General features: G+C 32.8%; 2 protein-coding genes across 2 annotated transcripts; one reads left to right on the forward strand and one right to left on the reverse strand.

Annotated features, from left to right (window-relative positions):
- The first annotated feature begins 2918 nt into the window (after positions 1-2918).
- Positions 2919-34279, forward strand: Nplp1 (Neuropeptide-like precursor 1). The gene is made up of 4 exons (XM_076327582.1): positions 2919-3028; positions 23524-23984; positions 26319-27118; positions 33627-34279. Exons 1-4 carry the CDS (start codon positions 2954-2956, stop codon positions 33686-33688), a joined length of 1398 nt encoding a protein of 465 aa, XP_076183697.1. The 5' UTR covers positions 2919-2953; the 3' UTR covers positions 33689-34279.
- Positions 34280-39207: 4928 nt separating this feature from the next.
- Positions 39208-119723, reverse strand: LOC143145938 (protein gooseberry-neuro). Its single transcript, XM_076309796.1, has 6 exons — positions 119672-119723; positions 103086-103399; positions 83559-83670; positions 47098-47294; positions 40968-41385; positions 39208-39431 (listed from the first exon to the last, which is right to left on the reverse strand). The coding sequence occupies exons 1-6, from the start codon at positions 119721-119723 to the stop codon at positions 39208-39210; spliced, it is 1317 nt and encodes a 438-aa protein (XP_076165911.1).
- Positions 119724-144179: the final 24456 nt, after the last annotated feature.

The raw sequence follows: 144179 nt of genomic DNA on the forward strand, positions 1-144179 counted from the left end.
GGCAATACTATATTATACAAACACCGCTTTACTATTTAAAATGTGATTTGGCAGCAAGTTTTATGAGTGTATTGTAGTGACGTGTTACGGAAATGGAACTTATTAAGCAGAGGTATACGATTAAAGTTTGTACCAAACTCAAAGGCAACGTATCAAAGATTTTTTCGTACGATCGGAAAACGAAATGACAAAGTAAAAAGCAGCACACGAGCAAACCACTGCGATAAAGAAAAGCACGAATGAGAAAATCGAAAATTAAATCAACGTTGATTTGTTGATTTGAGTTCACGTAATTTTTTTCTTTTCCTAAAAGCTAAAAATCATCTCAAAGGTCGTCATTTTATAACCGCGAATACTATTCAGAAGAATTTAACCAACTAACTGAAAACAGTTTCGATAGAAGCATTAGAGGACTGTTACCAGGAGTAAACACAACGTCCCTATTGGTATATACTTTTGTATTGAGTAAAATATAAACCATTTTTATAAAATCGGTCTCATTACTTTTTAGACAAATCTCGTATTTCTCTCTACAGTGGAATACAGTGCAGTAGAATGAGGTGTGCTAATAATATGCTTATTTTGTTCTTAATGGAAAAAAAGAAAAAAGAATCGATCAGATTGTTACTAAGGCTGAATTGAAATTCGAATCATTCGGTTTTGGAGCAACGGTTTTAATCGATTAAGGGGATATCTTTGTTTGTAGATGAGAAAAGATATTTTTTACAGAATATTTTACGAGAGAAACATACTATTTTAAATGTGAATAATTTCAAATTTCAATATATCTAAGTTTGTGTAGTATATTTACTACACCATGACAATTTGTAATCTGTTTTCAATATGAATACAGTCCTTTTGTAAAACTTGTTGAAATATCAATTGCGAAAGAAACACCGTTCGATAAAAGAATAAAAAATTCATACACGTAGCTATAGCGACACTAAAGTTGATTATAAAACTTCTCTATTTTTTTATTTCAAGTAATTTGGCTATACATGATTGGCCATAATTTTTATATAAATAAACATTTTTTATCTAGATATTAAGAGGTTACGACAGCTGAGAAAGAATTTCATTATGTTTTCATATATGTACATTACATATCCATCTTTAAAGCAAATTTCCAAACTCTACCTTATTTTTCAGCTTGTTATCCCGTCGTAGCCCTTCTAATATCATATTTTTGGAGGTATTGACACCACTAACTCAAAAGACTATGTTTAGAAAAAATCACGTTTAAGGTTGTTCTTTTTTTGTACGTAGAAAATAATTTTGGGTATTTACAATCAATCAGCTATTCCGGGACCATATAATTCCTCTACTTTTCCGTAGAGTTCGCCTTTTGCAACTTTCTTGTATTTTTAGACTGTCTCTGGCTCTTGTGTCGCTTGTGGTTTCACGCTCGGCTACTTCTATTCGACTTTTGTTTTCGTAATCAGCAAATATTTCAGCCTGCGGTCCAACTGTTAAATACTACCATCGTTTCTATCATTTTCAGAATAGAGAATTCACCGTTAAACATACAAACCTCCAAAAAGATAAGGTATGTTCTAGGGCGAATTGCTAAAGAGATGCATTGTAATTTTTGTTACAATTTTAAGTATGTTGTCAAAAAATTTTTTCAACAACATACATGCATCGCACCAATTATATCTTTCTCTGAAGCGGTAAATGTTCGAATTTCAAAATTTGTTTCCAATGTTTCATAAATGTGAAAAAGTCCAGAAAGTCGTTTTTTATCGAATCTCTGTATTAGATTTATCCGTATAAACTTTAAACCATTAAAATTGACAATAAATTCGCGTTACTTAATTCTAAGATTTTTACCTGAATATTTATGATTCGATTGTTTGGAAATTTTCGCTTACGCGTTGAACTTAACAACCATGTTTATTATTTACCTTTAGCTTGGCTATAAAGGTAAGCAGAAGTTGCAAGAAATATTCTTCAAAATAATTCTTCCCGTTTTCAGTGCACAAAATTATTAATTAGTTTTTAAAATAATACACACGTTACAAATACCAATCGTTCCGAAATCAGGCACGAGAAAACGCAGTCTGAAGTAAAAATTCTAGAACAATAATCGTAGGTTTACTTCACGATGTACGTTAACATTGATCAAAGACACACTGCTGGAACCAAAACGAATAGGAACAAGAAACAGGACACGATGATCATTGATTTGTCGAATAAAACTTTGTTTCGAAAAAGTATCTACTTCAAACGTCGATACACTATTAATTGCAACGGTTTATACTTTTTACGTGTTATAATTGAAACTGTTGTAGTACCGTAGCCATATTTGTCTGTTTATTTCTGAGGATCGAATTCATACAATGAATGAAGTGTGTGCTCAATTAATGTTATTGCTCTTATTGGTCAAAATAGAAAACTTATTTGACTTTTGTATAACGATTCGAAGAAAGACATGAAAATGTATGTTCCTTCGATTCGTTCAGAAAATGTGATTAACAATGTAACGCGGTACGATGTCTACGTTCGAAGAGGGTAAAATCGGTTAGCTTTCTGCCCACGAAGGAAAACAAAACAGTTGAAAGTGCCAATAAAGTATGAAAAAAAGATCAAGAAACGAAGACTTCCCTTTTTTCACCGACACGCAATAATCCACAGTATATTAACCGAGTCGCGGTTTAAAAACGTATCTCTTCTCTGGCTCGGTAGTCCGTTTTATCTTTTTTTTTTTCTTCTTCCGACGTGGTCTATCGCAAGAGGACGAGATCTACAGCATCGGATATACGCATATTGCATAGTTCACTAACAGGACTGTTAGTGATGGTGTGAATAGGGAACATTCGGTGTAGGTGTGCTTCGGGGGTTGAGACGCCTGCGCGGGGTGAAATGGACCCTATATAAGGAAGCGAACACGTTCTGAAACGGTATTCAGATTTCGAGAACCACATCGAAGGGACATTGTGATATTTTCATCGATATGGGCCTCACCAGAAGCTACTTCGTAAGCCTTCTACTTTACGTCTCTATCGTCAACGAAGTTCATCTCCCTCTGGTGAGTTTCTGACCTTTTCATCTCATTCTTCAGCGTTACACTTTCGCTCCAATGAACTGAAATTAAATATTCGGGCAAAGATTTTTACTCAAGATCTAACGAAGTTTAAGCATTTCTCAGCTTAAACGTGTTTTACGAGTTCTAAGATATTTAACATGGGATATTTAACCTATGTGTTCTTTTATACTCGTGTCTTTCTCGTACTGAGCAACAGTGAGATGTCGTAGTGTTTTATTATACTATTTTATCATACATGATCGATTTGAAACAAAAGTTTCGAAATCTTCTACGTACGAGTTGCTAAAATATTCATCAGTGTAAACAAACAATGTAATCTTTTTTAAAAGAAATACGAAGTTTTGTATATTTTTGGCTGTAAGAATAATATTACTAATATATATTTCATTCAAACTATATGATACTATTCCGAAGGGAGTCTAAAGTAAAAACCGAAATGCTTAATTAAAAAAAATGTTGCTTAATAATTTCTATGTTTACCTTCTTTCGTCAAGTACGTTCTGTCGCGAATATTTTCACTTTTAATTAGGTTGCTTTACATAGACATTCGTAAAGCATGATAAGTTAATAATTTAGTTTGTGAAACTGTGTCGATATTGTTTCGTGAAATTTTTAACAAAAATTCATCTTAATTCGTGGTAATTACGAATATATATATATATATTCATTTCAAATATACCAAAGTTTGTATATTTATTCGATGGAAACATTTTCTATGTATATACTATTCGTATAAACATAAAATAACTACATTTTCTTTTACTTTCATTTTTGACAGTAAAAAGTATAAAATTTATAATATACAAATTTGTTTTCATAAATTTAATTTTTCTTTACTGAAATTTTTTACTTGCACTGCATACAAATCTTTACTGAAAATACAATGAAACTGTATACACATGAACGTAACCTTTAAAAATAGTGCTTCTAAAAGAAATGGTAAATTCTATTTAACAATACTCTAAACACATTTTTGTTTGTCCATTTTGTTTGAAAGACTGCATCTATCATTTATTTGTTTATTTGTCAGTCATAAGAAAAGTACTTCGTAAAATATGAAATATTTAGATCGAACTGAAAAAGCAGTAGTTCAATTTTTTATAAATTAACGTGTGATACTTTCTTATAACTAACAACCGCTTCAATATTTTAAAATGTGTTTTTGTATGTAATGTCATTGTTGTTTTTGGTTGTTAAAATGTAACTTCTGGCAAAATGTTTCCGATCAATAATAGCAAATTCACGAAAAACATTCATATTTTAGAATGATGAAATATTATTAGATAAAGAAATAATAATAAAAATAAATTATTATATAGAAAAAACGTTTTCGATTAGTAGAAATCGTGGAAAAAAGTTTTCAATCGTGACTCGAACAATTAATTGCACGAATGTGTGAATCATAGGAAATAAGTGTGAGCACAAGATGAGATTACAAAAATGTAAACAGAAGTTCACGAAAAAGGTATTAAAGAGTTAGTACAGTAGTATTCTATTTAGTGGTGAAGCGAGACAAAAGTGTGCAATCTGCCACCCCGCTAGCAGTATTTAAATGATCTAAAGTTAAGAAATTTAATTAAAGTACTGTTAGTGATTTAAAAAAGAAGTATGATGAAACGAGTACTGTATCTAATCGCAAAATTTGTGACCGTCTTCATACACATAAACGAGACGACAGAAAATTACAAAAAATTATCAAAAATATGTGTCGGGCCACTTTGAAAGAATAAATAATGATCTGTGAACACAAACCATTTCTAACTGTATTGGAAAAAATCGATTAAATGAAATGGGCTTTTCATTTCGGAAGATTAAAATAAAACGTTTGTTTACAAAATACGAGGAAATGTTTACAATGATGTAAGGAACATGAAAATTTTACTGCGAAGAATAGGTATAAAATAACATTTTTGCTTAAATTTTCAACAAAAATATCCACAATGTTACATAATTTAAAGCCGGACGAGAAAGAAATGAGGAAGAACTATGTTTTTTCTCTCAGAATGTTAATACAGAAATAAGTATTCATGTTTTAGAACAATTTTTAATTTCAAGTATCAAACACTGGTTTGAAGATATTTCAAGATGATAATACCAACTTTACTTTGTACTAAACCCTTTATACTAAACTTGTATTTAGTGCAATTATCTTAAACGGTATTTCAAGAGAATATAATAATTTAATAATTTAATAATTTCATGTTAGCCATAATGTAATATGAGGTTTAGGCATTATATATTACGTGAATCAAACAAAAATTGAACTATAAAGTTTCAAACCTCGTGGGAATTAATTGCAACGAATGATTAAACGAGTGATTTGATTTGTACGAAGTATAACAAATAATTGTAAATAATAGATATCTTAGCAGAAACTTTTTCTGCATAGTTTTAATGACATTAGTATCAAGCACATTTTATCTATTATTGATAGATATTGGAAAAATATTGTAATGAAGATTATTTTGAATAGAATGGAAAGTGATTTAAAAAATATAATATTGATTCGGAGCTTAAAGCTTTTAAAAAGCACCTCAATTTTCAGAATAAAGGGAATTGTTTAATGAATCGGATTAAAACCTGAAATACGGGGAATACACTAAATCGTGAATTCTACTAATAATTAAACTTCACGGTTGGGTATTGACAATTTTATTTTGCTTCGCTTGTATCGACGATTTTTCCCCTTTTAGCACCAAACAATTTGAATATTTGTATTTTTTACTTGTAGTCAAAACAGCAGAGGTGTCAACGATTCATAGATTTATTTGTAAATTATTATGAAACATTAATACGAAATGTCCTTTTGGTAATTCGTTCAACTTCTTAAAGCTTTATAGTGATGCGAGGAATATCAAATGTGACTGTTTATTGAAAATGTGTAAATGACTAACAGAGATAAAGATATTTGATGTATTCCAGAACTATTGATTGCGAACTTCATTTTTGTACACAAAAATAACTTAGCGCACTTCAATTATGTTGAAAGACTCGTTTTCATAAAAATAAATATGCTTTTTGTTGAATCAAGATCACAATATTTAAAATTTTTTAATACAGGAGTATCTTCTTTTCTGAGGTATTTTATGTTTATTTCCTAATTACCATAATAAAATGAACATTGAAATGATAGTTTTTATAAAATTACATACAGGTATGTAATTATATATATTAAATGTATTTAAAATACCAATAATTACAATTATACATTTTTATACATATTATTATGTACTAAAGTATTATGAGGTGCAACGTATTTATACCCATAGTTTAAATAAAGATGAGTTTTCTGGAAAATTGAAACTTAAACTTCAACAAAAATGTATATTCTTTTTAATAAAAATTTTTATTTATTATACTTTTATGTACTTTATGTTTACTATGTTTTTATATATTTTTATATTTATTATACGTACATTTGTTGTATGATTTATATTAAAAACAATATGATCAAATAATACCTATAATTTATAATAAATTACGTGGTATGCAATAGCCAAAGCCAAGAATCATTATCGATTCAATTATATCTTCAGTTTTACAAGTTATATTAATGGTGATACAAAAAGTTATAAATAAAAATTAAATGTGCTTTGGTACGCACAAAGTTGGAGGGTACGAATCAAACTTTAACGGTTTTATAATACAGAGAGTTAGAACAGTAGTAGAACATGTAATTACCTTTTATGTTTTCAACCATATTGAAAAATGTTACATTCACGTGTAAACAAATAAACATGAATACAAAGTAAACAAAATATATGATATAATTTTTAACAAATTTTTAAAGCTTACCGGTATTTCTTTACAAGTATGTATTTGCAAATCATCTTTTGTAATCACTAAAATTTAAAGCATCGTAGAAAGAAAGTTTCATCTCTGACTACAAATTTTGAAATTTAAGAACAGTTTAAGGTCAAACTCTGTACTTGACTAAATACACATTATTGTCTGTTATAAAATACGGGAAGAAAAAATGTACGCTTTTGTGTAACGAAATATTGGTCACTTTGACTACTCTGTAAAAAATTACTTTGGGAAACATTTTTTATCTCGCCCTATTTACCCCTAGGGACCATTAAAATTATATGTAAAGTTATAAAACAGTTTTCTATATTGTCGAAAATGAAGAAAATGTCCTGTTCCCTTTGAATGTCCTGTTTTCAGTTAAATAAGCTATCTACAAGGTAAAGTAATGACATTAAACTGTACTCTATTTGCAATTACTGTAATAAATTATGCAATTAATTTTGCATTAACACATGCATTTATGAATCATCTTGTATATAAAAATTGATAATAACCACTGGTTATAGTATAATTAATTTATTTAAGACACAATTGTATTAAATATCACACTCTTTTTGTTCATTACAGCAAATTTTTCATTAAGATTCATTTATTGTTATTACGTAAGTGTATTTAATTTTTGCTTAAGAACGCTTAAATTTAATTTATTTCAAAATTAGGATGAAAGTGAATATTTTTTAAATGAATTTTAATGTTCTAAATAATATCATTTAAAATATATTCGTAATCCTAAACCTTTTTATCTTTCCTTAGTATTCTGTATTATCAGTTGATCATCAGCTAAAAATAATTCTGTGAGCATTAATTAACTATTGTGCGAAAAATAAATATCGTTCCTACTTTGAAGTGACCCTGAAGTAATCAAAGGCCAGAGAAAAGGTGAAATTGTTGAAACATGCTAGAATCAAACTTTCTGCTACTTGATATACTTTATTTATACGATATAGTTGAAATTGAACCATTTGTAACATACATCAATGATTGTAGGTGTCGTTTGATAATACTACTTAAATAAATAATCCCCATAATTCAACAATTTTTATATTATTAAATCCAATGCTCTCCTTGGCCAATTTATTAGTGGTTTCTCTAATTCATTGGTTCGAGTACATATTGTCTTTTGCATTGTCAGATTCTATGAGAAATGATGAAAAAGATCTTATGACGTTTTTTCTCGTATCTCTTATAATTTAGTAATTATTTAAAATCAAGAACATTTATTTAGATTTACGAATGCATAAAGAAATGTTTTACTCTTAGGAAGTTTTAGTCTTAAGATTATAACGAAGTACCTATTTTTTATTAGACAGGAAACTTCTCACAGTAAAGTAGTTAGTAATATAATACTTTGCTGGAGTAAAAATGTGTGGAATATGTACAGAATATTCAGGAAACTGTGATATTATCAGTGAGGAGATTTCTCATAAAAAAATGAGTAAAAATACATACAATAAAGATTTATTATTGCTTGCATAGTTTTCGAGAAAAGTAACTTTGAATATAAAACTATGACCACCTAATTGGAACGTGAAAGGTTTCCTTAAATTTCCATAAATTTATTTATATTTAACATTTCTTATACAATTTTTATTAATATTTTTTTGTAAAAAATCACCTGCACACAGTCCTATCACAATCTACTGAACATCGTGTACGTACATAAATATCAATAGCTGGTGAAATCGGAAACTTAAGAATAATTACTGAGAGTCTTATTATTGAAATTTAAAGAATATTATCTATTATATACGATAACTTATAATTTATCTATGATTAAAGTCATATTCATTTTCCCTCTTTAACTAATAAATAGAATTCTTGAAAATATTACATTTTAAATGAATAAACGTTGGTGTTCCTTAACAAATATAATTATAGAATTTTGTTTCCTTTCATGTAATAAAATAAAAAGCGTGTTTATTACAAAATGTAAATTTATTATACAATACAACTGTAAAAGAAATAATGCGAGAAAGAAGTCTTGGAAGAAATTTAATTCTGAATCGTGGTCGTGAATAATTGTTTGCTATTCAGCTTCCACGAGTACAACCTGTGGACGACATGTGCCAAACTTCACTTAGATTCCATTTACAACCGTGCTTTGAAAATTATACTAAGCATTAATTAGTCGACTAATGGAATTTGCATTGAATGCCGAATTTATTTCGTTTATTTTAAAAGTACAATATTATATCGATAATTTATTATATTGATTACTACCAATCACTCTCAAGTATGCATTTTTTCTGGATTTATGATATCAAATATGGATTCTGTAGCTTTCTTTAATGTTCCGATTAAATTTGAGCTTACGTATTATTATTTATTTATAGATTCCTTCTGGACAGTTTTTCGAATTTTTTCAATAAATCATTTCGAATTATAACAGTAGTTATTTCTTCGATATCGCACTTATAATCGGCATTAATATAGCGTAATAATATATAATTAACAGTTCATATTTCTACATGAAGAGAAAGACAATTTTTAGAGCAAAAGGTTAAATGACTCTTTTGTATGGTAAATAATTTTCTTCGGGGAATGATAAAAGCGCACCTACACATTTACAAGAATTGAACCATGTACAGTTTTCAAGTAGGTTGATTCCCTTCGTTATTCTATGTACAAAATTATGAAGGTATATTTTATGGAAAATTAATAGTTTACGAGATATTTTACACTTTATCTTAGATATACGTTCTATATGTAATAAGGGTTTGTATGATTTACTGTTTCTAAAAGTGGGATAGAAAACGATTACGATATGGGTTTCATTTCTCAAAACAGTTAGAAGAGCCGAAATAATTTTAAAACAATTATGATTAAAAATGGTTCTGGCTTACATATGTACATATATCGGTTTTGATTACGCTACTACAGAATTTCTTCAGAAATGATTTCCCAAATTGTCAGAATTTGTTCAAACTCGTCATTGAAGATTTGAGAGACTAAATTACTTTGACTGCGTTGTACCGCCTAACTGTCGTGGTGTTAATCGATGCCCCCCCCCTGTAATGTAATTTATCAATGTTGACAGCACCGATTAACAACGTCACGTTCGTTAAGGGAACTGTAACAAAAATGCAGTGTACATAAAGCATTAATTTCTTCACACTGCGCTCAAAATTTCATAATGTTTGGTAAATTAGGATACGATTGGCAAAAAAATAGAACTTGGACAGTTTCGAAGAAACAAGTCTAAAAATTCCTCAAAGTATCGAGATAACCGAACCATTAATCCCATTCCTTGTATATTTCCATACGTGTAACAATAAGTCGAATGTTAACGCAATGAAACGAACGAACTACGCGTACAAATATCGAGGTATATATCGTGAAGTATATATCGTTCGATAGTTTATTGCTTCCGGTGTTGTGGAAAGTATGTGTATATTATTCCGGAAAAGTTTACGTCTGGTCGATGATGGATCAACTTTGTATAATTTCACGATCGATTGACGAACAATAGTTCGTAGTTTAAGACAAGAATTCGGTGTAATCGTCGCTACAAATTTTATAGCGCGTGCATCGATTTATTCAAGAAATTGAGTGATCAGTAACCATTCTTTACCGCTGATTTGAAGTCCCGTGGTAGGAATACGGAAAAAGTGGAAGAGATATATCTATTTTCACGTACACATTTAATTCTGGTTTGCTATTCGTCGCTACAGTTACAGATCATGTGAATTGACTGACGAAGAAGGTAGCGAGTTATAGAGAGATAATGAGAAACACGCGGCAACCAGAGCCCCAATGGCGAAGATGCAACATATTACTATTATACAATAGTTGTATCTAATACGCATTAAAACTTATTTTGAAATATTGTTATCTACAATAGAAAAGTTAGAAACAACTGGTACTCCAATGACAGAATTGGTAATTACTTTGAATTCAGTTCCCGACGATTCTGGACAAAAAATAAAATTTAAAATTGACACTGTCTTAAAAAGAAACAAAATAACGGAAAGCGTATCGAAATTTGTGAAATAATCGAATACCATTAAATGGATCTGAACGTTTTATAAAAATGCATCGAGCAAAGTCTTTTGGATGTAAAAAAATATTTTCCAACGAAGTTATTCTTTCTGTAATGTAAAAATTCTATTTGATTAGATTCTATTTAGTTACAATGTCTGTAACGTATTCTACGTATTATGTACTCGTAAAGATCTACAATAGAACTCTTATTCAATATCTAAATAAATTATGTTTCTATGCAATGATTTGTTTTTTAATTTTTCCAAATAATGTTTCTTATCGATTATTCGGTATTACTTAAAAATATGTACTTTTTAAAATTATTGGACTACTGCACACGTAAATTTTTGCATTAGTAACTTTAGTAACGTAAACTTTAGTAAACTTTTGTACGGCTATACGTCATACTTGCATGATATACAGTAGCATCTTAAGTTTACAAAGACTCGAATTGAAGTGTAATCTGCGATAAGAACCTTCTTCTTATCATCGTCGTGGTTTTATCGGCAATCAGTAATTTCCGTCACGTGCAAGCACGATGAGAGTAAATGAGAACATGCCGTACGAAAGTCAAATACATACTTGGGAATATACTTGTTTAAAGACGATGCATTCATTAGTCTGTGATGGGTTTCTGTATGTTCTATGACTTGAATAACGATTTCATTATTCCACGTATTAGGATCGAACCGTGCAAGTTACAATTTTTCAAATGAGATTTTCTTCTTCTTCGAAAGTTCTGAAAGTTAAACTATTTATATTATAGGCCAGGCATTTATATACTGTTAAATTTTCATTCGACAATATTAATTGCGTTACATTTTTATATATTTCATATATTCTCTGTTTTAAATTAACTTTAGCAAGAACAATAGTTTTAGTCTCAAATTTGAAAATCGTTTTCTCCCCATATTCTTGCAGAAATGAAATAAAATAATTAAAGTATTGGTTGAAAACATAAAAACTATAGTGTATGTAAGTATTGGAAGGTGCCTATTAATTACGTCCCCGTGTAAAGAGCATTAATTTATTCTCGGTATTAATTTACACAGAGTTTGTACCAGGCATTTCCAATTTTAAATACTATGTTGCTTTAACGCGAATATATAATATGTATTGTGCTTCCATTTCATTGTCCTCTTATTCGCTTAGAAACCTTGGAATAGCAGTAGCAAACCAATTTGTGGTTGGGATTATACCTGTCTTTCAGACAAGTATGATAAAGGATCGATGCGAAGGGATTGAAGTAGTCGTTATGTGATATGCAATGCGCATAAAATTCGGAAAACAAATACTCGCATTTCGAAATTTGTTTGAACGGTTGAAGACATCTTTCACCAATATTTTCCTATTCTTAAGTTAATCAGTGTGGACACGTGGCTGGCTTGCAAGTTCGCTTTGTGACATTTTTATCATCAAATAATATTAGAAACTTCCGTAACTTTACCACAATATCGCAAAAACGAATCTTGTTCAATTGATGGAGATAACTTTTTTCAACATAATTCAATAATTTTGATTCTATTCCAATCATTTACCACTTTCTCGTCGTTTCCATCAATGGATATCACCTTCAAGAACGACAAGTGATCAAAGAAGAAACAAGTTGATATTTACATTGAATTTTTTTAAATGTGAGGAGAAAAATAAAAAATATAACAAGTGCAATCGTAACAATAATTATTATACTTGAACGTAAATAAACATAATAGTAAATTTGTGAAAAATTATTTTTCAAAATTCTCTAATAATGAATATAGAAAAAAGGTGAAACATTTTCAAAGTACAAATAAGTACAAATAATTACAATATTTATTGCAATGTTATGCATTATACAGTGGCAGAATTTTTTTGGAATATGTACTACAAATGTGTTGATCACAGGCATACGTATGTTCAGAGGGTGGAGTACCACTCGCATCAAAAGTGCTCTGTTTGAAACATTAAAACCACTTTTAGACTGTTCAGTCTGCAATAACGATTTCTTCATAGATGACATACATATTCCGGGCGGCTTTTGCAGCTTTAAAGCCTTAATTTACGCAGAATAGGGAAAAATAATAATAAAACAATTCTGGGAAGAGGCACACAAATAAAAATGGAAATGTAAACTTGATAAAATGGGGATATGAGAGAGAAAAATATTTCAACAGGTGAAGATAGGCAGAACAAAAAATAGCAAATCGAAAGAAAAAGAGAAAGATGTAATAACCGAAAACTGGGAAACAGAAAGATACACGAGAACAAGAAAGAGTACATTAAATGTGAAAGTTGAAACATAATATTAAGTATAAAAATATTAGAACTATAGGAATATCGTGCGAAAAGGGAAAGAAAAGAAATGAAAGTTAACAAGATGTCACAATTTAGAAAAAGTTAGTAGGTATTGGATATAATAATAGTAAGGAGAACGCATGGTATGTAAGATAAAGATAAAGGCGAAGATACTCTAACATTTGACAAATGGTTGCAAGAATATATTAAATTGAACTGTAAGTGTAGAAGAACTAGTAGCTGGATAGAGGAAACAAATAGGAGAAGAGTAAAGAAGAAGAAAAATATACAAGGGAATGAAAGTAATTAGTAAGATGTAAAGTGTACAAAAAAGCATGAATGAGTATTATGTGTATCGATAATAACAAGGAGACGAAACATTTTCAAGAAACGAATTAGCCGTATAAATCGTTCGATGCGAACAGAATTAAGATAGTTCTAAAAAAAGAACGCTACCTTTCCGATTTCGAACAATCGATATTTATTTCTTCGAATGTTTTTTAAATTGATCATTTTAATGTTAAATTCCTTTAACAATACGTTCCTGGAATATTAAGTCGAGATTCGACACATTGAAAAAGACATAACGTTCTCTACAGAACGCGTACCTTTTCTTTTATTCTTATGGGAGAAATAGAGGGAATCTACAATTCCTGTGGGATTTCTACCTACTAAAACCTCGAACCCGTTACGGTGGCGATTTCGCTGCAGTGATCCTCCCTCACAGGACCAGGGAACTCCTCTCGGGGATTCCTGGGATTCCCTCACGTCGGAAGTGAGGGATTCCACAGCGCTTCCTCGGCCTTCTTGGCCCGAAACATGCTTCGTGTGTAACGCGCGACGTTACTACACTCTGCAGGTCCCTCGAGCTTCAACCTGACTATGCTGTCAGGGGTGATAAGGCCGATAGCTTTCTCCAGTTGGTTAATAGAACGCGTATAGGTGAGTAACTACTTTCTCAAAACTACTTATCCGATTGACATGAAATCTGATCAATTTTCACAATAACATTTTCTATCGTTTGTTTTCTCGTTCTCTGTAACAATTTTTGAGAAAACTCGAAGAAAGATGCTTATTGCTTCTAAACGAAGAAATGGTTTTTTTAAATTTAATAATGTAATAACGTAATAATAGTAATCCCACAATCAATATTTCGTATACTGTAGCATAAGATAAAAATATAATTATTTTATATCAAGAATGGAGAAGAAAATATATAAGTCGAAAACTAAAAGTAAGTAACCGGTAGACCGGGATTAATGAAAAATACAAATTACATCAATATAGTTGCTGTAGGGTACAATAATAGTATGCTTTATATTCTTCTGTGTTCTATAAAATTGGCAAAATTTACTGCTTTAGAAATTAATGTACTAAAAGTCATTTACACAAAACACATTTCGAAAGGATTAAAGAGAAAAATGCAAACAGAATGCTATTTTCTGATGTATTGGGTAAGTATACTTATTCTAATCACATTTTCATGTGTTCCTTGGTCGACTTTCTCGGTGTACAAACTGCGACGATTACATTAAATACTCTGAATATGCTCTGCTGTACACGAGATCTCAGTGTTTCATTTGTTTCTTTTAAATGAATATTAGCGAAAGTAAATTTTCATCGGCTGATACAAATCTGTAATAACCAATAGCTACACGATTTTGGTTGTATATTGTTTTCATAAAATTTCTTCATACAGATCTGGGTAGTACTGTATTTACTTAATACTTTCAACGTTTACACGATTTCAATACATCAAAATTCTCTAGGCTTATGATGCTTAGGATGCTTGTCCATTGTTTCTTGTCTCTCTTCTTCATTTACTGATTCCTTTAACAATTGATCCACCTTAACGATAATATCGTATATTGAAAATGTTTCGTTTAATATTTCTTAAAGAGCTGATTAAGTTAGTGGGTTAAGTTAAAACCAAAACTAAGTTTCTCGTTTTCTAGTAATATTGTTGCGAGTTCTTCGAACAGATCTTGGAGTTCCTCATTTCCAATATTTATTTGAAACTTGATACACGTTATACTTCGTTCTTCGTTTAAATTTCTATACGTACAAGTTATCAACCTCTCAAGGTAGAATTTTCACCTCTTCATTTTTCTCAATTAGTATTAGTAAAGCTTCCTCGTTAGCTTCCATTACAAGTTTGAAACGTTTGTTCCAATCCGATGACTTTACTTTTGTAGAACAATATGAGTTTCGGTTTTAAAATACTTTTCTAAAATACTCTCTCTAGTAATTGACAACTAAATTTAGGATTTGAAGTTATATGAATTCACATATTTAGCTTTTAATTACTTAGTTATTACAATATTATCGTTTGCAGTCCGATATAGTAGCATTATCTCGATAAATTTAATCAAAAACGATTACAATACCGAAAACCTGTACGGGTCTACAAAAACATAAAGCCATTTACACTCACCTCAACTGTAAATGGTATAAAATTATTAATTAATATATTCGTGTCTTTCGCGAGAACACCGCAACGCGTCACTTTCTGCTCGAGCACGTTAACATTTGCAAATTAAATAGTAATATTATCTCCGCTGGTGGATATGCATTCTCGTGCAGTTGAATTTACAGAAAGTACATAGTTTAAAATCCAGAGAAATTTTATGACAGTAACATATCATATTTGCGGCAAATGCAAATTATTTACTTAATGTTTTACACTGTGAATTATCAGAGCAAAATAATATCGAATAACAAAGTTTTGTAGAATCTAGTAATATGGAATGACGTACCATAATTTTGTTCACAATATTTCTTTTTTACTTTAATTAAGTACCTTGCGTTTATGATTACTTTACGACGGTGTAAAAATATTTGAAATTAAATGTTTCATCTCTAATTTAAATCGATTACTCTTTTGAGCGTTGTATTGTAAAATACAAGTGTCCATAGAAGAGACTTTTGTATATTTATTATTCATAATATCATAATGTGAGTATGTAAACTTAATTAAACGATTATATTAAATTCAGTGTAGGAACTTAAAATACAAATGAAAACGAGTTTATTATACCAGGATGTAAATTGCAGCCTCTGAGTAGTAAATTTTGCCCATTTCACCAGTGCATATCGCACACTGCTAATATATTTCAATTAATAATTATTATATTAAAGTGTAAATATTTTCTATACTGTATTTACCAAAATGAGAAGATTGGCAAATAATACACAACAATAAATCGCAACTTTTTTCTGTTTTGCCATATTCATTAAGTGATCCTAATCATTAAGTTACCTAAAGTTTCATGAATAAAAGACTCATACATGTTTGGAGTTCGAGGAAGTGTCGATTGGCAAAAACAAAAATTTGAAGATGAACGAGGTCAAATGTCAATACTTAGTAAGATATTATTAAAATAATTTCTAATATAAATGGTGGTCGAAATGTTCTCTATTACATTTAAAGCAAGTGCGTAACGCACGTAAAAGTATTTCTACAGTTACATCGTTATTTGTTTTAAATATGCGTTGTTGTATGTTGTCTACAGCCCATTATTGGTTATGGATAAACATGTATTTTTAAATTTCTCCAAAGAAAGTGGTCAAGAATTAGATCCACCGTGTGAATTATTCGTTCGCAAAAATTTGTCAGCATTTTATCACAGACAGTAATAACAATTGAAAACGTACATAAACGTATCTTTAGGAAAATTAGGAGCAAATAATATTTCGATTTATATGTTATACTTAAATTACTGCCATATGCGGAAAATTTTCTACATTTCCCTAGAATTTTATCTGGACTTATGACTGCAGCAAGAAGAAATATAATATATCTAATATGATGTAAGAATGCTCATACTGTACGAAGTAACATTCCCTATGTAATGGAGGAATATGAGCAGTATATGTGACAGTACTTCGTTCAAAAGATAATGTGAAATAAACTTTACTATCATCACTTATTAACTATTTATCTATCCATGTACAGGATGTTTCTTAGCACGTGGAACTCACTTACAATTAGATAATGTAGAGGAAACACAAAATCAATGTTTCTGAATCATAAATACATACATACCGTTAACAAATCTCCGTCCAAGATCGGTATCTCTAATATAAATGGTCGGTCTAAATTGATAGTCGTCACAATTGAATTAATTGGTGCATAATGTCTGAAATGATGGATAACTGCGTCGTAATTAAATGTTCGTCGGAGCATCGAAAATGAATTTCATTTCTCCGTGACAGTGAAATTATCGTTTTAAATGATTAACGTTGATTTCATTCCGATCAACGATACTCCGTTTTTCTCGATACAAAGTGAGTTATTACAAACCAAATATCTGGATTGTCTCTCAAAAATTTGAAAATAGAAAGAAATATGCGGAATACAAATTCAGTTTTAGATAGTCGACAAAAAAGATATGGGATCCCTAAACATTGAAATAAATGCTCGATTTTGTTAATTTCTAATTGAAATTTAATACAAAAGAAAGTGATAGTTCTATTATCCGACCACTTTTTTCTCCTTATTGGTTCAAATATGGGAGTCTCTACTGTATCAATTTCTTTCATTCTGTAACGATTTTACGGTAAGTTACGCGAAAATACGTGGACATTCTTTTCTGTTTAAGTGCACGCAATGTTAACATATCTATTGCAAGTCGCTTGTATTAAGAACGTTATTCGAATCGTTGCGTAATTATAAGAGCAGAGCCAAATTTTCTTGAAAGTGGTTTATTTCTGTCTGTTTCAAGTAATGATTTGCGCTATAGTCGAAGAATACGCAATAGCGTAGAGAATCAAGTCCTCGAAACAATTAATAATAATCCTGACGTAAGTACCAGAATCCTTTCCAAACCTTATGACGTTGGTACAACAATTCGTTGCACACTGCATAAACGCACAGTTCATGCTTATCATATACAAAGAGTTCAAGCTCTTATGCTCGTGATTATATTACAAAATTTAATCCTTCAACGAGATGAAGCATCACCTCGTTTCACTCGAGAAGTGATTTTCTCGAAAACGAAACTTCCTATGAAAAGATTGTATTCTTTCTTTTCGATTAATATTTTTATGGGGTATACCCCCTTCTCTCCCGCCCAAGGAGATTTTACTAATAACAAAACACCATATTTTTGGAATTTTTTATTTCTTAACGGTAGGTACTTTATAAATAAATATTGTTCTATACTGTTCACCGTGTATATGTTTGAAACCTTTGCATAATATTATGGGGTAGTTTAGAAATTATAATACGGTTGGTAAACTCGAACGATCGCATGAATATTTCAACACGGTGCGCTTATAAGTGATCGAAATAAGGTATAAGAATTTAAGGATGCTTCATGCATTTTATTACAAAATTTCAAAATATGCATCCTGTTCCATCACCATGTAAGGTATACATTCGGAGAAGACAGTACATTGCAATCCTTTACAAGCGTCATAAATGTGATACACGTGATAAATTATACTAGGTTGTTCGATAAATTTTGTCGTTTCTTCTGTTGTAAAAAAATACTGTGACACTTCAACTTTGAACAATTGTAAATACACAAATGAGTCGACAGATCTATATGAAACTTCACACATGTTCGTCAAACAGTAGTACTGTCTTTAGAAAAATAAAACGACGAATCTAATAGCATCATTTTTCATCGAACGACAAAACTTATCGAGCAACCTATTAGTTTAATTCCTGGAATTTTCTACCCTCAAGTTTTTCGGAAATTGACTTCTTACCTCATATACCCTTTTAAACAACTTTTCTTTACTCTAACAAAATGAGCATTGGCCAACAGAAAAGAAAACGAAAGAAGAGTCAATTATATTTCAATCAACTACCGGGAAATAGGCACGTGTTAATCGATTGTTTCTATGTGGTATAAATATTTAACAGTATAAGCCAGTTGTTCTTTTAAATTTCTGAAACCCCGCGAACCTTTTATTAGATGGGTTCAATCGTAGTAGACCATAAACCTCTATGAAATTTTGTAAATACACATTTATTAATTCATTTAATTTCATTCTTAAATAATTTAATAAATATATAAAACAATAAATCCATTACTTATTAAACATATAATTTTGTAGAGAAAAATCATTGTATTTTTAAAACTTAGGAACATTGTTATCTTTAGTAAAATATGTGATATTGTTTTACATTTTTACGAAGTACTTCAATATTTGGATTAATGGAAAATCGTTTAATTGGCATATTTGTTTTTGCATTCAACGAACTGCGATATATTGTTGATATTGAAGGGTATGTTTGATCACTGTTCTCCTGCGGATATATTTAATAACGTTAATATCGAAATCTTAAATAACAATAATGTGAATTTCCAACTGAATATTATACGAAGTAAATTTTAAAGAAACAAAGCGAAATTATTCGTTAATTATTAGGTTTAGAGCTAATAAAGGCTGATAAAGCTAATACTTTTTTATTTAGAATTTAATATTCCTCCACATTTTGGTATATAAAATACAGCATTTTACTTAGAAAAACGAAGCAAAACTTATTTTTATTTAAATTCAACAAAATTTACCTGTATAAAAGAATATGTAATTATATATATAATTATATTGACAAATTGTTTGCTTCATATACCTGTATCGTGTGATGCCACGAAATGGTTTGATGCGGCGGCTGTTTGCCAACTCACATCTGCAACGGTAAAAATACTTGGATACCTATTTGCTGACATGCATCTACAAAGAGTTAAAGAATACCAACATACAGCACTTAACGTTGCTGAACATTGCTGCAATGTTTTAGAAAACATCCTTTATTATAAGAGATTTTAAATATTGTATTAAGTATTTCAATATTGCAATCCTTCAATAACTAAAAGCAAATCCATTAATTCGTCTATAACATAAAACTTGTATAATACAAAAATAGTGTAAACAAGAGAAACAATATATATCCGAAAATGAACTTACGAGGGTCTAACCTGCGGTTAAAGGGCGCCTTATCGCCTACATTACTTTCTTATTTGGAAGTTGTATTTGAACTTTAACGGATAAATATCCATAAAAACTTTAACATTAAATATCTCATAAATTATTAATTAATCATTAGCTTCGGTATTTCATGCCTATTACTGTGCAAAACTTCATTGAGAAGTCACACTTTTACCCAGAATGTATCCTCTGGCATAAGAAAAATAATATTGTATCTTCGCTATAATCGGAAATAAACATAATTCTGTAAATGATGAAAATAGCTTTGATTTCACGGACAACTTAAATGGATCTATGTGAGTCCCCAGGTTTCCGCGAATACACTTTAAAAAACACTGGCAGAGATCAATAATTATATTGTCATTCTGGAACGACTTCAAAATCATATTGTTATAGCGAAATCACGAGGCAAAATTCGAACGTTAGTACTAAAAAAATGTAAATTGAGTATCTTGGCGGTCACTTCTTTTAACCTCGTGTATGCGTGCGCCATAAAAGGATGTACGGTGATTTCTTTCATTGTGTCACCGGTTTAGGAGCGGACCGTGATGCAATGAAAATGCGAAGGAGAATACACCTAGTTTAATCGCAACAACTGAGAAATAATCAGAACAAGTACGAAACTGTGAAGATGATTAGGAACTAGATAGAGCGAGTAGAGGACCATCGAAAGGAGTAGGAAATAATGGAAACAAATGAGAAAGAATTACATTTGATCATTGGGCGCTTTGCTCTTTACCAGTTATATATTCGTCGTATAATTTAAAATAATTCAAACACGTTCACTATCAGAGAGAACAATTGTGACAAAATAGAAATTACTATATACTGTATAAAAAAGACTTAGAAAAGACACTAAAATTGTCTTATATCCTAACTGTAGAGTCGTTTAAAGCTTGAGCATATGATATGATCGATTGGTACGTACTGTTAAGACCACGTGGTTGGATTTACGTTCCATCAATGAGAACTGTGTTGTCTTTGAGACTGTCGTTAGAACGTTTAGAATTTGTCTCCATTTTCAAGGACTTGGATACGGCTGAAAAATATCAATTTTCTCCGAGAAGAAATCCAACCATGCTACTTTTAACGGTACTTGACTTATCGTATGCCATCACGCAGCGAAAAGATTTTTGGCCGTGTCACAGGACGATTTCCTAGAAGAAAAGGCTTCTTCTGCAATGGCTCTGCACCGCCAGTTTACTAATTAATCGATCACTTAATTGTGCCAAGGATCGAAACTCTAAAAGTTGCTTTATTCCCATTTTATTACTTTTGATAAACATTTACACTTCTAATATCTTACGACCTCATCGTAACTTACCACCAAAAATAACGATTGAAGTATCGTAATCTTACGGCGATGATAGTTGCAAGTTATGGCCTAACTAAATGTGCAATCCCAAGCCCAACTTCTTACGTCCCTCCGTCTAGCAATTCAATTATCCCTGCACGCGAAAAGATAGGCAGAAATTGAACACGGTTGCACGAAAAAATTTAGGCATCAATTTACCAATTGTGACACCACCCATTTTAGGCTATTCTATATTCAAACATCACAGTAGTCTATGCAAGATCTTTTTATACGTTTACTATCTCTGCACGGATTGTGTCCGAATTAATTTACGATATGGAACAAGCACTGGCATTATAATTGGCCAGCGGACAGCTCAGGGGAATAGGGATTAAACAGTCTGTCAACCTTATGACTTTGGAGATATTAGAATATATTCAATTTCATAAATCTCTTTTACCAGCCCTTCGAGCCACTCTGACGCTTTCATGACATTATCAACACCAGTTTCGGTTCAGTTTTCTTGTATTTTCTAATATTTCGGATACACGAGATCACTGCTCCCCAATAGTCTGGGTAGCTTTTAAAAGTGGAATGTGGCATTAGATAGTTCAAGCAGCTACAATTTCGATCAATACAGTACAAGATAAAAAAAAAACTGATGAGAGTTGTTTAAATTTCTCTGTTTATTAATCTTTAGAGAAGGTTATCCAGAACTCACATGGTCAAACACTCCAGTGTTTCCTGTCTCCCCTTTCTTAAAAACTTTTTAACAAGGAGTTTTCTTTTCCTGCCAAGATATTCTGCAGGAACATAATCCAAGGTGAGAGAATTTGAAAATACAAGCAAATGATAAAATGATATAGTTAGGTCGTGCATGGACGATGAATGGTTACTCTAGTCTGAAAAGTCTAATTTAAGGTTTCCCTGATATGCTACGTTTCTTTCACAGATGCGTTTTAAGGTGGGTTCACCGTACGTTAATCATTATTGACAGCTATAAATGAATTCTATGATTTTCAACTCCCAATTAGAATTTGCAGGTTTTCTATCTATTATAGAAATGTATATTAGTTAAAATTAACGACATAGGTTATGTTCGTATCATAAACCCAGTTATTTAGAAATTCTCAATATACATATATACCTAAAATTATTCTGATTTTGAAAATAAAAAATTCCCAAAACCGCGAGGAAAAATTAAAATGTTGTTAAGTCTTATGTTTGTTTGTTTAAAAATGAATTATCGTCGACGTCTGTTCCTTTTTAAATAAACTGCATTCATCTAATACACGAAATAAAATAAACCTTTAATAGACTAGAATATAAACAACTTACATTTTTGCAAATAAGAGTCGTTCTTTTTAAACAACAAGTTCCAAATAATTGAATATATCCATTAATACAATACAATACATTAAATTTCTTATATTCGCTGCCCTGTTTTATTGTACTTAATAATACTATTTATCTTAAAACAACGTTTCTATTGTGTATTTTTACGCAAAATTCCTCAGGAGCTATTGATAATAAAATCTTTATTTTAATCGCGCTTCTACTTTGCTTTAACGTATCACTCTACAGCAAAAGGTAGAGTAATCCTTTGATAAACGCCTTATTATTGGATCTGTGGGCGAGCATTTAAGTTTGAACATTAATGAATTTACTTCTGGAATTGACCTTTCCTATTTCGAACTGATAATGAGACCTAGCCACATACGAATCGGCTGACAACAAGAGTAAACGAGATGCAACAAAAGTGAGCGCAAAAGCAAGTGCGACTCGTATTACAAACGCTCGGTTGCTAAACTTCAAAGCGATACCATATCGGTATGACAATACCAATGCAAAACTTTTTTATATTTCTCATTGAACCTTCATGAGATTATTATCAATGAATTGATGAGATTCTCCTTATGAAAATGAAACCAAACTATTTTCATTCATACGTTATATAAATTCAAATACGGCCGTATTTGGTTTTGTTTTTATCATGAAAATCTCGCCAAAATCCATTGGCTATACTTTTATGAAAACAAAACAGAAATATAAAAATTTTAGCCGACTAATTTAAAAATTTTTTAATTTATTATAGGGAAGATGCTTGCGTTTATCGAGGGATTACTGTAATTAAAACAAATAATAAATAATTGAAAATGTTTGTTTCATATCACAGGTGACATGCCAAAATGAAGAAAGCAGTCAATGTATACCTAAAAGAGTTTTCCTGGCCCTGTTACGCTTACCGGAAGTTAATTCGAATTTGGCCGCGTATTCGAGGACGGCAAGAGTGATCCAGGATACAAAGAATCAGGACGAGATGACGCACTTAAAGGCCTTAACGGAAGAAAATGACGACGATACAGAAATTTGCATACCTAGTGGAGTTTACGTAGAACTGTTTAAAGATCCAATTACGCGCGGGCACCTTAGCGTCAATGGAAGAATGCAGAAACCATCAGATCTACCAGGACGTTTCTTAGATGAAAGTGAAGAGATCGATACACGGGAATTGCAGTCTACATCTCAAAAAAGAAGCATTGCTATGTTGGCCAAGAACGACGATTTACCCATCAATATTCATGATCGTCTTGATGAAAATCAAGATGACGAAAATAAGAGGACCGTTGTTTCGAGGTTTGTGATTCGTCTATTCTCTTGTGTTTTAATACCTTGTAAAAGCGAAACGTTAATTCTGTGATATTTAATGAAAATGTATTCCGACATTTTTCCTACGCTATCCCTACAATAACACGTAAAATTGCAAAGAAAACTTTCGTTCTATTTTAAAATCGTTCAAATAAATTGATTTTTATAGTATCGCCCGTGCGAGATTCAGCTTCAAGCAATCACAGTCGTTACTCGTCGTTAAAATTGATCATTTCCTTGTCGTTACACATCGTGAGTAATAGCATGTGTTCACAAACAAGAAAACATGAAATATTTAATAGTGACGATATAATACGATTACAGATGTATTCGAGTTGGAATTAACTAACGTATCCTTCTGTATAGTTGCACACTATGATAAATAACAAATTTTGCCGAAATAAAATCGAAAACAAATTACATCAGACTCCCACTCTCTTAAGTGTTGGATGGTTATTTTTTGATTGCTGATGTTTGGCTAAACGGTATTCATGGGTAATTCTGGAATGACCAGATCGAAGTCTAATCATAGTTATTTTTTCTGTCCTATTCATATGGCAATTTGGTATTTTTTGACAGAAATTATGCACGATGTTATGTATTTCGGTCCTATTGGTCGTAGTCCATATTCTGTTCCATTCTTCCCTTTCAGATTTAAGCATTGAAGTCAGTAATCAAGAAATTCTTGATCTGGGATTGGGATATTGGTTTCGTTTCTTCGATCTGTTGTTGCTTCTTTAACTAAGGTATCGGTTTTCTCATTTTCTTCTACTCCTTAGTGTGGACATTTCTTTCGTTTTAAATGATGCTTAGTAGGTCTTCATTAAAATTTCTTGGTCCGCACGTCAACTGTAGTGAGCTAGTGCTTTTATAATATTTATTTCTGGAACCACGTTTGTTTAAGTGCTTAAGTGAGGAACTCGGGTCAAATTTTGATCGAAGATAAGTCTGCGTACTTTTATATTATTGACTCTGTTTATTTCGACGTTTTCCATATATATGGAGCAATGTACGTTTTTTGGCGAGGACTATGAATTTGGTATTACGTGAAGGAAATCTGAGTCTTGATTTCTTTGATTATATTAAGAGTTCATCCAGACTTGATTGTAATAGTTCGATTGTTGTGTATATGTTTTTGTCTCTGCATACGAGGTTAAGGTCGTCTGCGAACAAGTTTCCTCGGACCGAGGACTCCACATTTTTGGTTATGTCGTTGATGCCTATTAAAAACAGTATGGCGCTGATTACCGATCCTTATGGTACTCCGTTATGTATTATGGTTGAATTGAAGAGGTGTTTCTTGAATCTGACCTGGATGGATCTGTTTTCAAGAAAATTTTTTATGAAAACGAACATATGTTCTTTTATTCCTAGGAGGGCCAAGTGGTTTACGATGTTTGATCTTTGTATCGTGTCATACGCTTTTTCAATATTTAAACGTACCTTAATAAAGTGTTCGACGTTTTCGAATGCTTCGCATTAATTCCAATAAGAACATTATTGGATTTTACATAGACAGTTGGTTAAGGCAATTAGTCTATAATTTTCCAATATAGGTTTGTTTTTGTTTGGTTTAGGGATCGGTAAAACGATTTTACGAACTTTTCTCCATGCATCAAGGAATATTTATGGTGTTCATATGCAGTTGTATATTTTTAAGAGACATTTTTGAATTTATGGTGTTATTATATAAACTTGGGATTATTTGTGTGTCTTCCGGGTGTATGTAGAATTGTTACTCGAAGTTGAGGATGTGCGAAACTTTGTGGTCAGAAATTGCTTCCTTTAAATAAATAATTTTTGAACACAGTCTGACGTCGCTGGCTTTGAATATGCTTTCGATTTGCTAGTTTGGGATGATAGGTAAAACATTCGATACGTTGGGCTGCTAACATCATTGGGCGGATGTTTACAGTTTAAACGTTATTTATTGTTATTTATTGATTAATATTTCGATGTTAGATTTGCAACTGTTCGAAGAGTAGAAATGATTTTTTAATATCCTGGTTTGAAAACATCCCCCCGAAATAGAATATCTCTATAAATAGAAATCAAGTGGTACGAAGTTCTATTACTTGGGGGTTCAAAATGCTATTCTAACGTAAAAATTTACAAACACAAACATTAAAAAGAAGAGTTACAAAGAAACAAGTGAAGCAATTTTTACTCGATTGAACGTGTACTTGATAAAAGTTCAAAACAAATTTCTCTGTCGCGTTACAACATTATTTTGTGCATGAAAATATAGTTATATGGGCATTTTAGCTTCTACTTGGATTTCATTTAATTCCGGATACTTATTCCAAATATTTTTTTGAACAGCGAACAGACGGAACAGTTGGCCCTGACAATTCCTCGTGATTACTTAACACCTAGCGAGGGGTCAGATTTGGATGTGCTGACATTGGATTTACCAGTTGGGAAGCGAAATGTAGGCACCTTGGCTAGAGACTTTGCATTGCCACCGGGGAGACGAAATCTTGTATCGTTGGTGCGTGACTACGATGGTCAAAATAGAGGAAACAGCATTAACGTTCGCATACCTTTCACGGAGAAAAGGAACGTTGCTTCTCTAGCTAGAACCTTCACGTTGCCTCAAAGTGGCAAAAGGAATATAGCGTCCATTGCCAGAGATTACGGACTATCGTACGGTAAACGGTACGTCGGATCTTTGGCCAGAACAGATAGCCTTCCGTTGCGCGAACAAAGCAAAAGGAATGTTGCTTCTTTGGCCAAGAATATGGCCTGGCCTGTGTCCTTGAAGAGAGGAACTATCCCCAGAAGCGTGATCCTCAGAACCCTCTCTCGCCACAATAGATCGGTATTAGATCAGTTGGCCGCTGAGAATGATCTTTTAAACCTTCAAGAGCTCGCTAATATGGAACAAAGTCAAAGAAAAAGCTACGAAGGTAATTTATTTGAAGAGAAGAAGTTGATCAATTCTCAATCAAACGACGGGTTAAGCGGAAAAGTTGATACCGACAATAAGAGACCAAAGAGACACATTAGATTCTCCGATGAGTATCCGTTGCCGGTGATGCAGAATACTAATGTTTTTGACTACGACGAAATGATGGAGGCACTTACTGGTCAGTATTTGAATGCCGAAAAGAGGTTCATGGGTAAGTAAAACGTTTCCCTATCGGCTTAAATTGATCAATCTTTGAGAAAGTATGTAATGTAATTTAACCGAAACATTTTTGAACAAAGTTTATTTTTATTATCTTTGTTCATGGTAATCTATGATTGATTTTTATAAGTGGCAGTGTGTTCAAGAATTTTAAATATCCTTAGAAAATTTCATACGTTGGATAAACAGCAGTTTTCATGGAGCAGCAATTTAGAGATTAAAACACACTTGTAAAATGCAATGGTATCTTTACTGCGGTAAAATCCGCTTTCAAGTGACAATTTTTGCACTTAATCCAAGCGACAGAATCGTTTGCCTCTCTTTCTTCCCAACTGTTTACGCTTCTTCGGCACGAATGAACCATCGATTGACGGCCTTAGGCGGGTGCGATTACACTCATCAAAGGAATTTCATCCTCTAATAAAAATACACATCTGTATATTTGTCATTGTATTAGGTCGTTAACTAAGTTCTGTGAATTTTTTGCTCGAAAATATTTCTTTAAATATTACAATTACCACGCTATTTTCTTAGTTAAAATACTGTCCTCCAACTTCTATGGTTTTCTTCCACTTTTCTGGTAGAAATTGAATTCCACGTTGGAAAAATGCAGGTGAAATGTGCTCCTTAGACGCGAAATAATTCTGGACCCATCGTTCATTATGATTTTTAAAGTGCTCTCCTTTCAAATCATGTTGCAACAAGTTAAACAGGTAACAGCCTGAAAGTACTGCATCCTGAGAATATGCAAAATAAGGAAGCACTTCCCATTCTACTTTTGCGGGATAACTTTTGTCTGCTTGTGATATTTTTAAGGGACGTTTCTTTCTTAACTTCGTGTCCAGTTGGTTATTTGCTGACTTTATCGATACGTTTAGTTATTGCGCAATGGCTAATTTTCAAGAAACTGAAGAACATCGGCAAGAAACAGAGATTCAGTGTAATTTAACGATTACAGAACTCAAAGAGCGATTCGCAGAACTTAGTTAACGACCTAATATCTTCACGAGCTTATTATCAATTTGTAAGAGTTTACCAATGAAAAAAAAATCCAAACATAACCTTATTAACGCGCGAGTTTTTAAAAATCGTCAGTTTGTGAGAGGATTAGCTCGCGTACTGAACCATCGAACAATGCCTTCGATCGACTCATAGTCATTTATTTGCTAAATTTTTTTTATGGTCGTCGGTGACTATAACCTGGGATTTTTGGACAGCTGAGAAACACGTGCGAGGCAGTCGAGAGTTTTTTTTCGTTTTTTCAATGTTTATTAGCATTGCCTTCAAGAATTCCAGGTCGACATCGAGAAGGAAAATTTCTACTCCGCGTTTCCTCTTCTATTGACGCAAATTGTGCCACACCTGCTCAGGCAACTAAAACCCAATCATTCATAACCATGTCCACTTCTCTGACACGCCGAATAATCAATAAAAACACCCATCGAAAGGGTGCAGCGAACATATACGCAACGAACTTATACGCAAAATTATATTCTTCGTTCAGCGTTCTGTGTTCATCTCATTCCGTGATCATTATTCATTCAGTCGACAATATTCTGTGATCATTCGTTGTTCGTTTTAAAACTCTGCCAAACAGTCTACAACATTCTGCGTTCAACGTTCTGTGATCAATTATTATTTAGTCTACAACACTTACCGTTCTGTGATCATTATTCAGTGAACATTCGCGCCGTGATCATTCATTATTCAGTTCTATGACACATCCTACAACATTCTACATTTATTCTGTAAACTTTCTGTACACAACCAAGAAAGTGTCCATTTCGACAGTCAAGTATGATCAATTACACAACTACGTAACGGTTTATTTTCATCATTTACAAAACTCATATCAACAATCCTGATAACATTAATTTGTTCTTCGGGAAGCGTAGTCTGCGATATAATCTAATTTAACATTTCTCGCCGACTATGAACGCAACATTCAAATTATCTTTAATTATACATCGATAGAAGATTTTCAGAAATAATTACTAAAATGTTAATTAAAACAAGTTTGAATGAGATCGCGTTTGGACTCATTTTTATCGCGAAACTTATTTTGTTCTTGGGAAGTACCCTATTCATTTTCCTCATTTCTGTATATGTGATACTGAAATTCCGATCAAGATAAAAATCGTCACGTATCCCGCTTTTAAGACACTACCTTAAATTCAGCATTGTGTACGAATGTCGGAAATAGGTTCTATACGAGAGATGCAGCCGGAGGTAGACCAGTCTGGTTACACGGAAACATTTCAAGCAAGTAAAAGACACATCGGAGCTTTGGCGCGTCTGGGTTGGCTTCCATCTTTAAGTGTGACACGATTTTCGCGATCACCTCGGTATCTGGTTAACAGGTCAGACCATTAGGTTCTCACCTACTCGTTTTTTTCTCTCAATTTCTATGTATATCTTTATCTTTCTTCTCGTATTTTCCGCCAACTTTATTTCACTTAATTGTGCGATCTCATCGTGCTAGTTTGCTTTCATTTCGCTAAACAAATTGCAGAAATACGTGCGACGATTATTGGATAGAATTAGACGTCGAAACGCGACAATAGAAGATTTAGTAATCGGAGAAAGAATCATATGCAAATATAGGTAATCGACAAAATAAGGGCATCTGCAGTTACCATTTTGCATCACATGTTTACTAAATGTGCCTCCTATTCTACTCCTATTCTTTCTTTCTCTTCTTCTTCTACGTAGACCGCTCAAGGTAGTTGGCTGAATTGTTGGTGTCTCAATGTTAGATCTGTAATTTATTGCTAAATCGATTCTAGCCGATGGTATCTACGTCTAGACCGCTAGAATACAGTTCAGCCCGAACAGTCAAAAGATTGTTTTCGGTTATAGATTTTCTGTTGTTTGTTATTGTACGCGTGTGTGTTCATTTATTTTATAGTATGGACAGCTTCCATATTGCGAGTTATGATACTTATAGAGAGAGGAAGAGAATCATCGATACACAGAATAGTTTACAAAGAAACTTCGGTAACCCAAAAATTTCAATTTTGTTGAAATATTCCAAGTTTGTGGGTGATTTCAAAAGAAGTATCGGGAAATTTATTATTGTTATATTTTCAAAACTATAGTAGATATAAAATTTCTATATCATTTTTGTATATCTCCTATAGTTTTAAAGATACAGAGGGAGACAAAGACATCTAACTTTAAGGAGTATTTTTATCCTAAAAAACCTAATTACAGTTGATTAAAAAATTGCCCGATATTTCTCTCGGGGTTTCTTACAAACCCAAAATTAAAAAGAAAACGAAATTTTCAGGTTATTGAAAATTCCTTGTCAGTAGTTATAGCAATAAGTGACAAATTCGGGTTCGAATTTCGGTCTAGCAAATCGATTCTTTTTTCCAACAACAAGTTTGTCTATTCAAAAAACTGACATAATGGTGTTTAAACTGGTTGGTGTCAGATTTGCTAACAGTGTTGAGGCTCAACTTGAAACACAGTTTCTTCCATACATTGTACAAAATAGTATGGTCTACTCAACTTTAAAGATCGTCCAAGTAATAGGAACTGAACAGTATTATAATTCTTGTATAAAATATTCGAAGTCTTTGTACACAGCTTATGTTATAGTCGTATACATATAGGGTGTCCCAATCATTACCGATCGAATTACTTTTTGAATAAAACTCAAACGGTTTAAGTAATCTTGATATTTTTGTTTTATTTAAAAGTAAGTAAGTTTCGGTCCTCGAAATGTCCAGTTTCTGAGAACGATCTCGAATCGATGTGCCCGGGGTTTCTCTCATACTTTCAGCAACATTTTCACTTGAACGAGCGGCTCTCGTTATATTGTCTTCTCCAATGGAAAATGCATTTCAAATCAAATTCTCTAAATGTAAATCTATATCTTCAAATAAAATCCTTACATCTAGGGTTTTAACTATCACGTTGCTGGGATATTCTATGATATTCAACCTGTAAGAGTGCAAACTTATTTATAGCCCGACCGTGCATAATCGAAAAGTTATACATCTAAAAGAAATAATAAAAGTACAAATTTCTGAAACGTATCTTTATGTGCCATTATGATGTTAATCAATTCGGGAATACTGACATATATATGTGTACGTTTAGTTTCCACATTATTTTAAATATTATAACATGAAAGTGGCCACTAAAATTATGAACAAATTTCCTAACAATGTGGCAGATCAATATCATCGCACGAGTCTAATTTAAAAGTTAAATAATATTTTGTTCGATATAATGTCATCGAAATATTGCGCAGCCTTAAATGTTAAGTAATTAAGTGTTAGATATGTGTCATGTTTTCAAAGCTGTGTTAGAATGAGTAGGAATGAATTTCTAAATATAGTTCGCTAAAGCATCTTTTTCATCAGTAAATATTGTTTGCGTCTCATTTTATTTGTAAACTCATATTCTTTGTGTAGTAATCAATGGGTCGTTTCTTATATAAGGTGGATCAGAAACTCATGTCTATACTTCGGAGGGTCAATCTACACACTAATATGAGTAAAAGATTTCCTATGAACGTATGTCCTGTACACATTAGTTTTCGAACTATGGATGATTGAAGAAAATCATCAAATTTCTCATAGAACTTGTATAGTTGAGAACTGGAAAAATGACTCCTGGATTAAGATGTGACGTATTAGTACCGTGTTATAGGAAAATGTGGACAGCGTCGAGCAATTTTTACTTATTGTTCATCGCAAGCCTTCGAAGGTTGGCTTCGAAATGTTTGATCCAATATGATTCTTAATTTTTTCTAGAAGTCACCTTTTTAGCTCCGCATAGTACATTGCTGGCGTCTATCGAATACGTGATAGATTTCAAACGATTTTCTTTAATCATCCAGACATAACTCGTAAACTAAGATGTATAATATATATATGTTTATACGAGAGTAGTGCAGGAAGTACCCGAGCTGACGTACAAATGGGGATAGTTGTTTGAAAAGAATGACTAAGGGAAAAAGTACCGACCATATAAAGCTTAAGTTTGCAGGTTAACGACGCTACGTTGTTTAGTATGTGTTTGGCAGTCATCAATGGGGAATGCTCTCAGTGAATTTGTAAACATGGAAAAAATTGGTTATCCTTATGCGATACGATACTTTCGTTTCAAAGGCCTCACTCCAACCGACATCAAAACGGAGCTAGATTCTACTCTGGGGGAGTCTGTTCCTTCGTGTACAACAGTAAAATATTGGGTGGCAGAGTTTAAACGAGATCGTACGAGTTAAGATGAACATCGTAGTGGTCGACCAAATGAGGTGACTACGCCTGAAATGGTGACAAAGATCCACAAAATGGTAATGAATGACCGTCGACTGAAAGTGCGCGAGCTAGCAGACATGGTAGGCATGTAAAAAAGTGCTGTACATCGCATATGGACTGAAAATTTGGACACGAGAAAGCTATGCGCAATAAGGGTGCCGCGATTACTCACAATGGAACAGAAACAGCGACTTGAGGATGTTTCGATCGAGTGTTTGGCGAGGTTTCACAGCAATAAAGTCGAGTTTTCGCGTCGATTCGTAACCATCCATGAAACACGGGTCCATCACTTCACACGCGAGACGAAGGAACAGTGAAAACAATCGACTGAAAAGGAAGAAGGCGAAGACAGTTCCATTTGCAGACAAAGTCATGGCGTCAGTTTTTTGGGCTGCGCGTAGGATAATTGTTATTGATTATTTTCAGAAAGGAAACACAATCAACGACGAGTATTATATGAACTTATTGTAGCGTTTGAGTGACGAAATCGAGAAAAAATGAATTTAGCGAAAAAGAAGGTTCGTTTCATCGAGACAATGCACCAGTTTACGCATCCGTTATGACACGATGACCAAAATCAATGAGTTAAAGTTCGAATTACTTTCTCGCGCATCCTATTCGCCAGATTTATCCTCCTCGGATTATTTTCTGTTTCCAAACTTGAAAAAATGGCTCGGTGGCAAAAGATTTGCCAACAATGAAGAGTCTGCGATTGATGGCTATTTTGCAGAGCTCGACATTTCTCACTATAAACAGAATATCGAAACTATTGAACATCATTTGGAATAGTGTATCGATCTAAAAGGAGACTATGTAGAGAAATAAAGATATTTTTCCCAAATTTTTTGTTTTCTTTGTTAGGTCAAGTACTTGTGGGTCTATCCCCGTATGACATTTTTTTTTACTTAGTTTAGTGTGTAGACTCACCACCTGAAGAATGGACATGTATTTTTGAACCACCCTGTGTATTAACGTTAGTTCGTTCCTCAAGGTAGACAGTGCTAATTATCATACGAGGACAGTAATGTCGTAGTGTTCAATTTGCTGCCTTTAAATTTGTCACACTTGACGAGAAGATATTTATATTCTGGTATCACTGTATAGTAACGATAACAATATGTATATAAATTACATAAATTCTGTGTACTATTGGTAGTTAATTTACAGTGTAATTAAAGTAATTATTGTTCGACAATATCATACGAATATCAATCATGTGTATTTTAGGGAGAATCCCGCAGATGGGCCCTCGTCCAACTACCCCCTCGACTCGTCGGCAAGGTCGTTAAGGCCAAGCCTTAAACTGAGAGTACCCCACATTCAAGCCTTACACGGAGATTGTTGACACGGCTTCAGAAAATTCATCTTATTACCAACGGTGGATGATTTTCTTCGTTAGAAACTCATCTGAATATACTACAAAAGCTTCATATAAAATGGCTATTCATTACATACGAAATTAATAGCATTAGTAAATTCACTTGTATATTTTTTGGACAGATTAAGAGAAAGACAGGAGTTGAAAATTATAAATATGTTACTTCGAAGAATTGAATTTTCTTAGCGATAATCGATATTTATCAGTGTTTTATAAAACTGTACTCATACCTGTTGACTCTACTGTGATTGCCAGCTAGTAATTTTTCCTCTTTCGAATTGCTTACAGTAGATAAAAACAATTCTTTGATACCATGTTTATACAATCGATACTGGTTCATATATATGGTTCATTATTATTTACAGTCAAGATGTTTTTGTTGCGTATTTGAGTTAATACGTAATTTTCTCGATGAATGTTTAAACACAAAGTTATTAAATTTAGATAAGTAAGTTTTAAATATTTTCAAATATAATATCAACAATATTAAAATTATTGCATTTTTGATCGGTGTAACTATTGTATAATATATAACAGATTGCGAAAATGATTATTTTTAATGCATATCATCAACTAGCTTGTATTATTCATTTATACGGATTCTTATTACCGAATTTTTCTTATTACCGGTAGATTTTATAAAGTAAATTATTTATGTTTATGTAACAATATATGATATGACGTGCAGGATATCAGGGTGTCTCGCATTAATATTTCTATGCGACTATTTCCAAATCTATTGGTTAATCGATTAAATATTTCAAATGAAATTTGGCCCTATTGTACATTTCAGGGATTGCAAGCTCAGCTCCATTGTTTTAGATAAGACTATATACTTTGTTTCAGCTGGGCGTACAGCTTATGTAACAACAAATCCAATAATTTCTAGTACGTGGATCAGCCAAAGTTATTCAGGGTTATTCAAGGCCATTTATACTTCATTAGTTGATCTTGCGAAACTTTCTTTAACGTAGAAATTTAAAGGCACTGTCTTGAATGTCAAGATATTAATTATCTAAAAAATAGTTACGCATTGTTTGCGCATTTTATATGGAATTCGTTAATTCGTTGCTCCTTCTGATGCGGCAATTCTACGGTATTGCGTTTGAATGACTTTGTATAACCAAGGTATTAGAGATCGTTGGATTCTCTATTGCATAATTCACAGATGTGACTAAAAAAGTGAATCTGGCTCCATGGTAAAAGGAAAAAAACCAATGGTGACTTAGAAATAGTTGAAACAGGGTATATTTCAGCACCATAATTCACACGTGTGGCTAAAAAGGTGAATTTGGTTCCATGTAAAAAAAACCTATGGTGACTCGCTATCAAATGTATCTGAAACAAAATATATTTCAAATGAAATGTTTCTTTGAAAAACCAGTAGCTTTGGAGATAATTGTATGGAAGATTGGAAACAGGACAGCTTGTATATTTAATACATTTGAACTGAATTTACTTTGGTACGTTCTATTTAACTTCTTAAGCATACATTTAAGAACCGACGAATCATATATGTGAAATAAAATGCTGAACAACGTTCAAGTTATCACGAAACGTTGTTAACGAAATATGGATATTTAAGAAGTATAAACCAATATAAGAACTATCAGTCCATGTTTAAATTTGTTACGTTGTTTGAATTATCTATGTACAAACTGTATGCATTTAAAATAGCAATCCGCAAACTTGTACAAATTTCAACAGTTTAGGAAGTTCGTGGCAATTTTCCTTAGATGGAACAAGCAATTGAATTTAATTTTAATGTATTTACAAATATGCAGTTGTAATTTTTGTTGTGCTTTTCTTTATTCGTGTATCAATTTCATGGAGCTATTAGGAAGCAAAACATTGTTACGTTATCTCAATAATTAACACTTGATCTCAAAATTTGATTTTGTAATACATTTCTCTTTTAAACCAAACAGCGACGATAAGTTAAATTAGACGTGTAAAGTATGTTTAACGTCTTATGCGATTAATAAGATAAAATTATGTTCAGAAAGGTTTTCTTTAACATTGATATAACTACGTGCTCGACAATAATCAGCGACAATAATATCGTATTACGAACAATAATATTGAGAAGCGTGTAATAGTATAAAATGTGTCTCTTATTTGTTTCTCAAAGTTACATGTACATCTGTGATCGCATTATATAGCGTGGTTTATATCCAGGCAAAGCTTAGGAAATTTGAGGACAATCGGTAAATAGTATAGCTAATTAAATAATAAATGCAACGATTTTTCTCTTATTTCAGGTTATTTATTGTATCGTTATCTAATGTTCTTTGCGCATTCATTTCTATTGAGTTTGTAACTCAACATTGTCTCTTATTAATCGTAACAATAATTTGTTACATTTTTGGATTTAATAGTCATATATTTGTGTATTCGAATTTAACGAATCATCGTTTGCCCGATTAGGAATCGTTCATTCACAATAGTCGTTGATAATTGTTTAAGAAAATTGATATTTCCTGACACTTCTCTACGATTGTTATTTCCAATGGTTGGAAAACAAACTGAAGGAAGCCGTGACGTAATCTTCGACGTATAGTAATAGTCGGTGTAAATCTTAGTGCTCAGGGCTTAAAATTCAACAGTAATAACGCAAATTCAGCTTTTTTTCTTCTATAATATATGTTTCAGTATTAATAAATAGTGATAATAGATCATTGTGTAACGTGTGTATATTAGTGTAATGTTTAATCGGAAACAATTCAATATGGTAATTTCCAGTCGATTAATATCATCGATTCATCATTGACGCGGATGGCGCGTATTATTCTTCGATCGACTTCGATTTTACGATAATGTATTTATGTGTTTATCTAGGTTATAACGAGTAAATGAGATGACAATAAAGCGATAATAATAACCGTGATATCTTGTTTGTTATATCAACATCCTATTATTATTACTTTGATACATTCCTACAGTTTAAAATCTCAATCACAGTATAGTATCGAATTATTGTATTTTTATATTTCTGTTTTAAATTTCTGCTTAACTTACAAAAGAAGAATTGAACATGTCCACCTTTGACTTTAACCTATTTTGCAGAATGGTAAATTACACTTCGGTTGCTATGTGTAAAAAATACTAGATGTAGTAAAACTCGATAATTTCAAAGATATAAGTAATCAAGGACATATTAAATCGAACGTTTCGATCAATATTTAGATATCGGTTCTCGTCAGGCAAATAAAATCTTAAGAAGAATTACAAACAGTATAAATAATGAAATTCAATCTTTTACTTGTGAAGGAAAATAATAATAATTTCATTAGTCATAAATAAACAATCCCTTTTGTTTTTATTAATAGTTATCAAAATATGATGCACCGTCATTTTCATCAGGTCCTCATAACACTCTTCATATTATTATGCAGCTTATAGTATTTTAAGGCGAGCTATTCTATTTCTAATCGTGTTTCTGTATTACGTTTGAAAACGTTCAATCAAATTTTATTTATATATCGTTCATTACTTACCCCCGTTGATTACGAGTACAATAATGAATAACTTATTCTATTTCCTAATATACAACACAAAATAAAATATTAAGGGTCGAATCGATATTGGTTCAGTAGATTTTAAGTTAACACGAGACACATAGAAACAGACACACAAACAAGAATTCTTAGAATGACTGATTTGGTTTAGAAACTCTACAAACTCTATGTCTAACGTTAAGTTGGTATTGCCTAAACATTTCGTAATTACAAACGAAGTTATAATTTTATTTGTGTACATTATCTGGATAAAAAGTTTCATTTGAGTCATTTATGCAGATATTACATGTTATTCGTAGTGTTAATTTTTAAAAATGAAAGTTTACGTACATAAATGTTTATTAGGGTAAACATTTATTCGACTAACATAGATGGGTAAAAAATATTTATTTATTTTATCGATAGAACTATCTCTTATGTACACACACGTTTATATTTGTGCTGTGTATGGAGGAAATTTTGATTGTTACCAAAGTAATTAATTTCATTTCTGTTTGAGTTGATAATCTTGGAAGTAATATGAAAATGGAAAGACAACCGGTACGGTAGTTCCCTGTTTAACCATCAGATGAGTTTTACAGTGTAATGTTTACCTTTTTCTTTTGCCACTGCTGGTCTTGTACCGACTGGAACTTAATATTTGCATAGTCTAGATTAGAAGCCATAATTGTAGAGAATACGACAATCTATCTTATCGATGACAGAATCTCATGAATTTATCAATAATAAGTAACTACAAGAATACATCTTACCGACTCTCCACCCCTTGCAAGACCCAACATGGTTGGACCCTTTTTCTTATATCTTCAAGATAGTATTATCAATAGATCGATGCCATCACACCAATAGTGAGGTTTTCCAGATGTAGTAAAACAAATCGTACAAATCATTTCAGAAAATTTTAGAACTACGTAATAATTAAAAGTAGTTTGAATACAGTTTGTTGGTCCTATTTTCATCGTGAGTAGTTTACTAATTCATTGGCAAAGACTCTTATGAAGATAGAATGGGAAATATGTTTAATTTGTATTATTAGCTGTTTAGTATTCTCGATATTCAATTGATTGCAACATTACTTTGAAGTTTAAATTTGTAATCCATTATTGAGTCGCAATAAAATTTGACTTATTTCCATTTTATTCTTTTATTATTCATTATTGTAAACTTGATTTTCTATTGATAAATTGTTCTTTGCGAGTCTATTTTCTTCTCTAATTTGAATGTGATCAAAAAAGGTTCAGAAATACTGTTTTATAATAAACAAAGTTTATCTACATGATCGATGATGCGTAGAGTATCTATAAATAGAATGGATTGATAATTAACAAAATACTTTCTTTATATTGTACATATTTTAGAGACATATATTACATCAGTGTTATTTATATTAGCAGCATATATAAAATATAATATTTACATTGATATATTTACAAAATGAGTACAAGTATTATTCTTAAGCTCTGTTTTACGCTTTATCGTGAACCAAGTACATTGATATAGAAAATGCGTCAACGACGTTTGTATAGTAATAACGATGTTAACCTAAAATTTTGAAATTCTTCTACCTAGTATCCTATTAGCAATTTATAAATAGTATAAGTACCATAATTTATAAAGCAAAATAATTCAATGAAATAAATATTAAATATGAGATATTTACCGCTTTAGAATGTCATTTGTTCTTTGAACATTATTGAGTTTTGCTCAGAAATAACTTACATACCTACTATTCCTACAATGTTGTATTTCGAATATATTTATTTACATAATTTATAATAAATCTCTTCTTAAAAATCTTATATATTTACACAAATGCAGGAAACTATCAAAGGAAGAAAAATGAAGTAAATCCATAGTGAACATTAAGCGTTCTCAAATTAATTTTTACTAGTATTGGTTGAATCGACATTGTTCAAAATATTCCTCCTGCACTCCTATGATAATTGAGCTGAGCATGTTGAGAATAATCGTAACCCTGATCGTACCACTCAACCGTTGATGGAGAATTCACAGCACTAGAAGTGGACGTACCAGTATGACTAGCATGCGAAGAATGTTGATGACTTGATGTATATTCTCCTTGGAAGTGACCAAATTGTCCCCATCCAAGCTGTGTTCTGCACCAGTCGCTGTTTCCTAAAATTGAACATCATTCCTATGTAAAGATTGTTTCAACATCTAATAGGTCCTCATTTTGAATATAATAACTGATCATTCACGATTATACAGTCTCAAGTAATATTAAATTTAGAGTATCTAGCAACCTAATATAATTGCATTTAAAATTTATCTAATTTTTTTATCCATACGATAATGTTGATGTTACACTTTAGAGAAGTATTTCTTCACAACCTACGCAAACATATTGCTAAGTATATGCATCATTTAACCGTTCCCTGTACAATATTGAGAAATATATTTTATATTATAAAAATACAATATTGAGAAATTCCTTCCGAATTTCAAAAGAGACGATTATTTCTCATTTATTACGCAGTGTTATAAATGTGCAACCTATTAATTGGGTGTAAAATATATTGGACTAGTTTTCAGTGAATGGTAAATAGTCTCAAATTGTGCACTATTCCTTAGATGAGTAATGCCGCATTGCCAATAAAAAAAATGATTCACTCCGAATGATCAGTCCACAATTTTTGCGAAATTGTAAAACACTTGCAGAAACATTTGATTTTTCATCAAGTCTTAAATGGTATTTATTTACTGAAAGATCGATTTGGCTTTCACATCGAGAATTCATCGTTCTCCCCACCATTTTTAGTTCACTCTTATCCTGTGAAGACAAGAACAAGTCAAAGGGATTAAAAGTGGATGAAGTTTTATGATATGAAACAGGTGAAATATTAATATTTTGCTTTATGCTGTATTTTCGATGCCTGTTACTTCTTTTTGCTTAATTTTGCTCATATTATCGTAATGCAATATTTAGATCTCAAAAAGATACGTTATACATGATATTCCAGGAGGAAACCAAATCACTTTCCCAATATCTTGGTAAATCATTCTGAATCAAGATCGTATACAATATGGGTCTTGATTGATTTGCTTTCGAAATAATTGTTCTTTATTTTATTAAAGTATCGCATAAAATATAAACTAAGGGTGAGCAGTAAAGTGTTCCAACTGATATCATTAAAAATAAAATTAATATTAAAATGAAGTGGTAACGATCATTAAAACTTCAACTAGATTTGTATTTGGAGAAAAAGAAAAAAAGATAAGAAATACATGAAAAATAAAAAATTATTATTTTATTTCAATTATCTATACGTAAAATCTATTTTTTCAAAAAAAAAGCACGAGTGGATAAAAACTCATAGTGTATATAACTTTTTTTATTTAGAATAACCTGCCAAATATATTAGGAAAGTTATCTGTTTCCTTTCGAACACCCTGAATACACCTACTGGAGATTGATACAGTGAATACCGGAAGCGATACTTTTTTAACGAGTCATATCGCAATTTAAAAACGTTGACAAACTCTTTAAAAAATGTGTGATCAAATAATGAGTAAAATCTTGACGATATAGAAAAAAGCAAGTTCGATCAATTTGTCGAGAAAAACAATGTTTTTAGAATCGATCGATACTACTTTTAACAGGAGAGACGGTTCAAACAGAAGCTAAAACAGAAAGAAGTTTTGGCAACTAACCTGTATTGTGAGAAAGTGTCGTTGGCGCCCCGTGAGCCGCAGGTGGTTGAATTGTTGGGACCTGCATCGGGTGACCTTGAAAACTACTAAGATGTCCCGAAATAGACACCGCGTGTCCCTGAAGGACGCTGCTAATCGTAGTGGGTATTTGCGTTACAGAAGTGGTGCTGGATATCTGTGCAACCGTTCCTGGAACCTGGTGAACACCACCGGCGCTTGATTGCTGCAACGTTGTTGGACTGTGGTGCAACGTTGTCGGCACCTGTGGTATTCCAGCTGACATTTGAGGTATTTGTGGTATTTGAGCGATTTCATGACTCGCTGCATACTGACAAGGAGTCAATGGTAAACTTGCTACCGAGTGAACTATGCTGCCAGCGTGTTTCCGCAGTCGTGCTCTACGATTGCTGAACCACACCTAAAACAATAACAACAGGTTGCGATTGAGACTCTTGCCAATAGTGCGCAGGAACGAAACAATTGTTGGATCGAAATGTAAAATGTCGATTGTCGAAGTAAGCGACATCTGTAAACGAAATTCATCGATTTATCGATTGATTAACCCACATTGAGGACGTAAATGACATTTTTCTATAAGATCGATTTTATTGACACCTGTGTAACCGTCGAAGAGTTAATACATATATCGTTACGAAGATCGAGTGATTGTACCAAACGGAAGATTAATAAATTTATATTTATAATCAAATAAACAGAATAAATTAACTATAGGCCAATTCAATTAATTATGCTACTACCAGACGCGCACCTAATAGCTTATCACCGTTTTATACAGGACTTTGGTTATATTCAAACTCACTCGTAACAAACATTATAAAAAGTTCGGCGAAATAATATGTATCGTAAACGCATGAGAAGTTAACAACTATCCTGAAAGCTAAAAGGTAATAGGAAAAAGGGAAATTGTTCATTCACATTAGTTGTAACGCGACAGCGACGTCAACACAATACGCTATTATTATTGGCTAAATTGGGCAAGTGTAGAAATCCACTGCTTGATAAGGAACTTGAACGAAACAAAACAAGACAAAGTGAAATACAAAACACATCTGAAATACATCGACGAAACAATCGTTGCATCTCACATTGTCGTTTTGTTTTGTCGCGTTCTTCGTCACACAGTAGATTTCTACATGTGTCCAACTTGGCCAATAGTAACAGCGTATTGCATTAAAATGTCATCGTCGTGTTACGACTAATACGAATAGACAATTTCCTTACGATAAAACTTTTTTACTTTCGGCTTATTGTTAATTTTCGAGAAAATAGACTTTCAAAATCGTATGCTGATACGACTAAGGTACGGTTCGTCGAATGACGCGCACTGCATATCGTGCTTGTACTGTAAATAATGTCTACACAGCATTCGAAAGCTACTAAATTCAAAGAAAAATATAAAGACAATTTTTAATGCATAAAATTTTATTTTATTAATTACAGGACTGTTGAAACCATTCTGCTTTCGTTGTTGAATGCATAGATGTATTCGACAAATTATTAATGCACGAACCTTCAACGATGTATTTTGATTTCTCAATTCTTCGAATGCGTGATTAGTTGCTTACATCAATTGGTTTTGGCTTTTAATATCTCTACTTTACACTTTTTCTTTGTACATTTGTAAATAGAAGTTCAAAGATACGTGGTCTGGGGACCTTGAAAGACAAGCGATCGTTCTTCCACGTCCTATCCAACAAAGACAATTGTCGTTTAGAAATCTGTTTACTTCTCGGGAAGATCAATCGCTGTTTAATAACCTAAGACACATCGTCTAACAGTGTTGACAAGTCTTCGCGAAGAAAATTGAAAAATAAATTTTTGCGGTTACCGACTATTCCAACCCATACATGTATTTATAGTAAACCTCTCTTGGAAATGAGTTTCTTTCGTTGCATGTGGATTTCTATAGGACATTGTAGAAACATTAAATTATGGACAATTTTATTAATTGTCGATTAAAATCGTTTTATTAATTGGACGATTGAAATTATCATACTTATAGAATTGTGTATCATCTATCTATAAAATGTACGATATACATCGTGAATCACTACTATATTGTATCGTTCAAATAACTAATGTGAAAATGTTATTCACGGTATGTAATCACGTGTTGATAATGCATGCATTCGTGTTACATCACTCGTCTCCTATCACTGACGATGACGCCACACCAATTACAGGATCGTTGTTAACATCTTCCAAAACATTGTCATCGATAAGTTTTGCCGATTCATACGTCACGGTGCAAAAGATCTATGTTCCAAGACTTCGCGCCACGATTTGAATTGTTTTTCGATAGAGAATATGCCGATTAAGATATCGCTGTTTGTAACAATGAAAATGTAGCAAGTAAATTACAATTACAGGCTCCCAAAGCCCGTGTCGTGACAACGCACTCCCTGTTCGTGTAATTTATCGCCATGATATTTGAATGAAAACTAATTGTTTGGTATCGTATAGGCATTATTTATAAACACGTTTATGGTACTACATGCGTCGCTCGACGAACTTTATCTCAATCGAATCAGTATACGTACGCAGCGAATTTTGAAACTCGATTTTCTTGAAAGCTAAGCCGAAAGGAAAAATTTGATCGTATATTTTTGTTTTATTTTTTCAGAAGGAATTATATCGTCCCTGTTTGTACATATTATTCGATCAAACTATATATAAATACTTATACGAGATGAATCACGAGAAACAAGGCCCTGAAGTAATTTCGTTATTTATCGTTGTATCAAAAAATTTCTGAAGATAATGTTTCACTATTCGAACAGATATATTCGGTACTAGAAAAAAATTGTTCAAGGTCATTTTTTTTAAACATGATTTCAAGGTCATCGGCGATTTAAAATGAAACCATGTACTTTTTTATTACAGTATATTGTAGCCAATGTCAATATGAATTCATCGATCGAACATTCTGTGACCTTGAAGTGACCTTGAACTGAGAAGTTTAGATATAATTAACGAAATTGGCAACAAAATTTTTGAACATTAAATATCAAATCGTTGAGTTGAACATAACGGACCGATATCATGACCGACACGTTTACCTGATCATATTGCACTTAATTTTTTCTTGTGGAGAAAATTGAAAAACCTTGTACAAATATTTCGTGAGAATGGATCGATACAACTATTGAAATCTTATAGGTCGATTACATGCATCGATTAATGTTTAAGGTCACAAGTTTGAACATTTAATTTGATTCAAATCATGTAATTTTATAAGTTAATACTTTCATTAATTATATCTAAATTGCTCAGTCCAAGGTTACTTCAGAGTCATAGAATGATGAATTCGTATTAATATCGGCTACAACATACTATAATCAAAAGAATATACGATCTCATTTTAAGAAAACCACCGATGACCTTGAAATTATCTTTAAAAAAAAAAAAAAAAATGGACCTTGAAAAATTGTTTCTCTTATCATTGTATGTGTCTTTTCAAAAAGTGAAATTTTGTTTAAGAGAAACTTTTAACTACAGTAATGAATAATGGAGATGTTTCGGGGTCCTGTTGCTCGTGATTCACTCTGTATACGTTTAATACTCTGTATTCTGTACGAATGCAAGTAAAGAACAGATTCATTGCATACTTTCAAATCAATTTGCTGTTTTCTTAGCGATGGCACAGTATCAGAAGATGCATACAGAAATTGGTTCCAACGACTGGTAGCTGGTGACTTGACCTGAAGAACAAGCATATTCTCTGATCACTGATTTATGGCCTGTCGTCGTCATACGCCCTCTCGCTCACTGGCAGTCTGTCGCATTCGCCGCGGCAAGCAACAGAAGGTCCATAAAGAAGAGGACTGTTTCGTTGTGGGTTGTTCTTGTCCCCTGAACAGATGACTTATAACGAGACAGTACTGTACATCGTTGCGGGAGGGCAAAGTGTATATATTGTTAAGTTTCTGACAAGGACATCAAATTCGAAAGAAAATCTCAAATGAGACAGCACGTGGACACTGTGGAGCACAAAAGAAATGTTGATTGCTGCTATACAGCGACTAGCGATATTAATACGACTGATACTGTTCGACAGTATCTACATCGAAAAACAATATTTTTTATGCAAATATGTATGTACCAGGCTATGGTAGTTATCGATTTGCCCTGGTGATGCTTGAATAATGCGATATGGAGAAATGTTTTGAAAATGCTTTAATATAACCATTCAAAAAATTTGTAAGAATATTGAAACAGTTATAGATGGATATCCGTGAACGAGACAACTGATGCAACTGGCTGCTAGGTTGCCAATTCAGTGATAAGTGAACTTTGCGAAAAAGAACAAAGACAACTGATATAATTTATCAATCGATATAATTTTTTCTTCACCGTCTATTAACACGACAAATCTTCTGTCGTCCAGTCTTCTTTCCGCTTTACAATGGCGAGAATACGGTGGTTTGTGTATAAACATTTTTACTCTATTATGAAATACGGTGGTTCGGTCTAATCGCTCGCATAATTTTTCTGTTTTTCAAGAAAAATTTCTGGGTATGGTTGATCCTTCAAGGAATAAAAGAAATCGCCCAGTATAGCAATCCTAAACAATATCTTCACAGACGATGCCTCAATATCTTTCTTGTAGACATTCCTGAGTCCCGATAAAATGGCTGGGAGTACGCCTACCTATGAGATGTGTGAGTTGCACGTTAGTGCTGTCTTCAGGATTTCTATGCTACCTTTCTATCAAACCATTCGCTGCTGGATGGTAAGGAGTTGTCCGTACACGTTTCGCCCCTATGGTTTTAACCAAAGCAGCGAACAAAACACTCTCGAACTGTGTCCCTTGGTCTGTCGTAATTGTCAATGGTATACCAAATAAAGAAATCCGTTCTTTGAATAGTGCTGTTGTCACCATACCTGATTAAATATTCTGCAGAGAAACTACGGTTATCACCGCACCTGCTTAAATATTACTGCTGGAAATCTAGAGGATCTATCGATGATCGTTAGACAATACCTGTAACCCTTAACTTCTGGCATGTGTGTCTGCTTCACCGATTTTGTTCGGATTGTTTTACGTGTTTATTAATTTTGGTCCTTTGACAACATAAATTGTCCAACACAATTTATAATATAATAAATTTTATTCAGTAAAAGTAACACGTAGTTTTGCTCGACAATGAATAATGCATGGCAGCTAGTGTCGACACAAAGGAAATTTCCTAGATGTCACCAAAAAAATGAAAATTTGTCAACATACTGTTTAAATAAATTGATATTTTGCAAAACGGCTTGAGAGGTCAAATTCGTTATATAAAGTATGCAATCTTTTTTTTAAACAACTTTTTTCTAGGTCTCATCATTTTCGAAATTTCGAGGAAAATATTTTTTTGCCCCCAATTTTGAGGGTTGATTTCACCCCCTAGATATGGATAATATCGGATAAAAAAAGATACGTGTCAAGTATTTTTCTAAAAACTATATCGTATGTACGTTTCATTAAAATCGGTAATTTACACTTAAGTAATGTCCCTTGTAAGTCTTTTCCTTTTTTCAGCATATAGTAATTAGTTCATGGATCTCTTTCTTTATTTCGATTGATATTGAGAATTTTGTAAACATTTCGTGTAGTCGTAAAATTGTATCGATAAAAAAGCTAGCTTTCTGTAACGTTCGTGTGTTCAGAAATGGAAAAAGCGAAGGATATTGGTTTCATTTAATTCAAAATTGGAAGGTTAAGTGTAATTGGTACTTTTACCCTATATTTCCATTAATAAAATTCATTACATATATCTCATATTAATATACAGTTTTGTACAAAATCTGTAAAAGCTTAATTTGACACAATACAGTAATAAGTTATGTTACTTACAATATAGCCAAATAGAAACAAATTTGTTTTGTTCAGATATTTTATGCAATTTGTTCCACGGAATATTAAATTCTATTTCGATCAAAAATACATTTTCGAAATTACATTATTTATGTTCTTGTTTAATTAATGTAGATAATTATCTTCACGTCGATACGTGTAGGAAAACTCGTAAAGAAAGCGAAACAACAACGAAACTGCTCGCTGTGTGTAAACACAGTATTTCTTTAATTGTGTGAAACGATATTTAGAAGAGAGTGCAATACTCACTTGAATTCGAGCTTCTGTGAGTCCAGTCCTTTGAGCTAGTTCTTCTCTAGCATAAACATCTGGATATTGAGCGCGTTGGAAGGCAGTTTCCAGTTGTTCTAGCTGCTCACCAGTGAACGTGGTTCTGCTTCGGCGTTGCTTTCGCTTCAAAGGAATGCCAGGTTCACTTTCCGTATCGGATTCGTCACCACAGCGACCTGGAGATCATAACATTGTCACGTTGTCATTGCAACTACATATGTTCCATTCAAGGTACGATTATGCAAATTTCCGTCGATAAGGATGTTTGGTAATTTCGAAGTAACGATCGATTATTTGTTTTTTACATTTTTTAAATAAATATTTTTCAGGAACAATTCTTCGACATTTTGAAGATAATCCTCCCTTAGATATAAACGCACAAAAAATATTTACATAAATACATTAATGTTACACTATACAGGATGCCCGAATAAATTAGATCATTTTGAATATATCTTATTTTTAAACATACGAAGAAACATTATTCACAAAAGTTGTACAGGACAAAGGGGTAAATTCATAAATATTAATACTATCACAATAAATACTAGCCAATGCTTTAGTATTCATTGCATGCCGTTCGCAGCAGACAAAGATACTATGTGTGTATGCGCAATATCTTATGTACTGAATAATTATCGTAATAGTTTTTGGCAAGTATGTATCTCGCAAAATACGACCATTGATTGTTTTAGAGAAAGAAGTTGTTCAAAATCATGTTCTTGACAACATATGAAGATTAAGGTCATCGAAGTATTCTCCCCCAAACTAAATAATTACAAAAGAAAGAGGAACAGAGATTTTTTAAAATTTGTTTCATGATGTTTTCCTTTCTTATTGTCGAAAACCACAAATCATAGTTTATCGAACAATATAGATTTGTTATCTACAAGGGTTCGTTGTAGGTGTTCCACGCGATTTTTAAATTTAAGATATAATTTTTATTTACAAATGTTACACGAACAGCTATAATAATAAGTACGAAGTTTGTTAATGGAATGTTACGTGTCGCATACTTTGTGTACAGTAAATGTGTTTAAAATTATAAAAGGGCACTTATCGAAATATAAAGTAAACACCTGAAAGGTGAGTCTTTTGAATATATATATACAAACATATAAAATATGTATTATAGAATTAAAAATACGATAAATAAATTAATATAAATCTACTCTTTGAAAGATGGTAAAGATTCTCTCAAATACATACTTTTAGTTTACATTTTATAATCAAATTTTTTCTTCGTTATTATTAATAATTACAAAATTTATCTGTCGTTTGCTCGACATTCTTGGTACTGTTTTTATTTATTGTACTTTACTACGGGATAAGTGAGCGTTTTTGAAAAATCCTACATAACCTTTGATCAGGTTTTTGTCATTAACGATCATGATATTTTTCAAAATGTGTCTTCATTACATGGAGTCAAAGTTTCATCACCTACGAAATCAAATTGATGCAAATTTTAAATAGGAGGGTACCTTATCATTAAATATTTTATTATTGATATTCGCATCAACGATAGTAAACGTTTTATTGGAATTTATCATGTACTCTCATGTGCTATCACTTTCTTATCACTTTATGATCAGGGATATCGTTAAGCGTAAGAAATTAATTCTCGTCAATTGTTCTTAACGATTGACGTCTAAAAGGAAAAATTACAGGGGCACTGTACGAATGATGAAACTACAAAACAACGACAAATTTATAAGAACGTATCGAATTACATAAACATAATTGGAATATATTTTTCAATCGTGTATCTTTTTTAAAATTTTATACAAAGTCATCAATAATGTTTGTTGTTAACGCAACCGAAGCTAATATATAGTAATATTAATTATGAAATATATTTTTTCTTTTTTCTTAATATAAAATATTAGCTGCCATTCGGGGACATGTTAATTCCCTAAAAATCTAGTTTCTTACAGTCAACCTTAATACTCTTTTAATCATTTTATTATGCTCAAAACAAATAAAATAATGTGTTCTTGTTTCCCTCTTTCTTTATAATTTTATCCTGTATATAATATTATACAAGAGAATTTATAAAAAAAGTATTCAACGATATTTTGTTTCGCTATTCGGTAGGCTCAGTCGATGGGACATAGGAAGTGTTCAAATGATTTTTATATCCTCTTTTACGTCGCATTGCGTTTAAAGTATTGATTGAAACCTATCTTCCCTTGGTCTGTTCATATTTACGTAGTCGAGAGAATGAAGGAAGAATTCGTGCGTCTGCTTTTCCCCAATAACAGAGAAGACATTCAGAATAATGTACAACAGAAATAAGCCAAAGGATGACCACTACAATCGTTTAGGAAACGTTTGCCCTTAAGTCGACTCTATTGTCCCATTTGTGTCCCATTATCATCCAATCGAGTATCCCGGTGAAATCTATTGTATTCTTCACGGGGATCAATACTCGACATCGATGAGCTTTTCCAGCTCCTCTCCTTCTTCGTTCATTTGTTGCGTTTGGTATTCAATGATTCGTAAGTGAATTTGAATCTTATGCTCGATTTGATGCCAATTCCTGACATGTCTCGCGTGTACATTTCGTAGGCAGGATGAACGAGGAAGACGTTAAGAAGACGTCTGTTATGACAGGAAACTGCTCGCGTTTCCATCGCTCACTATTCAACAGGGATTACTTCACTGTTCTGTTTGCTTACCTGCAGATCGTTTTCACGATGTAGAATTAAGTACCGTAAAAGCTGTTTCTACTTCTGCTTGAAAAATTACTCGAATCAATGCGCTTGAACATTCGACAAGCACGAAACACGAACATCTTTGTAGTAACGCACAATTTAAAAAGTAATAACGTATTGACCGAATGAACATGGACGGCGAAATTTTTGTAACCTATTTCTATTCTCCATGTTTCTAAAATATAACGTGCCTCGATATTTCTGTCATCATTGAACAGTTTACTTCAGGAGTGAGGGACGCTTTGTTAATGGAATGTCACGTGTCGCATACTTTGTGTACAGTAAATGTGTTTAAAATTATAAAAGGGCACTTATCGAAATATAAAGTAAACACCTGAAAGGTGAGTCTTTTGAATATATATATATACAAACATATAAAATATGTATTATAGATTTAAAAATACGATAAATAAATTAATATAAATCTACTCTTTGAAAGATGACGAGGAATTTTTCTTTCTTTCCAGCAGCTTTTTTCCAGTAAGGATGATATGTTCGTGTTGTCACAGAATGTTAATATAATGACATATTGATTGTCGAGAATCTTCATCTTCATTCGCGTGACAATTCCTTAGATACATTCTTTCGTAAGTCATACTGCTGAATCTCTTAGAAATATTTTCCGACCATATTGATTATCATTTTATTTGTCGAAGTATAGAAGTTGTGCGTTGAAACCAACTGTATTTGTTATAACAAAAAGTAACGCACCACCTCTCAGCATACTGAATATGATATTTAGTAATGGAACTGGACGGTAGATACTTAAATACTACTAATACATATATGTTACAAATTAATACTGTAATCAAGTATTTCTAGTGAATGTTTTCAAACAATTTATGACTTCTGTTGATCGTATTTATATCCGACAATTGCATCAAATTTGATACTTGCTTAATTATGTTGACAATTTATCAGAGATAAAAGAAGCGATGATAACACTCGACAATCAGTTTAAATGTCAAATGTAATTTAATGTTACCTACGGTTGATCTACCGAATCTTCCAAATTTAAAGGAAAGCAGTAATAAGAAATGCAACGATGACAATAATACTTATGCTAAAATTTTATACTTTGAAAATTATTGTGGTACATTTCACATTTAACTTTGTAGCAATTACTAACAAAAAAATCATTTTTTTTCAACATTTGGTTATCAAATCAACGATTTGTTTACCAATTAATGATACTAACATGAAGTCAGACAATAAACTTATACAAAATTGAGGGATTGGTTTTCAAAATTAAAAAATGGTGTAAATATACAAACACGTGACAAATAATTACAACAAAATTAAACGATTATCTGGACAAAGATTTATTCAAAGTTAATCCACAAGCCTATCGGTAGACAGCTACATTATTGTGTTATTGACGTCTCAATGATAATTAATATTTGAATTGTATCTATGTATATTTCAAAAAATATTAACGAGTACAACATGCTAATATCAATGTCAACTCAATTCGGCAAATGTTTGATACCTTCAAACAAAACTGGAAAATTGGTATCTATTGAATTGATACCATCGATAGATAACGTTTACAATATACATATCCCATACATGTTAATAACATATACACACGTCACACTTTTAACAGTTTTATTCTGTAATGAATCAATACTAAAACCGTTATAGAATCAATAGAGCACCGACAAAGAATTGTTAAGGAATCGATATAGAATCGATATAAAATTATTAAAAAATCAATGTAAAACCGATATGAGAACCGACATTAAAATCGTAACGAGAATCGATGTTTCTTTTTTTCGTAACTGTTTTGCCAAATACTATTACATAATTGTTTGAAACAGTTATTTTCGGAACAATTTTTTAGACTCTGACATATTATAAATTAATTCAATATTCTGCTTAGTATTGAAATATAATACAAATATTTGATTTAATCTTATACACTGGTATAATAATTAAATATCAGTGAATATACAAAATGTAGACACAGTAAAAAAAACATTTGCTGATCACAAAAAAAATCTACAAATATTATAAACATATTTTGTTATCTATTTTTATGAGATTCATATTGAATTGGAAGGCTGTTTATGTTAGTAATTTAAAGTAATTTTACCGAGTTTAGTTACTTTATAATGTCTATTCTAAAAATTGAATGGATTTCTGTAATTTCCAGAAATGAAATATTTCAATTTTGTACGATAGCTTGTCCCGTACTGGATGAAAAGAAACAGTGGTGGGGATAACTACAAATCAATGAGCGAGGGAAAAATTTATTTATTTTTGTAAGTAGTATATCAAGATGAACCAAACAATATGCTCCAATAATTGTTTACAAAGAATTAAAAACTTTTAGTTATGGCATGAATTTATGCCTTTATAGGCGTAAGGTTGCGACGCGTGTGACATTCTTATTGCCTGATGGTAGGGGCAGTTCGATTAGAAGCAAAGCATAAAGAGGAAGATAATAGATAATTACAAATTAAATTTCCAAACTTATTTTTACACACACACACACACACACACATATAACTTTAAAGTGAATCGGATAAGTACTTTCTAAAAAAACTTATTCTTCAATTTGAAAAAACATGTTTGAAGTTTAACGATTTGAATGTTTTAGGACAAACATGTTTGAAGTTCAACGATTTGAACATCAAACAATAGATCTATAGTACGCTAGATTCTGTTTTATTGGAGACACTCTCTACATGATTTTAGTAAGAGAAGTGTAACAATTTATGTAATATTTTTATGGACAAATTGTAAAGTATAATGAAAATTAAGAAAAAAGTATTTTTTTTATACGTACATCGTATACAAATCTCATAACGTTACTTCAAGTTTGATAACAACGTAACTCCCATTTACTTATACTATTCCAAGTTTTGTAATAATATTACTTTAAACTTTGTGGCCAATAGATTGCGGTTGGGATCGCTTCAATCGCTTGAAAATTCAATTTAGAATACTGTGCCTATTGTTAACTGTTTCATACCAATTACTAATTCATACAAGGAAAATCATAAATCATTGACATCTTCATCAGCTCCATTTAACATGTTGACTGCCACTAATATTTCGGTTATCACAGCATAATTTTAGGTCCAATTGGTCAAAATAAAGGTGTTGGGTTCAAAGCACAAATTATGAAAAAGGGGGAAAGGTGTTAAACGATTACGAAGCTGTCAGAAGTTTTTTCTTTGCACATTTTTTTTGTTATTAGATCCGAGGAGAGTTACTGTATTTTAAAATATAGCACTTCTTCGCTCAAAGATTGAACTTCAACACGAGATTTAAGAAATCTAATCATCCCCACCACTGTTTATGTTTATTCCAAAGTCAGATGTCGCTCCTGTATCGATATAGTACACACTAATTCAAAATAAAAATTTGTATATATCTCATTGCATCTTCATGAGAGCATAATCAACGAATTGACGAGATTGTTCCATAATCTTGTTTAGACTAATTTTAATTGAAATTTAATTGAATCTTATAAAAAATAATGTAAGTGCTGAAAAGTAATTTTTTCAGGACGAAGAAAGCATGTATTTAACTTATAATTATTTGAAAATTTTTGTTTAGTTTTGCTTAAATATATGATCAAAGATTGAATAACTGTAATGAATTACAAAATCTTTTATTTTTCGAATTAATTCAGTCAACTAAAATTAACTTGAAAAAATTATAATTGTAACAAGTAATTTAGACTCAATTTTACTAGAAATGAATACTAGAAAATTTACTAGAAAATAATAGAATATTAAAAATTTGATTAATACAGGCCGTTTGAGTATGACAATTTGCAAATAATAATTCTCTACCGACCGTCGGTTAAATAAAACTGGTGACTCTGAATTTCAATTTTAAAATAAAGAATTAACGCGCATGAATTAATGCAATGTTCATGTAGCATTAATAAATTGTCATGAAATAAAAGGGAATGTTTTTTCAGGCTGACCGAGTTCGCCGTACAGTGCCGCCGTGATGTGACTAGAATTTAAACTGAGGAGTATCCGTCGGCTTTATTGTACATGCAACTTAGCTCAGAGGTATTCTTCCATTCTTTCGTTTGTTACAGTGAAAACGCGGACGGGCCGGCAAAGGTGCCGCCAAAGAGATCACCACCAAGAATTCCCTATTCGTTTCTGTTACAGAAAACTTTACTCCTGTAACGGTCGTGTAAGCTTCTGTCTCAAATTTAACTTGTATTCATTTCCGGCACCTATTGCGACGTATGATATGCATCTTGACCAGTGTTTCTTTTTCAGAAATTTTAGAATTACTTATTTCTCACTTCCCGAAAAACTTAAGTCTAAGTAAATATTACTAGTGAATCGTAAAGTTTATAAAAATATAAAATACTGTGGGCGTAAATGTCACGTGAAAGTTAGTGTATACCGTGGAAGAACGTCTCAGTTTTAATCTTATTAAAACGAGAGGTGAGTCAAGTAAATTTTAATATAAGGTAAATCTAAAAATAATAAATGGTAATACAAGCGTTTGAATACTTTTGTGACCGTTATTCAGCAAATGCTTACAACGAATTTTTCATAACATTATAAATATTATCCGATTCGTTTCAATTTTTATATACACGTGTACATAATCTTTACAATATTATCTTCGAAACGTGAGTCTAACGTGTATATTTTTATTATTTAATGTTTTAGTAGCGAGCATTTAAACAATTTTAACGAGTAACTGTGTATAAAAATATTTGTTAATATTTGCAAATTGTTGTTATTAAACATTCAATAGAAATATTTAGGAACGAAGAATTTTCGATTAAGTCTCGTATTTAAATTTGCTTGAAAGAAAACTTAGATATTTTGTTTTAGGCCCTAGCTATTTAGTTTCAGATTTGAAGAAGTTGATACGGTAATTAACTACTACTTCAAGAAAGTGAATTTTATTAATGCGATTCTATCATCTTCCTCTGATATAATTTACGGTAAGATATAACTATAGTTACGGCTATTAAATTATAAATTATTAACGATATACAAATGATTACTTGAATGTATCGTTTATTATTAATCGATGGTCACGAATTACTTATCACAGTTACTTGATTTGTGAATTCGTAGATGACATAAACAGAAGCGGATACACAACGTTCGTTGACACACGACTAATGTCGATCAGTGAATTACCCGTTTCACACGAAGCGATCTCCGCCTGTCCGTTGCGTTTACTCGTTGATAGACGCAATCAATATCGGCCTCTCAGGGATCAAAAGAGAAGCGATGGGCTGAATAGAACGCGTGAAAAGATGCGTGTAATCAATTAGAAAGAACTTGCCGAGTCGAAAGCAAATATCTCTTTCGAAGCAACGTCATCCTAAAATGTGCTGGTCAGCATCCCTACTGAGAAAAGTCCTGTGCGTTTACATACGAGCGAGTCCCTCACTTCGAGTAACAGAATTCAAATACCGCAGAGTCGATACATTCGTTTTGGACCATATAAAATCTCATATCTCGAGTACGATATTGTTTCCTTTGATTACGAGGCGAGGAAATAAGAAATTATCGTACTACGAAGGAAATATTATACCTACAAATAATAATATTACAGATCGATGGAAAGAAAATTGTGGAAGATCTTCCGTACCAGCACGGGTATCGCAATTATATATAACTGTACCCGTCATATAAGTAAGTAGTGTGTCCAGTAAAGAAATGTTACTTTTAAGTTTGTAGCCTTGACAAATTCTTTCCCTGAGGCAGTGAATGTAATGATAATTAAAGATTGGAAGAAATGTTTCTAACTTGTCATTACCAACATTGAAGATAAATTTTGGCAGTTAGACAACATAATTAAAACGACTATTTAATTATTCATCATAAAATGAAACGATTCTGATAATACTCCGGAATTAACCACTGATTGCGAATTGAATTCGAAATGAAAAAACATTAATTGTTTGTAATTTGTTTCGTACCTTTATTTATCCTGTCATTTAGATATAATTATATCGACAACGAGTAATAATACCACATTAGAGCGGACAAATTATTGTTAAGAAAAATAGTGTATAATTTCCTAATATATCAGAATCTAGAAAGTGTAAATCAGCTCTATTCTGTCCACGCGTCGATCACATGTATTTAATTGTTTACATCTACTGACTCGTTTCGTTGGACCGACTCATAAGGGAAGGCCCGAACCGACTCCCTTTGATTTAGAAGAGGCTTTATAAAATATTAAGTGTAGCCACTCGATAATTGCAAAAACGTAAATGATTAAAGTTATGTCTAAGACTATACGCAGCGTGTGCGGTCGCATCGAGAAAAATGTGATCCTCGGGATATGCATGTTTGGTATTCTGAAGTCGCAAATGACGTCACAGATGAATTGCAACGGGTTTCGATCTGCCACAGGATTCAAAAGAAGCAGTCTTGAGTTAGCCATCGAAGATGTTTGTCTACACGTTCTACATGTTCTGATACAGTTTCTTTCTTTTATTACGTTCATAGTGGTTGACTGTGATTAATAAACGATTGGTGGTGGCGAACAATAAACTACTTCTATACGTCATAAAATATATACACTGTACATGTATGTACATTCGGTGACGCACGTGGTGATTTGACGTACTGCTACATTATACGCGAGGTAAACGTAATGAGCATGAGTAACCGTCCGCGCGAAGGTTCAACGACGGAGATACAAACGAGCGAATACGATCCTTCATTGGAAGCTTCCCCGAAGAGACATAATCGATCAGTGAGTGAAGAGATTCAGGAATCGCGATTGGACAAGTTGAAACATCTTTCGCAGAGACGATTGCTATCTTGATGGCTCGAAAGGTTACGATAACTGGTACGATCAAGAATTTCTGGATGAGAAACAATAGATGGGCGAAGTTTTATCGACGAAGGACTATTAGAATGGTTAGAGCAGTTGGTGAGCAAATTGTAAAATGGAGCTGGGTCGCGAATTCGATTTTCGGTACGTGCTTGATCCGGAGACGAATTACTTATCCTCGTGTTTGATCCAGCCAGAGACGATGTAGTTATCGCGCAGTGGATACGCGATCATGGGTTTTATCGCGTCACGTTTACACGGACATGCCAGTGCACGTTACGATACGCATTAACGTATAATTAAGCGACACTTCCAACGATACGCAAATTGAGAAAATTGGGTGTATCGATCTCAGAAATATATTTCGTGCGTATAGTGATCGGTAGTATGCGAGTAGTACGGCTCGATTAATACCGTCTGCCCGGCAATGTGACACGAACTATTTGTATTCTTTTATAAATGCATTAGAGGAGATGCCGCGAGTGACGTAAAATGCAAGACAAGCGATAATAAGGAACCATGACGTTGCCTGAATCTTTGAGAGGGCTGATGTCTGCTAAGGAGAAATTGGTAAGAACCGGTGACAGGGTCAGAAAGAGAGAACGGGGGAGAGAACAGGTCAAATGGTGTCCTTGCGGGTAGCTGGAGCATTATGCCCGGTATTGTAAGGACAAGTATTGGATTGCCTGGAAAGTTCGTGCCGATTTTCGGCAGGTGGTATTACGAGAGATCTGAATATATTAGAATGATGTTTCAGGCACCTTTAGGAAAAAGCTTTGCTCAGGAAACATTAATTTTTGTTAGTTTTATACGCTTTTGAATATGGAAGGAATCCAAATGCATTATAATAAGCATTTGATGCTTTTCTTTCTTTGAAAAAGCAAAGTTACTACGCAAGCAGCAAAAAAGAAGTACTGTTTATGATGAAGGTGCTATAGCTGAAAGAACTATGCGGAAATGGTTTGCTAGGTTTGAAGCTGATGATTTCAACTTTAATGATGGAGAACGCCTGGGTAGATTCTCCACCACTGACAAAGACTAGATCAAATCACTGATGGAGAGTAATCTACGCTATACGACTCGTGAGTTAACAAAAATATTAAAAATATCAAAAACCAGCATCCACGGACATTTTGCGAAGCTTGGATACAAGAACCGTTTTGATGTATGGGTTCCTCACAATTTAACGGAAAGAAATCTGACGGGCTGCATTTCCATTTGTGACTCGCTCTACAAACGCAACGAGGAGACAATTTTTGAAGCAAGCATGATGAGAAATGGATTATTTATAATAACGTTGAGTTGAAAATACGAGACTTACACGAGAATCAGATTTACCATAGTAAATAGTAGCTAGTCCAAATACTTTGGTGAAGAAGTCGGATTAAATCGAGAATCTCACTAGATTACCTCTAGATGTAAGTAATTATTTTTGTTATTGTACAAATAATTAATATCGTACTATTTAAGAAGTAGAAGGAACATTTTTTGGGACAATTAATGGAAAGGTAGAAACGTCAAAGTTGTGGCGTGTATCGCCGAATTCTAATTCATATTACTCGAGAGACGCGTAACTCTAAAATTAAATCTGTGAAGAGAAATTGCGATCAAGTATACCCCCCTCCCCCCTTCCCCGCCCCGCCCGAAGTAAAATTGGGAAAATGTATCACACGTATACAAGCATTGATTCTCGTCTGTATCATCCGTCCGTTATGTCGCAGAGGGAGTCGGTGCTTTCCTACGCCTTCCTTTTGCTTTCCGCATGTCGAATCGCGGTCTGAATGGTGGAAAAGGTGCCGCACCTTCGTAGATAATAAATGTACCCAGCCCGTCCCTGTCCCACCTTTTTCTCCTTCAGCGGTCCTAGGGGGTCTTAGAACGTGTGTGAGGTCCCTTAAACGGTAACAAATGTCCTCAAAATGCCAACAATGAGCCGCGAAGCGGTTGACATCGGAGAGCGCACTCCATCTTCCTGTCAGCGCTCCTTCTAGGAGAGGGGCGGGAATATTGCTATGGTAAACCGATTCTTTTTTTCTAACGTTATGCATGTGAACTTTTCTAAGAATATTTTTCGGACAAGCACTGGATTAATTTAAAATTGCATATTTACATAGAAATCGAAAGTACACGCGCCAGAATTTGCGGTTAATGCTTCTTACTTCTCTGTTTATATTTTATAATTTGAACGATTTTAAAAGATCGGAGAAGCGAGGTTTACGTATTTGTTAACTGGGAATTAGGGTGTAAGTGACGCAAAAGAATCGATTTTCTTCCTTAAACAACTAACTAAAATACACAGTAGAGGAATGCAGCGAATACTTCTTCGATAGATTTTCTATTTACTTTCTTAAGAACTAAAACAAGATAAACGAAATTTCTAGAAAATGTAAATATATGAAGTTACTTCTTATATACGAACTCAACTCGTATAGGAGGAAGTTTATATGTGAATTGTTCAATGTATTCCAATTATTTATACAAAAATAAAATAATATTGATTTCGCCCAACTTTGTTATGCTAATGAAACAAACCGCAATCGGTAAGTTAGTTAATAATGTAATATGTTTAGTTTGACTTTATATTGTAATAATGATTAATCCTGGACCAATGTATATGTGCACAGTACTGGCTTCGCATGTTACATTTCTGTTTCGCATTGTGAGATAAACGTATACACACCGAAGTCTCTACGTTATCTACGATAATTCGACTAGTACTGGGTCATCTAAACAAGAAAAATAAAACTTTTATACGTTTCGTTTTATAGCAACGAGACTATTTTAATCGAATAGATGAGGCTTTTACGATGAAAATGATACTAAACACGGCCATATATTTAATTTTGACGTAGACGAATAATATGAAACAAGCGAAAGGCCAAAAACGAGTATAAAGTACATAGATATTGCATATTTATTAAAGGTCTAAGACTCGCCATTATTAATGAAATAGGATACTCAAAGCAAGATTGTTATGAATTATTAGTAGTAAAAATAGGTTATTTTTAGTGAAATGATTGAAGAGCATTTTATGTATGTACTTGCAGAATGTAATTTTGTAAGAGCTTTGAATATCCTACTCCCTTGATAGTGGCGTGTCTATTAACTGCTCTACGATGTATATTTATAAAATTTATAAATTCACTTGATCTTATGATCTCAAATAGTACAAAAAAAAACGGGAAAGTTAATACAGAGGAGCTATTTATTATAATCTAACAAATTTTTTCAATTATAATAACTTCATGGTGTGCAACGCAATTTTTTCATCGACAATTTTGTGTTAATTTATGTCATTGTTAACCTGCTTTTGTGGCACGTTGCCAAATATATCAAAAGAAACCGCCTGAGGGTTAACCAATATCACTGGTGGTCCGTCCAAAAAAAAAAGGTCGTTGTTCTTCTATGGAGGTCTTCCATAATTTTTGCTTTACTGGAAACCTGAAACTCCGGAGGCTTATGTCGGCACTTTGAGAAATGAGAAATGCTTTAACAATGATATTCAATATGTGAAAAATGCATAAAAATAGAATTCTAATATAACATAATAAAATTAAATGGTAAAATATTAAGAAAATTTATATTAAAGTGTATTGCATCACAAGCAGTTAGATTAGAGAACAAAATTAACATACTAGACATACTAGATGATGAAATATAATTATTGCTGATAAACGATATTCATTTCGGATGTGACACTTAAGAATTGGATAATTCAATTAATTAAAGGAATTGAATTCTGATCAACAGGTTCTCTTTCTTCTTACATGTAGTTTACAATGTATTATTAGTTCTTTTCTTACGAAGTTTATGAATATGCAAATGTTGGGTACCATGTCTTTTTAAAAATGTTCTAAATGCTGTTATAAGGTACTTAGAAAATCAGATCAAAAACGTTTCTTCGAAAACTTTTATAGTCTAGAAAATGTTTGAAATCAGAATATGCTTCTGTTTTTGTGTATTATAAAGCGAAATGTGAAAAAACGCAAAATTGAAATCAAACGATTAGGACCACTTTATCTGTGGGAGTACTATATCCTTGTTTTTTTAGAAAAGCAAAAATTTTCAGAAAACTTATTTTATCTCGTTTTCAAATTTCTAAAAAGAGATTACGAGGTGTTCGGGCACACCTAAAGGACAATAATATGGATTTTACTGACGGTAGGGGAAAACACAGCAATAGACCCAACAAAATTGATTCCTATATATAATATATGAAAATTGGTAGGTGAACACTATTAAAACTTCCGAATAAGTGTAGAAGGCATTATTTTGAAAATCCGAGTTTAGATGTAAAAAGGTTTGTACAACTTATTTAAAGAATATTATTATGAAAAAGTTGGGAAGTCACTTCAACCGAAGTATCGTACATACTTTAAGTAATATATTTTCGAGAAAATGCTCTGTACTCTTTTAAACAGCCTCAAACTGATGTATGTGATTTTTGCTTTGCTAGTAAACAACTTTGCGTGTAAGATCCAAATAATTTAGATGTAAAAAGAGTATTACTGTCCCATGAGGAAAAACTTGCAGCACATATAATATGGGCAAAATCTATCATTGCTAAAACTTGCAGTTAATGCCTAATTTTATAAACGCCTTATATGGATGTATGTATATATAGATTGTCATAACGATGGATCAAGCATTATGTACCATTATCTGGAGATAGAAGCAAAAAAAGTCCCGATACTGTTGCATTTTTTTCATATGATTTCATTTCTCATAAAATGAAGAATAATTACTTTTCAGAAGTAGTCGTTTTTTCTGACAATGCCAGTGGATAGAACAAGTACATTACCATATTGCGAGTTTGTTCTTTCTTAACGAAGTACTTTTAAGCGAATATAAGTCACATATTTCCGGTACGAGGTCATAGTGGCAGTCAATGTGATAGGAATTTTGGAGCATACACTAAAAAAATAAAGACTCTAGAAAATATATTTTGAAAGGACGATCAACGTATTGTTCAAATAAATGATTTTGCAGATTTATTTAAACAGTGAGGAGAATCTCTCAAAAATTATGCGATGCAAAAACCAATAGCCAAAGGTTGCTCATTCACTCTCCAATTGTATTTAAAAATATATTTTGCACGCGATGGAACTATTCTAGCCTCATCGTTTTACACTGGAAAAATTATATCCTTTTTGTTTTTAAAAAAAGGTGCAAACTTTGGAATAGATTTTTTAGAGACACAGTTTTAATTCTGACTGATATTTCAACGTTATAGTGTTGTTATATCGTTTTTACAATTGAAACAAAAATTAGACTGTGTATTTTTTCATTAACAGCAATAATAAAAAGCGGGGATTATTAACATTTAAATGTAACTAGTTTTAATACTTCAAGTATATTCTCACAACTAGGCTTTTGCACTCACGTCCTTCTTGCTGCTAATGCTTTAATTATATGAGACTAATTTATTCACAATATACTAATTACCAAATTTATAGACCAGTATGTATTCAATGTTAATTAATAGTTATGTCGTAGTAATTGACGGCTACCCGGGACTGTGGGGTCTTTTCCGCTGCACTAATTTACGAATATTTGACATATGTAAGAGTTTTGGTCGTATTTAGAAAAAATGACGATTATAAATTATAACTTAAGAATAATTGGTCATAAATACAGATTGAGACAAATATTAATATTTGCAACTTTGGAATGCAACTTTAACAACCGCTATTATCATTGTTGTACTACTAACCCTTCTACCATTGATACGATATCTATCTAACATCTTTTCTTGATGTATTTTTTTATATAGAGATATAGATTACGGTTTTTAAGAACCGATGTCAAATCAATTTTCTATCGGTTCCATAACTATTATTTTCCGGTTTTATATTGATTATGGTTCGTTTTTATATACATAATATTAGTGTGTCTCTATATATTCTTACATGAAATAAGTAATTTCATTTGACAAAAATGTTATCACAACATTAATAGTATATTAATTATGATATTGAATTATAAAATAATGAATAATTGAAATATCGAAAAATAATTTGTAAGAATAAATTTGTAAAAACAAATTCCTTCACAATATTTAATATCTTACTTAAAACATTTTATACACGTTAACCCTCTCATAAATTCAATAAGAACCAAGAACTGTAATGAAATTGATATAAGAATGTACTAATAGTGTATAAAATTGAACCATAATTGATATAAAAACGAAAAATATCAATTATAGAAGCATAACTGAAATCGATATTGTTTAGAACCGATATATCTATAACAATTAAAACGTATGAAATTGCTAGGAATATGGTTTATAGGGAAAAATAAACATAAATATTATATAAGACCTAAACCTAGATAAAGGTAGTATAAATTGAGTGAAGAATAATTTGACCGGAAAAATAAACTCACACGTACACAGATGCTGCGACAGAGGCTAACAACTGCAAATCATGCATGCATACAACGGTTGTCGGTGCAAGCGTTCGACACTGTATCCCTATCACCGCAGTCATCCCCTCAAGGCCACCTGTTATTTCTTACTGTGACGAAACTTAGCCAGCATTGGGCTTTACTCGGAAGCCTCGAAAAGTTCTAAAATAATTGAAATTGCAAGTTATTTGACTCCTTGTATCAATGAACATCATTAACAATATGAAAGCACAGTCGAAGCCATGTCATCGTGAAAAGGGCAAAAAGAGCTTTGAACCAAAAAAACAGCCTGAATTTTTTTTGAACGACAGAATGAGTCTTATCAGTTTAAAATAAAATTTAATAACATGCTCTTTTGACTTTCTAAAACTAGAAAACTGTTTTTCTCAAAATTACATTTAACAATGTAGTATGCAAGATATCCCAAAAGTAGCTCACCGACTTGAAATTTGAAAATGTAATAGAAACAGAACAGAACAGAGCCACCGTCATCATCTTCCTGAATCTTTCACAGTTTTTTGCAAGCTACGTAACCCATCAGATTAAATTTTGTTAATTTCCTTTTAACTTTTCGAACCCTAATTTTGTTCCTAACTCTGATGTTAGTCAATCAGTTTCGTTGCGAATTTGTTCAGCTATTAATCATCATAAAAAATTCAATGATAAATTCAAACTGTTGAACTCAAATTGTTGTTTCACTAAATTATCTTTTTTCGACACGATATTAACTGAATTAATATTCAAACTAAATTATACAGCTTGCGTAGATACTGTTTTAGAACAATTGTCAAAAACCAGTATCCCTTATTTCTAACTAATTTCTTTGCTGAGAAAAATAATTTATAAGTTGAATATAAAGTTCTGTTAGCACTATCTTATATAACACTCGACACGGATTACTCATGAGTTTAACATCGTGAGAAAGCAAATTTATCAAATATAAGTTACGTTTGTTTCTCAAATTGGAAACAATGAAGTGGTCTCGTGTACCTGAGTGCCGCTGTACATGTTGAGTGCTGTTTCATAATTTATAGACTGGTATCAATATTATTGATTCGGTACCATTTCCATCGCTATTAATAGTATCCAAATTGAGTAATACAAAATTAATTCAAAATTATTAATAGTTTCAAAAGTTGTATCAATATGAGTAATCGTCTAACACAAAAATTATTCGTCAGATGTACTGTACAAATTTTCTTGAATTTATAATGTTATAGTTTACAACGCTGTGCTTCCCCGTTTAGTCTAATCTTGATGTGATTACAGATTACAATCGGACATGAACCATTACATGAATCGGTCAGTACATTTTTAATTTCAAAAGGATTATATGCTTACGTGACAAGGAGTGCAGCGATGGCGCAACACCTTGCAGTATAACGTATTAGATCTACGGTTTGATATCAGTCTAGACAAGCTGTCCTTCTTCTTTGACATTGCTTTTTTCCCCATCTGACATATCGTCCTCTCCCCCTTCTCCGTCACTGCTTTTGAAGTTCCAGTGTAAGGCTATGCAGTCGGATATATTCAATATAATTCGATCCTTTCGGTAGAAAAGTGTACTCGTATTTAATTACCTTCGAGATTATTAATGACAAAGGAATACAAAATTAATAAGGTGTTGCTCGATATAATTTTGTTTCATTTTGTCAATGTAGAGTAATTCGAAATATAAGCGAACGTTTTCGATTACGTAGAGAAACAATTCTTACAAAAAAATTATTTATTGTTGCTTTTGTGAATATTGATATTTAAAAATCAATTTTAGTTTAGAGAGATTACTAATAAGCAACAAAAGAAGAAGAAGCAATGCAGGATGTAACTCATAAAAGTCTGATGAGCTGTAAAATATCAGATTGTAATAAGATAACGAAACAATGATCTATGTAGGTAATCGGCTGTTGAATAAATTTTATCGAACGACAAAACTTATTGAGCAACCCAGTACTCTATTGTTCAATAAGTTTTCTCGTTCGATAAACTTAGTATATTTCTTTGAAACGCGATATAGGAACCAATCTCACGTAGGATTAGTCCGCATTAATCGATTGAGAGCGAAATTTTTGTAACTTAATCTTTAATTAACATAGTAATCATAATACGATACTACTAGTTTGTTTATAGATAACTACTGATATTTTATATAATAGAAAAATGTATTGTATCTATAAATACATAAATTAGAAAGATGTTTTGACTTGTCTATAAAGATTTTCTCCTTTAGTTTTTCATATAGGACTGTTGTCTTAACATCAGCAGTCATAATGTTTCTTCTTTCTCTCATTGCCAAAGCTATTATAGTTCTCAATTATTTTATGTTTATTATTAAACTAAAAGTTTAGTAATAAACTCATTCCAACCGATATCAAAACGAAGCTAGATTCTACTCTGGGGGAGCCTGTTTCTTCGTTTACAACAATAAAATATTGGGTGGAAGAGTTTAGACGAGATCGTACGAGCTAAGATGAACATCGCAGTGGTCGACCAAATGAGGTGACTACGCCTGAAATGATGACAAAAATCCACAAAATGGTATTGAATGGCCGTCGGCTAAAAGTGCGCGAGCTAGCAAACATGGTAGGCATTTAAAAAAGTGCTGTACATCGCATATGGACTGAAAATTTTGACACGAGGAAGCTGTGCGCAAGATGGGTGCCGCGATTACTCACAATGGAACGGAAACAGCGACTCGAGGATGTTTCGATCGAGTGTTCGGCGAGGTTTCACAGCTATAAAGTCGAGTTTTTGCGTCGATTCGTAACCATCGATGAAACACGCGAGACGAAGGAACAGTGAAAACAATCGACTAAAAAGGAAGAAGGCGAAGACAGTTCCATTTGCAGACAAGGTCATGGCGTCAGTTTCTTGGGCTGCGCGTGGGATAACTTTCATTGATTATTTTCTGAAAGGAAACAATCAACAGCGAGTATTATATGAACTTATTGTAGCGTTTGAGTGACAAAATCGAGAAAAAATGGCAGCATTTGGCGAAAAAGAAGGTTTGTTTCATCGAGACAATGCATCAGTTCACGTATCCGTTATAACGCGATGACCAAAATCAATGAGTTAAAGTTCGAATTACTTCCTCGCGCATTCTATTCGCCAGATTTAGCCCCCTCAAATTATTTTCTATTTCCAAACTTAAAAAAATGACTCGGTCTAAAAGGAGACTATGTAAAGAAAAAAAGATATTTTTTCCCAAATTCTTTGTTAGGTCAAGTACTTCTGGGACTAACCCCGTAAGAATCATCGAATAAATGTGAAAAGTGGAGGTAAGCGGTACAGCTTCCATTGGCCCTTGCCGTCTCGCTAATCATTTTCTTATAAACGCATAATACATGCAACTAACATTAATGTGTAATGTGTAAATCAGATGATAATTCTGTTTTTAGCTCTTTTAGATGCATGTTAACTAACATTGTTTGGTTAATAAATCTCACAAGTACTGTATAAAATTATTTTTATCGTTATTACGTGCGTGAAACACCGTTCGAATAAAATATTTTATAGTAATAAGCACAAATATATTTCTGAGTCACTAAACTATATCATAAAGAGTTAAATTGTGTATGAATATAAATTTTATTCACTCTATCAAGGTCACTTAACATTTGCTCATATTTTTAATCTCGTTCTATTCATAGATCAATCGTACTCAAGTTTTCACCGGATATAACCATACTTTATAACCATACTATATCTATTCGTTGAGAAATATTCTTATTAATCTTTCACTACAGTTTATGCAGGTGATTTTATGCAATTTTTCTGAACCTTAGGTCCACTGACGACACCAAAAGTGTCAACGACGTCAGTGAAATTTGATATTGACAATATAATTTTCTTTTCAAATAAACACATCTAATTGTAAAATACATATGTTTTGCATCTCACTTTGTCGTGTTTTATTTCATTTGCGGTCCTCTTGAAGTGGTGGATTTGTACACTTGCTCAATTTAGCCAATAGTGACAAGGTGGCTGCATAGAGTAATGCGAATGGATGATTCCCCTTTTCTCCTGTGCCATTTTAGGACTTCGATTAAATTCTCGTGTGTCTACGATAAGTAAATTTTCTACTTAAAGTTTGAATTAGTTTGACTATGTAATTGTTGATATCATTAAGTCTCTATTGATACATATACTACCGTGTAATGTAAGATTTTTATTATTTATTTATTTGAAGAAAGTAAATTTGAAATTAGAGAAATATTAATCAGCATCTGTAAAATTATTGGTCAGGGTAACTCGTCGTGAGATGTTATGGAATCCGGGACTGATTTATATGTGGTATTTTATCGTTCAACATATAAAAACATGCTTTTTTTAAATTTAATATAAGGATATAAAATTATTAGTTTTCAATTAAAGCCTAGAAAGATGCTAGCTTTTTTTTTAATACGTAAGAAATGAATGCCAGTTTGTAAAACAAAAAAGTATTCCAAGAAATAAATGTTGAAAAGAATATTTAATGCAGTTGCAGACTTACGAATTGTACATTCCTGGTACACTGTGTATATTTAGTTTTTCTAAATTGTTAGGTATTTTAAGTATATTATATATTTTTTGTATAATCTTAATATAGATGAATTTTTTAGTTTGTGATATTTTAACTTATTTTAGGTGACAAGTTATTTTATGTATATACGTATAAAGCAAGTTATCGTATGTGTCGCATATGTCAAATTTGAAAATTGAATCAAGAACTCCCGATCTTTTGCATTTATTGTTTAATTATGACCGACTGAATTGACTTCCACGTGAGTATATACTTGGTTTCAAGTTTCGTGCGACCTTGGCTTAAGTGACCCTCTTTAATCCTTCTATTGTCTTCGCGTCTATAAGATCTGATCCTGTCTTTAGGTTAATAAAACTATTTAATTCATAGTCGTCTGAATGACATATTCATTGACTTGATTTATTTGAACATATATCTTAAAATAGTGAAATAATTTTATATTAGATTTATGCAAAGGTAATACATATGTTTTATACCCATTATGCTCGGGTCATTATAATTCTAATTTTAAAAATCAATGATAATATTGATCAAAATTGATGTCGGTGAAATATCGTTATCGATAAAATCGTCATTTAAATGATTTGTTTTTTTTTTTTTTTTTTTAATTTTATCAACTAACGAGTAAAAAGAATTTTTAATCTTTTTCTGATTCTAGGGATATAATAATCGGTAGTCGAATATACTTTTTCAGGTATCAGTGACAAATTTTTTTCTTCTTACAAATTTTCTAACGAATCTTTTGTTAATGTAAAATCGACGAAAATATATGTCAAATTCGAAAAATGAAAAAGTAATGGTCATTCGTTCCTCCAAATTGATCTCGTTTTTTGTTGAAGAATATTCAATCTACTCACAGGCTAGAGACTCAAGTATGTTTTGTGTAAAAAATCATAGATATAAAATCTATTTTCTTCCTATATTTTATTCGAATCTATATATCTTAAAACAACGGAAAGTTTATGGGTTAAGAACACAGATAGATTTATTATCCGAGTCACGCAATTTTTAGAATGATTAGGTTCAATATTAAAACATTACGACATACTAATTGTAAGTAACAAACGAATGGATTGCCACCTATTCGCGTAATCACTTCTGATTTTGTTGTTTTCGCAACGTTTTAAATAAATTTTTATTCAGTTATGTGTCTCTAATTTAATTATTGTCTTCTCATACATTACGAGCATAAAACTAGCGTTAATTTTCAAACACTACAAGCATAAAACCAAGGTTAGTTTTCATGAACCCAATAGAAGAGTTAAATGCTTCGAGTGCGAATGCAGATAACTTCTTAAATACTTACATTCATGTATAATCATCAAATTCAAAATATTCATGAAAATACATATTTTTATAGAAAATTGGCAACAAAATGGGACCCGAGTAGATATATTTTCATTATTAGAGAATTTTAAACAAGTACATCTTATTTTGTTTGCTTTCAATTTAATTCATTTGCGAGTATTATTTAAAAACGTATGGAAGGGAATATATTATATTCACTTTGTAAAATTTAATATTATTTATTAAACTTCCGAAAATCTCCTCATTGATAAATTTAATAATATTGATACGTGCGAAGTAGTGGTAGTTGTCAATGTGCTTTATTGATAAAATGTCGATAAGGTTTCTTCATGAAATATACGAATCAGATTATTCACGATGGATCAGCACTTTATAAAGTCTATCTTTTTGGCAAAGAAATAGATTACCAGTGAGTTATTGTTCAGAATTGAATACTAATTGATCACAAACTATTGTTCTTAATAAATCAATTATTAAGAAAGGGAAGATTTGTTAAGAGCAGATTCACACGATTTATTCGGGTTTTTAGTTAATTTAAAGTAATTTTAAATATGCTTCAATCACATGCAACGTTGAACGCCATTCTTTGCGTACAAATTATCATTATCTAATAACTGTTATCAATTAACTACGCTCAATATTGACAAATTATTAAAATGTATTGCAATTTAAATTCCAATTATAATATCTAAATAACAAAGGTTACATTATTACAGTATGTATCCAATCCACTAATTGCATACATTTCATGATTTCTGATATATGTATATTATATTTACATATTGTAACATCATTTAAGTGCACGAACATCCGCAATTTAAGAATTATAGTGCTCTGCTTTATTCTGGATAGTACTCATATCGAAGAAAACCTTTTCATAATGTATCGGGCCCGATGCTCGGTAGTTATTAAACTTGTTAAAATATATAATATATCCCGTATGCTCGTTTCCTGGTAACGTTCGTGCGCGTAAATGTCAAAATTAGGGTCGAAGCTTTAAATGATAAAAGGACGAACTATCGCGGGGAGAACTGAAACGCATTGCGCGTAAAAAGTTAAAGACTAAAGATTGGTTAAATCAATGTCGAGTATTCTGAATGGCGTGCCGATCATCAGATACAATCAATAAACCTGATTGTGAATCACTTAGCGGCGTTGTTCATCGGATAGCCAGCTCCGATTATGTAGGAGGTCGGAGGTGGTGTAAAGGATCAGAATGGATATACATATAACACATGCGGCGTGGAATGAGAGGGGTGGGTAGGACCCATTAGGCTAATCCCTCGTCGGCGGCCTCAGCCAAAGGAACGGAATAAGAAGGAATGAGAAAGCCACAGGTTACGTGTCATTCTTGCTCGCCTGCCGACACCTATACCCAACCGACTCCTTCGTAGCCAAGCTACGAGTATATCCGCTCAGAGGTGCTCCCTATCACGACTGCCCTCTTGGATTCTTCTACCTTCGGCGTCTCTCTGGAATTTACTCCCTGTCCTTTCGGTTCGTGTAATTCACGCGATCGTTTCCTTGTCTTTTTTCTCACACCATTATAGACAGATACTCCTTTTCTTCGTATTTATTTGGATTTTTAATCTTTTCGCTGTTGAATCAATCAGTGACGAGAAAAGCTTCTGTATTCAGTTTCACAATTTATTTTATAATAACTGTACTTGTAAGTGTACGTAAATATTAAATCTAGAAATAGAGCAATGCACGTGTTGCTTTTCGTTGGTGCTATGTGCGACCGTTGGAAAGCATAAGCAATGATGCGAATTACGGGGATATTCTATAGTGATGATGAGTATACGCGAGGAAATGTACATTGATATTTATCATAACGAGTGTCTGCTCGAGTAAGGACTGCTAATTAAATCATCTACAGGTTATGTAAATAGTATTCATTACTGCTAATATTTCGAAGGTGCAGTTACACCGAAATGCAACTTGATACAGAACATTCGACTCGTTACATATTCATAAAAATGCATTTTGTGCACCACTGATTTTTCGTATCAAATGTTGCAAAATATCATTTAATTATTTTAAGATATTGACACGACTTCTATATATTTTCGCAAACCGTATTTTAATTTTTACAGGAATATAGAGCAACAAGCTATTTTACAAAGGCACGAAGTGATTTCAGAATACGATAATAGTTACATTAAATATTTTTTGAAACTGAGAATAGAAATTATCACTTTACATATATTACTACATCACATTTCAAAATAATGATTATGCAATCTTATCACGATATTGTAATCAGTTTGTTCAAGTCAAATTGATGTTAATTCAAACTGTCACATATGTACATATGTTTAAAAGCTTTCAATGCAATTGAGTATAATTATTGTTCAATTTCGACAACGATTTCAGGTGATAATTATAAACATTTTCATAAAAGCATGAACAAGGAAACGTTCGATGAATTATGCTTTAATTAAAAGGTATTAAACATTAACGGCGGTCATTTACAGAGCCGACGAATACTTCAGCACAGGCATCGCGATGGATATCTTTAATTGAAGGGTTTGGTTTTAAAGCAGACCGTAACACTTCCTAAAGAACACTTTATGAATACCACTTTCTTGACTATATTTATCTCCTTGTATCATGCTTGCTGTATTTAATTAACATTCTTTACTTCGAGTTGCAATATCTCGTCAATTTTCAAATTATTGAAACTATTATTAATTAATTAACACTTACTTCTGCAAAAATTATTACGTAGGTATAAATATTTATCATTGTAAAAGAATAGTGATTGAATATATTCGCAACTTTTAATAAAAAATATAAACTCAGGTAACTGACAATGATCGAGTAAGGTGAACGGATTACTGTTTAAAATTTTTAATGCATCTGTTCATGATGCGTTAAAATCTAACAAAATTGTTTTACAATATTAATATGAAATAATTCTTTCGATTTAAAATACAAATTTCTATACTTCAAGAAAATCGGTTTTTCTATAATATAACTTATTAATTCAAATAATTATTTTAAACTCATAATTAGCATTATTGTAATATTTCTTACCATTCTTCAAAAAATAAAAACAATCGTTTTTTATTCGAAACCTTTCTCAAATTTGGATGTATAATATGTCTGGTTTAAACGTATACATTTGATTATTTCCTTAAGGGGGTTTCTGATCATTTAGACGAAAAAAAATCGATTTCTTTGTGATTTTTCCTCAAAGAAACCATAAGACTTATCGGTATGGAGTTTTCGCACATATTTATTCGTGTTTACACTGGATTCGCGATTTTTTAAAAATGAAAATGATAAAAATTGCAAGAATAGTATAATCTTAAGTAAAAAATGTTTTGAAAAATTGGTTTGAATGGTCGCCACGATTCCTATCGTTCTGTTTATCTAAAATGAAAAAACTAAACAATATTTTGATTAATTTGACAATAGCCGTGGCATGAGCCACTAAAAAAGGTCTCGAAAATTAAACAAAATAGGAGTTTTTAAAGTTTGTAAATCGAATTTTTTACGTTTCTTCTCCCTCTAACATGCAAGAAACAATAGAAAAAATACAACAAATTTTGAAATCCATGATTTACGCAATAAAGTGGTATGTACTGGAGATTCTCTTTAAAGTTTATATAAATCTGTCAACTAAAACTCGAGATATTCTGCCCTCTTTAAACGTCTATAACTTTGTTAATTTTATTAACTCAATGAAATTCTTTTGCACAGATACTTTCCAAGACATATACTTCGGAGAAATATAACAAAGAACTCAATTTTTTGAAGCCATATTGCTAAAATACCCCCTAAAGTATTAAAAATGTGAAAAAGTATTCGTGACGAAATTTGTATGATACCTAGTAACATATATCGTGATGATAATTATTTTATCTTGTGATAAATTCATAATACGTATGTACATTGTTATTTAAAGTTTCATAAATACAGTAAATACAAAAGATGACGACATCACAAATTTTATCATCGAATGTACATTTAACGTATAAATCTAATAACCATACAGATAGGTCAACAATTATTTTACAATTATTGTTTATTTTAAGAACTGTATTACCGTAGCGAAACCAAACAACTGTTTCAAACGTACGGCGCATCTGAGCCACTGAAAAGTATATACAGGGTGTTTACAGTAATGTGGGATAGTTTCTGAAGACTGAATTCTTGTACCGATATATGTAAATAAAAAAAGTCCTTTCTTTATTTTGCAATCTGAAGCTTTGTTATCGAGATATAAGAAGTTATATAAGTTTTTACCCGTGTAAATGTTATGGACGCGCGTTTCTCGTATGCAAATGCGTATCGGGAGTCACATTGATCAATTGTGACTACTTGTATTTGGATAACGAATTGATATTGCAAAATAATAAAGGCCTTTTGTGTTTTTAAAATATAATCATTTTCATAACGATGTGTTTCCAAACGCCGTTGAACAATATATACTTGGTTTAAAAGATGTCGTTCACGTTACTACAGTTGTATATACGGTGCGAAGAGCATTCTACCTTCCGATTGGTAGATTGAGCGATAACAATGTCATTCTACCAATCAGAAGCCTCACGCCTGCTACGAATCCAATTTTTTGAGCCGAGTATACATCACGATGAATCATATATTTTAATAATTCTTGAAGAAGAATAATTCTTCCAACTGCTTCTTGAAGAAGAATGATTCTCCTAACTTGAAGAAAGTTCAGTATATTTAGGTCTAATGAATGAGGATACCTAAGATAGGACCACTTCTCCCAATTAATTGACTTGGAAATGTCTGTAATTGTAATCTTTAAACCGCTTAGTCGCAAGAACGTATATTTTAACGATATTTTGAAAACTAAATACATATCTTGGAAAGTATTAATTTTAAGATAAATGTAATTCAACACTTTCCATTGTAACTCTACTGGATTCTGCCATATAAGAAAGACCAATATTCTATTCACAGGAACGAGACTAACCTTTAAATTTTTCTATTTCCATACAAAAAGAAACTGTTGCCATCACGGTATGTCCCCTCAAGATCATACGACTTTAGTAAGCAATATTTCTTCCTATTATAGCGAATACAGATATTAAGATTATCTATTTTTACCGGGGTTCCCTGTACATTAATATCGTTCATCGACATGAATTATTTTTCAAATTTATGCAGTTTTTACGATCATTAATTATAATCATTTCAATGATAATATACATAAAACTTAGAATCAATAACTATTTTAAAATTAGAAAACTTCATATCATTTAATATACACGATCATATTTTTCTAAAGCACATTATCTAAAGTACATAATTCTTTTGAATTCAAGAAGAAAGAAGGTTTATTTGATAATTGTTTTCCGGTGAATAAAATTATTATATCGATACCCCAATGAACGGTTAAATTATTATTAAAACGTGCATTATAATGTTACCGTTCATGAAAATCCAAAGTATTACAACAATCTAGCTTTTTCCAATGTATAAGCATTTCAACGATAAAAGCTTGGAAGTAGAAATAGTATATCGAACCTTGTTCAGCAATTACAAGTCCACGAAATGTTACGAAGTTCTTGGGGTTCATAAATGAGCACCACTGCCGACGTGTGGCAGGCGGCCCGTTTGATCTCCGCGGGACCCTCATGGGGCCTACGGTCCCTGCTGCCCTCCTTCATCCTTGCCTCTTGCCTCTTTCTTCACATTCTCCAAGATCCACGGACCACGAATCTGGCTATCTCTTTCCTATCCCTTTGCTCTCTCGTTCTTCCGCTATTGGTTCCCCGTGGAACTCCCCTCCCCTCTCTCGTCCCCCTTTCTAAAAATAAGCGTACGTATACACGCATCTCTTTCTCTCGATATTTTGCTTCTCTCTTCGTTTGATCGCGCTCGTCTCTCTTCTTTTCTTACCTTTTCCCATTTCCTTCTTCGTTCACGCAGACTATTTTTTTTATGAGACTCTATCCCTCATTCCCCCAACCCCTCCCGCGGCAGCGTGCCTGCGCTCTGACTTTTAAGACTTCGGAACACCTGTACTGCTAATTCCTCCTTGTCTACCTGTATCACTCACGAAAACAAATTCTCGCCTCTTGTCAACGAGGACTGGCTCGTCACGTTTGTTCATAGGTGATTTCTCAACGGCTCGGAATTCAGTTTCCTGCGAGGTAGGTACTTACACGCGCATTTACGTTTTTTTTATTGATTATCATTGGAATTGTACAGCAGGTTCAAAGAGACAGAGAGTTTTCTACTTACGTATTTAATGCTTCTTTCTTGTAGTTCAACTTTTAACGATTTTATTTACACGTATGTTTGTATTTTAAATAATAAAAAGAAATATTGCGTAAAAGAGTCCTATGATTTTGAGGAGACATAATACGCGAACCACAGTTTTTTCTTTGAGTTTTGATTTATAATATCCAAATGTACGAATGAACAGTATAAACATTGATTAATCAATTCATTCTTTTCCTATAATTGATTATATTTGGTATTTATGTTACTTAACGTGCTGTTAATTAGACATGTATTTATTCTACAATTGATCTGTGTCTATTGTCTCTATACAATATGGAGTTTTTACAAAAATAAAATTACAATTTTGTCGTTACGATAATCTGCAATTTCATATAAACTAAATAATCAAGTTATATCTCAACAGTGTAGTCTTATCTAGATATTCATTATAAATGGCTTATTACTTGTGAAAATATCACGTAAAAGTAGATAAAAATATGCAATTCTGGATATATAAACTTACAATCTTTCATAAAAACAGACGGAAAACTGTATCGACAAATTATTATTATACTTTATTGAATTTGAATAAGAGTATTGTATTGGATAATATTTTGAAATAAAATGTGAAGATTATATACAATTAATTCCTCAAATAAGTTGACTAAAAATGTTTAATAGATCAGACAAACATTAACCATTGCACTGAAGTTAACTGTTAAATTGGTGGATAAATCTAGGGAAAAGTACAACTACAAACACTTTACAGAGTATTAAACAAAAGTGGATAGATACAATGGATGAGTTTTTGTAAAAAATAATTAATCAAATTTACAATATTATTATTATAAATTTTTCTCCGGATAATTCAAAGAAAATGTTTTCCACCGTTCTTCGTGTTTAATTTTAGCTACAATAATAAGATACGGCAATAAAATATAATATTATTAATGGATTGGCGGTCGTGTTCGGAATTACTTTCTTCAGGAAAATCTCACCAATCTACTAATTATATTTTCATAAAGATATAATGAAAAATATATAAAATTTTGTTTCACGTTAGTAATACGTATACAATATTACCTCCACGTTTCGCTTATCTAGCTGAAGCAAAATGAAAATTACTCTGAGGCTGTATTTCAGTTAGTCTCAACTCTTGAAAACTACTTCTTCCAGAAGAAGATCACTTCAGGTATTTATTAAAACCAATAACATTAAAGTTCTATCAACTCGAGAGCCAATCCATTGGCCAGTGGACAGAAATAATGTACTCGATGTTCTTGAAATTGCAGTAACAAAAGGCATAAACCTAAATAAGTTGAAAATAACAGGAAACCTTGAACTCAGTTCCGAGAATACTTCAATAATTATAACCAGCAAGCCAACTTTTTACAAAACATCTGCTTCACTCTCTAATACAACAATTAACCGGTTACTATTCGAAAACATTCTGCAAGATAGCATCAACTGTAATATATATGACTTAAAATTTCACATAATGTCGAGCAGGCTGTAAATTACTTAACGCAACTAGTTCAGAGAGCAACAACAATCGTTACGAACTACTCAACAACAAATAGACAAAACAATACCATGAGAAATTCTCGTAAAAATTAAAGATAAAAGAAAGGCAAAATAAAACCGGCAAAAATTCAGAACACCAATTAACAAAAGAATATTCAATAAATTGACAGAAGAGGTAAAAATTGCCATAATAAGACATAACAATGCTTATTTTTCTCAATACTGCCAAGTACCATCAACACGTAAGGGTTAACAAAAGATGTATAATATATAATAAGTAACTCTTCCGTTAATTTTGTATTATACACACCGGATAATTAAATTCAAATAATATTTATAATTACGGCTCAAATAGTAGTTACTTATATAATTGGAAAGCTTTATAGAAAACAATCTAAATGTCAGAATTGAAAATTTTGTTTTTTTTTTCTCGTAAAATGTTCTATGTACTCGTGGGAATACTGTACTATACAATATAAATGTAATTTCATTTTATAAATAGTTATTAGTAATGCCAAAAGGTAGCGTCATTGGTACATCGAATATTATTTCTGTAATATACAATGTAAGTGTAAATGCAAGTGTTACTCTATGTCATGTAATACATTCTACTGGAAAATAAAAAGAACATATTTAAAATATATATTTTTGGTTTTCTATATTTCCTACATTCTCGTATTTAAAAAATAATTTGGAAACTAACAGGATTGGTCTTTTTTATAACGGTTGCAGATTTAAATAGCACATTCAATTCTTTCTTCAACTAAAAAATGTGGCACATATACTTTTCTACAAAGACTCCTCAATTACAAGATAATGACAAAAATACAATTTCATAAATAAAAAATATTGTATATTATAATTCCAGTGACTGTATAAGTGTAGTTATTTAGATTCTACTGTTAAAACACTGACAAATTTTGTATACATTTTTAAAAATTATACATAAATATTATTATTATATTTATATTAAAAAATATCCACTACTGCTTTTGAAATAGTGTTGCACAATTATGTTAAAATTGACGTGAAATCGTTAAAATGAAATTTAACTTATATACGGCACGAGTTCTCATTGTGCAATTACTTTTAAATTTTACACGTATCATTTACTTATCTAACATAATAACTTAGGAAGGTAGCACAAACAAATCTCGACAAAAAATGTTGACCTCTATAGTTAAGGACCCACCCTAGTATGCATGCGTGACCCATGTAAACATAATACCTCGTCTAGAGGCAGGTCAAACACATAAGAGGAGCTCCCTATCCTCTACGACAGTAGTGAACTGTGAACTGTGCGTTACTGAAAAGTTGATGAACGGAAGGTATGCGAGTCTCGTTGGTCACATTTGAACGATCCTCCTCTTTTCACACGCATTTTCAGCCGTCGCGAATTAAAGACTGAAAAGATCGCATAGAGACGACACGAGATAGTCCTAGTGAACAATGTGGGCACGTGTTTTACCAAGAACCTAAAACAAGGGACTAGAAGAGCTTCAGTGGATAAGATAGTTTCTTTTCAAACATCAAAATCTTCAATTAAATAGTCTCTTGCGAAATGTAATTGTTTCTTTCTATTTTTCTCACTCATAAGAGGTTTATTCCGAGCGTCTGTTGACCATCTGACCGTGAAAACTTTGCTTTTATCAAACTTTTCTTACTGTTTCTGGATTCACAATTTTTTAAGAATATGTTTCAATTTTGTTAGTAAGTTTGGTGGCACTAATCCTGGGATTTTCTTTAACTTTTCGCATTATGCACCTTTTATCATACGCGTTTTCAACTTCTTGTTCAAAGCTTTTCTTGGATTATTAATTGTTCTACCTTTACTTTGATATCGTTTTATGTTATACTGAACAGGACTAAAACTTCTGTTAAAAATTTTCGCAATTTCGAAAAACGGTAACTTGCACAATCTTCAAAATTTCTAATAACAATTAATCGCTCTTCTATTGTAGTTTGTTTCATCTTTATTGTATTTCTATTTTAACGAGCTGAAGAATGTAATGTGTTACATGTGTCATGATTGTCATTTGTTTTCAGGACTTCCCCGCGATAAATAATAGATGTTCATATTAACAGTGTTCGATGTTAACTGTGAGACGTTTCCCAGATTGAAGTAATTTTATTTGTTTCAATACTTAAGAAGGTACGTTTGTTTTTATATTGCTACGTAATAATACAGATATATTGACATTATAATATTATATATACCCATCACATTCGTTTCTTCGAATCAAACCTAAACTTTTTTACGAGACGAAACATCTTCTGAAACTTGGTGTACGATTTTGGTTATGACTCACTATATTTGCGAAAAATCAGTACCGGACATTCGCATACAGTCGGAGTTCGTTGAGAATTCATTTCTATAATAGAATCGATCTTTCTGATCTCAAGCTGACAATGAGACCCAGTCACGCGTGAACCGTCTGACGAGAAGAATGAACGAGATATGGCCCAATGGTGAGCGTGTCTCGTATTACAAGTCCAGCCTCGGTTTCTGAGCTTCAAAGCGATACTGCACACTTGTTGGTGTCACAGTCACTAATACAAACACAAAGCTTCTCTATTTCTCATTATATCTTTATAAGAGAAAATAGACAAATTTTTATTTCATATTAACCTTGTTACCCGAAACGCACGTAGTATTGATCGAAGTTTCATCCGCTCGTTCGACGTTGCCCTGTTTCAAGAACAAATTTTCGACCAATCTGGAATTCAAGGCAACTGTTGCATACATATTTTATGAAAGTTGGGCGTAAAATAACAGTACGACGACACATGATTTTATGCAAAAGTTCGCGTGGTAAAACATATTAGTATAGTAAATGACTGAATATTCTTTTTTCTCGCATAGAACAAAATGATAAAAGAACGAAGTTAAGATTGCATGGTATGCGAATATTAAAGTTACTAACTCTATACAATAAGGAAGTTGTATGATTCTGTAAATAAAGTAAATATTGCCTATATAGGATGTTCCGTTATTGGCGGTACAACTGGATGAAAAGTGATGAAAAAAAAGAACATTTTTTTGTATAAAGCTTCGTCTTTGAGAAAATCGAATTTTAAAATTTATCATGCATGCTTGAAAAATTGTTTCAAATGTCTCTTATTATTTCAATTTTTTATCTAAATTATTACAGACTTGTTGCAATGTATTATAAATGTTTGTATTATTTTTTAATTTTTCAAAAGCCAAAGTAATATTCTCTTTCGATTTTTCAATATTTGATTTAATAAGATGCCATAAAAAGAAATTGAAAGGTGTTAAGTCCGGCGATCAGGATGGCCGATGTATAGTACTGTCACGACCAAACCAACATTTAAATCGCTCGTTTCAGAAACTTCTCACTTCTCGAGTGAAACGGAGTGGTGCTTCAACTTGTTGAAAGATTAAATTTTGTACAGTATTCAAAGGTACATCGTCTAATAAGCTAAATAAAACGTTGCGTAAAAAATTCAACGGTAAGTGATAATGAACTTGTAGATACTTTCCCAGTGGATCATATTACTCAACTTATCGGTGTGTGCAAGTTTCACTAGGTTGTTCAATAAGTTTTGTCGTTCGATAAAACTTATCGAACAGTATAGTACTAGGTTACCTATTATTATCAAGTTAGGTCACTTGGATGTTTTATGTAGAGTCTCCTTTTAATTTTTGTTTTAAATAGTTTGCGTGTTAAATTGTTTGAATAGTTTTTTAACTGCTTTTCTGGTTTTGTACCTACTCTAGTAGCTTTCGATTTTTTCTTTAACCGATTTGAATTCTAAATCATTTCGAAGATCTTTTTTGCGAGCATACCATGGGACATTAATAATCGTGCGTAGTATTTTGGTTCAGAGAGTTTCAATCGTTTTTACGCGGCTATCAGCTACAATTCCCTATAGTTGGATGCCGTATGACTAGTAATAGTCTTACTGTAATAACCTATATTGGTTTGATTATTGTTTGGTAGACGAATAACTTGTTTTTTGGATTTAATTGGGAATATCCGTTTATGAGCCAGTATATAATCTCTTTCGCTTTATTTTTACTTGATTAATTTTTTTATATGTGTTTTCGGCGAAAAGTTTGATGCAGTATGACTAGTAATAGTCTTACTGCAATAACCTATATTGGTTTGATTATTGTTTGGTAGACGAATAACTTGTTTTTTAGATTTAATTGGGAATATCTGTTTATGAGCCAGTATAATCTCTTTCGCTTTGTTTTTATTTGATTAATTTTTTTACATGTGTTTTCGACGAATGTCTTTCTTTCTGTAACCATGGGCACATTCGGGAGAAAAGAAATGAGTATATAGTGATGCGATTTGTTTTGGGTTTGTTCTTGGTTTTTGCAGCATGATGATATGTGCTAATTTCCGTGATTTAGTACTTTAATTTTAGGACAACCAAGATAGTCAAGAATCCTAGAGCTTCAGGTGCCAGGTATTTGAGAAACTTCTCATTAACGAGGTCGCATCTGAGGTTTGTTTTTTTTTTTTAGATATTTGAAACGAATTTTCTGACTTCTTCGACGGTTGTTCTACTAAGTTTGTTGTTATTTTGTATAATCGACTCCTGAAAATTGAGGATATTTTTCGCATAAAATTAGAGAAAGCCTCAAAACAAGATGCATAGCGAAAGTGAAAAGAAAAATGCAGGGAAAATAAAGAAAAGAAGGAAGGAAGAGAAGAAGAGAGATAATGTGTGCTCCGTAAGATATTGACACTCCTGTAATCCATTTGACAGACGTGTGGGCAACCTAGCTAATCCTGCTCACGCCCACCGAAGATTAAATTCTGAAGGCTTCCTGACTATCTCGGGCTAACTTGGCCTAACCGACGACACAGGACAGGACTTAAAGTCCCGTACACATGTTGGCGTATGTCAAACTTCATTCGTAAATACAGGAGGTTAAAAGCTCTTAATGTGACCTTCGACGATGCAACGGTTAAAGTTTTGTTTTTTTTTTTCATCTTTTATTCACGATAGCGCTCTGCTATTATTTTTCTTTCTTCTTATTCGTACGTGCTTCTTCTTTGCGTTTTTCACTCGAAGAAAAAATGCTTAATTAAAGCTCCAATAACAAGCGACGTCGTGTGATGTATTTTCGAAAAAGCTTTGTGAGCATTCAATAATCGCGTAAACGGATGTCAGTTCACGAAAAATAGTTTTGTGATACGATATTGCAATACACAATGATTATACATAATTATCGCTAGCGATTAAAAAGAATCCTTCGAGTTAATCGTGCAAAAGAAAGTGACATTGATCGTACGAAACTAATTAACAATTTTCGAAATTACTCTTTGAGGATATATTTCAAAGTTTCATTTCTTGTAATTCACAAATTACAGATAATTTGAATACATTCATATAAGACTAATGTTTACGTTCTATGTTATAATCTATCCATTTTTAATAAACTTTGTTTAAATCCCTCAAAATATGATGCTTCACTTATAAGTTTACATGATTTTCGTTTACAGTGCATAGGGTATAATCCTTCGATATTTTAGGCGTTTATTTATGTTTACAACTTCCCATTTTGAACATACATCCAATGTCATATTATTTGTACTTTCATAATTTTCAAAATTAGCATACGAAAAGTAAACGTTGAATGTAAAATTTTGCAGTAAGCAAATTAAAAATGGTCAAAACAGTACATATAATTTCAAGTACTTTTTGATCAACGTATTTTTTTTGTTTCTTTTAGTAAATGATTTTTATAAGTTTTTTAAGTGCGATCTCAATCTTGAGAATTTTTTCTTACATTATATTATTGTATTACATTTATAGTTGGTTTCTTCTTTATTATGTATATATATAGGGTGTCGTGTAACTGGTGGTACAAGCAGGAAGGTGGTGCTTCTATACGATAGACTGAATAAAAAAATATAGAATAAAATTTTTTCATACGAAGCTTTGTTTTCGAGAAAAATGGCTTTGAAAATTTATCATATATTCATGGTAAAAGAAAAAAGTGACTTGAAAGAATGTAAAATTTATTGTAAGATACTCATAAAAACTTTAAATTTAGATAATCAGAGGTACAATCAATTTGAAAGTACATACATATGTAGGTATTAAATATAAATATAACAGAGTTCAAATTTATTTGCAAGGAAAAATTCCATTCCATCTCTACTTAGTTGTAACTGTAAAAGAAAATATAAGCGAGACATTGCATATATGGCCGGGGGAAGGGGGGGGGGGGGGGTATTAGGCAACTTATAATAGATTGCTCAATAAGTTTTGTCGTTCGATAAGAAATGGAGCTATTATTTTATTTTTCTAAAGATGGTACTACTGTTTGATGAACATGTGTCAAGTTTCATGTAGATCTGTCGACTTATTTGTATATTTACAGTTGTTCAAAGTTGAAATACCATAGTATTTTTTTACAATGGAGAAACAATCAAATTTATCGAACAACCTAGTACTTTAAATTGTGCCACTCTACGAATATGTTATAAATTTATTCACGGACTATCTAGTTATTAGATTCTATTTGTCTACGCCGTGGTAACAAATCAATTAACGCAAGCGATTTTTATTCATATACATATTGTTACGAATAATTTCACGCTATTGTTTTATTTATTCATGTACCACTTAATATGTGTAAAAGGAGATGGAGAGTTGTTGTCGAATACGTAATTACGAACTCTTTTAGGGAGTCATTTTTAAACTGTTAATGTCAACGGAAACACTCCATAGTACAATATATCGGTATTTTCAAAAATGTATTTTTGATTTTCGATATGCCTTTCAGAAATCAGTTAACTACGCACGGTCGTGGTAACAATATATTCCCTTTCTTAATCTGCAGATTGATGATTGTAATGGATTGTTACAATCTATTGCACTTTAATATTACGATTCCGCCCACAGTTTACAACTACAGCCACCTTCGTTCCCTATGCGACAAATATTTATTGAAAACAGAGTTTAAAATTGCAATTACTCACCGCCGCCGAGTATACCATCAATGGTGTAATCCTTCTTTCCATCGTCACCGGGTCGTCCGCCACGAAGCAATCTGCTGATAGAGCTGACACTAGGAGGATCTGAGAAACCTTCCTGTGCAAAATAAATATCATCGTCATTCATAAGAACTTCAGACCTATGATGGAAGTTGGTGTATTCATTTCTATAGTAATGTAACGTAATCCCTAGATAACTTGTACTTTTCATTCGGATTTTAGATCTGTGAGACGATTCTTCCGCATTCATGCGTACAATGACGTATTCGTTTTAAACAAGAAAATCTATAATTGTCACGTAACTTTTCGTGGCTTAATATACGCAGTTTAAATGATAAAAGAGTGAGATTTACTGTTTCTTAAGAAATTAAAATTGTAGATTATCAGAAAGCGAAGATGTTTGTTGACTAAGTACTCTAATGAGCACAAACGTTCTATTAGGGAACATTTGCGAAGTGTCTCCCTTTCCCCTCGATTCTGATGACATTTGTCCAGATTATAGAAGGGCTAAAAATAAGTAACACGCGTTTCCTTTTTCAGCATTGGTAACTTAAATTTAACCCTAGTTTTATGGGACACGTCATTTTGACACATTTCGATCGACGAGGAAAATTACAGAAATCGTTTCTATTTTTCTTCTACCACTTGTATTGACTTTTATCGATTTAACGAGATAAATATAATATTAAAATTTATTTTCTTCAAAACTTTCTACTTTTATAATTCTCTATGTGATATGTATCTCTTCCTAATACGCGTCAATTCGACGCAAGAAATGTCCGCAAACCTAGTGTTAATGGGTACCCTCTAAAGTTTCAACTTTCTGATGCTACCTTGAAAACTACTGGATACGGAAGGAAACCTTTTAGCAAGTACAATTTAGTTACCGTTGTTAAACGTCGCTCTACAAATCTGTAAAGATTTATCACAACTGGGAAGGACAGTGACCATTGTTAATGTTCCTTGTCACTATCAAATATAGAGGTAATAGTTGCAAAAACTTTGTGCAAAGTACGAATATATAAAAAATGCAATATCCCCCTAAAGTTAAAGGGAACATTTAGCAGTTAGTACTGCTACGATCACCGCTTACGTGGTCATGACGCCATTTCTGCGCACAAACGCAGAGAAGACGAGAGAAATAAGCCTCACGCGATCCTGACTATTTATTGTTGTTCATCGAATAAGTCTGTCGGGTGTTGTACCAAATGTTGAAATTACACAAACTGTTTTGGCAAAGATGCCGATTAAATGTGCGCGCTTCGGTATTAAGTTAGGTCTACACGAGCGTATCGTTACTGCGATGTAAACATTTATGTTACATTCTGTGTTAATACGTTAAACGGCATGTCAGTCCCCCTCGTAGTGTAAAAAGTTGAAATATTCGATTATTTGTCAATGTACTTGTTAGTTTATAGTATTACTAACGAGACTAATGCTACTTAAAAGTTTACGAGTATTAGAGTTCCTGTCTTGTGAGCGCTTTAGAAAATCGTTTTAAATTTGGAGCGCCAGTCCCCAGGGACTACCTTGGCGTTTAACGTGTTCAGGAGCAAACTAACACGAAATACGTATCTTCTTACAAGGGATATCACCTACGTATAAATCACCAATTTGAATGAAACATACATACAATATAGTCCTTAGAAAACTATTCGACACGTATGTTTTTTTATCTGCCATTATCCGTATCTAGGGAATGAAATCAGCATTCAAAGTTGGAAGAGAAAAACACATTTGCCTCGATATTTCGAAAATGATTAGATGTAGAAAAAAGTTGCTTGAACAAAAATTATGTAATTTTGAATAGTGAATTTAAGCTTCCAAACAGTTTAGCGAAATATCAATTTGTTTCAACAATGTGTTAAAAAATTTTCGCTTTTTATACTTTTTTTATACAATTCATTGTTTTGTATCTTTATAAATTTGCCAATATAAATTATAGACCAATATGAAAAATGCATATATTTGTAAATTTTGTTTCGATCCTTTCAATGAAAGTTAGCATTGATACAATGAAAACTAGTTCAGTGCAGAACGTGAATTTTGGAGAATACGCAAACATGGGTAAACGTATACGATATAATAGCTGCTTATATTATGGACACGTATTGTTAATTAGCCCTCCACTATCAAAACTCGTCGCGAAAATTAAAAACGGTCTCGGTATTGCTTTTGATTGAAAAGGTACGGAAGGCTTTTATAATCGCATGTATGTGAACCGAATACTGGAAAGTACAACTGCCTGAAAGCTCTCTATAACTATTGTTAAATATTCATTATATTTATTTTCTTTCTATAAATGTGCTAATTCAAAAAAGTGCCAACTTTATCGAATGTGGCATTAGGTTTTGAAACTGTTTTGAAATTAAAGGGATAATATCATAAAGGCACTGGTGTGTTATACGTTTGGTAGCTTTGAAAAGCGTCAAATATACCAATTTTTGCTCCATTTAATCATTAATATTTTTTTGCCAATTCGATTTATTTAGCATTACTATCACTTTGGTGCCATTTATGTACTATGTTTAAAATATTAATTACATTAATTGAATTGACTTTCACTTTTCTGTTAAAAATATATCACTATATCACAGGACACGGATAAGTTTTCACACAAATAACTTCAGCTTGCATCCACACAGGAATACACAACTGTCGGATACAACAAGTAATCTTGTTCCAATGACGATTGCTTCAAACACAAGTGGAGAATCTAGCAAAGTCGTATGTATCATACATTTATACATCTTTAGGTATAGCTGCAGGAAGAGTGGGGTTTTAAAATCAGGTCTTTCCAAAACTCCCAAATTTTTACAAACGTACAACACGTCAGTCACTTTATGGAATTATACCTTTAAGACCTAATGTCACACTTAATAAAGTTAGCACTTTTACCTTTTTACTCACCAAGTAATACCACAGACCGTTTTTACTTATGGCGACAAGTTTTGACAGTCAAGGACTAATTAACAATACGTGTCCATGATATAAACAGCTATTATATAATATACGTTTACAACTGTGTCGTATACTCTAATTTCACGTTTTGCACTGAAGCTGATTTTATTGGACCAACGCTAACTTTTATTGAAAGAATCGAAACAATATTTTCACTTTTTATAAAAAAAAAGTATAAAAAGTGAAAATTTGTTAACATATTATTTAATTAAATTGATATTTCGGTAAACTGTTCGGAAGCTTAAATTCACTATTCAAAAGTATGTAATTTTTGCTCAAGCAACTTTTTTCTAGATCTCGTCGTTTTCGAAATATCGAGAGAAGTGTGTTTTTCTTCCCCAACTTTGAGTGCTGATTTCATCCCCTTGATATAGATAATGGCAGATAGAAAGAAATAGATAGAAAGAAATAGATTATATGGAAGTTTTACTAAAATTGGTGACTTACACTTAAGTGATATCCCTTGTTAGATAAATAATAAAAATCTCCTTCATTCGATACTGAGTACATTGCTTGCTACACTTGCGATGGGAACCAAATTCCACGTATTGACGTGAAATTGAGTCTTGAACGTGATGCCACATGTATGTGGGTATGGCAGCCACTAATGCAAACAAGAAACTTTTATATCTCTCATTATATATGATCGACGAGATTGTCTCGATAAAAATGAGGCCAAACACGACCATATTCAGACTATTCCTCTTTGTATCTCATACTTATCATTTCTGAGAAACTTTTAATTATATATATTAAAAAGTAGTTCTCATAATATCGTGTTCGGGCTAACTTTTGACAGGACAAATAAATCGATGATACATCGATTCATTGATAATACGCTCATGAAAATATAACGAGAAATACAAACTGTTCGTTTGTATCAATACTTGCTACAATTTTATACAATTGCATAAAAAGGAGCGTTTGAAACATTAATAAAACCAATGGTAACAGGTACCAGGTTTCGTTAGATATTGGTATGAGAAATTGGTCCTTAAGAAATTACGGTCAGTTTAGTCGAATTAGCTAGAAAGCAAAGAAAAGGATTCTGTAGAACATACTCAATGACCCTTGAATAAGCAGGAATATTTCCTCTCAATGCAATACTAGTGTAATAGCTCTGTGTGTAATATACAAAAATAAATCGTATATTTACTGTACCTCTAACATTCAAGGCCATTAACTCACTTCGTACGAAAAATAAAAAATATACCTAATTAGAGGGTGTGGGTTCCGATGTTTAATCCCTATTCCCTAACGCACTAATCGAGGATGGTATAGAAGTAGTAAAACACATAACAACAGATAACGCGTACCTTCGGTATAACATTGCTTGGCATCCACTTACTCTCTATTTTAAGACATCGCGAATAATTATCAAGCGTAGCGATGGGTTTGTCTATTCCATCATTGCAGCATCTACATGGAATAGTTTGAGGAACGAATTCTCACTTAAATCATCTACTTAGATAACGGTTCAACTATGTGGATGATACAATAGTAACATGGGAACACACGAGGGATACACTAACCAACTTTATGAAATTGATTAATTCCCTAAATCTTGATATACAATTTACTATGGAAGTAAAAAAAGAAGGTAACTTACCCATCTTTGACATCCTTATAAGCAGAAGCCCGATGAATCCGCGAACGTCCAGTGTATACCTGATTGACCTTCTGTATAGATATCCCACTTCTATAAATAGACACAGTAATTCTCGCTTTCAAGTGATACAATCGGGATCGTCAATTCATTTGAAAGTGGGTTAGGTTGGGATCTCTAGCTACGTCAATAAGGATCACTCTCGATTTACCGCCGGTTGTGCAAGTCGATGAGTCGCTTGCAATATATGAATATAAACAGCGGGAGAAGGACGATTACATTTCTCGAATCCGGCGTAAAAATCGCTACTCGATAGCAAAAATTATTGTATCTACGCGCCTTCGCATATTATCACGCTGCCCAGAAAAAAACTTGAAAGTCAACTCTCTGGTTAACCGAGCAATAGATTTTCACTAAAAGAACCACTTAAACAAAGATTTGCACCGTATCGAAAAGATCTTGATACACTGAGCAAGATGAAGCGAATGAAGCAGAAGGACACGAATTTTGATAAAGGCAAACGAACTCTAATGCATCTTTTCTATACAGAGGGCACAGCTAACCGTATCAATAAAATTCTAAGAAAGGAAAATATTAAAACGGTCCGCACCGTACAAATCGAGACTAATTATCCAACCACTTTCCCGCACGTTCTACAATCGTAGTTGTTCTCATTGAAAGTGAAAAACATAACTTGCTTATACAGAAGGGTTTATTAGAAAAAGGTGTATCGGAGAAACTGATGAAAGCATGAATGTATAAGGCGAGGAACGCCGGATGTTACGTTGCATGTCCAAGGAGACATTAAACATGTAGGTACGGAGCGTATAAAAATGCTGTGCGTTGACTATTACAGGCAGATTTTACAGCTCTGGATCGGTGAAGATCTTTTTTAAGATCAAATTTTTGTACGATATTCGACTCGCCGAGAGAAATAAACTTATAAAAGAAATCATGGGTTGCAATCTAATCGTTCTCATGAAAAATTATTATTACTTAAGTCGATTTTATTGACGTAATATTTGCATTTCGAATAATTTAATTTTAATTGTTTGTTAACACAGATTAATATTGCAATTATGACAAAATCAAATGTTTCGACGCCTTTTATACGCCTAGTACAGTATATTCTATATACAGAGTGTCCCACGCAATAGAAACAAAGTACATCTTTAAAACGTTTGTGGATAGCAAAAATGTCATAAGGCAAAATTAAACGATTTAAAATAGATTATGTTCTGATATTAATTTTATATATTTTTATGCATTAGTGCATTTATAAAATTCAATTACATCAATTTTTTATGTTATATGATACAATTCTAAGTACACTAATCGATATACTTTTTCCTTCTTTAAATTAAGAAAATATATTAACTTAGGCTTTAAAAGAACTAGTTTAGAAGTCATTGCAATTTAAAATTTCCTTAGTACATGTACTTATCGAAATTAATTTAGACGTATTAGCTGATAGCGTCAAGACTGGCGTTATAACAAATGTTCGAATGATATTTCATTGCACTCTAAGTACTTTCTGCACCTTATTTTTCTATTATTTAAGGCGCAGATTAAGGCTTCTTCGGTAATTTTTAATATATCTTCCAAAATACACTATTTAAAGTAAATGTAATAATTTCCCTTTTCTTGTAGAGAAGAAAAAAGTGCATCTATCGGTGCATTTAAAAGGTGGGGTATGTTGTTTGGTACGATGCGAAGTAATGGTTGCTTTAGAGCAACCGAGCGAAAGATACTTTCTAGTAGTTTGGTTACTAAAGGGTACACTAATCAGCGATTCGCATTTTTCTTCAAGGAAAAATGCCTGAATTCTAGGTTTTCCTCAGACTCGCGTGAGCGTCGGCGGACCACGTGGATGGCCAGATGTGACCGTTTTTATCTGCTGGTTACTTTGGCTACATGTTTTCTTACCGTATTGTTTCAAAGGTTCTTGAAATTTAACTAAATAGCACTATTGAAGCCATTAACGTAAATTGTTCTTTTCTTCTTGAACGTTTCGCTGTTTCTATGGATTTTGTGTTGTTACGTCGTAACAGGGTACAATGTAAAAAAACAGTTGAATTTTTTAGATACCTTAATATATAATAACACAAAACTAATATCTCAAAAAGTTTCGGAAGAAAACAAAATTTTCTATTCAAGGAGCAAAATAGCATCGTGGAAAATAAAGAGAACAAAAGACTGATATAATTTTTATTTTAATTTTGTGATATTAAACACTCGTGTAGTACTTAAAAATTTGATATGTCATAGATACGTAATTAGAAGATTATAGATTTGAATCCTATAATTGAGCTTTTCCGTGTTTTTTACAAGTATGATTTTTTTTCAAATTACTTGTAAAGTTCACTTGGAATATTTTTAGGTTATTCGAGCTACTCGACTTTCTTTGAGCAACAATTATGCTTGTTTTAATTATTTAACAACTTTAATGGCAAATGCAATAGAAGTGAATACTCTGTGATAAGAATCTGGCAAGCAGGCAGACGATTAATTATAGGGCCGGGAGTGAATTACCAAGAGCGTACCAATTAAATGGTTTTGTTGGTTGGACGTTATTCCACTAATCGATACCGAACATAAATATTCTGAATCAGTATCAATATCAGAGTCCGCAAACCGAAAGAAATGACAATACTTGTGAAACGGCTTCAGTGAGTTTAAAGTTAAAATAAATGGCAGTTACCGTTGGTGCAGTTTTGGTCACCTTTTTAATCAGCTGCCTAAAATAGTTCTAATCAGCTCCTTGGTCAACATTCCAAGACAATTTTCATCAGCTGCTTGTCCAACACTTTAAGGTACCTTCAACCAGCTTCTTAAACATCGATATCGCAGAACTAGCTTTGATCAGAAACCGCTTTCCTTACGAGCATTACGCTAATATAAACTGACATATTAAAATTCGTATGTAAATTGTACGCAAAGTAGTTTCCGCTAATAGATCACTGTTTGTCATAAGCTGAAGGCAACAGAAGAGAAAGAGTGTGTCCCTTTGTAATAGGTGCGTTAATACGGAGGACAGAAGAAAATAGTGGTCACGATTGTAGTTAACAAAGGACATCACTTAGGTGTAAATCGCCGATGTTGATAAAACATACGTACGATAAGGTTCTTTGAAAAATATTTGACACGTATTTCTTTTTATCCGGCATTATCCATATCTAAGGGGTGAAATCAGCACTCAAAGTTGGAGGAGAAAAACACATTTCTCTCGATATTACGAAAATGATGAGGTTTAGAAGAAAATTGTTCCAACGAAAATTACATATTTTTGAATAGTGAATTTAAACTTCCAAACAGTTTACCGAAATATCAATTTTTAGCGAAATACCAATGTCAAAAACAACTTTTCGCGGTCTCCTCATTATCGAAATATCGAGGAAAATGTTTCTTTACCCCTTTGAGAGCTGCTTTCACCCCCTTGATATGGATAATAGCGGATAAAAAAAATACGTGTCAAATATTTTTCAAAGAACTATATCGTATGTAAGGTTCATTAAAATCGGCGATTTACACTTAAATGACGTAAATTGAGGTAATAGTTATAGAATTACGTAATTGGTTAATACTATTGTCGGTCGATGTCACTGTTGGGTTATACTGTTGTCGATTAAAATTGTTGTCGGTAAAAATAATGTCAGGAAAACCTGGGTCGGTGATTTCAATGAAATGCAAAAACCCAGTCTCTCTGAAGAAGTCTGCGATATTGTTTCACCGGATTTAAGTTATGGAATCATCCCTGCACTGGTTACTTTCATGTTTATATGACATATAGTTCGAACTATTTTCGATAATAAATAATTTATAGATATATTTATACGTATTTCCGAAATGCTTCGATCAACGTTTAATTAAAAGTAATTCGAACGAGGTTATGAATCGTGCATGTTCATTTCCATAATAAAATCCTATGAATCCATTGATGATAGTTTTATAAAGACATGAGAATGTTTAGTTTGTATTAGTGGTTGACATAGTAACTACGTACGCGATATTGCTTTTAGCTCACGTAATGTGAGACTCACTCGTTGATGGTCTATCTCGCTCACTCTTGCAGCAATCCCACTATGTTTCATTTACAATAAATAATTGTAAATTTTATGTTAAGAAATCACCTTATAATTTTCCTCCATTGGGTTCATAATTGATTATCAATTTTAAATTATCAACGGTTACTATAGTCGTAATTGCTTGTATTATTTATGCGAATTTCAAATGAAATGAAATATTTCAGTTCAGATATGTTATAGACAAATCCTCAAGTTATCACGTCGTTTTATAATTCTTTGCTTTATTGTGCGTACTTTACACATGCTGTGAGCGTATATAAACCCATATATAATAGTATACGTATATACATACATACATGTATTGTATATCAGGGTGATCCTTACGTATTGATTTTGAAATTTTCTTGACTTTGAAGTTTAACGTGTAAAACTATATAACGGCGTAATGGCGGATTAAATTTATTCGCTTACTTATCGCTAACTTTTTTTATAGGGACGATCTTTCAATAGCCATTCGAATGGAAGGCATTACAATAACTTTTACAACCATTTTTCTAAAGGCTATCTGACCAGTTTGACGAGTCTGTACTACTCAAAGTAGCCATAGTTAAATTTACATAAAGGATTCGTTGTACAGGATGAACTGGTATTCGTAATACAATCCGGCAGGGAGTGATTTTACGTAAAAAAATAAGAAAAATATTTGGTATAATATTTTTTTCTCGAGAGCTCCGTTTTCGAGAAAATCGACTTTAAAGTTTGTTCAACTTTGTAACACGATTTAGTTGTCGTGTTTCAAATACTATATATTTAAAGCAAAAGATTATGGAGGAATTTGAAAAACACTTTGTACCGTTTTAACCGTATCTCGGATGAAGTCAACCGTGACAGAAGAATAGACAATTAAATCGTTCACAAAGATGAACAAATTTTAAAGTTAATTTTCTCGAAAATGAAACTCGGGATAGAAAAATGATGTGGAAAATTTTTTGCTTATTTTTTTCGCGTGGAATCACCCCCTATTCGATTGTACTACGAAATCCGGTCCACCCTCTACAGCGGCAGATGATTCTTCGCAACTGATTTTTATCAGTTTATAAACAAGACAGTTCGGGTCTTTCGATTAAAAGTAGATGGGGACACTGTTATTGTACTATTTCGAAGCTGAAATAAAGTTTTCAAGAATGCACGTGTTAACAATTTAAGAATACCGAAATTGACGTCGAAGAAGTTATTGAGAATAAATCTAATAATTTCTATGAGAAGCACATCTATAAATTAATTTGAAAGTACGAAGGAATGGCAGATACAAGGAGACAATCGTTCTATAGACAATAAACGACGAAACGCAGAAAACTATAAAACGATCCGATGTAAGCCACAATGGACACACGCGAGTAATATTTAATCGATACGATACGTAATTGCTGGGGGGAAATAATGATTTATAATTCCACGAGGGTATCGATCGACGTTGGACGGTTATTGTGATCTATGACACGTCGATGTCCGTAATATGCCACACCCATCGACAACCTGAAAATCTGTGAGAATCTCGGAACCGTATTTGTTCTTATCGAACGTCGTTATCTCTTCGATGAAGCTCGATCAAGATAACCTCAAAACGTACACATGCTCGCGCGAGTTGCGAAAAGAAAAAAAAAGGGAAGAATCGGTGGCAGCAGGGAACCGAGAGAAAGAGAGAAACCAGAAGGAGGAAGAAGCGAGGAAGAGAACCGGTGTGACCTAGGGCGAAGATGAAACCGTGTCCTCGCGCCGGACGAAGAACGAAAAAGGGATAGACGAGAGAAGCCCGGGACGAGAAATGGAAAGTAATGGGGCAAGAGGAAGAGAAAAAAGGAGGAAATAAGCGAAAAAGGGGGTCGTTGGTGTCGATGGCTATCTTTCGGATCGACGATCTCAGAAACAATAACGATCCTTGTGCCGTTGATGGCGGTTGAAACTTTAGGTCCAGGGCGATGACAGGAGGAGAGAGACAGAGATCTTGCCCGGTGAACCTCGCAGGAATCGGAGAAGGACGAACGAGGATGGATGCCGCCTCGGGTTCTCCAACCCAGGAACGCCTCCTTCCAGCATTAAATGCCGTATTAATGCCGGCTACGACCGCCTGCTTCCACGACTACAACGGCGTACGCGTTCTCGAAACGCTTCTTCCCTCTCTCTCTCTCTCTCTCTCTCTTTCACCGCTCGAGCGTTCCTCTATCTTCGCGGGATTTATCTCTTTATCGAGGATAAGAGAACAGTCCACGAGTACATCTCGCAGTCCGCGATGAATCGGTTTTATTGGTTCGATCGGAGATGGAATTTCCGCCGGATCTTGGTTCGAGAGCGAACCTTCGGTGATCTTGTGTTTCATCTCGAGAGAGGTACGTTCTTGTTTTTGTTTTTATTTGTTTATATTCGAAGAGAAACTGCCACTGTCGTTCGAACATCTCGATCGATGATACCGACAACACGGAAGATCGAATTGTTCTAGCCTTCCGCGACGACCGGGAGACCCGTGGAAGACGCTTCGACCTCGAGAATCGGAATTTCGCGATTCCGAGATCGGTATTTTGAAATTGACATCGTTTCGGAGCGTCCTCCTCTACGGGGGAAGGATCGAAAGATCGTCGTGTTGCTTTCGGCCGTAGCGTTGCGTTCGCGATGGTGTTCGCAATTTTTCAAGGTGCCGAGATAAACCCTGTACACGGAAGAGGCTATTCTTGGAAAAGTCGTTTTGCATACTCGAAAATCGCGTCACGAACCAAGGAGTGTTACGCCAATGAAGCGTGGGTGTAGGCGGCGGGCAGTAACGTATTAAAGGACACGCGAGTTGCCTCGGGGCGCTCACGTACACCCCTGCCCGGTTCGTACACGCCTTGTGCACAAGATTAAAAAGCCCCATTCACTGCGATCTTTGGAGAGATAGAGAGACCCTGCGGAAACGTCCACCCCCGATCGAGAGATCGAACAATACCTTTCAACGTTTTCCGCCACGGAAAACCGAGGACGCGATGTTAATACTTGGATCAAAGCCGTCGTACTTTCACGGCTGATAATTCTGTTATTCGTAATCGGGACTTCCTGGTGCAAGCTTGTATCCCTACGGTATATTGTTTCGCTAGCGTTGCAACTAAGTTCGTCAAGCCCGACGACACGCCGACACCGATCAAATTGAACACGTAAATCTCGTAAAGGTTTGACCTTTAAACGCGTACAGTTACAACGATGTACTTATTTTTCATTTACATATTTGTTATTAAGTACTAACGGCGTGTCGCATCGAGCATTGTTGCATTTTTATAACACAGGTTTGTTGATTTTCATTTATTTCCCAGCCAGTATCTGTTTATTCTAACGAGTAAAATAATCTTTTCAATTTCAATCGCATTAATGCATTTAAAGATCGATAGATCGCACTGTTGCGAACATAGACACGTTACATAAAATTTTAAACGATGAAATAGTAAATATATTTATTAACTGAATTAAAAAATGTACGTAAAATTGACGCGACAAAATAATAGTACATTCAAATGTTTCTTGCGGTGAGCGCCGTAAAAAAGTAAAGTGTATAGGTCCTATTGTATGTACACCGTATTTCTAAAATATCTGACTTGCAGATCGCAGCCAAAGAAAATTAACTTGACGGTGAAACGCAGGCGATATTGTTATCAGGGTAAAAGGAGCAAATGCAATTATAGAATTTGTAAAAAATGAAAACAAAAGTAGGTAGGTAACCTCTAATTTACTAACAAATATGCTGGAAACTACGAATAGAAAAAGACAAAAGATCGACCAGAATCATTAAGTGGTGGATTATCAAAGATAATTTGGTCGACAGTGTCCCCCAAACCAAATTGAAATTGTCACACGTTAATCTATAGAGAGCACAGAGGAAACTCTTTCTGCAAAGTTTCTTCGTTTCTCTAATCAAAATCATTTTCGTTAAAAATAAAAGGATGGATCTTATTTTGACGCGATGATACAGAATCGGATGAAGATTTTTTTGGTGAAAAACATAAAATACAATTAAATAAAGATGGCAATTGCGACGAATTTTAAAGTTCGAAAAGCTTTGAAGAAATTTCGAGTTCATACTTTTCTGTATACACATTCCTCCTTTTTCTATATATGTATAATCAATCGGCATTTATTGTATAACACATTACCAATGATAATCACTTTTCAGCTTCATCTTTATTACTGATCTTTTTGTTTCGCTCGGGTGACTTCCAAAGCGAAGAATTACATCCAACACATCGGGCACATATATTATAGTATTCATCTTAACAATATTCATTTGTTCACTTAATGTACGAAAAATGCATAAAAGTTGATATTAATACTTATAATAAGTTTATATAAACTAAAATTATAATTAAACGAGTGTCTTTGGACAATGTTATTGTAATAATAATTACGAACTAGATAAGTGTTAGTAAGAATCAGTCTTGTTCTAGAACTAATCCAATCCGGCGAAAACTGTTCAAATATTATTCAAGTGGTAATGATCGAGGATTGTATATGTATCAATCATTTTATCCGTATCGTGTAGGTATTTAAATAGGTACTTTAGCTGCAAAATACCTTAATTCTTACAGTCCTATTTTTGTGTGCACATATATATGTGTGTGTGTGTGTAAAGTTTCAAATGCTGAGTAATCACGACGGCGATACTGCCTTTACACATTGGGGTAAGAACTTTTCTATGGAAAGTAGTGTACAATTATATTGTTTAAAATATGTTATTATACACATCTATGAAATTAATTATATGACTCATATGAACGTAGTACATGTTGGAGAATGAAAAAGATAAAAAATACTAATTTTCAATTTTTTTGGTAATTATTTAGAAGTTTGGCCTACTCATCGATTTCGATTATTTATGGATATGCTATAGAGAACAAGATTTGGAAAAAACTTTTTTCTCTGCACATACATGCGGTCTGGTTTAATTTACAGTATAGTTGTAAAATACTTTTACTAGTACTACACTGAATTAGGGTAATCGGCTATTAAGCTATTTAAGCTATCATGAAAATTCAACCTATGTGTTTTATTGTCAATAAATTACTTTGTAAACATTTTATATATCGCTATACTGTTTAAAGTACGCATTTTAAAAATATCTTGTATTTCGTTTAATAATGTATTAATTTATAGTCGCAATGTACGAGAATATGCAAAAATGTCATTTTTGCCAGTAATCAGCCGTTATAAGTAGCATAAGTATTTAGGTAATTAAAACAACTAAGTAAATAAACGAACAGAACTGTTTATTTATATTTATTGCGCAATGCACTAATGCATTCATTTTCAAAATCAAATATGAATTCTTTTTTGACGAGTAAAAAATAAAATAAAGTAAAACAAAACAATTTTCTTTTTATGCATGTAATAGAAAATGAGACTAAAAAAACTTACTTTAATAACACTTACAGTACTTACAAATGAACACAATAAACTAAATAATTTATTTTGGACGTCGGTATAAGACTGGTCTACGAAGTTTGTGCATTTAACATGAAACCATGTAGGCCATTCGTCGCGTTCTACATTCTTTTCATTTTCACCTTCTGCGTCACTACATAAATCATTAATGTATATTCTGTATTTCTCTTTGGTGTCAGCATTTGGTGTAATTTTTTTTGTCTTTCTATATTTCTTATCTTCCTTCTGCTGCAAATACGTACGATATTCGGCAGATGATATCGCCGCTGGTATATTCTGCTTTTGTTTTATTTTTAGTTGATTTATTAATAATTTTTAGGAAAAATAAATGCTTTACGAAAGAAGAGTTTTCTTTCTTTATCACATCGCTATCAGTTTCCTTCTTTATTTCTTCGTGCGATGATAGAAGTGATAGTAATTCTGCGACGACATTGTCATCCATTCTTTCGTTACTTACAACAATTGTAGATCGAATGTAATTCGGATCTTTATTTTCCTTTACAAATTCTTCTGTCTTGTAAATATCTTGACTTTCAGTTAAATTTGCACAACTTCGACTGAATCATTTTAATTTTGTGATCAGTTTTCGATTCATCTTTGCGTTTTGAAATTTCAAACAATGTATTTATTCAAAAATTCGAAATATTCAATTCTTTGGCAACCAATCATGTATTATTAGATTCAATCCACGGCCGTTTTGTATTTGTATTTTGACGTGCAACTATTGGTTGCACATCAATCTTGAACACTATCCAATAGTCGGCCATGGGAGCCATCTATTAGTTTTGTTTATATTTTCAATACTACTAGTCGGCTCTACCGAAAAAATGTACATATTAACAGCTTAATACTATTCTAACCTTAAAAACCTTTCATTTAAATATTATTAATTGCATATGTAAAATACTAATATTTAAAACTTACGTTTATTAACGGTAGACACTATTTTAGATCCCTGCTTCTGTTATTAAATTCATTGAAATTTCACCACGTGATATCAGTCAATCAGAACCGTCAGAACAAGAAATTTTGTAGTTCACGGTATTATCATTAGGGATATGAAACTGTATATACTGAAAGTGGAAGTATAAATTGACCACTAGCATATTTTATTTTATGCGATTTTGTTACTACTTCTTAATTATTTTAGAAGAGGATAATTACTGGCTAAGGGTCGATTACTGATACATTTATTCTACGTGATTACGGCAGAGTGTGCAACAGTGTCTAGCGCCTGCTTACATATTGCTTTTATGAACACATTGCGTCGTAACAACCGACAAGAGTGGCAAAACAATTTTGAATGATGGGTGGACAAAACGAAAAGCAATATTGAATGCATGGGGTCGATTGCGAACCAGTGATAAATTTATGGAAAAAAGATAGGTAGGGGGTCGTCTGGCTTCGCAAACTAGCACGTATTTTTTCACGAACGTAGATGTACAGTTATATTTTAATATGATAGTACCAACTGACTTTTGGAGGTATCTCAGAAACTAAGACAAAACGCATATACATGCAAAAGCGAAAATTATTCCAAATCTTTTTCTTTATAACATATCCACAAATAATCAAAATCAGTGAATAGGTCAAACTTCTACATAATTACCTTTCTTGGATATAATGAATCTTTCTAAAAGATCTAAAAAAATGAGTTATGAATCATGATTTGAATAACTAGAATAATTTGAACAATATCAACATAGTCAAATGACTAACACCGCCGATAATTCAGAAAAATGACCGGTTTTCTATATTTTTTATTATCTGTCTCCATTTTGAAATGTCTGAAGAAATTGTATGTTAACAAATATAACGAGGTTCTAAAACCATAAAAGTATAAACATAGTCGTTTCATAACTTCTATAGGACATCGAAATTTTAAAACCTTTTTCATTTTTTAAAATTCGATTTTGAAAGTAAAAATTCCCAATTTTTATAAAAAATTCGATTTGAAAAGAAGATATTGCGCTGTTGACAAATTGGTGGTGCTTCTGTTCTGCTAGGAAACGGAATTTGTTGCTACGCTGAGGTAAACATAAATGGTATAAGTGATAAATTAAATAGCGAAAAATACATACAATGTTCTAATGAACAAATTCATAAACATGCTGTATGAATAACCAGAAAAAATTTCATTTTTCAGCAGAATTTTATTTTACCCCACTCGTTAATTGTGTTAAACAATTTCTTGTTCAATACATTGTATTATCAATGTATTTGGTGAACTTGCGATATTTGAGTTGGTTCCGATAGTTTAACAAAACAAAATGTTTCAACAACAGTTCCTTGGTATCGAACTAAAAATTTATTGATGTAAAAGAAATCATCAAAGGTATGTACTCTTTTCCGATAAAAAAAACTGGAATCACTTTGTGCTTTTTAAATAGTACCGTACATACTTAAAGAGCTAAATACGATAACGTAGTATCAGGTATTGTATTAATCAATCGATCCTAAAATAACTTAATTTATATCCAATGTACAATTTACGAGTTGATCGATGATGCATAATTTCAATCCGTTGCATTTAAACATAAATGTACGATGTAAATAAGAAGTCGCACAAAATAATATAAATAACTGAAAACTAATTGTTATACAGGACTTAAATGTAATCTGAATAAATGGTCTAACATAAATTTGATTATTTTGTGATTGAGCAATTAAGATGATATTAATGTTTTATCTACTTTAATTTAATAATGAAAAGAATGAAAGGATGACCTACGTTGTTTTTTATGTAGAAAGAAAAATTTTGTTTGCATCAATAAATTCTTTACTAAGTACCAATACACTTTTGTTTGAAACACCATCGTGGCCATTGATAGTCATCAATGTGTCCACCAATGTGCCAACGAAGACACATCAATGTGTCAACCGTTCTAATTAAATATTTTCATGCACTAAAGCCTACATTATTCGAACTCTGTGTAATTTAATGATCTTGAATTACACTCCGAAATACAATGTTTTAATTCTTGCCTTTTCACCCTAGTCCCTACTTCAGAACTCCTTAAAACTCTAAATAACGCCTAAAAGAGAGAAATTTTAACTGTAAATCGTTTATAATTCGTTCCTATTATTGACAAATACCTTTTAAATTTGAATGAGTTCGTTTTATGCCAACGTGGGACTCGATCATTAATTTTTTTATTCAGAAAATCGCTTTTTGTGTATTGCGCCACAGTCTCTATATTTAAAAACAGTCAATTTTATTCAAAACTATCCACAGTGAGCCAAGATTTGTCGAATAAATAAATCTACTCATCGCAATGTACTGTCTGCTCGCGAGAAGATGGCTAACGAGTGTTTGCATCTCCACTATTGGCCACTGTCGATTTTTGTCGCTATTCTTGGCCAGTAGTGACAATGCGTATGAGGGTAGGACAGCTAGTAGACTGCAAACTAGAGTGGAGATGTAAATTCTCGTTAGTCTTCTTCTCACGGATGGACAGTACATCTGAATAAATTCTCCAAATATACGGTACAAGGAGTACATACACACTGATTTACGTTCAAAATCTTACACCATTCTTGCCTTTCTATCTTGATGAAATATAGCATACAAATATATTGCTTTTACAATCAATGTAAAAGTATTTAATTTGTACCGAATACAAAGAGCAACGTAAAGTTTTTTTTAAATATCAATGATAGATAAATATGTGTAAATAGATGTCTAATGACATGTGACAAAACCTCTTTGCACACAATAAACACGAATTAAAATCTATGTTGTTAATTGTTTTGTTTAGTCTTTCTCGTTTATTAGTAATTGGTTAATTAATTTGTATTGTTTTGCTCAAAAATTCGACAGCAGAAGATTCAGAGGAAGAGGATGCCGAGTATAAATACATGTGAGAAACATTACTCGTTAAAGTGGAAACCTGAAGATAAGTATATCGTATTTTCAGATTTTTTTACATACAATTTGTACCATTTTTTAATGCGCAAATCTTGTAAGTACTACACAAAATATACGAAAATTAATTTTCGTATATTAACGTTACTTCTCTTTCATGGTTCGCATTAAACGCTAGAACTTGTAAATCAATAATCGAATAAGTACAAGAAAATGCATATAAATCGTGTGAATTGATAACCTGTCAAAACTATATATCTCCTGAAAGCAGTAATTTATTTCTAATTTTCAGCGAAAAATTTCATTAAAATATCGTTAATTTCCGCCCTTTAGAGACTTAAAGAAAGACCGATAATGGAAATTGATGACGATTATATAGATAGATCTACAAATGTGCAAAAATTTAAAAATAATCTATTGGGAGGGGAAAGGAGAGTTTCGTCGATGTTGAATAACGTCCTTTATTTAAAAATTACCAGAAGAAGGAAGAAAAAGAAAAGTATTTTAATGTATATGTATATATTGCATTCTATTTAGGTAAGAAGTGAATCGTTGCATATACTACAGAAATGTAAAAAAATTTGTACAAAATCGCCTATTTTGTGTCACTGAACTTTTAACAATATGTTTGTATATTATTTGATAGATATAGCGAAAGCTAAGAAAGATACACCCCCCCCCCCCCCCCCACACACACACACGTTACCAAACGTTTGCCACACTCATTGCCAAAATGTTCAACATAATACTAGCTTGCTAAATATCTAAAAATGCTTTTTGCCAAGGAAATAAGAAAACTGACGGCGATAAAACGAATGCTTTTTAATATCTTGCTTTAGTGAAAAGTATGTTAAGTTTCAAATTTTCAAAATAAATATTTTCCGTGTTACTAAAGATTGTATCTTTATATATTGCCCGATATTATATTATTAAAAGACACTGATTCTATTTGATTTAACTGATTGTCTATATCTCTACAATAACACTTGGTGAAACGTTTTCTTTTTTGTGGCATATGTACTATCGTGAGAACGATTGCAGTATTGTAATTTTCAGTTTCAAATATATCAATAATGTAAATTACATCAATAGGATACAGAATTTCAATCATACGGAGTATAGAATAACTTTGGGGAAACGGTTAAGCATGAAGGGTGAAAGTGTTGCAATGATCGGATCAAATTCTGTTAAGATAATACATTATGATTTTACATCTTTGAGTATTTTGTAATAAATTTTATAAGAAATTATATAAAAATGAAAAGAACTTTCATAAGATATTGCTGTTTTCTGTACTTGTAAATATTAAGTTTAAGACGATTGTTATTTCATAGCCAGAAATAGTAAAATAATATTGCCTGAGCGAATTCGGTTCGATCACTAGTCGATCAGGGATCGGATATTGGTAAATACATATTGGCTAATTTGAAATGAATGTTCTCCGATATTTTCGTTACTTTCGTGTGAAACGAGTAGGGCATTACGAGAGATTACTATAACGACGTTGATGCATATCACGGTGCAGTATACACGGAAATACGCGTTTAAATTATTTTCATAACTGTGCAGCATGCAAAGACCGCTGTTTTTCTTACCTTCACGAGCTTTTCCCTGATCTCCCACGAGAAGATTCCAGGATTATCCCTCTTCATTTCTTCGATTCTTGCTTCAATTTCAGGTGTAGCGACTCTCGGTTTGCTGCCACCGATGACACCGGGTCTGATGGAGCCGGTCTCTTGATAACGATTCAGAATTTTTGAAACGCAGCCATGAGAAACGCGAAGTCGCCGCGAGATAATACAAGGACGAACTCCGGCTGCTGCCATTTCAACAATTTTCAGTCGAATGTGATTCGGAAGAGGTCGGCCGTTGATGAAGACGCCACCCAGTTGATTCATGCGCCCTTGCCCTGTCAGAAATATTTTACCACTCTTTTATTCATTAATTCGACGAACTAAAACGTTTCGATGAATGTTCAGCTACAAACAATATCCAAAATTTATTGGACGATTTACATATACGAGGATACGTAAAATGCAGAAGATAATCTAAGTATCTATATAGCTTTCTTTTACACAGACATGTGTAGATTGTTTTAATCAAACATTCAATTCTCTAAATTCTAGTTTTTCGATTCTGAAGATATCGTCATGCTAATATCGGTACAACTTTTCGTTAGCGAGACATGTATATTGAATATAGAGTAACAATGATTATTTTTGCCAATTCAAGTTTAACTATAATTTTAACGTCAACAAAGCCATCCATGGCCCTTTTTAGAATTTGAATATTAATTAGAACAACAACGTCAAGTTTCTATACTTGAACCATTGTAATGAGAACGCAACTACAAATGTTGGTAACGTTCAAAATAATTTAGCTATTTTAGCTATGTGACTTTTTGCTGCTGTACCCCATAATTGGATGCCATATGTCCATATAGGTTTAATTATGACTTTATAGGTTTATTTTTTTACGTGTGTCTCGTGCCCATGTTAATTTCGAATTAAGGCAAAATCCTAGGTATTTAACAACTTTTGTTTGTGGAATTTCGTTATTGTGAAGGGTTATTTTCGGAATATTTGCTTTGCGGAGAATGAAAGTTGACCTTTATTTTTGGCTCATTGAATCATTTTTCTACTAAGTGAACTTGGTTTTGTAGGATATTAGCTGCTTTTTCTGGGTATTCGTGTGTTGCTACCATTCCACTGTCATCTACGAATATATATATATATATATATATATATTGTACTAGTTTGTATCGTTGGAATATCTGATGTGTATAACGTATATAATACTGAGCCCAGTATTCTTTAAAGTAGGAGTTATTTCCAATTTAACTGATAAAGTAGTTTTACTTTCACGTGAGACGTTTTAGTAGCGTAAACTTGAAATATTTACTAAAAAAGAATATATAATATATACTGATTCATAATCAATATCCACAAACTTTTGTCGATAAACTTATAAAACTTTATTTGGAAGCAATTCTTAGAAAAAGAAACTTCCCCCCTATTTTTCTCAACATCGATGAATACATATTTGTATATTTCAGTGTCGTTTTTACCCAACATCTCTAATTTTTCTCAAAATTTAGTCTTTACATTGAACTCCCTAAATAAGCTATTGTTTGTACCATTAGCTAGACTACTTTACATTATAAAATGATCTATGTTATGAAGTAATGTTAACACTTAGAAAATAATATATGTAACTCAAATTATATGTTAAGAAACTTATTAAAAAATAAATTACGAATCTTACATTTTCTTTTCAACAATATATTTACTTCATTCAGACATAGCCACTTAAACTAATAGTGAAATTTTTTCGATTAATTTTGTCACCGTTTCACGAAGTAATTTTTATCCAGCCTTCTTCGATTTCGAGCACGTCTTTCTTTTCGTCCAATTCTTCCTATAATTTCTCAATTGGATAGAGGTAGAGTGCTCGCGAAGGCCATTATTATTATTTTATATGTTTGCATAACTTTTTATTAATTTGCGTAAATATAGTATAGAAAGTTATTTCCTATTAGATTATTTGTGGTGTAGGAAATTTATATAGAATTTCTTGTAAATTTCTTCAACTTGCAATACATTGATTAAATTGATTTGAACTGATACATCCCCACGTTTTTTCCGCAGTTGGCGCAATACAGTTGTTTAACAATATTTTTCAAACGGTTTGCGACGTACGTTTGTTCAAATTAAAAAATTTTTATTTCGACTCACCACTTGAGAGTACTTTTTATACGTTTTTGTTCGTTATCTTTACGTTTGTGGAACTGAAAAATTTACCAAAAGAAGAAATTTGCGGATCCGAAATTGCAGATTAGAGGTAAATATTTTGTTAATCAGACTTTTCATTGTCTGAAACTTTAAATAGGTTTTTTTCTTATATATTATTACACGACATCTAGAACTAACTTCATGGAGATAATCAGCAAATTTGATGAATTTACATTCCCAAAGGCACCTTCCCAAAGTTATATTCCATATGTTCGTACTGGAATAATGGCGAATAAATTACAAGGGTAATTTATTGTATGGTGTAAGTTTCGATTTACGATCCAGGATTCAATACAAGGTTTTCATTTTGTGGCCAACTTGCTGTTCCTTCTTTTTTATGTGACCTTTCAATATGAATCTTTTATGCATATTCAGACTAAGGTATCTAACACAGTCCTTAGTCTCAAGGTTTTCGTTGTTCAGTTTATCAGCAGCGGAATCTACAATGCGTTTCTTAAAGCATTCTTCTGTGGTATCACACTGACTATACGACATACTCGTTCAATAGTAGAGCGCTGCTTACGAAATTCGAATTGATGTTGTGAGATCATGCTTTTCCATCAATATTGATTTTAGTCTATTTAAAAGTAGCCTGTCATGTTGTTTTGACAAGATTGGTAACAGTGAGATAGGCTTATAGAAGGTCACTTTTGTGAGAGGCACTGTTAGGCTTTTAAATAAGAACGATTGTCACGAATTTCCACTGGATCGGAAAATACTGGTCTCTCAATATCGCGTTATATATTTGTGCGATTGCTACTACACCTTTTCTTGGTATTTCTTTTAAAATTTTAACGGTAATGACATCATATCCTGGTGCTCTCTTACTGTTGAGTTTTTCTATTTTTTGTGCTACTTGTCTGGGACTGAAGTGTTCGATGAGTTCGCAAGATTGCAAAGGAACGTTAAGGAAGTTAATGATGTCTTATTAATTTGCTTAGTGAGTAACTTGCGATTACAATTGTAATTGTTGTCGGACATTGGTGTGTCAAGACTTAAATATTTTGATTTGCAAATATTTCGGTTTTTACAATTATTTCTGGCTCATTGGTTATGTTCCAATTTTGTGAGGGAATATGGTTAGTTTACCTTATCGACTTTTTTGTAATTTTCCACAAGAAGTAGGAGTGTGTTTTTTCCACGTAGACAAACTTTGTAGGTATTCTTGGATACGTTCATTTATAGTTTTGTGCAATAGGTTCGCGAGCTTCTTATTGTTAGTTAACTTGTTTAGCTTCCTCTTATCATCAAGATGCTTAGACAGCTGCCATTTCTTCCTAGCTTTCCTCTTTTCTGCGATATTGATTCTTACGGATGATGAATCATGATTCATTGCGCATTTGTTTTCAGTTTTTGTAACGTCTTAGCTAAAAGTTCTACCACCGGATCTATGTTGTCCATAATTATTAACGGGACTTTTAGGCTTTATAAATTTGTCCGAAACAGCCGTTTTTCGTTTTCTATGAATGTAAATCTGAATGTAAGTGTAATTGGTGACCAATTAGATGACAAGTGGAAGCTTGTATTTACTGCAACTTGGCTTCGCGAGATATTTTTGGTTATAAAAAGGTTAAGTAGATTCGATGTGTTTCTGGGGTCGGTTAACTGGTAGGTGAGTTGGCTTTTGTATTTTATTGGCGTTTTCATTGGCAATCTCATTCATTGTATCTTCTTGCATCCTTTCATTGTTATCCAATTATTAGAGTTTTATTTATCGATATCATGCTGGACTTGTTTCTTTCTTGTGTAGTTCTCTGATCGTATTGTATCCCTATTTCTATTATTTCTTCTAGGTCTTGCTTGTTTTTACGATTTTATGACCTGACGCATGTTGTCTAGATATCTTTTGGCATTTTATTAGGGGGGGGGGGGAGGATAGACATATATTACTTGCCGTTTCTGTAAGTTGTATTTTTCCATGGTGCCAGCGTTAACTTTGTATGTATGTGTACCGTCGATTGTTGTGATTTCTGTAGTCATAATAGGTGTTCTAGCAAATATCGATTGCCCATAATATGAAGACGTGAAAGACGATTTTATTGTCACGGTATTATTTGTGGAAGTGAATATCGTCTAGGGATATATCCCTCCGCTTGCTCGATTTTGCAATTGACGAGAGTTGTTGATGTAAATTAGAATATGAATACACATTTTTCGAATTGGCGGGACAGATATCTCAGAAACTAATTGATCCGTTTAAATCAATTTTTCTTTAAATTAAAGAATACACTTTTCCTCGGACCTGTAATGCCTTGAAACTTTCCAAACTTACTAATTTTTAAGGTATATTAATTTGCGAGAAAAATTAAAAAGATAATTATTGCGGTAAAAAGTTGATTTTTGATTTAAAGTGTCAGAAAATGATCGAATAACAAATTTTTCTTCATTTTCATTGGTTGATCACCTCGAAAATTTCATACAAGTTGAAACAGATTCATTTTTTTCAATTATTTATACACAGGTAAGATTTTCATTATAGTTTTGGAAAAATTAACTGTATATATCAACAGATTCCTCATACCTCGTCTGGTATTACGACAATTCTACGTCTGTTTAGCAACTGTCAAATTTTTCAATATCGGTTAATGGCTCATCTTTGTACAAAGTCTGAAATGACCGAACTAAACATTGTCTACGATTAACCAAATGCCAATGTTTATCTAACCTATTTGTTCTTCTAGATTAATGTTACGGTATATATTAATATAATACTAAAGTTTGACAATAATTTTTTAATACGCGGCGTGTAACACCGATAATGGGGAATGACTGCACTTCTGAGAAGCACCGGTTGCTGATCGGCATAAAATTTTTAAGAGTGCGGCGGGATGGAAGAATGAACCCAAAATATAAAATTGTAACTTTGAGTATTTAATAACTTTCGAAATATTAATAAACAACATTTGATACTATATATATTAAAATCTCACCTATACAGACGTTACTAATGCGGCTGTTTTCGCTATAGCGTTAGGAGTGTGAGAGTCAATACCAGAATTGTCGGTCCGAGACGGAAAGAGGCGAGCAAGTTCGAGCCAATACTCGAGATTCGTTAACTTTCGGGTAGACCGGTTAATTCGGACAGCTCGATGTGTTCATTTTTCGTTACAAGTAGTTTCTCTATCGAGTGCAACAGATTAGGAATGAACGAAAGGGCACGTAACGGCAGTAAACCATAAAGTTCGCACAGAGTCTTCAGCGGCTTTAACATACTATTTCGAAAAAGAAGATGGCAACGATATTTTCTCATGGGGCAATATAACGACGAGTCGTTTGCTACTTCTAAATTTTCCCTTATGTTCTTTCGAACAAATCATCCTTCAATGTCCAATAATCGTGACTTCGAGTCGCTGGTTATTAATGAGCGTTTGGGTTCCACTCTTATAAGTACATTTGGATGACCATACGTAAAGAGATACGAAGATTTAAAACGAAAAAAACTATTATCATTGAAAACATTGGCTTTTTTCCGAAATAAGATATAATTAACACGTTAAATGCCATGCCTGTTTTGTATTCTTAAGGATATTTCCGATATTTGTTCGAACCGTAGCGTGAGAAATTGAAATATTCGATAATTTTACAATGTACTTGTTATTTTGTAGTACTACTAACGAGAGTAATGCTATTTGAAAGTTTACAAGTATTCAGGTTCGTGTGTTGTAAGCGCTTTAGAGAATCGTTTTAACTTTGAAGCGTCGATGTCTAGAGACTATCGTGGTGTTTAACGTGTTGAAGGTTTTCTGTTTTAAGCAAAGTTTATTAAAATTTAAAAAAATTCAAAAAACCTTTCCTTAAAAGAAAAAGAATGTTTATTGTACTGTATCCCTATTCAATCGAAACCGCTGAAAACGCTGAAGACGAGACAAAAGAATTGCGAAGTAGAGTTCCTTTATAAACCGTGTTTGTTCCCCAAGTGGACAACCTATGACGAGACAATACTGTACTTTAGGAACTAAGACAGACCTCGTATACATGCAGAGGAAAAAATTATTTCAAATCTTGTCCTCTATAACATATTCACAAGTAATCAAGATCGGTGAATAGGTCAAATTTGTAAATATTAACAAAAATATTGTACATGCCAATGGCAATACCTTGGTATGTAATTTGAGTGCAATTTCATATTTTGAATTGTTTGGTGCAGTACTGGTATGTTACACATACTTTTCTTGGAAAACTCTGTACATTTTAATTGATTTCCGTTCTTTATTTTTTCACTTGTTTTAAGTCTTATTGTGAAATTCGAAGAATAGAAAAGGAATTACAGAAACAGTTCAAATTGCCAAGTAAAAAGTGGTACATACTAGTTTTCCTATAAAATTATATTATTTTTTGCAGAATTTTGATCGAATTAATTCGAAAAACAGGAAACTTGCACGCGTTTCAGCTATTCTATCCTTAGTGGTATATTTAAATAAAAATAAACTAAAATTTACAAGTAATTATAAGTTCTAGAGTCTTTTATTCGTTCTGAAAAATTTACTTTTGGATGTTTATATTACCTCACAATAACGCTTGAATCGTATTGCATAATTTTTCTATTAATTCAACGATTAGAGCGTTAGAAGGTAGAAAGAAGTTATGTGTGAAAGTATTTAACCGTTAAGTTGCTAAATTTCTAACAAACAGTTTGAAATTCTAATACTAAAAAAAAAAAAAAATGAAGAGGCGCGCGTATTAACCTGGTTCGATTTTTTCAAGAAAGTACAGGTCATGTAGGTTTTCTTTGAGGTCAGAAAACATTCAATTACGACGGAGAAGCAAGAGGGTCGAGAACTGGCGCGAAAGTAGTATGGTTTAGAGATGGGAAAGGAAAAAGTCTGGGACGCAATTGCAGTGATTGGGCTTGAAATTAGTGGCTGAATTCAAGTTCGAGGCGCAAACGTGAAATCAGATAACAGGTCGGCGAGTCCGAGTCAGCGAATACCAAAAATGAGACTAACAACCGTAAAATTGAAGAAATTATGCGCACGGGAGGCCGTTTTCAAGGCTAACAGTGTAATGTCCGATCGTTAGTCAAATTAGCCATTCTTCCGCAAGTGGCATTACTTTCTTTGCTAACGTACACCGCGTACCTTCATTATAATTACCATACTTGCATACAAAAATCTACTCGGAACCCGAGCAAACACCGGAACCATACGATTACGTGAACCGCTTTTTGCGTGTTATGTCACTAAATGCATATTGTGGAATCAAAGTTAATCGATTATGTAAGAAACGCACAAAAATTGGGTTTCCAATACCTATTACTCACCCAATTGAAAAATTACACGTACAAGACCCCCATTTTAGAGATATTGTCACATATCTACGTGTATGTTCAGTTTTCGAGTTGATTTAAATATGGTAACATGGAAACACCTATCGAAATGTTGAAAATTCAATTAACGGTGATAATTACATTTTTTAATAGCAATGCGCAGCAACTTCGTCGGAAGATCATTGTAATGTAATGGGTGTAAGCATGTAATGGGTCATGCTAATGGTGTAATGGGTCAATGTCCAATATATTGACAATGTTTCGTCTGGAACAATTTCGAGACACAACAGAAAACGCTAAAACGAGTGCGTTACTTATTATCTACATTAGAAACGAACATTATCCGGTTTAGATTCAAAGGTATTAGGTAGAAAGGAGAAATTAACAGAAACTAACAGAAACGATACTATTTTAATTGAAGAGAGTAATTACTCGAATGAAACAATATATTAATTGAAACATTTGTAACGTATAAATTTAAATAAATGAAAGGAGTCGACGTAAAAGTTAATAGAAAGTTGGTATTTTAATAACAAATTATACTTTTCAAAGAATCTTTTTATTTTTAATAGTATTTTTAATGTTAGAATTGTTACTGTTTTCACTATGTGCTACTTTGATATTTGATTCGAGAGAAACAAATTTGAACAAATATACAATAAATGAAATTCCATTAAATTTCGTCTTTATTAAATTTTTCTCTCGTCCGTGTTAGGCATTTATAAATATAACGGATCGAGTAAAAAATCGTTACTATACCTAAGTAGTAGTAATTATTTACCTAACTAGGTTTAGCCATTTGAATACGAGAGGTGGTCGAAAAAATCTATTCGACTTATACTTGAGTTAGATGACTATTTTTTATGCTTAAACATTTGCTAAAAATTGTGTGCGCATTTAAGCGATGTGCGATGTGCATCATAAAAAGTGTTCGTCTAACTCAAATTTTAGCATAGCAATGCTTGCGCTCCTTAGCCCAAATGGTCATTATAATTGTAATGATTATACAGACTCGTTATTGCGTTACTTAATGATAAATATAACATTCGAAAACAGTGTTAAACCACACAGGATTCTGTCTCACGGTGCACACGATGAGAATACAGTGAGAATAAAATGAATGTACCTACGTAAGTATTTACATATATCCATAATGTATTGTACTTGACTCTAATGCGTTCCTTGGGTCTTTTTCGATTAATCACGTCCTCGTAATATATTGTTTTTTTTTTTTTATAATTAACTAGAAGATTTTTTTATAATTATTAAAGAAGTGACCGGATATGCCTGTTTCCTTTGTCATTTCATTGTACGATAAAGTTGAAAACATGAATATCGTACATTTGAGACATTTTTTACCCAAAGATTTTTAGTGTATAGATAATGAAAAAATGCTTTAAAGTTAAAGAAGTTTGCATTTTGAATCTTGAACGTTCAGAAACGCAGTCATAAGAAAATTCGAAAAAATGAAAATAATATTTACTTTAATTCTTGCAACTCTTGACATTAATTCGGCCATCGATGGAGAGCAAATATTTCAAAATTTGGGGAATTCCAGTGAAAAATATTGCGCAAATTTTGCACATTTCTTAGAATTTCATCCGTATTCGTTCTATATCATAGCACGGAAGACATTGAAAAGAGAACGCAGAAAATATTTTATAAAATGTCTTTTACACTGTCAAAATTGCGTTCACGAATGACGGTGATTTTGATTTATTAGATTAAAATAAAAATAATAAGAATTGTGCACTATTGGTCGGTAGAAAATGCATGCAGAATTCGTTGTACAGTAATCGTCAACAGTATTGGAGTTACAATAAAATTCATTTACGAATAATTTATTTTAATATAAATTTTAAATCACACTTAAGGTGAGCGATCAAAATTTATATTTTTTAAGTGAATTATATTTATCAATCCTTTGCAGTTAAAATTGTTACTTATACCGTATAAAGATGCAAGATATTATTGTTGCAAACACAATAGCTCGTATTTATTATTTATAGAGATTGTGTTAAACATATAAGCTTGATAATATGCTCGTCAACTAGCAGAGAAAATTTCATATGTCATCGCGCGCCGTAGGCACTTGTTAATCGCAAAGCATAAAACATTTGGTACGCTATATAGTAGTCCCCGATTATATGAAAATGAATCGCATCCGCTCAATTTCATATACAGTAAGACCCTGTTTTACGTTGTTCACTTGGAACCGATGAGTGCTGAGTAGTGTAGAAGGTTATGAAACGAATTCTGTTCCACGAACCGATTATTTTGTCGATAGATTATAAAGGCGGCCACAGACACTCGCAATTGAGACTGATATTCGATACTTGTTTCTTAGAAATATCTGTTTGCTTCAATATTAAATAAACTATTAACGCAAAAAGAATGGAATATGAAAATTGTGTATTTTAAAAAAGTCAATTAAGTAAGCAGATTTCATCAAAATTAACTCGTTTAAATAACATATAAATTAACACGTATCGATACATATATTTTAAATTTTATTTCATACGGTCAATTTTATAGTTTCCATATTTAAACGTTTTTTCGTAAAAAGGATAGAAAGATTTCTCGTATTTGCATTTTTGCAAATTTTGTTTGATTTCTCGTATTAGTAAAAAATCATATTTGCTTAAGACTGCTGCGAAGAAATCTTTAACGAAAGCAATCTTGAAATTAGAAAATAAAAAATATACAAATTTTGCGGTTCTGGTTTCGGTGAGTCATTAATAACCTGAGAAATCGTGGCATCGGTCGCGTGTCGGAGATAACGTCGAGGTTCATTCAGTGCGAGCAGTTCCAAGTGCTGGAATGACTAACAATAAGTGAAAAGGCGTTTTGCTGTAATCGGATAATAATCAAAATAGTTGGCACAAGCATAATATATTGATATAAGAACTTACAAATATCTTATACCATACATTCCTTCTTATCCGTTCTTTACTACGCAGAATTATTTATTCGTTTTATAGAGTTACAGTAAAGAGTCGATCGAAAGGTTCTTGAAGTTTTTATTTACTTCAAAAAATATTTATTTACTCTACAATAACGATACGATTCACTTTAAAGTGAACTTTATTAGATATTACAGACCCATATAAACGTTTTTCCCAATTATCGAAACACTTCCGAACGTGGTTTTTGATATAACCCTCAGCTCGTTTAGCGGCTTTATCTTTATCTCTTCTGGAGTCACAAAACGTTACGCTTTCATTGTTTTCTTTGATTCTCGGAAAAGGAGAATGTAGCAGGAGGCTGTATCGGGCAAATACGGTGACCGAGGCATCATTATAGTCTTCTTTTTTAACAAAACTTCACAAAGAAGCGGCGAAGTATTTATGTGCTGGTGCATTGTCGCAAGTTGTTCTTTTACAATTCTGGTTATTTTTTATTTGTATTAGTTCACGCAAACGACACAATACTGGCAAATAATATTCTTTATCAACTGTTCATATGTTCATCGATAGTCAACGCGTTAGGCCGTTCGACTCTTTCGTCATATTTAACGTCTTCGCGGTTCTCTTCAAAAATCGTCAAAATCCTTCTTCGACATTCCTAACGCATCGCTGCATCAAAATCAAAGAAATGCATTCAATACGACTGAAAATTGACACGTGTATCGTTGACATAAGTATCGATGTCAGGAAACAAGGATGAGTTTAATCGGATACGAATAACGTGTGAAATTCAAAATTTCGGGAATTTTGTTTATCAAACCCTATAGAGTGTGGTCAAATAACTAATAATTTTGATTATCTGTATTATTTTGAAAGATACGAGAAAACTTTATTGACAAAAGTTATACGAACGGGGCCATAACATTCCAGTAAGAATTTTGTTAGAAGTGGCGGGTAAATTGTAAGTTTCGGACATCTCAACATCACTTCTACTTTTTCAAATAGCATGCTATACTTTTTTCTACCTGGTAGCATAGCGGACATTTAAACGATTTCAAAGATCTTTGATACAAGATTATTCGAGTATAAATAAAAAAATAAACAATTCGTGCATCATAAGAGGTGCTCGAATTGGTGTTCGTTTCTATCAACGTAACATTGCAATCGTTAAATTCCTGAAGCTCGTACACTTGTTATCATTGCCAGATTGATCGTAACTATTGACACACGATCTTAAAAAAGTTGATGCGATCATTCCATAAGAAATAAAACAATATACGAGATTTTGTAGCAATATTTTCTTAAATGGTCAGCAATCGGTACATTTACGTTGCGACAATCGTTTCTAAAAAATACATCCATACTGTTACTTTTTCATTTTTCCGGTGTATTTTATTCAATTTTGAAAAGATTCGTTAACCCTTTACGGGGTTATACCATTTTAATAAAGATTAGTAAATAGCAACAGAATATATTTATATTTGTAAATGTACCTACTTGCTTTCGATGTTACGAAATTTTATGGCATTTTTTTATTCAATTGATAAAATTATGTTGTGTTTTGCAGATAGGAGTCATTGAATTCCTTTATTGCGTAAGAAGAGTCATATTATGGTATTTAATCAGGGTGGGAGATTCAATCGTAAAATCGCACGTATTATTGATCAACGTACTGTAGATCTATTCTTAATGAACCATGGTTTCTAGTAAAGAAATAAGGACATAAAATGAAATTGAATGAGTGCGATACAAGACGAATCGTGATCCCTATCTCAAAGCAAAAAGATCATCGTGTAATGCAACGCGAGCTGACGACCCGTGTGACGCTCTAATGGACAAAGTTTTATTCGAATTAAGTACAATTAATAAAATTAACGATGGTCTGGAAAGCAATAATTTGTGGTTAAAATGCAACTTTATAAATTTTCTATATAAAACAAATTTTTCTCCCAATTAAGTGATAACTTTTAAACGTTCAAATTTAAAATATTAAAATAAAGTTGTCTTTCGGGCAAAAGTTAGATTATTTCAAAACGTTAGTTGGATAAGTTATAAATAAGCTGAAATAATATTTCAGTTATTTCTAGTATCGTAAGTATTTCTCAAGCCATATACAAGCAGCTCATAAGTGATGGACATCGAGTTTGTTTCATAAAAATGTTGTCTAAAAAGTAACGAATCTCTGTTACTTTTAACTGAGTTTTAAGAAACAGTTGCTAGGAATATTCTAGCGTTTTTAATACATTCACTTGCAGTCACTTGAAGCGTCATTTATTACAAAATTTCAGTCAGATTCTTCAGTTTCAACTGCTAGTTTTACATAAAACGACTATGCTGCAATTAAACAAACTTTAGCTACATTTCGAATTTCTATCTTTAGTACGTGCTTCTTCAGTATCTACGCGTAATGTAGAATCAGTAGAAACAATCAACGATTATTTTAAAGATGAAGAAAATACACACCACATGGAAATAATTGGATGTTTTAACAACGGAAAAAAAGATATTACACCTTGTATAATTGTATTTGTTTTCTCGTTAAGAGTAGTCGTTGTTTAAATTTTCGCTTTTTAATATTTTTAGTTTGTTGTAAAATACGTCAAATATTTTTGATACTAATTTTATTAATACCTGCTTCTGCAGCGATCCGTCAAGTTGTGCCTTTCAAATTTGAAACAATTCGTAAGTTGGCCTGTACTTCATCATTTGTAACTACACATGGCCATCTCTTACTTTTTTTTTCTCGTACTGACTGGACTTTTTTAATAGATTAAACACTACCTTGTAACTTTTGTTCACTAATTTTATAATTTTCACGAATAAATAGAATATTTATTCTACCTTGGTAACAATATACGATTTTCTTTAGTATGATTTCGCTTCAATCAGCTATTAAACTGCTATCGAAAAACGAAAATATTGTAAGTGTACTATCCTTTTTTCCAGGTCATAGTAGCTTATATTTATATTTTCTTCTGGGAAGTATTCTTCAACACCATTGTACAAAACCAATTTTTACAATGTGAACAATAAAAAGTAAGTTATTTTATGATTATTTTAAGATATAATGTATTTTAACTGTGATTTCCATCGAATTTTGTAGTTTTCAGAAACAGTGAAATCTTTGGCAAATACTTGAAATTAAAAATTTCTTTTTCCGAATATGTTTCCAATTCTTTGAAGTAAGGAAAACACATTAAGAAATCGGCTCGGTGTTTGTTCAGATTACATGTAATTCCTAAATAGTGAAACAACTATCAACTCTGTCGCGAATACGGTCATGCTTGCAACGCAGTTACAAGTATTCATCCACGCAAATGATTTTGTTCGGTATGAGGTTACGCGATTTGGTTAAACTACACTCGTCTAGAGTCTACGTAACAACATTTCATTTGTTTTTTAGGAGAAAAACTGAAGAAAGATATCCATTGCCACTATCAACGACACCAGGAACCGCTCAAAGACGTATGTATGTAACGTTACAGCATGCTTTGCTGTAACATTAAATATAATGCAACACTATGCACCTATTTCACTTATTCAGTAATTATTCGCGACAATACATAGCGCATTGCTTATAATTCGAATCGTTTTATGAACATCTCAATATGTGTTAACTCTTCGTTTTAAATACGGTAAAGGACCCATTAACTGCCACATACGCAATTATTGTCACTCTAGGCTACTTTACTTAAAATGTTGAACCCTTCAAAATTATACGAAACAAAAATTTAAGACGCAGTTACAAGTATAATTAATACGATAATAAAGGCAACATGTAATTTTTGTTGCCGTTAATTTTGTATAAAATTATAAAAAATGTCATGTCGAGTAGAAGAGTGAAAAGTACGATTTCCTTATTAGTAAAGGAGAAAAGAGGGCAATAAAAAAAGAAGCTATATAATATTTAAGTAATAAACATAATAAAGTATAATGCTTTAGGTAATATAGACATCATAAGAACAATACAATATATGTGCACCGCATATAGAACATCTAGATCACATCACTATATATGTACATATATTAATAATAAATGTACATAGTACCGATGTTATACACACACGCGTATACACACATATTGTACGCGAAAGATAGTTTTATCGCTTAGCGTTACTATAATTGAAAACAGAAATACAGAACGTGACCACATATCACCAAGATAAAACATTGGTGGCCATTTTATCCTGAATGTTGACGACCATATTTCTCTGAGCAAGCACTTTTTGTACCAAGTGTTCCTTCATATAATCGTCTGCACCTAAAGTAAGACTTCTTGCTCGACCTCGCGTTGAGTTCCAATTGAATGTTTACATTTGTCAGTTCCATTCTACTTTTTGGCTTGGGCGAGACTTCTCTAAAAATCCAATCTAACCTGACCTAACCACACCTTATCATTATTAGAATCAATGGATGTGATTCGTTCAGCTTATTCATTTCTTCTCTTCTTATGCGTGTTCGCGCTGCAAATTTTAGTTTGTCTCTCTATATAGTCAAATAGTCTATTAAGCTGCAGTAATTTATTCTTTGGACACGGAATCCAATTCAGGATTTTTATAGGCAAACGAATCTTTCTTTTGGTCGTCGCAACCCACAGTTCAAAAAACACTGCTCTAAGTCGAAGCGACGGCCAGAATGTCTTTTCGCGTACACTTATTTCGAATGTATAGGAGTGTCCTTCTCATTTTCCGTTAATTACGATCATATTTGTTTTCTCTTATCGACCGTACATTCTTATAACAACGTCGACACGAATAATGCCAAATTTACTACACGATGTAGATAGTATTGGTAACACAATGATTGAATTTAAATGTTGTAAACGTTCATATATTTTCAATTAGGAACATTTAATCGTGTTTCTACCGCAATCGTTCCAAAACTAATCGAAAGTGTGAAACAGTCATTCGTTTATCGTATTCAAAAATGTATACAAGTCAATGTATAGATTTTTTTCCCAAATAAACGTGGTTTTTATTAGTCAAGGTAATTCGACGAACAATGTGTCGTACGTGGTTGAATTTGTTTCTCGTATGAACCGCAACGCTGTGTCAAAGATACGTCATCTCGTGTATAAAATATCAATGACTTTGAAATCTCATAGAACACGATCCTGAAGAAAAATTATTTCTTTCAGGCAAGTTTCTTTCCATCGAAGCTAATAATTTTTCTTCCGATTGCGTTTCGTATCTTCGGAAGAAACGGAGATGTTCTCGATACCCGCATTAAAGGAAACACCCTGTGTATGTGTAAGACCGATACGTAACGTTGCAACCACGCGTAAACAATGACGAAGTCTTATTTTAAAAGGCCGTACATCGTATGGTAAACAATTTATCGGTAGAATATTTCTGTTTTGCAATTATAGTTCTTCTTTTTCTACCAATTAAACGACTATAAACTTTGCGTCACTTTAAATAATCGTGTCACCGTGTTCCTTGTGGTCACCTTTCAAAGCAGCGAGAAAATAGTAAATTCTACCCCTCGGACATAATAATAAACATCGCGATGAAAGAAACTATTTCGAAAATACAAAAATGAAGAATACACAGGAATATTGAAGTTGTAGTCGTGTATCTGAAAAATTTGTAATAATTTTCTACGAACACATAATACCGCAACACCGTGTCTAATCTCCAAATCGATACACACGTATATTAATGTCTTTTAAACGTTAAGATGGTTTATATAATATCGATACATTAATTTTCTATTTTAATGATATTTTATTACGTGCCTACTATTAAGTATATAATTTATTATGGAAGAATGGAGACTATTGACAATAAACCACGATAAAAGATTCCGAATGTTACGTCTAGTCTACGTAACCACTAATGCCGTGCGATCGTGTATCTACAAATTGTTCGATCGACACATTTAAAAATTCGACACGAAACGTTAACCACGAGTTAAACTTGCGCTTTCCAAATTCTGTACGACACGCATCGTGATTCGAGTGTTTTTCATCGGGACGATAAAGAATCTCTTCGTGTTTGGAAAACAATGCAACAAGGTTCACTGTCGTAGAAATTGTCCACACGTGACAAGTAAATACTTGATCGTTTCACAACATCCCCCACCCGTCCATCGGTCTCGTCTCAAGTAAAGTGCTTCGACTCGATGCGATTCAAAAGAAGACGAAAGTTCGCCTTAATTTTCCGTGAGACGTTTCTAAATCCGATATCCCGAGATTTTCACACAAGAGGAATACCAACCTTGAAACGGGTAGCCTCCGAAAATGGGTCTCATGCCGTTCGTGACATCCATTCTGATGGCGGTGCGTGGTTCACCGACGCCGTACTCCGTTCACCGCGATATCCGTACGTATTTCTATTACTCACTCTTCGATCTTAACAGTGACACAACCAGTGGTTTTCACTAACGGGAAGTCTGTTCTGCTGCCAAGAGGAAGCACGCCGGTACCGATAGCCCGAGGCAAAAAGGCTGTTACGACGGAACGACGGGGATGGAGAACGAGAAGGATGAACGGGGCACATCGGCTTCGCGGGGAGAGCAGGACACGCGCGCGAAGATGGAAGGGACCGAGCGGAGCACAAGAGGAGCGGAACGAAAAAAAAAGGAAAACAAAAAGAAGAAAAAAAACAACAACGGGGGGAAGAAAATGAAAGGAAAAACGAGCTCGGTAGGGAGATCCGCGAGAATGTAGCTAGTGCGTCCTGGACAAAGATGCGAAACAAGAAAACGAATAAGCAGGCAGCACGCGTAGCTTTCGTTGCGAGAGGCACTGCTGCAATAACGTGTCAGTTCTGCCACTGGTACCCTCGTGTCCCTCCAACCGAGTCGACGAACAATGGGGGGTTCTCTCTTTCTCTGTCCGATCCGGCCGCGTTGGAAAAGGTGGGCCATCGACTCACTGGGACTAACGGGGTCCTACGGTTGGCCACGCCTTGCCATTTGGTTGGTAAGTAAACACCATTCAGTAGGCGTTCCTATGGCCGGGAACGCCTACAGAACCGCAGTTCGACGTCCACTGGACGTTCGTGACTGGCTCTCCTTTTACTTATCTCCGGGGGTCCGAGGGTCTCACGATACGATGACTCGCGTTGCTTCGATCGCAACGGTCAAATGAAAAATCGGATCGTGCAAAGAAATTTCGATTCCGATAAAGCTCACGTTCGACGTTACACCGTAATGGCATTGCTGAAAATACAGTAGTCTCTCCTGTCCCCCTATTATTCGAACCCTAGTATACCATAGCATTCGAACGTTCTGCCGTTCAGATATTTCGTTATCAGTCACACGGTTGTTCGTGCTGAAAAATGCGTATACATTGTAAGTTAACGCTCGAAAAGGTTATACGGATCCTTTAATGTCGAAACAAGCTGCCAATTTTGTTCATTTCTATTCGAATAAATAAAGTTTCATCTAAAGGGAACCGATTGTTCTATTAATCAGAAATTTCCTTATCCGGACACAATTGTTTCTCACTTGGTACGGTACAGGAGTAACTATACAATAGTTTGTATCCCGTGTTCGTTGGAATCAGCGACGAAGCGACACGGATTTGTGTTATGGAGGATAACATCTGTTTTCGCAGACTCGTAAAGTATCTAAGTATTTACATTATCGTTCGTAAGTATTCGATCACTAGCTGGAATCGGATCGAAAGGTTTACATTATTGTTGAAATACAAATACATATTTCTAAGGAGAACGACTAACAATTTATTAATATTGCTAAAAGTGTTACGAATTAATAGATGAAAAGTATTGAACAGTTAATAGTATCCATTCAACACGCTGGGCAATGACGACGTTAATGATTCGAGATAATATAACAAGTTTTTCCAATGGTTCTTAAATCTTCTTCCAACCGTTTTCCAGATTTTGGACTCTCTGCTTTCATCTTTCGATCCATTTCATTCCATAATCTCTCAATCATCAATTTTTATCCCAATTTAATTACTATTTTCTTATTTATTATAATTGACGTTAAATATTATCTGTCTCGTTAACTACTGTCTGTGTGCGAGTAAATTTGATATCACGTTACCACTAGGACTATGAAAACAGTGGTCATCACTTGAAGGTTAAACGCTCCTTAATATTATGATCTTGTATAGCATAAGTACACTCTAACTTTGTGACGTAAGTTGAATTTTATTTTTCTATATCTGTTTGTAAGTTTAAAACATTAACATTAATGTTAATCGTCTCAAATGATAATAATTTTCGATCATAAAAAATAGCGGCAAAAGCTACTTCCGTGGCTGAATACTTACGGATGGAAGTAGAGAGATCAGATGGCACACTATTTACAAGCTGAAACGGTACGGAGAAAAGAGGAATCGGAATCGTTCGCTCGCTCCGCTCAATCTCCTCCAAGAAATCTTACTTTTAGCTTCTTAAAAGTTATTACGGATAGTAATAGATTCTCCGTATTCGTGAAATAACGAGATAAAATATTTCATAAGTATACAAATACCCACAATATCGGCAAAATAGAATTCCATTTACATGTATGTAAGAAAAGAGAAATTACTTTTAATAAAGAGTTGGTCGAAACAATAGTAAACTTTATCTAAATGTGCGATTATTGAACAATGAAAATTCAATTTTTGTATGTAGGATGTTTTTAGTACAAGTGACCTGAAATTATATTCCTATTGAATGGTAAAAGAGTGACCGTTTTGTATCGGCAAACCTCAAGGTAGCACGTTAAAAATAAAGGGTCCTTTTTTCATTAAGAATGAGAAGTTCTGAAGAACGATTCGGATAAAAAATTATATCTCAAACATTTCTTGCAATGTCCAAAGCAAGAATTTTCTGGGAGTATCTCCCTGTGGACATCGATCGACAAATTTAATTTCATTTTCCTTTTCAGATTACTAATACTAGGGATTTTTGTTGTATCAATTATAATATCATAACTTGATATAGATTAATACAAGTTACAATATTAAATATTAGTTTTAAGGTGTAGCGTTAGTGTAGTGCTAAAATGTAGCAATGCATTTGTTACATTAACTACATTTATACGTACGCAATAACTTCGCATAAAAACAAAATACGTAGCGAAGTACGTCTACGCCATTGTCGCTCAATTCGTTTGCTTTCTTCGGTTGGTTTGTCAACCAATAACGACAATGTGTATGGATAAGGAAGTCGTACATTGTGGACAGTTTCATTTACCTCTGAGATACATTGAACTTTGACTATACGAACATTAGCTGCAGATTATCTCTAGTTACTGGAACGCTTATAATTATACATAGAAGTGCATATTCTAGCAACAAAGAAACCATGTAAACATATACTGCTGATTATTATTCCTATATTATTTTGTATCTTGAACTATTCTATTTCACAAACATAGTCTAAAATTAAAACCTCTACATTATTTAATACGAAGAACGTACCGGCCTGTGTTAAGTTTAAGGCAACTCGATATCCACCTTTAAATTTTTCCTGTAAAATATACTTACCGTGTAAACCTTAGTGTGGTAACTTACGTCACGTTAACTCCTAACACGAAAAATACATTTTCTTATGTCGTATTGAAAATATAATAAAATTATCTAAAGAATAATAAATAGTAGCGTCTTAATTCAAGTAGAATATACTTACATCTAAGGTTACGTCTAATTGACATCGTGTCACTATTAGCTATACGGAGTCAATTTGACGTCATTATTGATGGGAAGTAAATTTGATATCACGTTACCACTAGGCCTCTGAAAACAGTGGTCATCACTTGAAGGTTAAACGCTCCTTAATATTATGATCTTGTATAGCATAAATACACTCTGACTTTGTAACGTAAGTTGAATTTTATTTTTCTATATCTGTTTGTAAGTTTAAAACATCAACATTAATGTTAATCGTCTCAAATAATAATAATTTTCGATCATTTTATTAATTGATCGATTTATTAATTATCTCTCAGTAACTTTTAATAATTTAATTCCTACTGTCATTGATATTTCTTTCATGTCTGTACATTTCTATCCTAACATTTTTTCTACATTGTCCTATATAGGTACGTAGTCGCAATCTTTATATTTAATTTTGTACATTATATTGTTTTTATTAAAGATATGTATTTTGTTTTTAGTTAGGATTATCAATCTATATAATTTGTCGACGAGTTTATAAGATGGGTAGGTACATTATGTTTATCTGAAAATTTGTAAATAGTTTTGGAAACTTTCATATATTTCGTCTGTTTGATAATTTATCGTGGTTGAATTGACGAGTTGAATGATTCTTTTAGATCTAGTATGGAATTTTTATACGGCGCGCCGATTAAACAATTTTTATTAAATTTATCGAAGGCTCAATGCTTATGCAATTGTACAAATTTGGAGAATCGAAGGCAGTGACTTCGAATCTATTCACCATATAGAAGCTAACGTGGACCCAATTGAAAGTAAAGACTATTGCGGCCACCAAATTTTTGCGAGTTCGGCCCTTAAATATAAATTTATATCGTGGGCGGAGGGCGGTGTCTTAGTGGAACGAATCGTGCCGAAAATACCTACAACGGACAGTGTTTCGAAATGTTTCGACTCCCGCTTGCTACGACGCGTGCGGGACGTTGGTTCGCAACGTGGTGGGGCGTAGAAAAATGGGCCTGGAAGGTTGCACATCGGCAAGGCCATCGAGTACAAACACCGAGCCACAGGTATGATAGGCCAATTCTTATTGAGGACAAAGCGATAACGTATCAAAAGTGCATCAGATTAACAGGAACGTAGAAACGTGTAAGAATAGATTAATTCGTTTGGTATATTAGTCGAATGGTGTTAGATCATGATAATCAGTTTATGCTTAAACTCGAAATTATTGGAATAATATAAAAATGAGTCAATCGTTAAATGCATATGGTTATAGAACTGCAACATATTTATTTTTCATTTATGTAAATGTTACTACGTACTAACGACATGTTTTTCACCAACTCTTGCATTTATACAACATATTTTTATCAATATAAATGTTTCCTCTAACCAAAATTTACTTATTATGACGAATGAAATAATTATTTCAATTTTATTTGCAACTTTTGGGGGATAAAGACCTTGCATTTAAGGGTTAAATGACAATTGAACGATTTTGACAGGTCCGTTAATTATATTAACTAGCAAAAACGTATTCGTTCGAAAGAGACCATGATACGCCAATTGCTATAGAGAACAAAATAAGAAATATAATAAAATTTCTTACGACGGAATAACTTGTAGGAATTTTTTAATCTAAAGGAGGTATTTGAGAATTTTTGCCGACGATACGAAATTTCTAGTACAGAGGTTTCATACGTATGTATATTAAAAATACATACTTTAAACAATGTTTCTGCCAATTTTTCTAAGAAAAGGCCAATGTACATATATAGAAAATATGACTCTCTTTGTATCATGCTGCCTAAATTTTCTAGTTTTAAGTAGGCAATTTTTCCCTATATTCTGACTCGGTGCATTTTTACTCGTTGAAACCGTGGAGAACTAAACTACATTTTGAAGAGTATATTACGAAACTGTATGTTACTTGACGTGCGTATAAACATTTTTCAAAAAAGAATTATCATTAAACCCTTCGACCCAATATCGATACCACCTATCGATCCGTTCATTCTATAGGATCACATCGGTACCGTGTACTATCGATTGTGATCATCCGCCTTATCTTAACCCCTTGTTCTACGATTTAAGTTTCAATAACGCGTCGTAATCAACATCAAAGTCGGTCACAACTCTCACTGTCCTTCTAAGGGTTTAAACGACCGTGTGTATTCGATACGTCAATGTGTTCTCAACATCTTCTCGAAAATTGATACATTATACAATTTCTCAAGATCGAGTTTTACGTAGGTATCGATTTCGTGTCAGTCGTGTAGAAAGATTCATTTCAAACGATGTCGGATCGGAGAGGCTAAGCGACGAATGGATTTACAGTGTTAACACGGTGATTGTTTAAAGGAAAATACGCGAAGAAAACAAACATCTAAATATGACAAAATGAACATCTTCTACGTTGCTTTTGAACGGTAACATTTCATTTGCAATTCTGTAACACACGATGGTTGCTGTGACAAGAAGCGTCAGTGCAAACTTAAACCAGGAATAAAACTGTTAATTGTTATTTGAAATGATCATTCTGAAGCTACTGACTAAAGTTGTCTACACAAGATAGATTTATTTACGAGCATCGTAAACAATAGGGCGTTCGTAGCTAAAAGGACGAATAACAAATATAAAGCGTCTCTTTTAAATCAGATATTTAAGTTATTTTCGCTGCAGAACGATCAAAAAATTAATTAATTCTAAGAGGCGATACAAAAATTCCTCGACGCCATCTTAAACGTTATTCCTAAGACATTGACATTTTGTTGTATATTAATATATGCCTTTTTTAATTCGATGTTGTAGTGAGCATTAGAACGAGTTCAATGAGCTATGCCAGTACGAACTTGAAGCGACTTTGAGAAAGAAAAATTATTTAAAGCCCCAATATATTTCTGCACGCTGTCAGTGATTCAATGGCATTTCCTCGGTAGACCAATACTAATTCATGTTTTTTGAATATGACTCTCAAACGATCTTGTACCTGCTGCAAAAGCCCAATAACGCAACTGCTTATTTAAGAAATTCTATCGAATTACGATGCCTCCAGTTTGATAGAAATCGAATAAACAATAGATCAATAAATAGCGAGCAGTCAGCACTTTTAACATCTAATAAAACAAGCCCATGTGTTATTCCCCTCTAGTTTTATTATTTTTACATTGTTCCAATTTAAATTCATTTTTCTTCGTCAAGATCACTTCAAAATCCTAAAGTGTGCGAGAAAAATAGGCTGGCACAAATACGATGACAAGTAAAACCGTTAAGCGGTTAAATTTATATTCGTTTATCGTAAAATATTTTATCGTATAATGCAAATTGTAATTTTATTCAATAAATAACAGTTACAACACTTATTTTTTTATTTTCAAACACGAAGGGGTGTTTTCTAGTCCTTGCTAAATTAATTGAATAATGGCTGCATAGTTCTGAAATATGTATGTTCTTCTAAACTTTAAACTAAGATAATACCAATTCTAAAATCTTATTTTTTTCTCGACTATCTCCTGGGCAAATGTTATTTAAACGAAGTATCTATTCTGTGAAACACGTGAATACACGAGTATCGAAAATAAATATATTTTACTTCTTATTATTCACTATTTTTTAGCCATTACGCATCATGGAAAAACTGTCGCCTATTATTTACAGCATAGACTTCTCGCTATTGTATTTTAATTACTTGTTTCACAAATTGTCGTTTTGTTCTTTAACCGCTGCATTAATTTCTTTTCCATCTGCTTTCATCTTTTTACGTTCATTATTTTTTATTCTCCGCCATTATTGTTTCACAACTGTTATTTCAAAATTGTTTCAAGTAGGTTTCTTTCGTATAAAATATTATTTCCATAAATTCAAAAACGAAACTGTATTCCTAGAAATTTTACATCGAAATATAACTATTTGAAATACAATTTATTATATTTCGATTACAGCTTTCTCGAAAAAATATTTTATTTATAATATCGTTCGTCAGTCGATGAAAAAGAAATATTTACTCACGACTTCTGCTTCGAGTAACTATTTTTCCCAGCTCAGTTCATCTCGGCCTTGCTTGGAGAGTTGTGACGTAGAAGGAACAATTTACACGCTAATTGTATGCGACACAATTCGTAGTTACAGATTTGCGTCACTCAATGGCCGATAGAAGTCCGACAACGGTCCGTTCGCATTCCGTGTCTTTCATTGTCAAAATGATTCGTAAGTACGCGATGCAAGACGACTTACCTTGAAAAATTGCGGAGCAAAAAATACAGCGAAGGATAGATAATAATTTTGTAAGGTGTATTCAAACGATGAATTGAAAAGCATAATATATAAGGGAAAAATAGCAATGAATATATTGAATAGAATGTATCGAATCTTACTTAAGATACCTTGTAATCAATAATTGACCCTGGACATCGAGAGTCACTCAATATCGATACATTCGAAGGTAGACATTACATTTAGAGAACTTAATAGAGAATCAAAAGCGCAGTGGTAGAATTGAGAGTGACCATAAAATTAATCTGTCAGACCTGAGATCTTAAGATCCCAAATCTCTGTTTGGGCCCTATTGTATCAGACTTTTGATCGATGCAGTGATACTTGGGGGACAGTATTCGATTTATCAATTTACATTTTGGTAAAAGTGTGACACCTGAATTACGTTCGTGCGAATCATAAAACTTGAAACGATTTACGTAAGTACCGTAAACAATTAACGTCTCCTGTTTATTATATTATATAATAACTGTTATTATATCACAGTTATATAATAAATGTAATAATTGTTAAATTAAACTAATTGGAAGATCTATAACACTTTAGTATTTTCTTTTAGAGAGCTATTAAGCTTATCAAATTTTGTCTCGATATTGTTTTGATTTATTTGCTGCACTTGTACAAATTTTTTTTATATACAGTAAGACATTCCAAAATTCTTTCCAAAATTATTCAGCTATTTTCAAAGTATTTCGAAGTTGTACTCTTTCTTCTTATTTTTTTTTTTTAAATCTAATCTTTTTTAAAGCGAATGCACATGGTTCAACGATACTGTAACGTCATTATGTCCTGTTTGTGAAATAAATCTGCAAAAGAGACTTCTGCTACATCTGTCACTTCTTTGTTCGATGCAAATTTATGCTCGGCCAAGAATTTATTCAATTTAGGGAATAATTGAGCGTTATTTGTAATAATTGGTAATGCCAGGACGACGTTGAATACTTAATTTATTTATTTGGATACAAGAACATGATCGTCTTGTCGACAGCCATGACTAGACGACACCGGCACGAGTCTCTGTTGGGCATTGACACAAAAGACAGTCGCCGCTATAGCGACACCAATCTTTATGCCTGACTCACACCTCTAAAACATCATTAACATGTGCATGTTACAACAAGATCAAAGTCCATTGTAGTATATACGTTTCTTACACGTGTTTAAATTTTAAGTTCCAGCTGTATTAATGTAGCTTTAGGAGAATGTAAAATTATCAAGCGTACAATTGATCGATCGATAAAATATAAGTTTCTTTGATGAAGGCATAGATACATAAATTTACTTCAAAGATGGTCAAAATGTATCGAATGGTCCTTATATTATTTAGCGGTGGTGGACTATTGGTGTTATAAGATGAGGAGGTATATGAATAGTAAATATTTCTCGCAAGTACTCTGTCTATAGTTCCAGTTTGTTCTTTCATTGATTTTGTTCAATTTCCGTTCAGTTTTACTAATGGTGGTATTGGGATGCCAGATCCCTTAAATCGTTTAGTATTTTTTTATAGCGAGTAGTTTGTCCTTTTAACACAGTCAAAGTTTCTAATATAGTTAATAAAGTTATTGTTATTTGTTTTTCTGGATTTCGCTTCTAATCGTATTTGTCAGTTTGTTCAGCTCTGTTTTGCACTGGGGCCATTTTGTGCTCTATTTTTAATTATATTTATGACACGAGTAAAGTATTTTGTTCTAATTATTTCCTTGGTTTTATATTTTGTTAAGATATACCCACCGATTGTAGTACATTAGTTGCAGTTTTCACAACTGTGTCTATATTCTGTGCGTTCTTTAGGGCAACGTTACAATTTCAGTTTTTATTTACGTATTCCTGTAAAACTCTATGTAAAACTGTTAACTTACAAGTCTGATTTTAATGAAAGTTTATGCGCGCGTAAAACACACTGGATCGCGTATAACATCATTTTTTTGTCGCCAAGAAATGTTCTCGAGAGGATAAAATTAAGACCTGAAAATTCAACGTTTCTTCATTTTTTTAATACACTTCTTTCAGGGACTTTTTTTTAGAGTTGAACGATAGAGCAGTAAAAACTGAACATTTTTTATAAGAAAATTTTTGTCGTAATCTCGCACGATTACGAAGTTATAAAGAAAACGAAAATCATTGCAAGTTCTTCAATCGTCTGAAATCACGCCATTTTCTCTTCGATTTTTCAAATACAACTTTGTAATAGTGCGAAATAGAGCAAAACTTTTCAGACGAAAACTGTTCAGCTCTTAGTGCTTTAACCTTCTTAAGGAAATTTTCTGGAGACAAAAAAATTTCTCTATATACAGACCAGCGTGCTCTAGATGCGTACAAACATTCATTAAAATCAGTCTTACGGGTAAGAAGAATTTTTTTTATAATATAGTACACAAATACAGTCTTGAGCCACCGCAGTACAGATAGAAGAATCTGGGTTATGTGCTGGACATCTGTGCCCATTAACGCAAAGATAAAGTCCATTAATAGTATCACTCGACGAGGGTATGATTTGTCGAGTTCTAAAGAAAAGGTGTCGTGAAGTCGATTCAGTTCCACATAGCTTTTGGGGTAGCGTATGCAAGACGGATTTCAATGTTTCCCTGGTGGAAACACTTTTTAGACTTTGCATTGTCTAGGAAGCGGTAAATTTGGCGTAAACTGTGGTCGAGTGCCGGTAGTCCGAAGGAGCTACCTCTTATTCGATGTAGGCGGAGAAAGTTTTCGTCCCATTGAAACGCTGCAAGGTCACGAAACTCGGGGACCAAATAGCGAACCAGGTAGCACGCTATAACGCGGAAGAAATTGATTAGTCGATTTTGGTGAATCGATAGTGCCTACCGTGCCTTCTCTATTGTCGCAGGTGACGTTTTCTAGTATCCCATGGCTCGTTCGGGCTGAAGTTTCTTCACGCTCAAAAATAAATCTGTCCAGTCATTTTTAGTCTAGTCTCAATCGGCCTTTCTCCTCCTGTGTTTCATGCTCTCCCTTCTCAATTATTCTCGTCCCCAGCCGAGTACTTTAAAGTACGACAAATACTTTGAACCGTTCGTATCATTCTCGTATACGTATACGTTATATATTAGGATTTCTACTATTGCTCGAATTTACGGCTATCCGAAACTCAAGTATCCGAGTCCAAGAGTCCGAGTAAAACGGATACCCATAGATTCAGATATCCGAGTATCCAGATATTCGAACTTGGATCCGAGTACTCGAATATCCCAAACAGGCATATTATTTTAATTTCAACGAAGCTTAAAACGTTTCACTGTCGTGGTTTTCAATGTAAATTAATCGCTTGAAACCTGTACGATAAAATATTTACAGCTTTCTTACTTTTAGAAAATGTAATATAACTTTCGGTAGCGTATTAAAGATAAGAGAGAGAATTGATTTTTATGAAGTGTCGGATCAATCTGTTCCCCTAATGTAACGAAATCCTTTGCGATTATCTCCAGGAACCCGTGACAATGAGAATGCGTAAAATAGTCGGTTCAGGTATGTCATTTTCTCGTTGACTCTACCGAGTATTTTACTATTTGAAGAAAGTAACAATACGAGTGCATCAGTCTTACAATCGAAATTAAACATCCGACGAATAGACATCTTAAATAATTAAAACAATTTCGAGCAGAATGGCTTGTCGCGTTTTATCATTTCTCGTAACACGAAATTTACCAAACTATTTAAAAGTGTTATTTCGTGAAGCGATATCGCTTTGTTAAAGTATTTTAATTTGCGGTAAAATCGTCGTTAAACATTTGGTACTGATTTTGTTTCAATATATGCTGTAACAGCGAATATACGCTAACGAATAACCCAGTTTTTCATTTTCAATAAAAGTGTACATTATAGAAAAGAGGTTAAAAGCGTTACGTATTTTTTAACTTCTTTTAAGTTATTTCGATAATGGATGGAAAAGCATGGCAACCGAATGACAGACCTGTTTTCGTGTCTATGCGAACGAACGTACACGTTCACATGGGGACGTGAATAATGGGTGATTATTTTTGTCATTAAAATACATTTTCGGATGAAACGTGTTTAAGTATTTTCAAAAACAATCGTAGTTAGTGGGGATAAAAATATGCATAACACGAGTGTATTGTCTTCTCTCGAGACAAACCAATCATGAAATCCATTAAGAAAGTATATTCGACTAATCGTCTGTTATAGATCATCCTGTATGTTATTTTTCACAACAGGCAGTGAAGCTCGTGTTCTACAAAGCAATTACCACGCATCATCGCGGAGAACAGTAAATCTTTGGAAAGTTTGGTGCTGTTCGAACAAACCCTGCAATATTTGCAGGTACTTGTTTCGGTGTCCTTCTATCCACGTGGTTCGTAACGCTGAGGACATTACGCGCCAGTCGTTCATTCCGCGAACCTTTCGCTACTGTGTGAAAAGATTTACAAGCAGGGTAACCATTTACTAGAAAAGACCTTCGTAAAAATTTATACCGGCCCATTATGCGTTCATTATGATTTTATTTCTAGACAGCGATGGCCGTAAATATTCCTCATTTTAAGGTAACCAAAATGACCTCGCTGGGAACTCTTAGGTACGATGTTAAATACAAAGTGTACTGAAATTCGTGAAAATGAAATATTTTTATTCGATGTTTTCGGTGCCAAGAAAGAAAATATTTTTCTTTGACTCGATATAATTCGTTACGTTTTATGAATTTTGCAGATACAGTAATTTAGAGCTTTCTCGCGTATCATAGGTCCAAATATTGGTAAGCTTTTATTTTTTGGTTGTACAAACCATTGGAATACAACATCGCCTATAGTTTAATTTTTTGCATTCGTTAAGCTTTCTCTACCGGTGCTAGGATCTCAAAAATCTATATCCTGCATATAAATATCGTTATCATATTTTTGTATTTGAATATTTGTGATTGTAGATTTCCCGTCACCGTATACTCTCGCGAATTTTCTAGCAATTACACCATGTTTGAGCACGTTCGTTATTTTTTATTTTTCTGCAATAGTTAACACTACGCGTTATCGTTTATTTACCATTGTTACACCGTATACTGTTAGCTTCGTACTAAATTGTTGAGATTAGGATTCGTTCGGTTGAACACAAGAAAGTACTTTTCGTTCGGTCGAACATAAGAAAGTACTTGAACAATTGCTAGAGAATACCTTTATAAATACAATACATAAATTCTTTCCTGTGTAACAATCGCTGTTAATCATCGTTAATATTTGTTTGCCTTTACGCATAAGATCGACAATTGAAGCAGTCGGTTGGCTGCCTCTTATTAATTGCTTGGTGAGGTTTCCCAGTGAAAATAAGTCCAAATATAATCCATATTCGAATTAACGAAATACTTCTTGTCTTTCCAAGTAATGCACGTACTTACCGTTGAATTCGGTCTGGAAGTCTACTTTGCCAGTGGCAGTCGGTTATAGATGTGGTGTTACTAAATATAATAGTAAAGATGCTCAAGTTAGCGCTGCTCGAAACACTTTGGAGTATTTGAAAATTGCATCGTTGATACAAACAAAAGAAAATAAATACGTCGTATACGTAATATATTTTCAAAAATTCTTCATGCCAATAATTCCTTTGATATTGCAAAATAATTCACGGTAGAAGTTACACTGAATTTCATTCGAAAATAGAAAAAAATACTTCACAAAAGTACGAACTGTCGTATCCCCGTTTTTAGAAACGCAAAACAATCTTATCGTGTAATATGAATATAATATAAAACTTTTTAGAACATTATTAGCACCGTAAGTAGGTAGATACGACTACCAAAAATACATAGACACCGAATCACCGAATTTAGAAAATATTTGTGACTGCCATGAGACGTGACTGCACAGATTCTTTTGTTCCTACCAAGCAATACAGAAGTCTTCTTATCTGTGATACTGGTTAGCATGGGAGGTGATATATTTAGATGTAAAAGTGAATAATGTTTGTACGGAAGGACGAGTGTCGCGAGTATGTACTATATGGAATTATTGTGCGAGCGACTTTAGTTTCAAGTTTATCTTATGATAATGAGTGTAGCGTGGTATGGTCTAATTGTTTTACATACGGTATGGGTGAAGAGAGTCAGAGTGAGAGAAATGTGCGTGGCGTCACTTGCCATACAGCGTTAAGAAAGAGAATATACCTATATATGTATAATATTAATAGAGAGTGAAAAGAGTGTCTGCAGTAGAAGCGTGCGTGAGAGAAGTAGACAATTGTTATCGTACAACCTAATATTTTTGTTCACGAATTATATTTTTCATCTTATTTATCAGCACGATTCATTATTATCCACCTTCGCATTGTCCTCGTTGGTTCTCTAAGCAATTAATTTCCTTAATCGGGATTGAAAAGGTGGCTTATTATCGCTATTTCAAGGTGTAAAACAGACTTCCAGATCGTTTCAATTTTTGTAAAGTAAGGTCTGTTCGTAAAATTCTTTCGTACGCTTCTTAAACTATAATAATTACATCAACAATATTAAACGGGATACTTCACTCAATATTAAATCGTTTTGATACTTTACTTATTCTCTGCGTAAGCCTAGTGGGGGCATTCCGATAGAATGTATTATAAGGAAAATGTTTTCGAAGATGACGTTTCGAATCTAACGAATTTGACCGGTATTTTGAATTAGTTTTCTCTGTGAATTCGACAAACTTAAACGTACACTCTATCGATAAAAGTGGTATTAGTTCGGATATAAAAATATTTTAGGCCAAAAAGTATCCAAAGGGTTATTTCTAACATCTTGAAATTGCAAGACCAAACGTAGCAATAACTACAACACAGAAAACAATCTGGGTTAACTGAAATAGGAACTTATTGTTCATCCACCATATTCCCCGTATCTGGCATTAACGGATTTTCATTATTTTTGATCGGTACAAAACACTTTGGACAGAAAAAACTTCGATACCTTATTAAATGATAAATCGAAAAAGTTTTATAAAAGAAATAAAACGGGACTCCCCCGTAGATGGAAAACTGCAGTAATTAAGGTTAGAAAATGCATAATTTAAGATAAGCACGAGTTATTTTCAAATATTGGATCTGCAAAAGACGCACACTAGCGAACAGGACTTACTCGGCAATAGATATTCACAATGACATATCGTTACCTAAAAGTTCAGAAGTATTAGTGTTTATTTGTGGAAAGTGTTAGCTAAAGTCTGTTAGATTCATTCTATATACCGAAGAAAATTGTGCAGTAATAATAAATATTGTGTACTTTCTGTATTAAATGGTAAATTATGTACTTAATCTTCGTTTTTGTGAGAACATCATGAAATAATTATATGTATAAGAACATTCTTTTTTCTTTAATTTGTACACATTTATTTATTTACTTTTCTTTTCTGTATATATATATACATGCGAGAGAATGAAAGAGATTGCGTGTTGGCCGGAGAGAATTCGAAGTGTTTGGAATAGACGAGCGAGTGAAGAATGAAAGAAGACCGATTGAGATAGCGCCGCACTAGGAAGTTTTTGGCGTACGTGATCAGACGCATAGACCGAGAGAGATTGAGAATTAGAATGAAAGGGAATGAATGCGTGTGAGGATATAAGGTGCGAAAGAAGAGCGTTTGGACAGTCTTTAGCAGTCATTGACAATTATTGGCAATCAAGAGCCGTTGGAAAATCGTCGAAATGCATCGTGTCGCGAAAGAACAGCGTAGTCAGCGTAGTCAACATAGTTTGCGTAGTTAGCGTAGTTATTGTGTTTCGTTAATATTTTGTTCCTACTACTACATCATTCGATACACGTATATCCTAGAACTTTATTCATCCTTATTCTATAATCACCGCTACTTACTTAAATAAAATTCCTACATGTATAATACATACGTACAAACCCTGGTAAAAAATTCGAATCAACTTCGTTTTTGATTTACAAAAATAAAACTCCATATCTTTTAATCCGTTTTGCACTGTTCGATCAGAAACATTTTGTTTCCATTTGTCAATAATTTTTTTAGACATACTTTTCTTGTTGTTCTTTACCTTCTTTTTCGATCACTTTTCTGATAATTGGTTATTTCTGATAAAACTCTGTCCTAGTTCTCGAAACATTTGCAAAATTCTATCGATACTGTGAGGAAAAGTATGTTTATGGTATTGATATGCGTTTCTCCCCGAGTATAAATGTATATTCCCCTTCGTTTAACGACAAAAAAGAAGAAAAGAGGCAACTCCGTTCACACCGCGGGACACGCACGTTTTTGTTTTCTTTCCAACTTTATGCGATACCGTTCAATTCAAACTCTGTTGTTTGTTTATCGATTTACCGAAAACAGTCGCTAATTCACTGCCCGAACTTCACGCGATTAGGTCGCGAAAATCCGTCCCTTCAATATTACTACGTCGACTTATGACTATATATGCAGCTTTGTGGCAGAGTTATGTGCCAGTATGCGAATCCGGACAACCGCTACTTATCTACTGTTTCTGTAAACTCATTAATGGTTCGCAATCGATTTCTCCCAAACTAGTGTGGAGTCATACTTGCTCCGCTTGGCGACAAGAGGAAAACTAACGCTACCTTAACCTAATTCGTAAACATTAATACTGTTTTAACAGTCACGAATGAGGTTAAGAAAGGGCTAGTTTTTCTCTCGTCGAACGAAACAAGCGAGACTCCGCACACCTAATAACGCTTTTCATTCGATTCGTCCATTGTTCAAAGTTAATTCAGATGTGTTTATAGAAACCATAGGTAGGAGTTGGACACTCTCGCACACCCTGCCGCGATGGCGTACGTATAAGACAAATTCAATATAAAGCTGGCAAAAGTATTTTTGGACATCTCGGAAACTAATTGTAAAACAGACCGTATATACGTGCAGAGGAAAAAGCTGTTCCAAATCTTATCCTGTATAATATATCCACAAATAATTGAAATCGGTGAAGAAGCCAAACTTTTAAATAATTATACCAGTTTTGTTAAATTTCTAATTTGTGTTACCAATAGCACTTCTATTACAATTTAAGATACCTGCAATTTCTTTCCAAGTGTGTTCTGCTTTCAGTAGCTCGATTATTTTTAATTTCAAGTACTTCAAAGAAATTCTGACGCGGCACGGTGCACTTGTTCAACTTGCTTCGATCACGTACCAAAACCGATTAATATATTGAGCGGTCCACGATTTAGGCGGCCAAACGTTTGACGAACGAAACCTGATCTCATTTTTGCTGTCTCATTATTTTTTGCTCGATAGTAAACAAAAGTTCAAATTATTTGCATTATTTTTATTTCACGTTGGACCGATTTAACATTTCCTTACGTGTCATGCTTGTACCGTAACATTTTACATCTGACAATGAGAAACTATAGTAATTTTAATAATTTGTATTTCTGCGTTTGGCCGAAAACTCTTTGCCAAGGGTTGTACCCCTTCCGTGACGTTGCGTTCTGCTTCACGCATTTTTAATAATATTAATACCAATTATATAATTTTAACGTTAGCATTTACACGTAAAAAGGTACACCTCACCGATTTTTATGAAATTTAAATATATTGTCGGAACAAACATTTTAAATAATTTGTTTCTATACGTATAGTCGCCACTCGGCTCTAATTTCCGAGATTTTCGCGAAAGATTACTGCTACCACTGCAATGAATTTTGTCTATATTACGCGTTCATGGCAACATGTATCTAAACGTAGGACCGCCGCTTATCTACAGTTCTTATAAATGCATCGTGGTGGTGAACAACTAACGTAAGACGTAAGTATATATTATATATAACGTACGAACTTAAAAACTTCGACTCGCGTGGTCGATACGGTAGCATCCGAAATACATTTAAACTATTTCGGTTCTATCGAGCTACTCGATTCCTTCGAACTGCCTTACCTTATCCGAGTCTCGATTCAGATCGGTTATTTAAACGGAGTATTACTCGGCTTGCTTTTTCCAAGTACTATATTCCGACTGCTCTACCGCCACGGCACTCAACGTGTTAACATCTTACGTTGGCGTACGTATGTACTTCGCCACGGCTCTGACAATAAATCTACATGTGTACTTACGGCTGTCAGCTAGCACAATGTTTGTATTCATCTACTGCGGGCTTGTTTGTTGGGAAACGTATTCTGTTTTTCAATCCGGACGCAAAGTACTCCACACGTGTTCACGTACTGTTCAAGGAGATTCTACGAATATATCAATCTACGTACATCGCCAATGAAACACACGTTCCGTTTTATTCGTATTATGTTTAATTGGTACAATTGAATCGATCAGTTGAAAAACGAAATTAGTCACTTTTTAATAAACTCGAAACTATAAATGTAAAATGCACGAAACTTTGGAACTCTTGGGATCAAGAACAGTGCAGCCCCTCGAGTTTACTGAACGCAAAAGGATTTGCAAGGTTTTTTTTTCAAATATTTCAAAATGTGGTTTCTGGACTTGTGCTGTTCTTCAACTCATCGATTCAGTAGCAATTTGTCGCCGTAAATTACACCCAAAGCGCAAAAAATTCTTTAACATTTTCAACCTGTAAAAGCTATAATGTTTTCTAAAATATTATACGACATTCTTTCCTCTACGATAAATTGAAATTCGAGGTAAAATGTTTCCTTAATCGTATAACATTCTATTCGCAAGGATAAGTATTCTCTTGAAATATAGTACAACTGTGTTAGAGCTTATATTTATTATATATTTATTTCATTTTATCGTTTTCTATTTCATCTTCTAACCCATAAAACAGCACCATTTTGGTTTATTATTCTTAATATTACACATATTTGTCAAAATAGTGCTGCTTTATAGGTTTAATACAGGAATAAATAATGAACCATTTAAGTATAATAATTATGTCGCAACTAAATATTAAAGGTCCTAAACATTGTCGTGCCCTAAAAAGAGCCGATGGTGATTAAAATTCAACATTTTACAGGAGAAGGATCGAGTCGCAATACATGTTTTACGATAAACGCAACGCGATAAAAACAATTTACCTTCAATTTCATTGTCAAGGGTAATTTTGCGTTAAATTTTTTTTAGCGAATCTCCAATAATCTCCATAACGCAACATTTTTGTACACCCTGCACAAAGGATTGTCCTGCAAACTTACGCCTGTGCCTAACGATAAAAAAATAAGGTCGAAGATATAAGCTACTCATTGTCGGTAAATTAGAAAAAAGCAACGTCATGTGGAAACCCTGTTCGTCTGCTTGTAGAACGATCCCTGAGATTATCGCTCAGTATCCAACTTAATCGTATTCCGACTATATTGACCGTAGTGTGCTCCTTGGACGCCTTTTTAACCATTACGTCCTTATAATGTACTATTTTCTCATATTATGATTAAAATTACTATAATATACGTAACTGAATATTTCTGTATTTCATTATTTCCAAGATTTATATTTTACATTTTACTATATTTTCTTTATACAGAGAGGTTCGCCTAAATATCTTCTATAATTGTGGGGGTACAACAAATATTTTGTATAGTACTTCAGTGGTTTATAAAAAACGTTCCAAAGTTTTGTGCATTTTACATTTATAGTTTCGAATTTATTAAAAAGTGACTAATTTCGTTCTTCAACTAATCGATTCAATTATACCAATTAAGTATAATACGAATAAAACGGAACGTGTGTTTCATTGGCGATGGGCATAGATTGATATATTCGTTACAATGCAGAAAATATTTTTCTTCTAAGATAATTTTTTCGGAGTTTGTAAAGTGATTGATATTTTTACGTATAACTGTATATTTTTTTTTTATTGAATCGTATAGCTGACGTAAAGATACGTTCAGATACGTACATTACATGATCTTGAAGTGATTTTTGAGTTCAAAAATTAAGTGGAAACGAAAAATTGTTGTCCATCGAAACGAGGACCTCTATATTTTATAGAATTAAAAATACAAGTACAACGTTCGGGACATTTTAATTCAAAGAATTTCAGCGTGTAATCGAAGGGAAGTACACATTAAAGTTAATTCAATGAAATGTACAGTTGATGAAAACATGTTACATGTTCGAATCATTGTCTTTTATTTATCCACAACCTTAGTAATTGCATTTATAAGCTAAAAGATAAATTGATGGCAGTGGTAAGGGGTACAACGTTGTCCAGATAACTTTGAATTTTGATAAGGAGAGTTGCAGACAAAAATGCTGTTGAAATTATTGTATTGCATAAAAAACTTCAACGACCGAGCAATCATTACGTAAAATTCTTTTTCAACGTTGCCGTCAAGCTGCGAAAGCTTCTAGTGCCACTAATTGTTAACATTCTCACAAAGCGAGCTTATAAGCCAGTAGCGTGTTCTGTCTATTCACTTTAATTAACATCATCAAAGACGATGTTCGTCAGAGATGTCTGTCCATTCAAACAAATTTCAAGGTTTCAAAAGTTTGATTTTCTGACAGTATCTATAAGTTTACGTAAATTCTTAAACTTTTAACGACTACTTTGATCGTCTCAAATAATCCTTGACATTTAATTTTATTCTAAAGATTTTAGGTGATTAATCTTTTTAAACAAATTCTTATTAATTGTTTGAAAATGATCAGACTACTGCGATGTCCAAAGTCATTTATAACGTGATATTAAACATGTTTATTTATATTTACTGATTTCCACACGACGTCTTCGTTTCGATAGACAAAAATTTTTCGTTTCCATTTAATTTTTGAACTCAAAAATCATTTCAAGATCATGTAATGTACGTATCTGAACGTATCTTTACATCAGCTATACGATTCGATGAAAAAAAATTATACAGTAACACGCAAAAAAATCAATCACCTTACAAATTCCGAAAAAATTATCTTAGAAAAAGAATATTTTCTGCAATGTAACGTTTTTTATAAACCACTGAAATAGTATACAAAATATTTGCTGTACTCCCACAATTATAGGAGATATTTAGGCGGACCTCTCTGTATAAAGAAAATGTAGTAAAATGTAAAATATAAATCTTAATTAATTACTATATAAACCAAATATATAAGTAATACATAGTATTTTATCAAACTAGATTTATTTGGACAACTAATTTAATTCTTTTAATATCAGCAAAATACATCTATATTGATTACTTACTTTATCTTTAAATAATACATTGTTGTATTTCACTACTAGTTCTACGCCTTGCTTGTCACTATCGTTTACTCATTTTAAATTCGTTATAATTTCTACTCGTGCTATGTATGACGATTCATTTTTCTAAATTGACGGATCTTAGTTTAAAAATGTTATAATAGGTTGCTCAATAAATTTTGTCGTCCGATAAGAAATGGAGGTATTAGTCCAATAATTCGTCGTTTTATTTCACTAAAGGTAGTGCTACTGTTTGATAAACATATATGAAATTTCATGTAGATTTGTCGACTCATTTATATATTTACAGTTGTTCAAAGTTGAAGTGTCATAGTATTCTTTTACACTGAAAAAACCGACAAAACTTAATGAACAACCTAGTACATATACCAAGTCCATTAAATTATACTTTACTAACTATTAACATTAAGTTTCCTATTTTCACATTCATAGAATCATTAATTGTTGTGCCAATCAATTTTTTATAATATCACAAGAAAGCAAAGTACTGCATCTTTTTATGTGAAGTTTTATTTAAAATTTTAAATCTTAGTTTGGTGTCATTTCACAAATCAAAGCATTATATGCTTGAATATATAAATTAACTACGAAGATACATATGTCCTTAATTCCTAATATTTGTGCAGTATTTAACAAATTTTTCTCACGAAATATAATAAATACATTTGTAATACAAATATGACTTTAGTCACCCATCTAGTTTGGTGAAAAGCTGTAGACAGAAAAAAGTACTTTTTCCAGGACAAATCCCACTAAGAGGAATTATCAATTTCAGTGATCCTTTGTAATCATTTCTTGAATGTTTTTTATTCATTTCATTCAAGAAGTGTACATTCGGTACAACAATGAGTCAGTAAATATAAACGAATCTATGTGATCGGCGTATGAGCAAACAAGACCAAACTCATAGTCATCTTGTATCACGTGAATTCCACACGAACGTTTGCATTCCTTCACCGACTTGTTTTGTTGGATTGAGAATAGTATTAGTTGTGCGTCTTGAAACTTTTCGCGAACATAATAATCTTCAACCGGAAAGACTGTTGAGTATGAATCTATGATTGGGCCGCTGAAAGAAGAATTTTGAGTTTATCCTTTCCACTAGCCTAACGATCAAGTGTCCTTTTCCAATCTTCATTTGCGAGAAAAGAAAGAAAGATAGGTAAGCTAGTGTCGTACGAAATGGCCTTACCGGTTAAAAACATTCTTGGAGAAGGTTTAAAGTTGACGGAGACGGACAATTCTTTTTTTCTTTCATATAAAAACAATGAAAACAGATGTACGATTGTGCAACAAAAGTAGCCCCATCTTCATTGGCATTAAGATCTCTACTTTTGGCAAAACCGCGAATTGTGAATTCAGTCGCTATGTTATATAAAAAGTTCAATGGTAAAATTCAACGATTCTGTGTACATGTAAGAAATTATAATTTTATCACAAAATATTGGCCAATAACTTTAGAACGAGGGGACACAAGTATATATAAAGTTACCGCGAAAATGCTAAAATTTGAAATTTTCAACTCAAATGCGGCATGGGCTCTTCTTAACCGATCTCACTGAAATTGAGCATAAATCGGTTCATCACTAAGTGTCATCATTTACGGGAGAGTGATAAAAGAAAATCGAAAGTCGAAAATAAGGACCACCTGTGTAGAGACATTGAAGAAAGTTTTCTACGTCGTATTTATGCGAATTGAAATATTCAGCTACACGGTATAGCACGACTACATGCGAAAAATTGGAGCCAAATATTCGCATACAGTTGGGTTATTTGTGAATTCATTTCAGGAATCGACCCTCTTTATTCTCAGCTGAGACCTAGCTACGTGTAAACTGACCAACAAAAGCGAACGAAGTAAACCAGAGGTGTCTCGTATTACAGGCAGTCACAATCAGTCACCGAGCTTCAAAGTAATGCCGCCCACGCATCGATGTGACAGCAAACCTTTATTTCTTATTGTATTTTCGTGAGAGTATTACTAATGAATTGGAAAAATTCTCCCATTGAAAATGAGACTAAACAGTGCCGACTTCGAACTATTTTTTTTAATTCGTTATACGAATCATTTTTTAAAAATATTCAATTGTGTATAACTGAAATTATTCCGAATAAGTTTATATTTCAATTTATTTGCGATGTAAAAATCTCAGCAAACCATTGGTAATATTCTCACGAAGATACAATGTCAATGTAAAAATTGCAATTTCTATTGGCGAATAAAATTCGATTCTGTCGCCGAGTATTTATCACTCTTTCTTCAACGCTCAGTCGTTCGAGTTTAAAGAATTGCTCGAGTTGAAGAAGCATTTCAAGGTCATCGATATTTTTCTAAGCGATACCTTATATTTTTCTCCTCATCCTGAAAGTGCACAAAGAAAATTCAACAACAATATTAATCGTACTGTTTCTAGCATTTATTCTCGGTATATTTGGATCGAAAGATATTTTAACTCTTCTAAACATGTGGCAGAATTAAATAGAACGTTTAATGACCATTGAAATAACTGATGGAAAACTGTGGAATGGTCACCTTATGAAATATTGAAAACAAATACAGAGATACTCTTGTGACGACCTTATCTTTCCTATTCAAAATATAAATACATTCTTTTTGATTTCTTTTAGTAATCCGTGTATGCGCAATGTACCTTATAATGATATTCAGCACTAACTACGATTGTTTATAATCATTTGAGCGTAAGAACACCCAATGGTAAGTGTACCACAATGATATTGTTTAATCGTAATAAATACTTATAAGGTATCAAGTCGTATATACTTACTATTAATCAAACGAACAACAGCCTAACCCGATTATATGAAATAATTTCTCGCCGACTGTATGAAATGGAATAATCCCAATTCTATTATATTTGTGTTTCTTCGACCTTAGCAACCTACCGGGTCGTGTAACCGACGCGACGGTCCCAAGCAGAAATGATAAGTTCAACGTGTAGAGAATGAATACAAATACGACATTATTGCAATTATTTTTTAATTATACGTACTAGAAAAGATTTCCGAAATACTAACGATAACGTATAATTACAAATAGTTCAAACGAAATAGTATCCTATTCATTTTCGTCGAGAAAAAAATCTATTATTATTATTGTTTGCGTTGTCCCTGTCCCTGTCTCTACTCTGTCCCTGTCCCTGTCCCTACTCTGTCCCTGTCCCTGCTCTGTCCCTGTCCGTGTCCTTGTCCCTGTCGTTGTCCTTGTCGTTGTCCTTGTCCTTGTCCTTGTCCTTGTCCTTGTCCTTGTCCTTGTCCTTGTCCTTGTCCTTGTCCTTGTCCTTGTCCTTGTCCTTGTCCTTGTCCTTGTCCCTGTCCTTGTCCTTGTCCTTGTCGTCGTCGTTATCGTTATTGTTATTACTATTACCATGATTGTAATTTTTACTGTTTTTACTATTATTATTGTTACTATTGTTACTATTGTTGTTGCTGTTAGTGTTATTACTATTATTACTATTACTATTGTTGTTGTTATTGTTATTGTTAATTGTATTTTTACTATTATTACTATTACTATTGTTATGGTTGTTATTGTTATTACTACCATTACTATTGCTGCAGCTGCTGTTGTTGTTACTATTGTTGCTACTACTGTTTTTGTTGTTATTGTTACGATTATTGTTATTATTTTATTGTTTTATTATTATTATTTTATTGTTTTATTATTATTATTTTATTGTTTTATTATTATTATTATTTTATTGTTTTATTATTATTATTATTTTATTGTTTTATTATGATTATTATTATTATTATTACTGTTATTATCTATTAGTAA

This window comes from Ptiloglossa arizonensis, chromosome 1, assembly GCF_051014685.1.
Source record: "Ptiloglossa arizonensis isolate GNS036 chromosome 1, iyPtiAriz1_principal, whole genome shotgun sequence".
NCBI lineage: Eukaryota > Metazoa > Arthropoda > Insecta > Hymenoptera > Colletidae > Ptiloglossa > Ptiloglossa arizonensis.

Bases quoted from the DNA above. Each gene is read 5' to 3' on its own strand.
- Nplp1 (XM_076327582.1), top strand. From the start codon at position 2,954: ATGGGCCTCACCAGAAGCTACTTCGTAAGCCTTCTACTTTACGTCTCT. The intron at 23,985-26,318 runs GTTTGTGATTCG...TTTTTTGAACAG, and splicing joins AAGAGGACCGTTGTTTCGAG to CGAACAGACGGAACAGTTGG. The intron at 27,119-33,626 runs GTAAGTAAAACG...TGTGTATTTTAG, and splicing joins TGCCGAAAAGAGGTTCATGG to GGAGAATCCCGCAGATGGGC.
- LOC143145938 (XM_076309796.1), bottom strand. From the start codon at position 119,723: ATGGATGTCACGAACGGCATGAGACCCATTTTCGGAGGCTACCCGTTT. The intron at 103,400-119,671 runs GTTGGTATTCCT...TATTTCTGACAG, and splicing joins CGGAGGCTACCCGTTTCAAG to GGCAAGGGCGCATGAATCAA. The intron at 39,432-40,967 runs GTTAGTTGCCAA...GTTCAATTTTAG, and splicing joins GACACTTTCTCACAATACAG to GAAACAGCGACTGGTGCAGA.